Raw genomic sequence first — 117,597 nt, 5'->3', positions numbered from 1 at the left:
ATTAGACTGTGAACCACACTTGGTTAAATGTATCCTGATCACTAATCATTTTTTACATTTACTTATTTTATCCTATAAAGGGTTTGAATTCTCTAATCAATATAGTCAAACAAATAGAGGAAAAAACCTGGGAAAAATAGGAGCTGGAAATGGAAAAAAAAATACAATAGGAAAAGGTGGACAAAACTAAGAAAAATAAACACAAGTCATTTATTTTCTAAAACTTAAGAATTTGAGAAGTGTTAGACCATTGATTTATATCCAGATGTTGAATTTCTTTGTCCTCTTCAAATGCTCTGATTTATCAACAATATATTAATTTTTGAAATGAAAATAATATAAATCTAAAGGACCATAAAGTGGAAACAATAAGAAAGCAAGAAACTATAGGGAAAAAATCAGAAGGCAAGAAAGGAAACAAGAATTAAATTAAAATGTTTTGAAATGAGTGGTAAAAGAAAACCACTTAAAAGAAAAAGAATTTATGTGCATGTCTACAAATTATACTAGTCTCAATAATATCATAAGCCTCCATTATTAAGCAAAGGGATGTTATAATAGTGTGGCTGACTTTCTAAAGAATAAAATTATTGCTCACATATAGGTAATCGTAAGCTGCCACTATGAAAGCTTCTTTCTTGTTCTTTTCTACTTAAAGTTCTGAGAAAAGAGCAAATTGAGCCAAAATGAACACAAAAACAAAATCGGCCACAAAATTAACAATTTAGCTTAACTTTGATCAATGCCCATTTCCACCCCAAATATAAAATCATTGGGCCCCAAAGAAAGATTATGCAATTTACCAAACCACATTACCCAATGGAACAGCGAGAGATTTTAATGTTTATGGTTTATGTCTGCCTTGGTCCCACTTTCTCCCTTTCTAGTCTGTGTATTTGGTATCTTGGAAGAAATTCCAATTTATCTTTTTAAATTGCTCCCAGTTGTATAATTATTAATGTACTTTAAGAACAAAAAACCACTCTGCGGTTTAATATTCCTGAGACATTGATTTTCCTGAGCACATATTCCCACCTCCACCTCGCCTCCCCCAAATCCTCCCACAAAAACCCCAAAAGTCCCGAGGGTGATTTTTAGATTGAATTTACTCCATGCAAAGTAACGCGAACGCTAATGCATGGACCTAGGCCCCAGGGAAGGAGGGTCAGGGCGGCGGGCGAATGGGATCCGGGGCGGAGGAAGGGGCGAAGGCGGACTAGGCCGGGATGCTCGAGGAGAGAGCTTGGGGAGAGCGACGAGGGCGAGCTCCTCTGCGGGAGCAAACCGGGATGAGAGGCGAGGAAAAGAAAGCAGCTGGGGAGGGGTGTGTCCAAGGTTGTGAGGAGACTCAGACACCCAGCGCAGGGACGCCAAGACCTCCCTCCACAGACGGCTCCTCAGAGTTCAAGGCCGAGTGCTCAGTGAGGGAAACTGAGGCCAGAGGGGGCCCACAAGCGCCCGTTTCCCCCCAGCGTGGGGGAGACCACTGGCCGCGCGTCCAGCCCACAAAGGGCTGCGGGTGGCGGCGTTTCTCCCTCAGGCAGGGGCTTCCTGGCTCGTGCCGGCGAGGGGCCCAGCGGGGCGCGTGCGGGGGGCCTCGGCCCCCGTCACTCAGCCTGCTTTCAGCTCCCGGGTTCCGCCCGGCCCCTCGGGCTGTGCCCTACTTTCTGCGCCGTATCTAATGAACAGTGCGCCGGAGAAGGGTCTGCGAAGAGCAGTGTAGAGGTTAGCGCGTCGGGTCTGAGGCGGTCGGCTCCCAGAGCGCCCGGGCGTCAGCCAGTGCGCTGCCCGACAAGGGGCGGGGCAGTGGGCGGGGCAGAGGGGCGGGACTTTGGGCGGGGAATCAGGGGCGGGGCTAAGGGTCGCAGTGGGCAAAGGACTTGGCAAGGCGAGGGGCGGGGCAGGAGAGGGGCGGAGCAGACGGGAGTTGGCGCGAGAGGGGCGGGGCAACAAGCCGAGGACTGGACCCGGCGGGTGCAAGGCACCAGAGTCCCAGAGCACACTCGCCCTCCAGGTTCTTGCACTCTTGGAGCTCTTGGACTTTAGACTTCACTGGTGCAGGGGAATAACAGGGGCAGGGCCCAGGTTTTACAGAACAATTGCGGAAGGCGACAATGTCTGACTCCTTTTCCTAGTCTCTGAGCATCCCTAGGATGGAGTCGCATCTCTTCCCCTTAGCAGCTAAAGGGTTTATTTAATCCCTTGATCCTCAGTTTTTCTCATTTGCAAAAAGGAAATGATGTGCTGTAGGTATTGTAAGAGATAAATGAGATGAAGCATGTAAAGAGCCTAGCAATAATAAATGTTCAATATATATTAACTGTTATTACTGTTGTTATTAAAAAGGTCATTCACATTGACCTATCCTTTGAGGACTGGAAACATTTTCCTGCCTGGACTATCACAGCCTTCAATAGTCAAAGCCAATTGCTACAACCTAAGAAAAATCACACTAGAGCATAAGGACCCAAGGTTGGCTTCCTTCCTTGAGCTTTACAGTAAATACTAATAAATCTAGGAACAGCAATGGTATCTAATATATAGGTTACGGATAAGGTCCCAGGCTCCTTGCTGATTGGTTGCCTCATTTACTTCAGACAACTTCACAAGGTAGTCCCCCTTTTGCAATGAGGGTATAGCCTGGAGAGAAGAAACCTGTGTAGAGTCTCATAGTTGGGGATGGTAGAGACAGAATTCAAACTCAGGTTTAGCTCCCATTTTTCCAACTCAGGGAATGGTGTTACAGCAACCACTCATGCAGATATCTAGAAGACACTCTTAATGCCAACCTCTCCTCTTCCTTAATGTCAATCCAACAGTGAGCCAATCACTCCACCTTCAAACATGACTTTATATACTACTCCCTCCACCCTTATCTAAGCCATCTCTGTCCTGGAAAATCTTCAACAGTCTCCTCAGCACTCTCCTTCATGTCACTTGCCTGCCTTAAGCCCATTGTCCACACTGAAGCCAGAGCAGTCTTTGAAAATCATAAATCAAATCATGTTACCCCCGACCTCCCCTTTAAAGTCCTTTAAGTCTTCCCGTTGCTCTTAGACTAAAACTCAAACTCTCCTAACAACAATCGTTGCCCCCTGCACTTATTATTCTAGCTTCATTTCGTGTGGGTGGATTTATCTTGACAATAATGTATCTTCAGTTTCAGGGCCCTTGCTTGCATTGGCCCTGGGAAAAACATGGAGCAATATGTTCACCTGAGCATATGTTTTTATAAACATGGCAGAAATAAGATATTTAACTGTAATCCTTCAAGATCAATGTATCTTTCCACTCTAATTTTCCCTTATCACACTATGCTTGTTGTGGCAATATTGTACCTGAAGAATGCAGCTAAGGCGCAGTTGAGTTAGGTGTACATTTAATTTAGGTTCAGAGATGTCTTGGACTGATTGGTTGAATGGGATTAGTGCCCTTATAAAAGAGACCCCTGAGGGTGCCCTTCCCCTCTGTCACATGAAGACACAGGGAGAAGACAGCAGTCTAGGAACCGGAAAGCAGTTCTCACTAGATATTGAATGTACTAGCACCTTGATTTTGGACTTCCCAGCGTTCAGAACTGTGAGAAAGAAATGTTCATTGTTTGAGCCATGCAGTCTATGGTAGTTGCTATAGTAGCCTGAAAAGACAAAGATAAGAAGGATCCATTTATAAGGTTCACAGTCACTTTCATCTATAGTAATGTCATTGCTGTCCATCTCAGTGTAGGAATAGCTTCCAGGAATACTCCTATTGCCCACTGTGCTGACTTACACTGCCCTATGATATGAAGGTGCATACATTGTATTAGTGCCCAGCCTCAGGAATATGTATATAGTGGGTGGAAAACAGGATTTGAAATACACAGAGCCAGAAGCTGGTCTATGGAAAAGTTTCCCAATCATTAGATATATTAAACTATAAACAGAAGATTTGGTTTTCAGCAAAGCCGAGTTAAAGCAGAAGTTATTCCTGTCAGAAATATATTTGGCAGTGTAGCTATATAATTAAAAGTGTATTGCATATTTTTTCTTACTATCTAGTAGGAATTATACAGACTAGAGAAATCAGAGCCCTGTGTTTGTAGGCCATGTGGCAAATATAAAGCAGTACTATAAACAGATAGGATGTCCATGTGTGAAGTTGCATGTGTTATTATCTCATTGTGTTGGGTCATGTCTTCCTTAGCATTTCTGCCCTCATCATGTCTGGTGCTTACAGATGAAATGATCTGCAGCTCATAACAAAAGTAGTAATTCACTAAGAGGAATAGATACATTTCAAATCAAAGTAACGAATAGATTTGAATTGTTTGATAATCTAACTAGTTAAAAGGAGTGAATTATATAAATACATTGGGTTCAGACTTAAATATCTCATTAACTTGACATGAAATACTGGCATGGATAAAGATTTAATCTTTGGGGGGTGGGGAGTTGACAATAAACTGGTCAATGTGTTGTGAACTCAAACAGTCTGTAAATCTATACACTATACAAAAAGACTTACAGTTCATATAAGAAAAAACTTAGAGGTTTTCCCTAATTTGACAATTCTTCTAAAAATTAACCTGGAATTAAGCTTTATAACTTAAAGAAAATTGCTTAAACTATCCACAAAGAATTAATCTTGTAAACACTGAATTATCTTTATATCTTTATAGGAAGACAAAATCATTGTCTTATGATTGGATGATCAAAGAATATACAGCAAAAAAAATGGAGAGAAAAATTATTATAGAGCTATATTATACAGCTAATTAATAAAAATATGCTATGTCTTTAGATTGTATGATGTTTGCCAGCTTTCGAATTTTTGTAATTTGTTATTTCTTGTCCTTCTAAAAAAATTTCCTTTCTAACCTAATTCTGTATTTATGAATTTGTATTCTTTTTTTCTTTAAGTGCTGTCCTTGCTCAGCTGTGCTCTAGCCGTGTTGGATTTCTCCATGCTCACACAGTAATATTAGAAAAAATATTGTAAATGAATGAATGAATAACTCAGAAACTGGAATGCTAGAATGTTAACTACAGGAAAACATGAATTTTTTCTGTTTTATATTTATTGCTAGATTCCCACATCCAGAATAGTGGCTGGCATACAGCAGGTGCACAACACGTATTTTTAAAAATGAATCCAGGCCTGTTCAACTGCAGGCTTTGCTTCTTTCCGTTGCATCTAGTAATTGCCAGTTTACAAAGCACTTTCCCAAGATCCTCTTCACAGCTCTGAGAGGTGTCATTTTCATTTTAGAGTTAAGGTTATATAGATGCTGAGAGAAGAAGTGATTTGCCTCAGTCACGGGCAGAGCTGAAATTCAAACACAGATATCGAGATTTGAAATTCAAACACTTTTCTCGAGAAAGCCTTATCCTCCTTGGCCCTTCCAATAAGATGTCCCACAGCAGGAACGCAGTTGGTGAAGGAGCCGGTTCTACGACCCAGAGCAGATAGGTTCCCAGAAGAATTACTCTGTATGGACACCAGGTGGCGCCCATTCACAGAGTAGTTACCCTAGTCTGATAGCGTTTGATAAGGGACACAAAAATGTTTGTCAAAAACCAAACTGTAAAACACCAGTTTACTGTGCTCTCAGCTGTTCTGCTTTTCCTTCCTTGGCCATTGTCCTTTGGGTCTGACTAGAAAAACTTAGTCTTTCCCTCATGAGTTGGAAAAAATCCCGTTCTCTACCTCCTGTACACAAATCACTTTACTTCTGATATTTCAAAAGTGTGAGGTTTTTCTCCACATCAAGCAATTCTCCACTAGCTGAGTGTTCTACAATTTAACTAAATTCTGACACTATCTACCTGGATATCCTACTGGTTAAGGCCTCAGTCCCAACCTGCTCCCAAGACTGCTCCAACCTCACTTCAGATGCCAATCACAAGTAGTAGGTCCTTGGGGTTACCCACAACTTCGGTCTAACTTGGCTACAAATCAAAGGTTCCAATGAACCCCTCTCCATTTCAATTAATTTTCTAGAGTGGCTCACAGAACTCAGGGGGAACACTTCCTTACCTTTACCCGTTTATTAGAGGATACAGATAAACAGCCAGATGAAAAGATACATAGGACACTACTGTCTGGGAGGGTCCCCAGTGCAGGAGAGCATCTACACCTTCCCGGAGTACATCATCTTCCTGGTATGTGGATGTGTTCCCCAACCTGGAAGCTCCCTGATTCCCCTACCATCGGGATTTTACGGAGACTCCCTCACATAGGCATGATCAATTATTCACTCGGTTTCCAGTCTTTTTCCCTTCTCTGGAAGATGGCGGCGGGGGGGGGGGGAGAGGTTTGGAAATTTCAAGGTTCTAATCATGGCTTGGTCTTTCTAGTGATTGTTCCCATCCAGGAGCCATCTAGGAACCCACCCAGAGTCAACAGAACAGTGGAACAAAAGATGTTTCTGGTGTTCTTATCACTTAGGAATTTATAAGGGTTTTAGAAGCCTTATGTCAGTGATGAAGTCAAAGACAAATATTAGAACAAGAGATGCTCCTAGTGCTCTTATCACTTAGGAAACTACAAAAGTTTCTGTGCTGGGAACAGGGCCAGAGACCAATATATATTTTCTATCATCTCACAGGGCCTCATTTTTCTCCTCCGACAAATGGGAATGTTAATACATACTTCCTAGCTAGGTGATATGTTTTGTTGTCTACACATAGTAGAGGTTCAATAAGTATGTATCCTCTTTCTTCTGACAGGACCCAAGGTAATCTCTAGCTATAGAAAATTTTTCTTAGCCCTGCGTATTGGCCAGAGAGTGATCTTGAGAAGGAATGAGAGGGAAATCCCCTTTAGTTGATCACCTATTATGCTAGGCTGAAAATGAACCCCGTATTTTAATTCCTGGAAATTGTGAATGTTATTTTATAGAGCAAAAAGCGAGCAAGTCATTGCAGATGTGATTAAAGATTTTAAGATGGGGAGATCATCCTGGATTACCCAGGTGGGCCCTAAGTGCAATCAGTAAGAGGAAGGCAGAGGGAGATTTTACACACACAGGAGAAGGCTATGTCAAGACAGAGGCAGAGATCAGAGTGATGTGGCTTCAAGTCAAGAAATGGCAGCGGCCACTAGAAGCTAGAAGAGGCCAAGAACACACTCTCTCCTAGAGCCTCAGGATGGAGTACAGGCTGGCCAAAAGCTTGATTTTTGGCCCAGTGAAACTGACTTTGGCCCAGTGAAACAGGAGCAGAGCTGTGGCATGGGAAGCAGAGATGGGACAGGGAGAGGCAGGGCCAATATCCCATTTGTGAAGTGGGACTCAAGATATGCTGGGAGCAGGGAAAGGAGCACATTACTGGGAACACCCAAATTCTGTTTCGGCCTACTACCATGGTGATCCCAGAGGGTGTTGTCTTAGAAATGTCTTTCACACACACACAGAAAGCCCCACAGAGGCCAGACTGTCTTGCACCAGAAGGAGGGGGAGGGGCACGTGAGCCTGATTATCGCTGCCACTGCAGCCTCTTTTCCATGGCACTCCTCCCCCAACTGCTGCTGATCGGAAGAGCAACAACACATCCTGGGTAAGAGCTCTGCTTAGGCAGAAGATAGATGTGTGATTTAATGACACCACTGCCATTTACTCATTGTGTTATTTTGGGCAACTTAGCTCTGCTAAACAACAATTTCTCCATCCAAAGAAAAAAAAAAAAACGGAGATATAATATCACCCTTGCAGAACCGTGGACTAGATTCAGGGAACTAAAATCTTTACAGTGTTTCCTATAGTGCTGGCAGTTAGGGTAGCTGATTGATAAAGAAAACAAATAGCTTACATGGCATATCTACAGCCCTTATTAGATGACAGGCACTGTTGTAAATGTTTTACATGTACTCACTCATTTTTTCCTTACAAAAACCCCAAGAGGTGGGAAATATTATTATTCCCATTCTACCGATGATGAAACTGGGGCACAGAGAGTTTAATGACTTGCCCAAGGTCACACGATTAGTAAATGCTAGAGCTAGGATTTGAATATAGGTACTAAGGCTCCAAGCTATATTTAAAACCAATGCACCATCCTGAGTTTAAAAATGGTGTCTGTTGTCCTTAATTATAATAGTGAAAATTAATGTGCTAGGGACATGTTGACTTCTTGCATTTGCTCAATAGCCCTATGAGGTGTTTCTGTTATTCTTTCCACTTTATAGATGAGCAGACTAAATAAAGTTATGGTATTTGCCTAAGGTCATAGAACTAATAAGTAGCAGACCTAGTATTCAAACCCAGGCAGTCTAGTGTCAAGACCCTGACTCCTAATTACTACATTATATTAGCTATGTATTGATGATGATGGTGTTAGAGTAGAAGAGGTGGAAAAAGAAGTGAAGAAGTAGAAGATGGAGGAGAAGGAGGAGGAAATGGGAGAAAAGGAGTGGGGAAGAGGAGAAGAAAATAAATTTACTTTATATGCTAACGACCTATATGTTCAGATGTCACAGTTGAGCTGATGAGTCAGACTCCCTGTCTATAGACTCTGACGTAGAGAAATAGCAGAAGAGTGACATCTTTAGCAGTGGGAGTGGAAACTGAAAAGATGCAGAAACTTAAGCCCAGGCAAATTAAAGGAAGCCAAAGCCACAAAGTTGGACAGACTGCAGAACAGACTCCAGCCCTGGTTCTCAAACTTCACTTGAGAAGTGGAGGTTATCTAAACTCAGCTCCCAGGCCCTGATTCAGAAGCCCTGACTCAGTAGGTGTGGGTGGGCCCAGGTGCTGGCATTTCTAATGTGCACCTGAGAAGTTCCTGGGGCGGTGGTGGACGAGGACCCAATCTGACAGGTCAAGGAAGCTGGTCTGTTGAGAGAATAGAGCATGCATCTGATACCCTGGTGCCCACTAGACTCTTCTTCTGTTCCCCACTCACCCCGGCCCCATTCTGGGACAGACCACATGACATTATAGCCAATGGACTGTAGGAGGAAGGAACATACATCACTTCTTGGCTAAAGTGTCAAAAAGGCAGTGTTTGACTCTCCAAATGTATCGTCCTTGCTGTGGCATCTAGTGGATGCCCATGGGCTCTGGGACCTAGAGCCTTGAGAAGAAGGTGCTGGCTGGTGCCATGGGGAGGAATAACTGCTGTGAGGAGAAGCAGCATTGCTGGGTGGTGCTCATAGGAACAGGAAGCCCAAGGAAGCTACAGAGAATAAAGATGAAAAAGCAAGTTCTTTCTCCCTCCTCCAGCCATGCTTATTGGCAAAGTCTTAACACACTCTAACCTAGAGCACTGGTAATACAGAAATATGGTTTGTGGGGTCCCAGCCCCAGCATCACAGTGCAGGTTGTTTTTTAAGTTTTATTTATTTGTAACTGTGGTAAAATATAATGTAACACAAATGTTACCATTTTAACATTTTTAAGTGTACAGTTCAGGGGCATCGAGTACATTCACATCGTTATGCCACCATCACCACCACCCACGCAGAATTTTTTCATCTTGCAAAACTGAAACTCAGTACTCATTGAACAACTTCCCACTCTCCACTCCCCAAGCTCCTGGCAACCACCATTCTACTGTGTCTTTACGGATTTACTCTGGGCACCTCGTATAAACAGAATCATACAATATTTGTGCTTTTGTGACTGGCTTATTTCAGTTAACACAGTGTCTTCAAAGTTCACCCATGTTCTAACATATGCTAGAATTTTAAGGCTGAATGAAATTCTATTTTATGTATATATCACATTTTGTATATCCATTCAGCTGTCATATTCAGAGAAGTGTTTTTTATATTATCAAATATTATATTTAAAAAATAAATCCCAGGTCAGTCTAACTATAAACATTGTACATACAACACACCCCTCCCAACTTTACTTCTGTATACAATGGGTTTACTTTTTCAAAGCCATAAAAACAATATTCTAACAATATGTGAGTTAACTTTAAAAAATAAAAATTCCTACCAATAATTGGACCATCTTAATGCCAGGACCTTTTATTTTCACATCTTCCATTTTAAAGTCTTTCTTATAGGCAGATATAATTTTTTGAAGTTATGACTTCAGTACCCCATACAACTGAGTTTTCTGCCACATCATAAACCTTGCTGCTTGCTTTTACAGAGTTGTTATTGCCAACCCTGAATGTATGAATGCTGTTTTCTTCATTATTTCCCTCCTTTGCGTCTTTGAGCATCTGGATTGTATTCCTCAGGACCGCTTTGGTTGCAAATGAGGGAAACCCTACTCAAATCAGTTTAAGAAAAAACAAATTAGTGTGTGTGGCGGTGGTGGAATTTACTGGTTTCAGTCACTGGAAAGAATGCAGGAGTAATTCATAGAACGAGGGCTTGAAACCAGGGACTAAAAAGAACATGCACTCTTACTCTTGGCCTATCTCTCTTTCTTTCTCTACTTCTCTTTGAAGATTAGCTTTTTTCTTTCCTAATGCAGACAGGTCTTCTTCACCTGGCAGGGAACATGGCCACTGGCAGCCCCATTTTGCAACTACAGTAGAACAAGAATCCAGCTAGCAATCCCAGAGAAGGGCTGTGATTGGCTGTGTGAAGTCACATGCCCATGCACTGGGCCAATCCTGTTGTTAGGGTGACCATGGATTACAATTGGGCAGGCTTGATCACACGCCCATCCCTAAGGCCAGGGTGGTGACAGGGTTTGTTGCTTTCAGAGAAAGGGGAACATGAAGGCCTGCTGGGAGGACAGAAAACAACCATCACAGTGTTCTGTTTTTCACCAGGGCACACATCAGCTCTTTCTTTGTTTTAACAATCACTCTGTGAGAAATCCTCAAAGATAAGATTACTGTCATGGTGCCTGCCAGAAGCCATGTAATATGTTTGTGTTTTCAGAGGGTCTTCACATCCAATACTATATTTGTGCCTCATCAAAAAACAACAACAAAAGTAACAAAACAAAAGCACTGATAACTGATAGAAAAGGAACCAATGACCCAGAGAAGTTGAGTGATGGGTCCAGGGACACAAAGTAGATAAGGACAGAGGTGTACCCAGAGACTTCCTAACTCCCATTTCAGTGCTCTTCCCCAACAACATCACAAAGCTTGGACTAGTGGTGAAAGGGTCCAAGCCCAGGATCATCTCTAGCCAGTTAAGGGAGGGAGCTTCGTCTGCTATCTGCACTTTGGAGGAGATGGGTCAGCTGCCTGGATGATATGGGCTGGCAGCTCCTGCCTTCAGAGCCTGCTCTAGCTCTGATGGGGGATGTCCCTCCGCTGGACCTGGCATCCTCCCATTGGGCACTCTCAGCACGGAGCTCCTCCAGGACACTGTGAAGATGCTTCAGTGTGAGCAGGAGCCTCTGGTCTTGGATCTGCATCTCAGCCTAGGAGAGAGAATAAGTCTGTGGGGAGGTGGACAGAGCACTGGACATTCCCCAGAAAGCCCTATCCCATTACTGTCTCGTAGAAGATAAGCCTACAATTTCGCAGAAGTTGTGTCCACCAGTGCCTCAGTTTCTTCATCTGCAAAATAAAAAGCAAATTACTTACCTTTCAAAGCTCTTATAAGGACTGAATGAATTAGCCCCCAGTCTAAAATACGACATGCTGAGCTACCAGGGTCTGTGATTATATTTATCATCACCATCATCAATATTAAATCCACTATATGCTTTAATCTTCACTGTAAAAATTATTTTATAGGTATTAAGAGGATAGTGACTTCATATTAAAGTGGAATACACCCTGTAGGCAGGCAGGAGCCCTTTGGAAAACTTATTCTCAGCATAAGGTCCAGAGAACCCCTGGGTCCCAAAAGCCCTTTCAGGGCATCAGCAAGGTCAAAGCTACTTTCATTACAACACTGTAAGATACTATTGCCCTTTTCATTTTTTCATATCTTATGACTGTACAGTGGAGTTTTCCGGAAGCTACATGACATGATATGCCATTGAACGCAGAAGCAGAGATGAGATTCCAGCTCTATTTTGTTAAGGAAGATACTAAAGAAATTTGCAACTGTGGAAAATAGTGCCACTCTTCATTAGGTATTTTCTTTGAAAAATATAGTTTAGCATTTATTTTAAATAAAATATTTTAACATGTAACGAGTTTACTATTATTATTTTTAAATGCACAAACGAATGCTAAAAATTTCAGTTTTGGTTTCTAATTCTGTCAATATTGATAACTATAACTCACATTAAAAAGAATTTTTTGATTTCCCTAAAAATTTTTAAGAACACGAAGAGGTTCTAAGACCCAAAAGTTTGAGAGCTGCGACTTCAGGATTCTCTCCTATCCCCACTCACCAGTCCCCACTCCTCTCATCTGCCCCTAGGGCTGGTTTTCCCCATGTATTTTCTCTTTTTCATGCTTTCTCTTTTAAGATGTTGAAATTAGAGCACCGGGATGGGAGCTACGAAGTCTCTGGGTGCACTTCTGTCCTCATCCACTGTGTGTTCCTCGACCCATCACTCAACTTCTCTGGGTCACTGGTTCCTTTTCTATCAGTTATCGGGGAATTCTTACACATGATATAAAATTTTCTAAATTACAAAAAGGCATATAGTGTAAAGACTCCTCCACTTCACCTTGTTCTATTGGACAGCTCAGTCCCCTCCCCAAGAGGTAACCACTGGGATTTCCCTTCTGAAGCTACCTGAGGCACAGCCAATTAGATATATGAACTCTTAATCTGTCTGTCTCTGTTTCTCTCTCTTTCTCTCTCTCTGTCTCTGACCCTCCTTTCTGTCTCTGTCTCTGTCTCTGTCTCTGCCTGTTTCTCTCGCCCTCATCCTCCCTCCCTCTCTCCAAGAGATCAATCATTATTTCTCCATTAAAAATAGTATTTTTATTTTCATTTATTTTACAAATGAGAAGAGAAAGCCCATTTCCTCCATTCCAGCAATAGTAATACCACCAAGAGAGTAGATAGCTAGAAAGAGGAAATTGAAGGTAAAAGTCAGATCACCACTTGAGAACACTGGGATTCCTTAGGCTGCACCTCAAGTGGTAGCAGGGCCACACCTTCCTAATTCCTGGGAAAACGTCAAGTCTGTTTTCTCAGTTTTAGGGTTTTCCTCCCACATGTTTTATTTTTCTGTCCAGTCTTTAGCACCAGCTCTGCTGGGTATATGTGAGAAGCAATGAGGCTTGGAAGCAATGTTAAGGGAGGTGGTGGCCTCAGTGCCTTTGGCTTTGAGGGTGGGACCCTGGCCAAACTGGCCTCAACAGTAGGGAAGTGTCCTGTCTCATAAGGCGAGAGGTCCTGTCATAAGGTTGGCTCACGACTCAATTTGCTCAAGCTTTGATATATCTCCAAATATACCATTAATACCCCAATCTTGCAGTGTGTATCTCTGTCCTTCTGCATTAATGTCACTTAGTCATCAGGCTGGTTTGCCCTGTCACAAGACAGCTGCAGCTTCTTGCCTCTTTTAGATCCCACTAGGACTTTGGGGCTTACATGATCCCAGGGAAGGAGGGAGAGCACTGGACTTTGGTCCATGGTAGTAACTGAGGTTACTGAATTTTTTCCTTCTGCTGCATGAAGTGACTGTCCAGTGCTGGTCCTTCCCTGCAAGGGCTTCTTTGCTGGGCTCCAGAAGGGCCCTGTTAGAGTCATGTAAATTCTACGTGATAGAGGTTAAAAAAACAAAACAAAACAAAACAGGCTTCTCTAGGAAGTTCACAAGCCAGGGATCAGCAAGAGGAGACTTAAGGAGATCTCTCTTGGAATCACACGCAGGGAGGTCCCTGGGCCGGACACGCTGTGCCCTGTGTCCCCTTGCCCTGCCTTGTTCCCCCTCCTTGTGGGGTGAGAAAGAGGTGAAAACTGGTACTTTGGGTTTAGGAACCAAGCAGTCTCAGCATGGGCACCCAGTATTTAGAGGAACGTGGGGAAGACCTGCTGCCCAGCTTCTGGATCTCTGAGGACTATAAGAAACTGAAGCTCCTGCTGCTAGAGTCCCCTGGCCTCAAGAGAAGCCGTACTGGGTCAGCCCCTCCTACCTGGGTGAGGATGGGGTTGAGTTCTAGCTAATCTGTTGCCTGGAAACCCAGAAAGATCATTTTGAACAATCCTGTCTGTCCTCCCCCAGGAGAATCTGGGGTATTGGGATATAAACCTTAGATACCTTCTGAGATTCCCTGAACCACCCCCTTCTTGCTCTTGGCTGATATCCCCTCACACTTTGTGGCATTTGTCTATTTTGGAAGTTGGAGGAAACACCACAGGGAGAGGCATAAGGCCTGGAATCCTGAGCAGCCACCCAGAAACCAAGAAACAACTCAGGAGAGGTAGTTCAGTTCAGGAGAGTTGGTGCCCCCTGGGGTGGACCTTTACCAACAGGAAATGGGAGACAGGAGTGAGCTGGGCAGATCCTTCTTCAACCCCTACAGAGAAATCCTGCATGGAGATAAACCAGCTGCCAAGAGAACCGCTGAGCCTCCTTAAGGCTCCTTCTGAAGTGGCAGCCAGCGTGGTAATACAGTGCATTGCCTGGCATAGCTTTGGCTTTTGCCTCCACCTTCTTTTTCCCTCACTCTCACTACTCTGGGCTTGTATCTCCTAATATATCATTAATACCCCACTCTTTGTGGGACCCTCTGCTTTCTAGAGGACCCAGACTAAGACAGTGGGTATTTTCCATGTCCACCTGGATCAGGACCAACATAGATGTGCCAAGCAGACACTATGTGAATTATACGATCTTCTCACCAAATTCTTACAGCAACCCCTGCAATGTTGGTACTATTGTTATCACTGTCTTATGATAAGGAAACTGAGGCTCAAAGAGGTAAAATCACTTGCTGGAAGCTACAGAGCAGCAGATCTGGGCACATATGCAGGACTCAGTGCAATTCTAAAACCAGTCTGGCAAGCGCTGCACCCAAAGCCTCTTATGTAGGCCACGACCTACTTATCTCAGTACCTAAGATGGTGGCTGGTCCCAGCGGGGTGCCTGCAGGGTCTACACCCCAGTGTGCAGCCTCTGCCCTAGTCAAGAGGGCACCTGGGAGGGGGGACCAAAAAACTTTGGAAGACATGGGGCAAAGGCATCAGGTAAAAAGAAATGCAAAGACTTACCAGCTCCTTTCTCAGCCACTCCAGAGTCTGCCCAAGATTCGGGGTTGGCTCTTCTGCTGTTTTCATCTCAGTGTCCTTGGCAAGCCCTTGACGCTGACCTGGTAATGGGCTCGAGAGCCCTTTGACTTGTTCAGCCTCCCTCCTGCTTTTGGTTGTAAGCAGTCTGGCCAAGTCACTAAGGATGGAGTTAATGAGAGCAGAAAGTGGCTCACATTAGAAAATGTAGAAAATGTAGTTGTTTTTTTTTTTTTTTTTTTTTTAAAAGGGCTTCAGTGCTCTGAACAGAACAAAGAGGGAGGGGGAGACCATTGGGATATTGGTGCCTCAGTGCCTGCAGGTTCCAGAATCCAAGATCTGATACCAATAGGATCATGGACACTTAAGGCTTTAAATGATAAGAACAATAATTATTATGAGAATAAGTGTCCCCTTCTGAGGGCTCTAAGTGAGATATATACATACATGCATATATATAAAATCTCTCTACATAAAATCTCTCTCTATAAAAAAATATATATGCTCTATTATTTATATATAAAATTTCATTTATACAAATTATATATTACGTACTATATGTAATATATTTGTATATAAATTTATATATAAATAAAATCTCATTTAGAAGAAATACATCATCTACTGCATCTGCATCCGTTCCCCTCCCTCCCTTCCTTGCCTCCCATAGAGTCTAGATAAAGGAAAAGGCTTACTCTCCAAGTCTCCTTACTTCTGGGATGCCCAGGTGTCCCATTTCTAGCAAATGAGATAAAAATAGAAATTTGCTATTAGACTTCTAGGAAAATTTTTACCTACCTGATAAAAGGAAAAATGTCAATGATGCTCCCCCTTTACTCCAACTTTCTTCCCCTTCCTTCTGCTTCAGATGTGGATGTGATGCTCGGATCCACAGTAACCATCTTGCAACCCTCAGACAAAGGCCAGGAAAATTGCAAAGGCATTTGAAATCACTGAGTCGCAGAATCACTAGCATTAAACCCCACTTTTAATTAGGCAAACACAGTCCTAACTGACATATTATTTATTTTTCGTAACACTACGAAGTGGGTGTCCTTTAATCTTTTCCTCAACAAACTTTAAGTACCTACTATTTGCCAAGTTCTGCTGTAGGCACTGAGGATATAGTCCCAAATCAGAGAGACAAATGTCCCGCTTTCTTGGAGCTGGCATCATAACAGATAGAAACAAACAATAATTAAATTAATATATGATGGAAATAAATAGGACCTATTCTCATGTAGGTTTTTAAATTTTTTTATTCTACCCACATGAGGTAGGAACCCCAAACCAAGAATTAACATAGTGGCCCCAGATAAAGAGCTGAGGTGACTCACAAAACAAACTCATCCCATTGTGGAGGGGCTGCCTCAACCCAGGGTACCAAGCTATCCTGAAGATGAATTTATAATCCAAAATTACAAAACACACAAGGAAACCATTCACCATAAGAGAGTCAGCAGATACCATCAACAGCAGGATCAGACCCCTCTCCCCCTAAGAACTTCAGATGAAGACAACAAAAAAAGTATTTTAAAAAGAATTAAAGTCATATAAGAAGGAATCAAAAACATAAGAAAAAAAGACACTATTTAAAAAGGCAGATATGACAGACTAATGGTTGCTAGAGTTGGGGAGTGGCCAAAATTGGTGGGGTAAAAAGGTACAAACATCCAGTTATAAAATAAATAAGTCATGAGCATGTAAGTACAGTATGGTGACTATAGTTAATAATACTGTATTACATATTTAAAAATTGCTAAGAGAGTAACTCTTAAAAGTTCACATCATAATAAAAAATATTCTGTAACTATGTATGGATATAGATATTAACTAGACTTACTGTGGTGATCATTTTGCAATAATTACAAATATCAAATCATTACATTGTATGCCTGAAACTAATGTAGTATTATATATCAACTATACTGCAACAAAAAAAAAGGCAGATTTGAAAAAGAACTAAATAAAAGTAATAGAAGTAAAAATTACAGCAACTGCTTACGAATTAAAGAAAAAAGAATGCACATTTAGTGGAGTTCTGTAATATAGAGCTAGGGCAGTGGGTAGACATAGAGAGGCAGATTGGACTCAGTAGGAGGAATGTAGAATCCTTCCAAGCAGTGGGCACTCAGTGGAGTATGGAAGCACAACCCATATGGTCAGAGAGGCTGGATAAGGGGTTCTACTGCTCAGTGGTAAGACCTGGGGCTCATTCCAAGTATGAGATGAACTGGGCAGGAAAAGGGGTGTTGGATAGGAAGCCAGGACACCTGAGTTCTAACCCAGCTCTACCAAATTTTCTATGTGAACTTAGACCTCATCCTTCCCATCTTAGGCATAACAAAACTCAAAAGAGTTACTACATTAAGTTGTAAGAAATGTCACATTTCTTGTACACTAGGAGTTTTACAGCCTGAGGTGCATTCTGACTGCCACATACGAGAAAATTTTATGTGCAATTTCACTTTATTGAGCTGTCATCCTTTGGAACCAGAGAGGACCTGAGAAACTCTTGCCTGCCACATTCATATCCCTTCTGAACACAGGGGCCAGAAATGATTTCTCCTAGACAGGTCACCAGGCTTTGTGTCACATGACCCTATATATATGGGACAACTGCCTGGATCAGAGATGAGTGCCCCAGCCCAAGGCAGCCATCTACAGACTGGACAGGAAGGAGATCTTTGGCTTATGGGTGATAATCAGGAAAGGAACAATATTCACCTAGTGGTGACCAAATGATCCAATCAGATCTCTTGGAGAATGTAAGTTTGCCACAGATACAGAGGTTGGGTTGTCATAAGGACACTGCATAATAAACCTTCCAAATGTCTTACCTTCAAACAACAATCACTTGCTTTTGCTTTTGAGTTTGTGGGTTGGTGGGGATGGTCTACATCAGACTTCAGATCTGCACATTTGAGCCTGCTTCAGGGGTCTCTTGTCCTCTTCCTGGAATCACTGGTCTACTGCAGTGTGTTCTGCTCCTTGCAATGGCAAAGGATAAGAGAGCGAGTGGAATCATGCAGGGCCTCTTGTCACATTGTCACTTTTACCACATATCATTAAGCAAAGTGAGTCACAGGCCAAGCCCAAAGTTAAAGGGTCAGGGATGTACACTCTACCTAGGAAGAGGTCACGTCATGTGTGGAGTTGGGGAATGGTGAAGAAGCAGGACTAATTCTACACCAGGAAGGAAATTAGTTCGGAAATGGGGCCACAGACCTGGAGGGGCCCAGAGAGAAGGCAGCAAGCAGAAATCACCAGGTGGCAGGAGCTGGCGATGAGAAAGATTACTGGGTGGCAGTGACAAGAGACCCAGAAAGAACTAGAGATTGAAGAATCTAGACCAGGTATCACACTAAACCTTTGACATACATACTTCATTTCATCCTCAAGACCTATGATTGCAGTTCCCAAACCATGTGCCAAGGCACCCTGAATACTGCAAAATATTTTTTTTAATTTTGAGGAAAACACAGTAACATCTGTCGGTTACTGCGCAAACTACAATTATTGTTTGGACCTAATTGCTTAGCAAAAAACTATTAGGTATTATTTGTGCTTAGCACACTGTGAAAATGTTACTGAGATGCTAAGGGTGCTGTGAACTGAGAAGGTGTAGGAACCTCTGCCTATGTAGTAGCTACTAAAAAGTAGTTATCTGCAGATAATGGCAAAGTTATCTGCAGATAAGTGAATTTTATAGTTGATTACCGGTAGAGCCTATTATTAGCCCCTTTTCATAGATGAGGAAACTAAGGCTCAAAGCAGCATGGATTTTCCTAGGATCACCCCAGCAAGTAAGTAGTGGGGCTGGAATTAGAACTTTTTTTCTCTGACCTGTATGCAGGGTGCTGCCTGTTGTCTTGCAGTGATGGAGGGCCAACCAGGGGTTCAAGCCAGGCCATCTGCCACCCTCCTGGGCAAGTCAAGTGGGTTTTCTGCCCAATCCAGTTGTGGTGTTGATAGGAATGCCTGACAATTAGTCTGGTGCTCTGTCCTTGGCCTCCAGTGCTCATACCTAACTGCCCTAAAAAGCCATATCTTGTGGTTAACTTGCTTGATGCACTTTCGTTTATTTTTAATCCCACTGTTAGGGTTCTGGCTCATAGCACAATTTATGTAATAGATTCAGAAATGGTTGGCATGTGGGGACAGGGGAAGATGAGTAAGGAGGCCTAGAAATCGAAGGAACTTAAACTCTGAGTGAGGAAAAATGTCCTCACAAAATACAAAGCCAGAATAGCCATCCATTCATCATCCATGGGCAACTAATAATATGGCTTGCATGCATCAGACCCTGCACTGAATGCTGGGAGTACAGCGGTGAGCAAGAAAGACCTCATTCCTGACCTCATGGAACTTATGGTCCAGTTAATAGGAAGATCTCCCAGATGGGGCAAGTGGGCTCAGAGATGTCATTTAGTTTTGCTTCCATGTCTGACTCCTAGCAGTCAAGTGGTTTAAAAATTATACTTTATACCACAAGATTGGCACATATACATGTAGAATGAATACATGAAAGAAGGAATAAATTTGTGAATGAAGAAACTTTGGCTCAAATGGAGATGTGAGTTGTCTAAGCAAGTCAACAGCTGTGGCAAAAACAGCAGCTTGCCCATCACTGTCCCTTCTCCTAGTCACACACGGCAAAAGATTATATTCCCAGACTCCCTTACAGATGAGTGTGGTCATGTGACATATCCTGGCCAATGGGATATAAATGGAAGTGATTTGTGCAATTTCTGGGTTGTGTCCTTAAAAGGAGGAGGAGGGTTCCTGCCTCGTCCTCTTGCTGACTGGAATGTAGCCATTATGGCTGGAGATGAAGCAGCCACTTAGACCACAAAGTGGAAGATGATAGAGCAACAAGATAGAAGCAACCCGGGTCTCTTGTGATTGGTGAAGCCACCATGCCAGGGTTAACTGCCAAGTATACTTTTATGTAAGAGAGAAATAAGTTCTGCTTTATTTAAAACATTATTATTTTCATTCTATTTAATGCAAGAGTCAAACCAACGTCCTAATACTATAGCAGCAGAGCTAGCAGCAGGTCATTTCCATTGACTTCCCCCCTACTCAGGTCCTTTCTATAATTTTTCACCCATATATTTTATTCTCTTCCAAGTGTTTTTTTTTTTGTTTGTAACCTGATCTGCTCCTCACAACAGCTCTGTGAAGTCCATTGCAGAAAGAGAAATTCTGTGATGCTCACGGGGCAGACAGGGAATCCAAGATGCAAGAGTAGTAGGTGATCTGTCCTGAGGTATATGAGCAGAGTTATCCCCATCTCCCAGGTGAGGCAAGTGGGCTCAGAGATGTCGTTTAGCTCTGCTTCCATGTCTGACTCCTAGTATAGGACCCTACCACTCTTATGGCTATCCCCTCTCCTCTCTTGGGCACCTTAGCCCTTATCTCTACTTAGTAAAATACAAATTAGGTGGATGTTTAGCAGAAAGCAGCTTCCACATGTGACAGCCCTTAAACCATCCCACATTCCTTCCTCCACATGGGCACATGCCATCACACAAAACAGAGGGAACATAAAAATGGAGGGTAGTTGTCTTGGGAGTCCCAACATTGCCTCTCCTTCTGTGGCCCTTTGGCCCAGACAAGCAAGACCAGTAATACAATCATCTGTCTTCTACCTGTGTCCTCAGAGACCTCAGGACCCAGTATCTATGTACTATTTTGGAAAAGTCCTACATCCTCAGTACTTGGATAGCCTCTGACCTGACGAGGTGGTAGAGGATCTGGTAAAGCAGAATAGAATAGTGGGAAGAGTGTCTCTTGGCCTCAACTAGCCTTGGGTGCAACTCTGAGACAAGTTGCCTAATTTATTTGAGCCCTAATTCCCTCCCCATGTGAATGAGCTCCAAGTTCCCAAGCTGTTGGAGTCGGGGTAGGTGGGTGGGACCAGGTAAGATAAGCCACATGAAGCCCAGAACAGGGACCAGACCACAGGAGGTATTCCTTCAAGGCTCCTCTTTCTCCTCTCTTCCTGGTCCACCCACTCCCAAGGGAATGGCTATAAATCCAGCTAACCCAGAGCAACCAGTGCACCAGGCCCTCCTGGCCTGGGGAGAAAGGCACATAGAGGAGAGAAGACAAGGTCCCTGCCCTCACAGAGCTGCAAGTTAAAGTCACTTGCTCTTACAGAGGCTGGGAATGTGGACCTCAATTTCCCTTATTTCTCTTTCCAGGGCAGGGAGAGATCTCAGCACCCAGGTTTTCCATTCCTCACAGCTGAGAGCTTCAGATGAACCAGATGGAAAGGAAGGGAATGACAACTAGGTGGCTAAAGGTGTGTGTGCATGTAGGCATGTGTGTGTGTGGTCACATCTTCCAAGGCCTGGACATCTCCACCAATGCATTTCCTTAAATTCCTGAACCAGTCCCATTACCACAATATCAGAGTTGCTCCATCAAAGCATCAGAGCTCTAGGAAAACCAAATGAGCAAGCCAGGTGCCACAGAGTAAACATAAAAAAAGTGAACCAACCCAGACACCAGATTCGGCAAGGTGCCCGGAGGCAGATGAAACTGAATGGGGTAGGAGGGAGGAGGCATGTAGCTGATCAGCCATGAGACTCCAGGTCTGTTGCCTATCTGAGATCCCCCAAATCAATCTGGAAGTTTGAGGCTCTTGGTTCAGGTTGTACTTCTACTGACCCTCAGGTATGGCCAATCTCTTCTCTCTTTGGCATTCAATTTTCCAAAATGTAAAATTGGGGATAATATAAACAAACAGGAATTTTGCAAGTGCTTTGAAAATTATGTTGGAACCCAGCATAGTGGTTATGAGGACTGAGCTGGGGTCTAAATTTGAATCCTGGATCTATGGTATACCAGCTGTGTGACCTTAGGCAATTTGTTGACCACTCTATGCCTCCATTTCCTCATCATGAAATGGGGATAATAATAGCACCTATGTGATAAGACAGTTAAAAAGATTGAGTTAATATTTGTAAAGCACTTAGAACAGTGCCTGGCATATAGGGAGGCCTATATAAGTGTTTGTCAACTGAAGGAAACGCACAAGTTATTTATTACTATTACTTCATTTCTGAGCCTGTAAAGTGCTGTTTCCTCTTTCATGAATATTTTTTCTTTCTTCCCCTTCCTTCATCTAGTGAAATCTCGATCTTATCTGAGTTATTCTGTCGTATCACCCTCCTGGACACACTGCAGCCTTTTTTCAGTTTTCTCACCTGGAATATATGGGGTCAGATTAAATCTATATTTTTCAAACTTTAGCTACTCACATACCTCCTTCTCAACTTTTGCCTACCGACTTTGCTTTGATTTACTTACATTTGTCTTTAAACTGATCATGTTAGTGTTTTTCTGCATGACAGAAAATCTAAAGTAATTGTAGCTTATGCAAGTGAGGAGCTTACTTCTCTAACAAATGAAAGTATGGGAAACTATCCTAGGCTGGTGTTTCCATGGTCATTTGGGATCCAGAATCCTTCAATTTCGTTGCTCCTCCATCTTAACATGCTTCCACCTCATGGTCCAAGACAGCTGCTCCAGCTCCACCCATCAGGTCTGCATCCTGGCAACAGAAACAACAAAAGGGGAGAAAGAGAGCACAGTCCTCTTTTTAAAAAGAGCACTCAATATATTTTGCCCATACCACCTCCTCTGATATTCTAATAGCTTATTGTCTACCTGGTAATATCTAACTGCAAAGGAGGCTGGGAAATGGAATCCTTATTTTGATTGATCAAGGAGTCTATCCCAGAAGAAAAAAGGGAGCATGACTACTAAAGCAGATTATATGGTGTCCCAACTTTACACTGACATATTTTTTTCTGCCCTCACTTTAAGTAATATTATCCATGATATCTTTAGTTTCATGAGCTAGTTATGTTTTCCTAAAATACATTACAATAAATGCCTGGCCATTAAAATGAATTCATATAAGTATGTATAGATATAGATATGGCATAGATGGTGGTAGACTGTTACTGCTCCCAGCAACCCATACCTCTCAGTATTCATACCCTTAAGTAGACCTTTCCTCTTGAATCTGGGCTGGCCTGCGACTTGCACTAAAGCAATAAAATGCATCAGAAGTGACCTGTGCCTGTTCAACCCTTGGCTTTAAGAAGCTTCGACAGCTTCTTCTTTTGCACCCTGGGGGAAGCCAAATGCCACATAAACACTCTGACTACCTTGAGACCACCATTGTCGCCAAGACAGTCGCCTGGAGAGACTGTGTGGAAGAGAACAGAAAAACCCTGATGACAGTGAGAACCAAGACCCCAGATACATGGCCACATCTGGGCTTTTCCAGTCACCTCCTAGCTGTTTGTTATCACGCCAGCTGACACCATAGAACAGAATTGACCTGCCCTCACTGAGTCCAGCCCAAACTGCAAAACTGAGCAAATAAATTATGAATCTCCTTTTAAGCTGCTAGGTTTTGGGGTAGTTTCTTATGCAGTGATAGCCAAAACACTTAACTATATAACACCTAAAATCACGTGATGTACCACTACCCTTTGGAAAATTCTGGATTAAGTGATGCTTTCACATTCTACAAGAGGGCTCCATTCTCTCTCTCACAGACCCATACATTACAGATAAAGAACTGCAGTGAATTGACTGAGGACCTATCACATGCCAGCACGACCATAAAAACCTCCCAAATTGTCTGCTTTCTCTCTTGTCCTTGCACCTGGGAGCAGCCAGAGGAAGAATGTTTTCAAAATGCAAATCTGATCACATCTCTCTCCTGCTTATTATCCACTGCAATAATCACAAGGAGTCTTCTTACGTTCAACTACACACTCAGACTTAACAGATGACCCTAAGCTGCACTTGGCATCGACCTGCTCTGTGGGATATAGTACAGGAACTTTAGCTTGCTAGCATGGCAAGGAATGTCAGCATCAGGCATTTCTTTCAGGGGGAGTCCTTGCTGCTGTCTACCAGAGCAGTACAGCATAGGTGCAAGATGATGAGATCCCCATTTGGTGGGTACAGGAGTCATCCTGGCTTAAAAGCTTCATGTTCCACGGGAGCCAATATCTTTGAAGCTGCCCAGTTATATGAGTCATCACACTTACAAAGCCCAAAGTATGATTTCCCACCAGGTACTTATAATTCCTCCCAGCCAAATGCAATCAGGGGTCTTTTTAAACAACAACAACAACAACAACAACAACAACAACAACAACATTTTTAGAAAAATCTTAAGTTTACAGAAAAATTGGGAAAAGAGTACAGAGAGTTCCAATATACCCCACATTCAGTTTCTTCTATTATTAACACCTTATATCAGTATGGTACATTTGTTACAATTAATAAACCAATGTTGATACATTATTATCTAAAATTCATACTTTATTCAGATTCCTTTAGTGTTTACCTAATGTTATCTTTCTGTCCCAAGATCCCATTGAGGACACCATACAACATTTAGTCATCATGTCTTAGCTGTGACAATTTCTCAGATTTTCCTTGTTTTCGATATCCTTGATAGTTTTGAGGTGTACTGGTCAGGTATTTTATAAGATATCCCTCAACTGGGATTTGTTTTAGGATTACCTCATGGCTAGACTAGGGTTATGGGTTCTGAGAGGAGAATCACAGAAGTAAAGTGACTTCTCATCACATCATATCAGGGGTATATACTATCAACATGATTTGACTGTTGATGTTGACCTTTATCACCTGTCTGAAGTAATCAGATCTGTCATGTTTCTCGCCTCCCCAACTCTTTCATACTCTCAAAAGTCACTATGCTCAGACCACACTTAAAAACTGGGAAGTTATGTTCACTTTCCTTGAGGTTGGTGCATCTACATATTTGGATTTCGGTATGAGAGATTTATCTTTCCTCCATTTATTCATTTATCACACTTTAGGTTACAATCCAATATTTCTTATTTTGTTGATCAAAAATTTCCAGCTTTGGTCATTGGGAGCTCTTTCAGTTGACCCCAATGTCCTTTGACATACTCCCATCATTTCATGTGTGTGTGTCGTGTGTGTGTGTGTGTGTGTGTGTGTATTTTGTTTGTTTATATAAGCACCTCCTTACTTTCTGGCAATATAAGATGCTCCAGGCTCATCTTGTATATTTCCTGCCCCAGTCCTAGAATCAGCCATTTCTCCCTGATTCCTCTTATTGGAGAATGGTATTAGAAACCAAGATCTGGGCACTAGGTGTGCTCATTGCTATTCAGTATCATTGTTTCTAGGATGTCTTGGTTGACAGAGAAAGGAAATATATGGGTGTATACTAACATGTGTGAATATACATATCTATAAATATTTATATATGTAATCATCTGCATCTATGTTAACTTAAGCATGAGTTCATACTGATATCTCCAATTCTAATCTGTTACCACATAGATTATTCTAGCCTCCTCCTCACAGGTCATTTTTATCATAGCAATGTTGCCTAGTAACATAGTGGACATATGTTTGTCTGTTTCCAAGGAAACAGAGCTAGACAGTTAACCAAAGGTATAATTCTCATGTAAAAGAAGAAAAGATTTTAACTCTTTATTCTCACTAATCAGCAGCTACCCACTGCTCTGAAGATAAAAAACTGACTCCTTGGCCTACAAAGTTCTGCGGTGACCTGGCCTGCTGAAAATCTAGTTGTGTTTCCTGCTATGTTCCTTACTGAGCTCTCCATGGCAACCGTTCTACTCCCCTTCAAGCCTCACACTCACCATACTCCCCCGCCACCAGGGCCTCTGCCCATGCCAGTCCCTCTGCTGGATCTCTCTTCTTTGCCCTCTTTATCTGACTGCCTCCCATTAATCCTTCTGATTTCAGCTCAATCTTTGCTTCTGCAGGAAGGCCATCCTCATCTCCCAGGCTAGGTCAGCACTTTGTTTCAGGTTGACATAACTCTATGTACCTTTGCTTTGTAGCACCACAGTCGCAGTGTTACATTTACTTGTCCTTTCTCCCACTAGAATAAAAGCTTCTTGGGTGCATGGATGAAGTCTACCTAGTTAACCAGTATATAATAGGTGCTCATATTCTCTTTGTTGAAGTTCTCATTGTGTTCATCCGTTTCTTTTCCCCATTTATGATTATTACTTTAAAGTCTTAGTAAATTAGTCATCTACATTTCACTGAGGTTTTTTTTTCCCCTGAGGTTTAATTTTGTTTTTTTTCATTTCGAACATATTCCTGTGTTTCTTCATTTTGTTTGACTTTGTGTTGGTTTCTATACAGTAGATGAACCAACCACCTCTCCTAGTCTTGAAAGAGTGGCCTCATGTAGAAAATGAACCTTGTCATTCAGCCCTGCTTCAGCTCTTAGTTGTCTCTCAAACATTTGTGTTTGTCCTATTATATTTTTAGTAGCTCCCTATAGTTTAGGGTTGCCAAGACCTATCAATGTCCTAAAGAGGAGAATCTTAGCATGCAAATATATATAGTCTTGTGGGACTACAAGTGTAAGCCCTACTGGCTACCAGATGCAGGTGATCTGGAGGTATCTCCTGGGCTAAAGCTGCAAAATTCAGGGCTGCAGATGAGTGTATAAGCTCTTTTCTGGGTGATACTAGTGGTCTGGAGCAAGACAGAAGGAAAGTGCCAAGATGGCATCCACAGCCTACGTTCCTTGAGAGCAGCTCCATAGGCCACTAAATGTGTGCCAAACCTGAAACCTGCCCCTCAGGCCAAAGATCCAGGACAAGCAAAGAGGCCTCCCTCACAGAAAGACTAGGGGTGTGCTTCAGTCCACTGTCTGTGCATGCCCTGGAGGTGACAGCTTGCCAAGAACTGTCTTTCCAATTGTCATGGTCCCATGGGACCCAAGAATGAAAGACCCCCTGGCCACCACATCCAGGCGATCAGGGGCTGTTTCCTAGGCAGCAGCTGCAAAATACAGTGTATCAGAAACATAAAAGCTCCCCTTCAGGGGACACTGGCACTCTCGAGCATGTCAGAAGGTACAGGCAGAGGTAGTGCCAGCCCTCTGAGATCTCTGAAAAGGATTACAGTCAGCCCCTAGATGCAAGCTTAATTAGAAGTCTGCCCCTCAGGCCTCAGTCATGATGATTAGGCAATAAGCCTTCTTCACAGAAAGACTGAGCTCCAGGGTCTGTTGCTTCTTGCTGGGGTAGCTGTTTAAGAACTCTTTCTCCATTGGACTCACAAGCATAAGCCCCACTGGCCACCACAGCCAGGCAATGTAGAGGTGTCCTTTGGCAGTACTCATAAAAATTTGGGTGCCAGATAAGGTTATAACATAAGCTCCTTTCTGGGTGACACCAATTATTAAAGTCCATGGGACTAGAAACATAATCTCTTCTGGTCTTCAGTGCCAAGCAACAAGAAGTGTCCCTTAGGAAGCAGGCACAACAATCAGGATACCAGATGTGTATAAAAGCTCTGCTCTGGGAGATACTGGTGCTCTGGAGCATGATAATAGGAGAAAGCACCTGCTAGTCTCCATCCCCAGAGAGTCTTCCAGCAGGCTCCTATATGTGTGTTTTAAATTAGATGTCTGCTCCTCAGGCCAAAGCTTTAATATAAGCAGTTCCTTCACTTTAAATCTGAGTATGATTGGCTGCCTCTGAGCTGGGCCCTGGGGTGTGCGAGTTCAAGTGTATGAGACTTTTCAGAGCAATTTCTCAAGTTGCTTCAGTCTTGTGGGTCTCAGGATGCAAGGCCCATTGTTTTCAAAGTTAGACGTATTGAGGGGTCATATCTTAAGTGAATGTCTTAAAAGTTGGAATGTCCAACATGGGGTTTGAACCCTTTGCTCCTCAAAGAGAAGCTCCGGGTTTTGAGTTGCCTCCCTGTTGGTTGCCATGCCAGGGGTGAGGTTCACGGTGAGATTGTGTTTCAGTCTTTCCTAGATGAATAAAAAGAAAGGATCAATCGACTTGAAGGCAGGACAGTGAAACTCACCCAATTAGAGCAGCAAAAAGGGAAAAAAAATGAAAAACAAGTGAAGATAGTTTAAGGGAATTACAGGAAAACATTAAATAGCCTAAGATTTGAATCATAGGATTCCAAGTCGAGAAAAGAAAGAAAAGGGGGCAGAAATATTATTTGAAGAAATAAAGGATGAAAACTTTCCTAACCTGGAAGAAGGAAAAAGACATCCAGATCCAGGAATACCAGAGAGTTCCAAAAAAGAGAAACCCAAAGAGATCTATACATACCAAGACACATTATAATTAAAATGTCAAAAGTTAAAGACAAGGAGAGAACATTAGAAGCAAGAGAAAACAACTTCTTATGTACAAGGGCACCCTCATAAAATGATAAGCAGATCTTTCAGGAGAAACTTTAAATTTTGCAGGTTAGAAGGGATGGCATGACATATTCAAAGTGATGAAAAAATAAAACTTCCAACCAAGGGTACTTTCCCAAAGTGATCATTCAGAAGTGAAGGAGAGATAAACAGTTTTACAGACTCGCACAAGGTAAAGGAGTTCTTCACCACTAAACTAGCCTTACACAAAATGTGAAAGGAACTTCTTTAAGCCTAAAAGAAAGAGCACTAGTTAGTAATAAGAACATATGTGAAAGACTAAATCTCACTGGAAGTTAGGTACATAATAAAGGTAGTGGATTAATCACTTATAAAACTAGTGAGAGGGTTAAAAGACAAAAATAATAAAAAAACAACAACAACTATGATTACAATAATTGTTGAAGGGCTACACAAGATGAAAAGATATAAAATATGACATCAAAAACATAAAATGTTTGTGGGGAAGGTGAGAGTAATAACATTGAGCTTTACAATGGGATCAGACTTATATTGTTATCATCTTAGAATACACTATTATAGATATGTTGTTAAATGTAAGCTTCCTCTCATGGTAACCACAAACAAAACCTACAGTTAATACACAAAAGGTAAAGAAAAAGGAATAAAAGCATACCACTGTAGAAAATCATCAAACCACAAAGGAAGAGAGCAAAGAATAGAAAAGAACAGAGAGGAACTACAAAACATCCAGAAAACAACAAACAAAATAAGCACACACCTATCAAGAATTACTCTAAATAGATGTAGGTGGGGAAATGCTGTCGATGATAGAGGCTCTGTTCATCCCTCTGGCAACCAAATCGGAGTTGTGACAGACACAAGGAGCAAACAGTAAGGAAAAATCACCTGGGATCTAGATGAACAAGCCATACAACTAGGGAGAAATCTAAGAAATCACCCTGCAATGGCAGAAGATAGAACCGGGCGAGGATGAGAGGATGCCTGGCCCCAGCAGCTGAGTGGGAAGGAGGCTGTGGAAGTGGCACCAGCAGATGCCTCTTAAAGGGATTGCTTGCACGAGTGGACTTCTGCGGTGACGGACCTGCTCACTCTGAGCACTGGCGCTGGTTCTTACAGCTGCACAGGGACTTACAGGATGACACTGAGTTATCGGAGTGAGGCCTGCCATGAGGCCTGCCCTCTAGTTCCCCAGCACGGGCTGTATCCACTGTCCCTCTTTTGAGCACTTCCCCCTCCCAGTGCGCAGACCTAGCACTGCCATAGCAGAGACATTGTCAAACTGGATAACAGAGGTTGCTCCACCTAGGAGATTCTCTGAAATCCTGCCTCCTCCATCTCGTGGCACCACCCAAGCCACATTCAGGTGTGTCCTCAGTGAGTCAGGTGCTCCTTGCTGAGCAGTGCCTAGACTCACACTGGAGCCAGCTGGCCTTGGTTTCTGGTGCGGCCTTTTGAGGCAACTATAAGTACAGCGTCTGCTGACTGCTTGCTGAATCTTAACAGGTGGCCCAGGAGGGGCACAGGCTTGGACTAAATTTGGCATGCGGCTGAACCCCTCTCAGGACTGTGCCCCTGGACACCTACTACATAAAGCCATACTAAGAAGACCAAGACTTAGAAGTTTTGCTTAGTACATGGATACAGACACAGAAAGGCAGCCAGATGGGAAGACAAAGAAGCAGAAACCATATGAGAGAACAGAACAGATCCAGAAATAATGGAGTCAAGCAATCTAACAGATGTGGAGTTCAAAACACTGGTTATAAAGATGCTGAATGAACTTATGGGAAGGGTAGATGAATTCAGTGAGAATTTCAACAAAGAGATAAAAAAAAAACATAAAAATGGAAATGGAAATTATAAATGAGAACCAGTCAGAAATGAAGAACATATTATCTGAGATAAGAAGTATATTAAATGGAATAAACAAAGTGAATAAAGAAGAGGATCAAATGACCTATATAGAGGATGAGAAAACCAAGGACACTCAATTGGAATGGCAAGAAAAAAAAGCAAGACTATAATAATAATTTAAGGAGCTTACGGGACACTATTAAAGGTAAAATTATCCATTTCACTGGGGTACCTGAGGGAAACCAAGATGTTGAACAGCTATTTGAAGAAATAATGATGGAAAACTTCCCTAACCTGGTGAAGAAAATAGACATAAAACTCCAGGATGCTCAGAGAGTCCCAAAAACCAGGAATCCAAAGAGGCCCACACCAAGACACATCACAATTAAAATGCCAAAGATTAAATACAAAGAGAGAATCTTAAAAGCAGCAAGAGATAAGCAGATAGTTACCTACAAGGGAGCACCCATAAGACTGGTAGCTGATTTCTCAAAAGAAATTATGCAGGACAGAGGGTTTGGCAAAAAATATTCAACATGATGAAAAAACCCAAGATCTACGACCAAGAGTACTTTATCCGGCAAAGCTATCATTTAGAGTTGAAGGACAGATAAAGAGCTTCCCAGAAAAAAATAAGCTAAAGGAATTTATCATCGCCAAGTCAGTATTACAGGAAATGTTGGAGGGATTTCTTTAAGAAGAAAAAACATGTATCAAAAACGGGAATAAAGAATGGTAAAAACTACATTCCTATCAACAAGTACCTCAAATGGAAAATAATTGAGTGCTCCAAACAAAAGATAGAGGTGGCTGAATGGATAAGAAAACAAGACCCCTACATATGCTGCCTACAATAGACTCACTTCAAATTAAAAGACACACACAGACTAACAGGAAAGGGGATAGAAAAAAATATTGCCCTGATGGACCTAGAGGGTATTGCATTGAATGAAATGGGTTAGATAGAGAAAGACAAATATCACATGATTTCACCTACATGTGGAATCTAAAGAAAAAATCATCAATGACAACAACAAAAGTGGAAATAAACTCAAAGATACAGAGACTATCTTGAGGGATACTAGATGGGAGGGATTTGGGGAGGAAAAAGAGGGCCAAGGGATTGAGAGATACAGGTGGATGGTTACAGAGTAGACATTGAGATGTAGAGTATAACATAGGGAAGATGGTTAATAATGTTGGAATGAATATATGGGGGGAAGGAGGGGTTCTAGATTTTGTGGAGTGAGTGCTTTGTGAGTTGTGTGGATCTCTGATCAATATGCTGTACAGCTGAGGCTGGTGTGTTGTATGCCAACAATAAATGAAAAAAATAAACTCATTGAATTGTACAATGTAAATGCAGGCAACTACTTATCTATAATATTTCAATTAAAAAAAAAGAGAATTACTCTAAATGTAAATGGCTTATATCCTCTAATGGATGGATGGGGCTGGGGGGGGGGGTGGCGAACAAGACCTACCTATTCGCTGCCGACAAGAAATTCACTTTAGATGTAAGGACACATATAGATTGAAAGGGAAGGAATGGAAAAAGATATTCTATGCAAATGGACCAAAGAAAGCTGGAGGAGCTATACCTTTATCAGACAAAATAGACTAAAACAAAGCCTGTGATAAGAGATAAAGAAGGGAATTATATAATGATAAAGGGGTCAAACCAGGAAGAAGATATAACATTTGTAAATATTTATGCACCCAATACATGAGCACCTAAATACAAAAAGTGAATATTTACAGATCTAAAGGGAAAAATAGATGGCAATATAATAATAGCATGGAACTTCAATATCTCATTTATATCAATGGATAGATAATCCAGACAAAAAAATCAGTAAAGAAACATCAGTCTTAAATGGCATCTTAGATTAGATGAACATAACAGATATTTACAGAACATTCCATCTAAAAGCAACAGAATACACATTCTTCTCAAATACTCATGGTACATTTTCCAAGATAGACCATATAATAGGCCACAACACAATTCTTAATAAATTTAAGAGGACTGAGTCATATCAAACATCTTTTCTGATCATAATGACACAAAACTAGAAATTAATTACATAAAGAAAATTGAAACATTCACAAATATATGGAGATTAAACAACGTGCTACTAAATAGCCAATTGGTCAAAGAAGAAATCAAAAGAAATAAAAAATATCTTGAGATAAATGAAAATGAAAATATACCATACTTTAAGAGATACAGCAAAAGCATTTCTAAGAGGACAGTTCAGAGCAATAACACCTACCTCAAAAAACAAAACAAAACAAAAGTCTGAAATAAATGATCTAACTTTACACCTCGAGGAACTAGAAAAGAAGAACAAATGAAATGCAAAGTTGATAGTAGGAAAGAAATAACAAAGATTAGAGCAGAAATAAATGAAATAGAAACTAAAATGACAATAGAAAAGATCAGTAAAACTAAGAGCTAGTTCTTTGAAAAGATAAACAAAATTGACAAACCTTTAGCTAGACTCATAAAGAAAAAAAAGAGAGGACTAAAATAAAATCAGAAATGAAAGCAGTGTTACAACTGATACCACAGAAATACAAAGGATAAGAGAATACCATAAACAACTATATGCCAAAAAAATAGGACAACCTAGAAGAAATAGATATATTCCTAGAAACATACAACCTACTATGACTGAGTCATGATGAAATAGAAGATTTGAACAGACTTATTACTAGTAAAGAGATTGAAGCAGTAATCAATAATCCTGCAACAAACTAAAGTTTAAGACCAAATGGCTTAACTGGTGAATTCTACCAAATAACCAAAGAATTAATATCAATCTTTCTCGAACTCTTCCAAAAAATAAAAGAGGGGGGAACTCTTCCAAACTTATTTACAAGGGCAGCATAACCAGACAAGAATGCCACAAGAAAATAAAATTACAGAAAAATATCTCTGATGAACAAAAATCCTCAACAAAATATTAGCAAACCAAATTCAACAATACATTAAAAGGATCATACATTATAATCAAATGGGATTTATTCCCAGGATGCAAGGATGGTTCAATATCTGCAAATCAATGTGATACACCACATTAACAAAATGAAAGATAAAAATAATTTGATCATCTCAATAGATGCATAAAAAGCATCTGAAAAAGTTCAACATCTATTAATGATAAAAACTCTCAATGAAGCAGATATAGAGAGGACATAGTCTAATGGGGACTATCTTACACCACACACAAAAATAAAGGCCATAGATAACAGCCCACAGCTAACATCATACTCAATAGTGAAAAGTTGAAAACTTTTCCACTAAAATCAAGAACAGGATGAGGATGCCCATTCTCACCACTTTTATTCAACATAGTATTGGAAGTCCTAGACAAAGTAATTAGGCACTAAAAAGAAATAAAAGCTATCTGAATTAGAAAGGAATGATTGAAACTGTAACTATTTGCAGATAACATGATATTATATATATAAAACCTTAAAGAATATCAAAAACTGTTAGAATGAATAAATAAATTCAGTAAAGGTAAGGATACAAAATCAATACTCAAAAATCTCTTGTTTCTATACTCTAATAACAAACTAACAAAATGATAAATTAATAAAACAATCCCATTTACAATTACATAAAAAATAATAAAATATCTAAGAATAAATTTAACCAAGAAGATAAAAGACCTATATATTGAAAACTACATGACATTAAAGAAAGTGACTGAAGAAGACACAGATAAATGAAAGATATTTTGTACTTGTGTATTGGAAGAAATAATATTGTTAGAATGTCCTTACTACCCAAACGCAATTACAGATTTAATGCAATCTCTGTCAAAATTCCACTGCCATTTTTTCACAGAATTAAAACAAACAATTCTAAAATTTGTATGGAAACATAAAAGCCCTTGAACGGCCAAAGTAATCTTGGAAAGAAACAAAACAGACAAAAAAAACAATGCTAGAGGCATCATGCTCTCTGATTTTAAACTATACTACAAAGCTATAGTAATTAAAATAGCATGGTATTAGTATAAAAACAGACACATAGATCAATGGAACAGAATAGAGAGCCCAGAAATAAACCCATGCCTATATGGTCAATTAATTTACATCAAAGGACCCAAGAATATACAATGGGGAAAGGACAGTCCCTTCAATAAATGGTAATAGGAAAATTGGGCCGCCACATGCAAAAAAAAGAAAGGAAGAAAGGAAGGAAGGAAGGAAGGAAGGAAGGAAGGAAGGAAGGAAGGAAGGAAGGAAGGAAGGAAGGAAAAGTATAAGAAACTGGACTACTATCTTACGCCACACACAAAAGTTAACTCAAACTGGATTAAAGACTTGAACATAAGATCTTAACCATAAAATTCATAGAAAAAAACCTAGGCAGTAAATTCCTTGACATAGGCCTTGGTGATGATTTTTTAAATCTGATACCAAAAGCGGAAACAAATAAGCAGGACTATATCAAACTAAGAAGCTTCTGCACAGTGAAGAAAACTATCAACAAAATGAAAAAGTAACCTACTAAATAAGAGAAAATAATTGCAACTCATATATCTGATAAGGAGCTAATATCCAAAATATATAAAAAGCTTATACAACTCAATAGCGAAAAACAAACCATCTGATTAAAAAAAAAATGGCAGATCTGAATAGACATTTTTCCAAAAATGACATACAGATAGCAAACAGGTACATGAAAAAATGCTCTACATCCTTCATCATCAAGGAAATACAATTCAAAACCACGATGAGATATTACCTCACAAATGGCTATAATCAAAAAGACAAAAAAGAACAAATGTTCATGAGAAAAAGGGAATCTTTGTGTACTTTTAGTGGGAATGTGAATTGGTACAGCCACTGTGGAAAATAGTATGGAGGCACCTCAAAAAATTAAAAATAGAACTACCACATGACCCAGCAATTCCATTTCTGTGTATTTATCCAAAGAAAACAAAAACAATAACTAGAAAAGATATATGCACCTTTGTGTTCATCGCAGCATTATTTATAAGAGCCAAAATATGGAAACAACATAAGTGCCCATCAATGGATAAATGGATAAAGAAATTGTGGTATATTTATATATTCAGCCATAGAAAGAATGAAATCTTGCCATCTGTGACAACATGGATGTTATTACGCTAAGTGAAATAAGTCAGACAAAGACAAACACCATATGATCTCTCTTATATGTGGAATCCATAAATGAACAAATAAATAAACAAAACCAAGCCCAGAGATACAGAGAACAGATTGGTGATTGCCAAAGGTGAAGAGTAGGGGGTGGGAGAAATATTTTTTTTTAGTTTAAAATAAATTGAAAAAAAAACCCAGAAAATACTGAGTTTCGCAGGATATTCTTAGTGGAAAGGGGTGTTCTGAGGTCAACAGTGAATGGGAAATGGTTGACAAGGCTTAAATAGGTTTCTTTACAGGAAGGCTCTTCAGGCCAATATACATTGCAAATCTCAGAGAGAGTAAGAAATTATTCAGCATTTCTTAAATTCACTTGATTCCAAAACTCATGTTTTACGAAGTTCCTATTTCTATTTATAGAAATTAGAGAAACATTGTTCATGACAAGATACAGTGGATGATACAGATAAAGTATACAATGTAGTTCCCATCCTTCCTTCAAGAAAGACATAGTATTGTTGGGGAAGCAGCTTATAAATATGCATAAAACAATGATTGACATGTCACACAGCACAGCAGAATTTTAGGTAAAATAGGCAGTCAGAGAACGAATGACCAGTGTGGTTTGAGACACCTGGAACTGAGATGAGAGAAAGGTATGAATTAAGATGAGACTTGAAAAAACAGGGCAAGGGAAAGGACCCTAAGTAGGGGGTGGGGAGGGATGATGGTAAACAAAAACAGAGGAATGAGTGAGGAAGTGGACAGGGACAGGCAGCCTTGCAGAAACCTGACTTCCATTTGTTCAGAAAGACCCACCAAATGAGTTTTAATGGATAACCCATATACAGCTGAAATTATAAACTACTTTTATGTATCTTCTTTTTAAACACAAATGATTACTAGTAATTCATTCTGGACTAGCTTTTCTTAGGAGAAAATAATATCAATGACAAACATGTCAATTGCATATCAAGAAAGACTTCAGGGGTACCTCAGGCAGCCTAAAAGTACTCTGTTCTTCCTCATATCCACAATTCCTTATCCACAATTCCGAAATCCAAAAACTCTGAGAACTTTAAGTTCATTTTCCCAACTTATTTTGTGGTAAAACCTTTCCTGGACTGATGAGAGGCTATTTATAATCTTTATTTATCCCACTTAGTGTGAATATCCATTAATTTTGGAATGCTGCCTAGACCCCACTGAAGTGTTGTATAAATTGCAGTATGTATAACCTGTCATCTCTTTAAAATCTTAAAACTTCTATATTTTGAGATACAGGGTCCCTGATAAAGGACTGTGGGCCTAGAATTCTTGTTTATACCCTAGATTTATGCTGTCTGTGAAAAAAAGGGTTTGCTATGTAGCACAACCTACGGTGGGTGGACTCTGATTTAAACGGGAAAAATTAGGTGCTTGATAAATAGTTGCTTATTTCTCCAATCTCTAATGAATATTAATCTAGGGCCTCCTATGTGTTGGCTGCTTTTCTAGTCCCTAGACATACAGCAAGGAGGAAACAGGTAAAGCTTTTCTGCCTCTCAGCACTTATTTTTTAGTGGGGGTGATAATAAACAAATAAAGATAAGCTCATGTCAGGAGTTGATCAATACTATGAGAAAGATTCAGAGTTAAGGAGAAAAGGGTGCTGGAGCACTATTTTTAGAATGATGGTCTGTGAAGGTGACATTTGAGCAAAGGCTTGAAGAGAGCAAGAGAGTGAACTCTGGAGATATCATGAAGAAGAGCGTCCCAGGCAGAAGGGAAAGGCTCTGAGGCAGTACTGTGCATGACTGAGGGAGGGAACTGTGAGTGCTTTACAGAGAGTATCTCATCAAATCCCAGTAACCCTTACTAACTAAGTCCATTTCACACATGAGGAAACTGAGCTCCAAGAGGGGAGCCTTTTGCATGAGAGCACACAGCTGTGACTGGCAGAGCTGGGATTTGCTTGGGAATCTGGTGCCAAAGCTAGCTTGCCTTCCAAGTCTCTAACAACCGGCTAGGTCTCTGGAAGGCAAGAAGAGACTGAAGCCTTCCCAACCCTGCAGGTCCTGCCCAGGTCCCCACCTCCTCCAAGGTCCAGGCATTTGGCTTGGAGCGTGGCCTCGGCTCTCCTGGTTGTTGAGGACTGCACAGGCATTTGCAGGACAGGTAAGTCTCTCAGATGAGGTGGCTTGAGGACTCAGGACAGGACTCCTCATCTGCCCCTGGCAAGCCTCTTAAAGGCCCGGGAGCCTGCGTTTTTGTGATCGCATTAGCAGAGGCAAACCCTGAGACTCACAGAGGTGAGACGACTTACCTGAGGCCATGCTGGTGGCCATCCAGTCGTTCCAGGAACCCATGATCTTCAGACCAAACTTTTCTTTGGACTCGGCTTAGGCCTCCAAAGAGGGAGTGTCTCTTTATCTCTTGTGCTCTAGGCACCTCACTTGTTTAACCTTAATCTGGGTCCTGTAAAGGAAAAGAACAGAGTGAAAGTTACCACCTGTTCACTCACACGCACCGCGCTGTTCTCCTGGGGAACCAAGAGAACACCTTGTGCACCTCCCTGTCCCACTAAGAAGAGCAGGGAAAAAGGTAGTGCTGGCGGGGGGGGGGGGGTGCGAGGGGGGGCGGTTCATCCAAAGCTTTCCTTCAGTCTTCAGGTGGCGCCCTAGAGCCACCGAGACGCACGCATTTGCGAAGACTGGACCTAAGGACTTGGGTCCTACCTAGGGGCGGTGTGTAGGGGCCGAGTGGGGCGAGGTGAGGGGAAGAGTTGGGGCGGAAAGGAAGCGTCTGAGCTTAAGTCTGGGGTCCTCAGTTGAGGGGAGAGGCAGGTAGCGGGGGAGGGGTCTTCTTGAGCACCCATCCCCATACCCCGCCCCTGCGGCCCTGGCACCTCGCGCTTGAAGCTTCAGTTTCCTAAGCCCGCAGATAAGCCCTAAGGGGAAGAAGAGCAGGATGGAGCTGTGTCCTCCCACCTTTACCCGGGTCTCTTACCCTCCTCCCGGTCCCTCCCAGCGCTAACTCTCCGGGCTCCCTCGCGGGCCGCGGGCGGAGCTCGATCGGCTGTGCTCAGCGATCTCCGGCTCCCGCCCCTTCCCTTGTCCCTCCTCCTCGGAGCCCCCAGCTGCCGCGGCCGCCGCCGTGCAGCCCCGCGCGGCGCGAGCAGGTACGTGCGCCTCGGCAGTGGCTCCGCGCGGGTCTGGGAAGGGGGCGGGAGCCGGGGCGGGCGAGGCGGTGGCGGCTCGGCCCGCGCCCTCCCGGGCTGAGCCGCAGCAGACACCCGCGGGCGGGCGCGGGCTGCAGGGAGGCGGGTGGGTGCTGAAGAGGACGCGCCCTCGCCTTTGCCCGCCGGTCTCCTGGAGCCTTGCCGCCAGCGTGGGGAGGCCCGGCACAGGTACGCACGCGGAGAGGGGACTGCGGGGGTTGGCGGGAGGCTGAGGCCCGAGGCGGGGAGGGGCGGTGACGGAGAGCTAGCCTGACCTCGCGGCCGGGCCGAAGGACATACGGCGAGGGGACCCGGGCGCACGGCGGTCCACGCAGAGCCTGGCCTCCCCGGGCCGCCTCGCCACCCTGCTACTGGTGACTCCCAGCCGGGTCTGGCCTGGCCTGGCTGCGTTTGTGGTCAAGGGCAGGAGCAGGGGGTGTGAGCTGCGGGTAAGTCCGGCGGGCGGCTGGGCGCTGGCGCTTCCTGCGAGGAACTTTGGGTACAACAGCGTGGACCTGCGTGTACGTATGTGCGCGCCCCGAGGCTTTGTGTACAATTCGTACGTGTATCTGTCGATTGGGTTTTGTGAAGCTTCACCCACGTCCGCCGTGCGTCTGTTTCTCCGCGTGTTAATGTGCGTGGGTGGGTGGGGTGCTGGGCCCCCGGCGGCTCTTGGTGGGTTTGGCTTAGATCTTAGCAGGTGTGTGTGTGTGTGTGTGTGTGTGTGTGTGTGGCCAGCCCTACCCCTTTCTTGGTGGGGTGTCACTGTGGTCCACAGATATGTGGGTCACACCAAGTGGCTTCCCATGTCTGTGGCTACTAAGAAACCGTCCCTGGGGGTGTGAGTGTAGAACTGGGGTGTGCCTTTCAGGTTCTTTTGAACTACAGATGAAATTGGAGTGTAACTGGTACAGTTGCAGGTGTGAGCAAAGGACCCCAGCGTCTTTGTCAGTTTGTTTCTGTTTCTGTTTTGGATAATTGACTGGGCAAGCCTTGTGTGACTGTGGATAGCTTTGAACCTGTATGAGGTACCCACTCTCTTCTTAACTCTGGCATCCTAAGGAAAAAGTTTTGGGTTTCTGCTGGTGAAAGACAGCTCTGCTCTCAGAATTTGGGTGTCCTGGTTTCCTCTGGGATATGGAGGCATCAGTGTACCTGCCTGGTTGGAGTGGTTCCTGGGCCACTCCAAGAGCTGAGTTCTCTGAAGGTGCTGAAGACCAGGGGAGGGGAGGTCATTTGGACACCCAGTGGGCAGCAGTGGTCACTGCCAGTCCCTGTATGTGACCGAGCACTCAGGAAAATGCTTTTGGTGCCAAGAGTAAAAATGGCAAACAACGTGCCTCTCGGTTTACTGGGAGTGGGAGCCTTCTGGGCAGGGCTTGGCTTTGAGTAGGCCTCATGAACCCCTGTGTGGGAGGGGTTGTTTGCCTCCTGGGGTTGCCAGGCCAATCCTGGGGGCTGGCTGTGTTCTAAGCCTTCTGTAGGGGGTTGGGGACCCAGACAGAATTCAGACATGTCCCTGCCCTCAAGTTGCTCATAGTGACTGTAATACAGTGGGATGAAGAGTCTAGAATGAGTGCCGGAAGAGCTGGGGATGGGGGAAGTCGGGGGAGGGTGGAACGATGCCGCTTCTGCCAGAGTGTGAGTTTGCAGGTTTGTAGATGGTAACGATTCTTAGGGAACCTGAGTTCAATTCTGGACTCCCATCAGCACACCATGGGATCTCGGCCACGTTTTATCAAATGTAGGTAGTAATTCCTGCTTATGAGAATGGTGAGGAGACACTCCCAAGGGAGGTGCCTACTCTAGGGCCCAACAGGGAGTATAGGTGCACAGTAAACATTTATTAAATTGGAACTCAGGAAAAAGGAATGTATTGATAGAAATGAATTGTAAATGGAAATAGGCTTTGTACTCAAATGAAAAGCCCTGTGTGTGCTAAGAGGTGTCCAATGTAAGTCCATGTTGGAAAAAAGATCAGAAAGATCAAAAAACATGCCTTCTTTCCTGTACTGAGGCTCTTTGAGTTATTCATTCATTCATTCATTTCCTTCATTTTCACTTCATTTATTCATATTCATTCTCTCTTTATCACACACACATACACACACAGAACCACAATGCACTGAAGAATAAACTCAGGCATGGGAGTGCAGAGAAACATCTAGAATCATGTGTGTGTAGACATATTAGAGCATGTGAGTCACTTTGCAACTGGGGGTCTCTGTGCAGTGTGGGGCCCTGGGGTGTATGTACTCCTGGGAAATCGGCGTGTATGAGGAACACAGTAGTTCTTCTGTGGGATCAGGAATTCTACATGCCAGGTGGGAAAGGAGGCCGAGGTGGGACCTGTGGGGGGGGGGGGAACACTGGACCTGCCAAAGGGAGGACTTCATTATCAACTCCAGCTGAGTGTTGAGGAAATGGGGCCCAGAGTGGCCAGATTCTTCCATTTTTTTTTTTTAAAGGGAAGCCAGGAGTCTAAAGTTTAAAATGTAAAATCTTCTGCTTTTTATGTATTGGCAAATACTTCACCAAAAACAAATGAACAGACCAGAAACAGAAAAAAAGCAAAACTTCTGTCAACCAAATGTAGCCCACAGGCTGCAAGTTGATGTCCTTTAGCAGGAATGCACATGTGCTGTCTGTTTCTCTGTGTGGGTATGTTCAGGTATTGGGGGGATATCTCCTCTTTGAGCAGAGAGTACCCCCTTCTACCTCCCACAGCTCCCCTTCTGTGGTTCTCATCTAGCCCCTTTCCCCCCATCTTCCACTTACATAAAGGCATTTGGTTTTAACTTTGGTCATGGCTCTCAAATATGCTCCTTTCTCTTAGGCCCCATCTGTGCCTCCCCTGACCACATCGAATTCCTTCTTGGACCCCTGGCCTCCATGCTCTTTCTCCTCATTTGTCTGTCCTCCACTCAGCAGCCAGAAGAGCTTTCTGGACCCTAGGCGGATGTCAGTACTCCCTGCCTGGCTCCTGTCTCACCTCCCTGGCTCCTTGGCTTGGCATTCAGAGTCCCTTGAGAGCTGGTCCTAGCTGCCCTCTGAGGCACCCCTTCCCCCTGTCCGGAATGCCTGCATCTACTCTCGCTGTCAGGGAATTCCCTCTGAGGTCTGGCTCAAATGTCACAAATTTCCAGAGGTTTCCCTGACTTTCTCCTCTTTGTTACCATACCACTTCCATCATTTCTACCCCTTCCCCCGTCCCAGTCATCCTCACTTCATCACAACACTGTCTATTAATCATGCCTTATGTGCATCATTTTATGAAATCCTCACATCAACTGTATAAGGAAGGCATTTTGCTTATCCCCATTTAACAGGAGAAAATTGAGCGTGGAAAGGTCACACTTGCCCAAGCTCAAGCAGTGAAGCTGGATTTGAAGCTGATATACACTGTATCTAAATTCCCTCCATCATAATAATAGCTCATTATTGATACTGAGAATTTACTGTTATGAGTGCTTCACGTGGATTATCTTAATTCCTACATCAGTGAGTGGTAGTAGTATTGTCATTTAATAGATGGGGAGACTGAGGCCCAGAGAGGATAAGTGAATTCCCCAAACCCAGCCAGTGATGAAGCAGGATTCTAGCATGGATTGGATTACACTGCTGTCTTTGAGTCCTCACCTTCCTCTCTGTCAGGCTCCCCAAGCTGGGAACTGTGCCTCATTCACCTGCACATTGCTTTGGGCCCAGTGTTATGTCTGGCACTAGCAGGCCCTTGGTAAAGATTTGCTAAATTCAGCTGACTTTCTGTTTTCTCTTCCAGCTGCCTAGGGGCCAAGGGATGAGCAGGGGCCCTTCTTACTAATGGCATCTTCCCCTGGTCTGGAACTGAAGACACTGAGCGGTGGTTTCCAGACCCCAAGGAGACCAGCTCCTCTGGGCCCGGTGGCCCCACCCAGGGAGGGTGTGGAGAATGCCTGCTTCTCCTCAGAAGAACATGAGACCCATTTCCAGAACCCTGGAGATGCCAGACTGGACAACCCCTCCAATTCCCCTGGGGGTGTCCCCTCATGGCCCCGATCTCAGCTGGACGATCTGTCCCTGCATTCAGAAGAGGGGCCAGGCTTGGAGCCTGTGAGCCGCCCAGTGGACTATGGCTTCGTTTCTGCTCTGGTTTTCCTGGTGAGTGGGATCCTCCTGGTGGTGACAGCGTATGCCATCCCCCGTGAGGCCCGCGTCAACCCGGACTCAGTGACAGCACGGGAGATGGAACACCTAGAGATGTACTACGCTCGCCTAGGCTCCCACCTGGACAAGTGCATCATCGCAGGCCTGGGGCTGCTCACAGTGGGAGGCATGCTCTTGTCCGTGCTGCTGATGGTCTCCCTATGCAAGGGTGAGCTCTACCGCCGGCCAACCTTCGTCTCCAGCAGGGGTTCTAGGAAGACCTATGGCTCCATTAACCTGCGCATGAGACAGCTCAATGGGGACGGGGGTCAAGGCCTGGTGGAGAATGAAGTTGTCCAAGTCTCAGAGACCAGCCACAGCCTCCAGCGGTCTTAAGAAAGAGCCTACCTGATCTGTCTGTTTCAGCTCCAGGGCTGCAAGCCCCACAAGGCCTGGAGTTTCAGACTGAGCTCTACACAGGGCCCTGAGGAAGGAGTCTTGGGTGCTAGAAGGGGACTTGGGGGCCTAGCTCAGGCCCCACTGGGGAGAGTGGCCCCCTGATCTGTTTTGTAGTTTGAGGTTTTGCATAAGGTTTTGTTTGGAGGATGGATTGTGCTGCTAAAAATACACAAGTTTGGAAACTGCTGCCCTTGGAGGATGAGGTTTCTTGGCATTTCTGAATATTGAAAGCAGTTTGAAAGACTCCCATCCTGTTCCTCGTGCCTTGGGGAATCCCGGATCTCTGCTATCCTCACCAGCAAAGTATGGGTGTTGGGTGACCTTGGAGGGACCTTTTCAGCCCTGACCATCTAAGGTGGGAGGTAGCTTCATGATGAGGGGAGAAGTGAGCATCCTTCTCTCTCCAGGCCTCAGTACCCTAGGCCCCTCCAGTTCTGCCCTAGGAATGAGTACCCAGTATCTGCCTCTGGCTACCCCTTCGAGGGAGCGAGGTGTCCAGCAGGTGCTAACCATTTGCCATGCTATTTTCTGGCCCAGCTTTGGCCACCACTGTCAAAGAGCCAGCAGCTTGCAGGGTCCTGCTAGAGTCCCCTAAGTCACTTGGTGAAGCCTGGTTAACTCTAAGTTTGCTACAGCCTGGTTTTGGTCTTGAGATCGAATTTCCTGCAGTGACTAGACATTTCATAAAGTCAAGTGTACTGCTTTCACCAACTCACTGAACAAGAGTGATCTTTTATACAAGAAAGGGTGAGGACTTTGTTGTGTTTCTGTGGAGACCACGTGGGCCTACATCACCTCCTCCTCCTTAATTGTAATCTCTTGGGCCTGACTTCATTCTGATAGCAGAAAAAAAATCTTAATGCTAAATTTGCAAACTTCCCCACTCCTTCTTAGCAGTAAAATGCAGTTCCACAATATTTGGGGAGGAATCAGGCACATTTGGGTGGCCTGAAAACTCTAGCCACATTGATCACGGTTCGTTCCGTTTCTCTTGTGGAGTGTTTCCAGACTCTATCCAGACTCTTTTTAAACTACTGACAAAGAAAGGAAGTGGGTCTTAGGGGGGCAAGGAGATACAGGTGTTTGAGGACTGGAGGAGGCATTATCCAGTCTGAATGGCCCTAGAGGCCTTGCTTCCAGTACATGCCTTCTAGGCCACTGGTGTGAAGACTCTAATGGGGACATTTCAATGAGACCCCTGACTCCATGCAGTTGCCCATGTGGCCCATGGATCCTGCCTGTCTCTTTGAGGGGGGAGGAAAGGGGAGTAAGCATGGGGTCTGTAGGCTAAAGCAGTCCTGATTAGCTGTAACCTGAGCCTTCAGTCTGGTGAGTGGAACATCTGGGCAGTGTAACACCATGGCTTCTATGACAGATCAAATATCTGCTCCTGCTGGCAGGTTTTGCCGGGAGCAGAGGGCTGGGGGAGGGCTGGAGAGGACAAGGGCTATTCAGCTTGGCCTGCCAGGTGCTGTTCTTGGTGTTGAAGGGGTGTGATTTGAAAAGAACAAAGAAAGCCTCAAGATGGTGAAAGATCCACAAGTCAGGGCTTCCACCGATGTGTTCATTTCTCCCCAGCTTCAAGCAAGGAGTGCAGAAAGTGACATGAGCCATTCTAGGTAAACTACAGTAGAACCGAACATCCCAAAAGATAAGGGCTAAAGCCTTTCAAATTCATCATAACAAGAAAAATATCAACTACGTGACAGGGATTACTGTGATGGTGAGGGACTCCTTTGGAGACGAAACATGTCAAGTAGATGCATTTGGGACCATCATTTCCTATAGTTTAAATGTAATGAATTGTATTTAGGGGCTAAATCAGTTAAAACAGGGGTCTCCAACTCCCAGGCCATGGACCAGTTCCCTTCTGTGGCCTGTTAGGAACCTGGTCACACAGCAGGAAGTGAGCGGCCAGCAAGCGAGTGAAGCTTCATTTGTATTTGCAGCCTCTCCCCACTGCTAGCATCACTGCCTCAGCTCCACCTCAGATCAATGGGAATTAGATTCTCTAGGAGCACTGGTCCCTGGTGCCAAAAAGGTTGGGGACTGCTGAGTTAGTAGATTGAATACCAGGAATCTCTGGTTCTCTCTAAGCCAGAGAAGGCTGTTTTGCATCCTAATGCAGAAACTCCTTTAGAAAATGTGTGTAATAGATTGAAGCAGTCATCACCTTGTCAGTGAATAAGGAAAACTTGAAAAATGCCAAAAAAAATATTTTCCCAAGATTGCAGCTGAGATCTTCCAGTCAGTGGATCAGAAAAAGGGTTAGGAAGGAGTCAGGGAAGACTGTGGCATAGGGTGTCAAGAACTTTCTTTGCAGTTTTTTTCGTTTGTTTGTTTTTGTAGGGGTAGGTGTGGAGTGTTCTCATGGGACTTTGTGGTCACTGGAACATTCCTCGCCTCCAGAAAGTGCCTCTCCCACCCAACATGCTACTTGGGTCCCCAAATCTAGCTCTTCTTGGTGTATTAGAACAGATATCAACCTGGGAGTTGGGAAAATCTGTATTTGAATCCAGGATCTGTCATTTACTGGCTGTGTGGCCTTGGGCAAGTTACTTCACGTCTGAGTATCTTTGTCTGTGAAGTGAGAAAAATAGCAGCTCAGGTTCAGGTGGGTGGTAAGAGATAAAATAGAGACCTGCATGGTATGATGGGTAGTCACGGTGATCACTCTTCTTCCCGCCTCAGTGGGAAATAACTGCATTAGGCCTAAAACCTCAGGGCAACCCTTCTGCTTTCCTTCTCCCACACCTCTCATCCTACTGTCGGCAGATCTTGGTTCTGCATTTGGAATCTGCCCACTGCCCACTCCTTGGCCACGACTGCTTCACCCAGGTTGCTCGTTGGTGTCCTGATTTCTCTCCTCCCCACCCTCTGTCCCCAGTTCATGCTTCACTCTGCAGCCAGATGGATCCTGTTAAAAGGTTAATTGGGTCAGGTCACTCTTCTGTTCAAAACCTTCCCATAGCTCCCACTCCAGGCAAAAGCCAAAATTCTCCCCTCAGCCAGAGGTAGATTTACTGTCCAGGCCCCTCATTTACTTGCACAGGCCCCTTCCAAGGCCCAGAGTCAAATTTTTGTTTTTTAATTTTTACTTTTATAAGGACGGTCCCCTAAATTGCATATGCATCAAGTCCCCACAAACCTGGGTCCATCCCTCACAGTGGCCTATAAAACCGTGTGCAATCAGGCCCCTCAGCCTCTCTGACCTTACTTCCCACCTGTGCCTCTTTGCTCACTCCACGCTAGCCACACCTCCTTGCTTTATTCTCTCAAGGCCTTGGTGCTGCTTTACGTGGAAGAGGTAGAGGGGTCTCCGTGATGGCAGAAGACTCCTCTCCCCTAGCCTTGTTGGGAGATAGCCAGCTTCTAGCTAGCATTAGGGGACATTTGCTGGGTGTCTAGGAACCTATGAGATATGCCAGTCTGATTTTTTCTCATTTAAGGACCTTGCGTGCCCTTGCCTGGACCTTTGGAACCCCAGTATCCATCATCACATCGGCTCACCTCAGGCATCCTCTGAGTCTCCCGGCTGAAAATGCCTGCTGCCCAAGATTCCACCATTATTGCTCCCTTCCTTGGGAATAAGCATTAACTTCTCTGGGATACTCTTTAAAATGTCCTCCTTATGCACACACCTACACATACACACACATGCACACATGCAGGAACACACACCTGTGCATGCATAGGCACACATGCATATGCCTTGTGCATGCACATGCATGTGCGCACATACACACATACTGCTCTCTTGTCTGACCTAACTCAGAAGCCAAGGACACATTCTTTTGAAGCAGCTCCAAGCCAGGATAACTTCTGGGATATTGATAATGCTTTCTCTTTCTTCAGAAGACACAGGCATTGCAGTTCCCAGGATGCTAACCTCACAGCCACTAGCCAAGTTTCCATTCTCCAGGCTAGGCTTGTATCTTATTTTCCTTCTTGTTCCTCGGCTTGTGTAGAGAGGGAGAGATGTCCAGGGAGCATTTCCACCTGGCGTTTTGGGAAAGGCCTGTTGTCCCAGGCTGGGAACCAGGTAAGCCAAGTCTTGCAGGTCACTCTTCTCCTGTGGGCCTTTGGGCAAATCACTTCACTTCTCTGGTCCTCCAGAGTAAAATTGGAAACCTTCCCACTCTGCCTTCTCCAGGGACTGAGGGTAGCAGGAAACCCAAGCGGAAGGCTTTCCAAAGTTAAGGGCATGGTACGCTGTGTCTGGAGAGCTTTGGAAAGTAGGAAGGGAAGGAGGAAGAGGGACATTAGGAAAAAGCCACAAGAGAGAACATTCTGCCTATGGGTTATGTCTGGAGGTAAAGCGGGGTGTTAGTGGTACTTTCAAAGTATAAGATATGCCCTCCAGCTGGGCCCCTTGGTTTCTCTGTGGGAGAACAGGCTCCCTTAATGTCCCTGAGAAGGTACATTTCAACTAAGGGAAAGGAAAGCTTGATGAGATCTTGTCTGGTTTGGAGGGGCAGGGACCTCCTTGTCAGTAGGGGCCTGAATGCAAATGCTTGTAGGGCTTGGCAGGTGACATTCATGAATGAAGCAAGTGGCTGTAGACAGCAGTGGCAAGATTAAAGGGACATCTGATTCAGCTCTGGCTAGCTGTTGCCCTATGATGGATGGGCTCAGGGTTTCAGTAGAGGTATGTAGCATTTACTGGTCAGGTGTTCAGTATCTGCAGGGCTAGAGTGTAATAGAATTGGGTAGGATTTAGTCAAGAGGCTCCCCAAGCTTTCAGTCCACCTCCTTTGAGGAGAGCCAATGCTCCAATGGCCAGAGTATGGCTGAACACAGTAACACCTCGGGCCTGTTGTCTTCTCTTCTTGTCTTTGGCCCAAATACCCTCTTCCCCACATCATTCCTCTTCCTGGGTCAGGTTGTCCATGAGCAAATGGGCAGGCCCAGGATATGTGAATAGTGCAGAGGGTGGCAGGATTACTGTCTTCCTTCTCTCAGGAGCCCAAGCTTTCTGAGCTTTCTCTACTCAAATCTCAGAGGGACTAGGGATAGGGCCCATTATGGAGGAAGTCCCCTGAGCATCATCCATCAGGTAAGAGTACAGGGGCACTGGCTCCAGAGTCTGATTGCCTGTTTGGTTGGTGGATGCTTAATGCCCCTGAGCCTTTGTTTCCTCATCTGTAAAATGGGAGTGCTAATAACAGCACCTTCCCCCCTGAGGCATGGTGAGCAATAAATGAAATTATAGCTGTAAAGCACTTATCACAGTGCCTAGCACGTCATAATCACTGAACAATGTTACCTATTCATGATCATTCATTCATCCATTCATACCTAATCTGCATTTTCCCCTGGGCAAAGCACTGCAGGACACATGGGGAAACAGGAACTGCCTGGCAGGCTGTGTGTGTTGGCGGGTAGCAGAGGGGTGGGGTGTTGGTGGTGGTGTTGGGTACAGAGGAGGTATCTGATTGAGTTGGGGTCATAAAAGGCTTTCCTGAAAGGGATGGTGTCTAATAGAAATCTTAAACAGTGAAGTAGTATCCAATGTGGGGAGAGTGGGAAGTAGGAAATGTATTTCAGGCAGAGGAACAGCATGAGCAGGGGCTCAGAGGCATAAAACAGCCTGGTGTATACTGGAGAGGGGCAGGGTAGGGAATAAGTCTGCAGGTTGTACTGGAGTGGTGAGTTCTCAACTCACAGGGTTGTTATAAGGACTCGTTAATGCTGGCATAGCATGTACCAAGAGGCCTGGTATGTGCTGAGGCTGTCAGCATTTATGGTTGCTCACAAATGTGTGTGGCAGGAAGAATGTTATGATGGCAAATGTTTTGTAGGGGTGACGATGGCACTGGTGAGGCCAGTCCAGGGCACTGCAGTCTCCAGCTGAAGCCAGAGGCCATGACCTCAAACTCCAGGACTCTGTGTTGGCAACCTGTCCCTTCTCAGCCTCTGAGCTTCTAGGGTCGAGGTGGCAGCTACTGCTCTCCTGAGCCTGGGGGAAGGTTAGTGAGTGGAAGAATCTTCTGGGAGGAAAGCTGGCCCCACAGGAGCAGGGATGGCAGAGGAAGGTGGCGGCTGCCATGCCAACCTCTTTTCAGGTGGTGGGGCATCTGAGCCAATACTGATGCAGGGTCAAGGGCATTCAGAAAACACTATCTCTCTCCCAGTTCTTCTTTTCCTCCAATCTCTCCCTATCCTTCTTGATTCCTCTGTGTCCACATTTTCTTTCACTGAAGCTACTACTGGGCGTTAGGCACCCACAGGTGAGTTGTTACTATTGCTGACTCACCTGCCGGTCATCTGACTCTCCTCCTGAGTCTCCACCCTCCCTCCATCAAAAGTGAAAGCAGGGGCCTGAATGCAAATGCTTGTAGGGCTTGGCAGGTGACATTCATGAATGAAGCAAGTGGCTGTGGACAGCAGTGGCAAGATTAAAGGGGCATCTGATTCAGCTCTGGCTAGCTGTTGCCCTATGATGGATGGGCTCAGGGTTGCCAAAGCTCCTGATAGTTTAAGAGCAGCTGGACATCTGTGTGGGTATAAAGATGGAAGGATTATCCCACTGCTTGAAAATTGTGACAGGCCAAAACTGAGGTCAAGGAAGTGTCCAATGAGATGCTACCTGCTGAGGCCTGACATCCACCCCCTCCCCATGCCCAGGGCTTACTAAATCACTCATAGAGATGGGAGTGCCCTCGAGAAGTGGACTGTCCTCTGAATCCCAGCTGGAAACTTGCTGAACGGCAAGGCCTCAGCCCCGTTGAGTGCTGCTTATCCAAGATCCTTCATTCATTCTTTCAACAAAGATTTGAGCACCAATTCTGTGCTGCTTTTGGAGGCATAGCGCCAAACAGATGAAAAACAAGAACATTCTCAAGATGACTTGAAATATGTCTTCTGGAGCTCAGGGGTGATTGTGAACATGAAGATGAGGTCTGTTTCTCACCTAGAAAATTTCTGAAGTGGGAGGCCCATGGGAACAGACCGTGCTAGCTTGAAGAGATTGGAAATCAGGAAGGAAGAAGGGAAGTCCTGCATTCCCTTCCAGTGTTCTGAGGCCCTTGAAGGTAGGTGGAGGACCCCAGTGTTCTGGGGTTCTAAGTATTGATGTAGGGAGGTGAGACAAGGCTAGAGCTATGGGGTACCACAGGTGGCTATGCAGCCCAGCACACTAACTCAAGAAGCAGATGGGCTGTAAGCCTCTGATGGACTGAAACAGAGACCCTAACTCCTCTCTGAAAGTCTAGGATAAAGTTCTAACCATCACTCCTAATTATGCATGTTGTCTACTAAAGATCCCAGCATCAAAACAAACAACCACCACCAAAAAAAAAAAAAAAAAAAAAAAACAAAAAAAAAAAAAAAAAAACAAGAAACAAAAACAACAAAAAACAACCAACCAACCCAAAGACACAACATACCCAGTATTAATTAGATTAAGAACACCTTCCCCTTCCATCCCCATCATCATGGCCAGTGAAGAGATTTCTCCCTTCTTTTTCCCCACCCCACCATAGTGGAGGAGCAAGGGTTCGAGAGGTCAGAGACCTCTTGGAACTGGATGTAAGTTGGAAAGTTTTAAATGGGGCTGAATTTGAAAATCAAAGTGATCAGTTAATTGGTGGTTGGGCCCTAAATGGTGAGATGAGAAAAAGGGATTTGACAGAAGTCAGTTGGATAAAAAGAAAACACTTCATGCTTACACATTTTAATGAACCAGTTATGCATTGAACATTAGATCATTAAAATTTTAAACGAAATATATTGTTCTCTCCATTCCAGGCACTTTTGAATCTTTACATCTACTAGTTTATTTAAACCTCATAACTACCTTGGAGAGTGGATGTTATATCGCTTCCATTTTACAGATGAGGAAGCTGAGGAAGAGGCAGGTTCAGTGAGTTGCCCAGGGTCACAGGTGAGAGTTAGTAAAAAGCAAAGACCCAAAGTTAACAATATACCATCATGTATCTTATCAAATTTAATAACATGCAGAGCAGACAGAGCATGTTTGTGGACAAACCTGGGTTGCAGGATGCCAATTTGAGGCTCATGGTTTAAATATGAGTTGGGAAGCTCTCTGGGGGAGAAGAGGAGGGCAGGTAGGGGAGTACTGAACTTGGCCTGGCCCATGGTTTATTCAGAATCATTGAATCTCACAGATGGGCAGGATCTTGGCAGCAATCGGGTTCACTTTTACTCCTATTTTACAGATGGGGAAAACTGAAGTGGGGGCAGGACTTGCCCAAGGTCATCATGGCTCAGGGCCCCTTCCCATCCTTCTCTTATTCATAGACTTCTCGCTTGAATTTATGCCCTTGGAACCAAGAAGTCTACAGGATGAAATTGCACCTGAGGTTCCAATCTGAAGGAGCGGGGGGGGGGGGGGGACAGAGCTCTGTCCTGGAGGCAGGACACCTAGGTCCAGGTCCCCTTCTCTTACGGACGCCTGTCTGTCCCTAGCAGTGGATCATCCTGGATTAGGGAGCAGTAGACTCTGCCCTAATTTGGTCCAAAGTCTGCCTCTGGCAGCTATAGGGAAGATGGGCGCTGACCAGAGTGCTGAACTGGTATGGTGCCTTCCTCTTACGCTCAGCCTAGCTGAGGGGAGAGAGGTTCTTAGTGGGAAATTCTTGGAGCTAGAAATTCTGTAGTCTGCATAGCTTTGAGGTCAGTCAACTGCTCTGAACCTGCCTTTTCATCTGTCCAATGAGGAGAGTAGCTCCTAAATTCAGAAGGCAGAGGCGAGCAACATTTGGTGACGGAACCAGGTGACAGAGCCCTGCAGAGAGCCCAAGCCCATCTTTGGGGCCCAGTGAAGCCTCTCAGGATCTCACCCTCACAGAGTGGCTTTATGGGCCTGTTTCTTCCTCTGAGGAATGGGGCCAGTGCTGGAAGGTTTCCGATGCTCCTAACCTGGGCACTGTGGCTGTAGGTGGAATTGCTGATACATGAGACACACTTCACAAAGGGAATGAGTTAGTGTTAGATCATCCTGGGGGTTACCCAAAGCCTGATTTGGTTTTCCAGTGTCAGGGATAGGTTTTGCCCAGGGATCCATGCTTCTCACCTAGACAGAATGTAGAGTCTGGACATAGCAAATCTACAAAAAGAGCCCTGGCTTTACAACCAGGCTGACCCAGGTTTTTATCATGATTCTGCCACCCCTAGAGGGGCAAGGCCGGCACCTCAACCAATGTTGCTAACCCAAGGAGTGTATACCTCAGGGGTGGCTATGAGACTAGGAAAAGCCTAGCACACTGTGGGCACCAGATTAGTGCTTGTTTCCTGCACTGGAAGGCAACCTAAGGTTCCCTTCCTCTTGAGCATGAGCCCACAGGCTTATCTGCCCATACAGCCTTAATAATAATAGCTGGTAGCCACTGAGCTCCAACCATCTGTTTACAAAACACATTATTTGGCTAGACTCTGCAACAATACTGAAGGTAGAGGTGATGCCCATGTTGCAGATAAGGCCATGCACCAGCAAAGGTAGGGCTGGGAGTGACACCCATGCCTGCTTGATTCTCAGACCCCTGCTTGGCTTGGAGCAAATTACTGGACCTTTCTAAACTCTTTTTCTGGTCTAGAATATGAAGATAGTATCTTATCACAGTTGTTATGACTTGAAGATATAATGTATGCTATTTTACAAGGGGATACGCATATTTAAAAACATGACACACATTTGAGTGACCCACAGGGGCAAGGAAATGTAATGCATGCAGGGGATAAAAGTGAAAAAACTTAAAATGAGGGGGTTCTTGCATGTACTAGTCATAGTGTGTCATGAACCAAGATGATTTACTTCATTCTTTGCACCTGATGTCCAGGTAAAGGGGAAAGATATAGTTTGTATAGTAGAGTGCCTCAAACTTTAATGTGCATATGAATTACCTTGGGAACTTGTTGAAATGCAGATTCTCATCTAATAAGTCTGGGGTGGGGCCTCAGGTTCTGCATTTTTAATAAGTTCCCAGGTGCTGTTGTTGGTTGGAATAGCAAGTGATGTAGGAAGTCTTCCCTTCCCTTCTCAGGGGTTCTCAAAGGTGCCTGATAATATGAATCACCCAAGGAACTTGTAAAAAATGGATTTAAATGCCCTTTCCTTAAAGATCTGGATCATGGTCTGGGTTCAGCCCAGGATGAACAGTACACTTTGAGCCAGCATCTCAGGAGACAGGCTCGGACAAGCTGGGAAAGCATGACTATGGTACTCAACTGTACCATGTGGCGCAGATGCAGGAGACTGGCTCATCAGACCTTTGTCCCAATGCACCTTCCTGAATGGAGAGGTGGGAAAAAAGAGCAAGGACATTTTCCCAGGCTCTCTCGCAGCGATGGTTTAATAGGTAATGTGGGTTCCAACTATCAGATGCATTCAATCAAGCCCTGAACTTGGAACTGAATTGAGTGGGAGTCAGGTGGCAGTGTGAATGGTGTTCACTTTCTGGTGCAGCTCTAGGCAGTTGCTGTGTGGCTTTGGAGTTTCCTGATCCCCATATCATGGCAACAATATAATCTTCCTGATCTCAATATCCAAAACTTTTTGTTCAAAAAAGCTGAAGTCATTTCTGTTTACTGCAGCTGCACTTCAGGACTAACACTTCAGCAGGACCCTCCGACTTTGCCCTCCCTCCGAACCCCCATCACACTGTCACTCTCACAACACTCACCTTATGAGGCTTGTATGGAGCATGGCCTTTCATGTGGTCATCCAACCTCCTCCGCCAGACTGCACCATCAGCCTCAGTTGACACTGAGCCTTCCACTTTGTACTTCTCACCCAGCCATGCCACTGGTGGGGTCTTCAAACTTCATGTCATTGCTGCCTTTTGCGTTCCAAAATCTGTTTTTAGACACCTGGGTCTTGCCAGCCATTACTGCCCACCATTCTTCACTGCCTGCTACTCCTGCCTTGTGACCCATCCTCCAGGTCAGATTCAGGGCCAAGCACAGCTAGAGTGACTTGGGGGTGTGTTATGATATTTCAAGGACAAACAAGGGCAGAGACAGGGCTGCCTGCCTTTGAATCTCTCCTATGGTGCAAAAAGTCAATAGTGTTCCACAGCATGTAAGTGTTGTGACAGAGAAAGCTAAGGATGTGCATGTGGGGAATCTTTCCTCTCCTGGGTGTTAGGACCTGTTTTATTGGAATTGCACCAACGTAGACAAGATTAGAAGATTAGACAGAGGATATTAACCATTCCACAGACTCTAATTTTCCTCTCAGGAAGAGAGGAATATGTCAGTAACAGAATGTCATTAACAATGGAAAGCTGGGTTCTAAAGACCTAGCTTATGTGGGGTTTGCTACCCATTTTCTAACTACATGACGAGAGGTACTAACCATCCAGCACAAGAATGTAAAGTCTTCAATTTGGGCATAATACATTCTTAGAGTTGGGGTCTCAAGAGATTCATGACTTCAGGATGGAGGCTGACAGAGGCTCATGAATGAGGACATGAATGCAAGGAGAAACACAGCCAGATAAAAAATTGGGAGACAAAGCAAGGAAGAGAAGGTAGAGATGTGGGGGCTGCCAGAGGTGGTACAAGTGGTCTATGGCACTTCACCAAAAGACAAGGATTTGGAACCAGACTTTTATTTTACTCGTAAGCCACCGTATGAACAAAATTTCAAACCAAGCAAAAAAGTAATGCCATGAACCTCACCACACCTGGAAAGGTCATGGTAACTTCCCTACAGACAGGACCTATCCAGTATCACATCCAATCCAGAACCTTCGCCAAAAGTCAAACCCAATTCCTCTGTAGCTCACCAACCATGGCCATCCCAATATGACTATTAGCAAAGGCATGGCCTGTTTCCCCCAGGGACGACTGGCTCTGGTCTCTGCTTGTTTGGCTTAGGTCAAAATTAGTTAAAAAAAAAGAAAAAGAAAAAAGAAGGGAAGGGAGGGATGGAGGGAGGGAGGGAGGGAGGAAGGAAGGAAGGAAGGAAGGAAGGAAGGAAGGAAGGAAGGAAAGAAGGAAATGGAGGACAAAACCACAATGAGAAACTACTTCACATCAACCAGAAAGGCTACACACAAGAAGAGTAACAAGTACTGGCCAGGATGTGGAGAAAGTGGAACCCTCATACCCTGCTGGTGGGAATGTAAACTGGTACAACCACTTTGGAAAAATAGTCTGGCAGTTCCTCAAAAAAGTTAAATATTGAGTTACCACATGATCGAGCAATTTTACTCCTAGGTATATATCTAACACAATTAAAAACATATGGCCACAAAAAATGTAAACAAATGTTCATAATAACATTATTCATAATAGCCAATAAATAGAAACCACCCAACTGTTTAGTAACTGATAAACGGATAAAGAAAATGTGGTATATAGATACGATGGACTATGACTCGGCCATAAAAAGGCATGATGTACTACTGACACATGCTGCAACATGGATGATCCCTGAAAACATTAAGCGAAGCAAGCCGGATGCAAAAAGCCACATATGTGATTCCACTTAGAATTGTCTAGAATAAACAAATCTTTAGAGACAGAGAATAAACTAGTGGCTGCCTAGGGGTGAGAGGCAGGGAATGGACAGTGACTGTAAATGAGTATGAGGTTTCTTTTTGGGGTGGTGAAAATGTTCAGGTGGTGATGGATGCACAACACTGTGAATATAGTGAAAACCACTTAATTGCACACTTTAAAAGTGTGAACTTTATGGATATGTGAATTATATCTCAATAAAGTTATTAAAAAAAAAGAGAAATAGGTTATTAAGTGCTGATATTTATTGTTAAGGCTCCAACCTTTCAGGTTCCACAATACACCTGAACCATTCTCATTTGTTGCTTGGTGATTACTCATGGCTGGAAGGAGGAAAGTGGCCCCAACTGCAAGCACTGACAGCTTGACTCCAAGTTCCTAAAGGCCCCCACATGACAACTAACACACTGTGTTCTTCAATGTCCTTGATGCAAGGAGACCCACACTCAAATGGCTGATTCCACAGACGAATCACTAAAGCTTCTGTTTTCAGAAAACAGAATTATGTATATGACTTTCCTTTCAACTTTTGCTACTAGAAAATCTAAGCGGCAAACTTATTGTTTCAATCTTTTCTGAGAATCGGGATGCTAAAACTTACCTACCTTCCCTGATTATCTGACGGTCTCAGGTCTGACCTTCCTTAAATACTTCCTTTTATAATAAAGGATGCTTTTATGAGTAAATTGCTCCAAGTCCTTTTAGTAGCAGATACAATAAGATTTCAAAATAAAAACATTCCACCCATTTGCTGGCCCTTCAGGAAGAAAACTATGATTGATGATTTCATTTGTAGCTCTACCTAACCTCTGGGCCTTTCTCCAGAGCAGATATGTTCTAAAGGATACAAGGTGGTCTTTTACTATATCAGCGCTTGAGATGGTTTCTGCTAGAAATGCCCAGGGAGCCCACTCAGGCTAGCCTCCCAAAGCCCAGCCTCCATCTTAGGTTATCCTGGGCCTATGTGCCAATTTAGTTTACCCCTAACCCCCTCTCAGGCAGGGCAGACAGGCAGTCCCTGCACATTAGCAGATACCTCTAAAAAGCTCTAGTAGCCCCCTGTCCACAAATAAATAAAATGTCCTAAATTTAAAGGGAAAGAACCCAAGAAGCTGAGAAATAAAAGGACCCACCCATAGCTGAAATGCTAGTTGTGAAGCCAAAGTGACTAGTGCTTTGATCTCTTGCCTCTGAGCCTGGTGTTCTATGGTGCTCTTTCCACTCCAGCACAGGGGTTCATCACTGACCACGTCTGTCAGGCCTCGGGCTGAAAAGGATCCGGAGAACACCAAAGGTCAGGCGCGCCAGACAGAGGGCACGGGCTTCCAGAGGTGGGCATCCTTGGGGTGAAATGCCTTCCTGGGTTGCATCTTGCTTAACTTTTCCATCCACCCCAGTCACACTGGCTTCCAGAGACTGGCTTCCCTGCTCCTCCCGAAGTTTAACAGCATGCTCAGATGCAGCCCATGCTCCTGTGCTCATCTGGGCCACAAGGGAGATGAGACTCTGTAAGCAAGTACCATACAAAGCCTTGAACCTACAAGCATTTCCTGCTGTTCCAGTTCCGAAGGGTCGCATACACAGAGGCAAACATCAGAATGTTTTAGAGTGGAAGAGCACCTTAGATTTCATAGGCCCTGGCAGAAGGGACTTAGGGTCACTTAGTAAGTTAGTGGTGAAAATGAGATTAGCCTTCAGGTCTGTTCTGTTTATTCCTCTGTTTATAGGCCACCATTGCCCAGGCACAGACAGACCTAGAGGACTGGCTCAGAGAGGCAAACTTGGAAGATTTTGCCCTTAGAATGATGCAGTCTTTCTGCAGTGTGCCTGTCCATGTGGAAGTCATCCTTGTGGCCTATGGGGTTTCCAGTCACTCATTTTCATCCACGCAGCCAGACTGGGGCCCATCTTAGTGATGTCAAGAACAATAGCAATTAATGAAGGTAAGGTGCCTGAGATGCAAGAATAAGCCCTTGGTAGGAAAAGAGTCATTTAGCTCCACAAAAATTCAGACTCTAAAGTCTCATAACTGGAAGGAACTGTGCAGCAAAGAAAAGTGGGAGACGGCAACATGATTTTTGTATTGACATTTGGTTCTTAATAATAACATCGAAAATGCGTTCTGTTCTTATAGCGCTGCATTGGGTTGAAGATATATGTTGCCGGAGTCTCCCCTGGGAGGTGGGGAGAAGCTGGTGGTGAGAGACACACACTGATTTCTCTTTGGGACCTATATGCAGCCAGGTGGAGAGCTGCAGCAGGTGCCTTGGCTCTGACAGGGGGTGGGGAGGCAATCCCAGCCATCCTGCAAAAACATGGGCAGAGTCCCTTGCCCCCAGCCCGCAAGAACACGGTTGCTGATGGGGCCAGTGGTGGCAGCTCCAGGAGAGTGGAGGAAAGGCTGGGATGTTACATTCTTGAGGCCTTCACAGGTACATGTCATCGTAGCCCGGCGGGGGAAGATGGTCTGGGTTAGGTCTGGAACGGAAAGAGGGGCTGGTGAGTTGGTGTGATGGAGGGCTGGGGGCACACAGGCAGACAGGACCGTGAGCTGAGGGAGACTGCCCTCCAAAATGATGTGATAGTTCATGGAGTTTAAGAGCATGTGCTCTAGAGTCAGAGAGACTGAGACTAAAACCTGATACTTCCATCATGGGTAAGTTACTTCACCTCTCAAAGACTGGATTTCTGCATCTGTAAAATGTGGATACAAATATCTCCCCATAAGTGTTGATATAGGGACCCAGTGAGTTCTTAACACATGCTAACCTTCCACTAAGTGTGTAGCTCCTCCTCCTCTGGGTAATTCCTACGGGGAGCTGGGGAGAAGGGAGGCACTAAGGAATGGGGAGCACCTCGAAGCTCCAAGGTGGCATCAGGCAGGGCCTGAAGGAGGCTTCACTCTCCTGGCAGTGGAAAACAGGGCTAGTGGCAACTCTGTACCTTCGTTCTTGAAACGCTAAACTGAGTTGCCATTAAGTCCTACTTCTAAAATACATGAGTGAATACCTACCCAGATGGGCTGGTCCCAGTGGGTCCAAAAGGGTCAAAGCGTGCTCCTGGGGGCACAGCACCTGGAGGAAGCCGGTTTGGGAGGCCTGAGGACGGGTCAATAAGTGCTCTTGGGAAGCCAGATCTCAGGGGATCCACAATCATGCCACCTCTCCGACACCTGTGTCAAGAAGAAAAGATGGGTTAGCAGGTGTGGCAGAGGGCTGTTGGAGAAGTGGCAAAAGAGGTGAGAATGCCTGGGATATTCACTCTGGGAGGTTCCAACAGACGTGGCAGGGATGGCTACCTGAGAGCCAGCAGAAAATGGACAAGAACACAAAGAGCACACCTCCCCTGGCGCACACAGCCTGAACTTTCAGCTCTCTAGGCTCCCCAAGCCTGCAAAATTGAGATTCCTGCCACGTCTTACTCCCAAGGGGGACAATTTGATCAAGAACATGTGCCAGAACTTGCCACAGTCAATACAAACCATCACAAGACCTGCAGGGCACTACATTAGTAGGTCTAAGGCCTAATAATAGCATTGAGACAATTCGTGCTGCTAGCTTTTTTGTTTTGTTTCCTTAAAGAGCTTGAGGATTAGTAATCTGTGGACTGCCTGTGGGTCTCCAGTTTGGCTCCTGATAGCATCTGTCCCTCATGGAATTCCATGGACCTGACCTCATGTGCTCAAACAAGGACACATGTGATGTTCCCCTAAATTTCGTTCACGCTTAACTACAGATTTATGTGATTTCTCCAGTCTAAAAATGAGATGCTTAAGTTGGGTCACTTTGCAGCAGAAGTTAAAATCCAGTCTGAATGATTCAGAGAAGACAATGCACAGCTGAGGCTGTAATGACCTTGTTGGGTACATGGCAAGAACCACACAGAGCCCAATGGGATCACAGACTTCCCTTCTCAAACGAGGTGACCTCTGAATAGCCATGAGCTGCCCTAAGGTCTATAGCCCACTGTGCGCTCTTCAGTCTCTGCACCTAATAAACCCACACGGTATCCGGCTCTCCAAGGGAGGGCTGGTATCCTCCACAGGACCACAGGGCCAGAAATGAGAGAGGAAGCTGCTCCCTGGGCTTGCTCAGCCCCTCCCCAACATGCAGCGCTCTCCTGCACTGCCCCAGGCATGGCAGAGCAGAACAAGTGGCAATAATTTCTTGGCTGCTCAGCAACAACCTGCCTCCTTCACCCCAAGGAAGACTGATGAAAAGCTCTAAAATTAGAAGATAAGCTGGGGCTAAAAGCCATGAGAGCAAAGTTGTGTTGCTGCCACCTCCCCAGCAGTACTTACCCAAAGGGGTCTAGGTCCTCTCCTCCAACAGCAAATGGGCCCAAGGGATCACACCTGAAACAAACAAGGGACAATTACCACAAGTCCCAGAGCAGCCAGGCACCTGGGCTCCCAGGGGCCCGAACCTGATGCCCATGGGGTCACAGATCCACTCTCAGGCTTTGGGGACAGAGAAAGCCCCTGAAAGAGACCTTAATAGAAGGGATATTATTTCAAAGTGGTCTTTGGCACAGATTAACACTGATTAATATTACAATGGCAATATTGAAAAGAGGTGAACACAAAGCTAAAAACATGGAGGGTCTCAATTCTGTAGAAAGAAAAAAATGTTAACAGTGGTAACCTCCACATAAATTTTATTTTAATTCACACCTTTTTCAAATTCTTAAACTTTGGCTAAAGAATCAAGAACTTTTAGGTCAGAAAATTATTCTAAAATCAAACACCAAAAGCTCAGATTTAAAAGCTTCCAAGGGTAGAATGAAATGGATACTCACATACAGCCAGTAGTGCTTCTCAACCTTTTTATCATGATGGTCCCTGCATGAAATTTTAATACCACAGGTACTGTTTATGCACTGTAGCCCACTGGAGGGCCACAAACTATCATAATCTCTAAGATTTTTTTTCACTCCCCACCAAAAACCAATTTTTACCCTCATTGACAATGCATGAGCTTAGAGCATAAATGAGTGTATGCTTTCTTGATATTCTATATTATATAACATATATCTCTTTCGAAAGCCTTATATATCTTTATATTCTTTGATACAATAATTTTATGTTTAAGTATCAATTTTAAAGAAAGAATATCTAATTCAAATTCAAATATCACCATAAAAACTTTAATCAAGGGAATTGAATTGGCTTAAATGGGGACCAGTTATATGTATATACCATATCATCATGGTATATCCCTAAATGCAGCCATGGAAATGATGTTCTTCGAATGCTTTAACATGACATGGGAAAATGCTTATACTCTAGTGCTAACTGTGGGAGAAAGGGGATTATCAATGGCCTAGAAAATCAACTGTGAAAACCCTTGTGTGGGGGTGTGTGTGGGTAAATAAAACTAGAAAGAAGCGTACTGAAAACAAAGAGTGACAGTTATACCTGGGTAGGGAGTTTCTTCTTTTGATTTCCTGTTTGCTTTTTTTTCTATAAAGGATATGGATATCCTTAGTATTTGAAAAAGTGATATTTGGAATCTGCTTGGAGCCCTGGCAAGCAATTCAAACCTGGTAGTTCTGGGGCAAGGCAGGTTCCTGACAGACCTCAGGAGAACCTTGTAAATAGCAGCAAATCTAAGCTTACAGGTAAGAAGACATTAATTAAAGAACTGGAAAAAAAAAAAGCCAAAAGTAGGTGTTTCTCCAGTCAGTTCTACCTAATGGGCTGGAAAGGAAAAGATACTGTGATTTAGGTGGATTAAGTTTCCATGGGAAGGTATTTTTCCTGACCTAGGTTATTGTTCCCAAGGCATGGTTCATGGAGCTGGAATGGAGTAAAAGTTTCTGCTGGCCTCACAACATCTTGCCTGACTGGACAGACCAGGTGGTACCAGAGGGCAGCAAGCATTTTGCTTATTTCCACAAACTGGCCCCGCCTCAGAGCAGCAAACAGAAGGGGCTTCTAGTGGCTACAAAAATGGGCTGAGCCTAATGGCTCCTGAAACATGCAGCCATCTCTATTTTTCTCTCCTGGACCACAGTGTGAGCAGGAAAGAAGAAATGGAGGACAATGGGGACTAGAAAGGCAACTGCAAGGCCCACCCCCACAATTTGTGTACTTGAAACTGTCATAACATACCCTTTAGGCTCACACTCAATGCAGTCTCACTGCCACACAGTCTCACAGTCACACTTCTGTGAGCTCATTATGTACATGTGCGGAACACTTTAAAATAGTCTCAGTCCTGATGTGCTGAATGAGGCTCTAGGGATAAAAAAATAAAAAAAAAAAGGTTTAATTTTTGTAAATGGTTTCTGAAATTAAGCCCCTACTACTTCATCTGGTAATCGGTTGAAGGAAAGAGTACTGTACACTAACCCTATGGGCACAACTTCTTGATTGGGCCCACTGGACATTATGTCCCAGCTCCGAAAGGGATTTGAGGTGATCCTGACCACACACAATTTCCTTCTCATCTGTTCCCCTCTCCTCTCAGATGAAAACAACAGGCCTCTCTTGGGCACAAAAATCTAGCTAAGGCCATTCTAATAGCTGAGGTGCTCTCGTGAACTGGAAAGGCCTCAGGACTGGGATTAAAAGATGGGCTTTGGACTCTGGGTGGGGAATTATTTAGCTGGTCGTGAGGGTCTGTCATAAAACCTCTGCGTCTCAGTCTTTTAAGATGTAAATCTAAGTAGTAACATTCACAAGGTCTGCTGTGATGGGATAACAATACTGAACATGAACAGATTTGACAGAAAAGGCCTGAGAAAACGAATTAATAGCAGCCACCATTATTTACTAAGAGTTTGCTTTGTGTCAAGCACTGTGCTAAATTTAGTTTTTAAAGGATTAAATTTTAATTTTTTGAATAGGTAATGCATTCACCAGCTTCAAAATTCAAGAGTAAAAAAGGATACACAGATACATAACCTTAGGCTAGCTGTGATTCAGAATTTTTCATTTTTTTTAGAAAGGTCAGATGAGTATATCTAACATACTGTGTAACATGCCCAAGCAGCACCCTGGACCCAATACCTTAATATTTCTGCAAAATGAAGTGGAATAAATGAAGATATAAGGAGTTTCATGCCATTTCGGGTCAGGTTTTGCTACCAAACAAGATTTGGCACCAATCTTCTAGAAAAAAACTTGGTTTTCAGAGCTCTTTCAATTTCAGAATTGTAGATAGGAGATTGTGGATTCATAATAGTAAAAAAAAATCTCCCACTTACCCCTGTCCCCCAGCCTACCAGGTCTCCCCACAGACAACTAATGACATGTTTCTTTTATGTCCTTCCAAAAATACTCTGCTTATATAAGCAAATGTGTATTCCCCCTATTTAAAAGATGAATGTCCTTATGTACATTATCTTATTTCATCTTTCCAGCAGCCCTCCAAGTACATGAACTTGTTTGTTCAAGGAAAACAACTGACAGTACATGTTGCCAATGACAAAATTCAATTGTTCAAAAGAAAATTAGCAATGTAGAAGTCTGTATTTACCACTAGCTTGATGGCTTCCAATACTAATGCTGATGAGATGAGTAATATTACAAATTGTAATTTTTTGATGTCATGTAATAAAACGCACCAACATTTAACAGATCTGTACATCTCAGTAAACCAATATTTTCCAAACAATTAATAAATGACTTTCTAATATCATGCATGGGTAAAAGATTCATTCAAAGGTCATGACAGATCAGTGGATTTTAATGTAATAACCCTTAAAGAAGCTATCACTTGTCAAATTCTAGTACAATGCAAAGGAGAATATCTACAATTGTTTGAAAAAGCTATTAAACTACTATTCTCTTTTCCAACAACCTTTGTTAAGGCTTGAACAAAAACAACATTATCACCTACAGATTAAAAGCAGAAGCAGAAATGAGAATGTAGCTGTCTTCTATGCCAGATATTAAAGAGATGTGCAATAACGTAAAACAATGTCTCTTCTCACTAATTTTTTCTATTTTAGAAAATAGTATTTTCATAAAATTTGTTATTTATGTTAACACATTATGGATTTATAATATTTTTAAAATGAATGAATGTGTATTTTAAATTTTTTAGCTGTAATTTCTAATATGATAAATATTGATAGCTGTAACTCAAACGAGCTCTCTTTGGAGTTCTCAACAATTTCTGAGAATGCAAGAGGATTCCTAAGACCAAAATGTTTGAGATCTGCCAGCAAAGGAAATTAACTCAAGGAACAACAACAAAAAGTATATACACGTTTATGGTGTACAATTTAAAATGAAAAATTGGACATGCTTGAATACCCCACTGAGGCTAGGTAAATGAAATGTACCGGTACAATAAAATATCAAATATTTTAAAAGATATGTTTAGCACTTTAGTCAATGAATTATGAAATTTTAAAAAGAAAACACAGAACATAAAACATTGGGAACATTAAAAAATTTGTAAAGATATAGACTGATTGGGTTTGAAAATAAATTTTGCATGACATAAACAAAAGCTTTATATCTAAGGATTTATTTTTAGCAAAGCTGGTTAAGCATGGGAAAAATTGTTTTTTCAAAACGGGGAATAGGATTTGGGGCATAGAGTCTCCTGGCTGACTGTAGGAGGACAGATGCAGCAAATGGAAATGGATTAGAACTGTAATGACAACAATGAAAAAAGTTAGGCTTAGATTTAAAAAAAGAAAACAAAACAAAAACTTCCCTTATAGATGGGCTGTTTTCAGTAATTCTTTCCTGGAGATCTCAGAGGTAGAAAAGACCTACTTTTCACCCTCAATTCTTCATCACGATGGAATGTCCTCTCCATTATACCAGCATAAATGAGCAGACCCAGTATCCTTCAAACTCCAGAGACCCATCACCCCACACTTAGAGCAGTCAGTCTCTTTATGCACTAGGGCAGACATCCTGACTTCGGTTTGCATTGGGAGGTTTCCGGGTAGGGGACAGCCAAGATGTAGGTATGGAAGGTGAGGGGGTGAGACATGGACTGTGTCCTGTGGGATGGGGCAGAGCCTGCTGTTTCCCACTCAGAATACAAGTCAAGCTGCTCAGGGATGAGGTAACACCCTGCAGCACCAGATGGGCCCAGCTGCTGTGCTGCTCTTTCCCTTCTCCCCACCCTAAGACCCCACCCCCAAATAGGGCATTTGAGGGAAAAACAAAAAGGTGAAAGTTTGAGTGCCTGGTTGCTCAGCAACATGGTGGTAGGGGGCTATAATAAAAGAATTGGTGTCATTACAGACATCTGTGCTACAGAGAAAGGGGGCTGGCAAAGAATGGGGGTGGAGGGAGAAAGGGGCTGCAGTAGAAAGACCTGATGGGCTGTCAACTCTCTAGTGGCTGACAAAAAGCCTCCTAAAACATCCTGCCTCCTCTTCCAACCATCTCATCCAGTTCAATGTCTTAGCCCAGGGAAACAGGCTTGCTTGAGAAAGACCTAACTAGAGGGTGAGGGCGGAAGGGGATGGATTTTTACCCACAATCTATGTATGCTCACTACTCTGAACTTGTACACAAACTGACTGCATGAACTGAAGCTGAACAGTGCATTGCAGAAAGCATAAGCTTCTGAGTCAGACACACATAGAGGTAAACCCCAGTCTTCGACCTCCCAGTTAAGATAAATCTGGGAAGTTATGCTACCTCCCTATCCACTGTCGCTTTCCCCTATAAAACAGGGATGCCATCGATCTTCTTGTATGGCTGTCTGAAAGATGAGCAACCATAAATGAAAGCTCCTGTTTAGTGGCCAGCATTTGGTGGACAGCCAAGAAATGGCAGTTACTCTTATCCTTGATAAACAGCAGCAGATGTTGATAAGAAAGCAATGTCCATAAAGGGCCTGGGTCTAAATGCAGTTCCAACACATATTCTAGGTCGATACTCTCACACCTAAGTGGCTCCACTACACCAAATCCTTTTCTGGAAGAGGAGGCTACATATTTAAAAACATAAAACAAGGTTCTCTCTGAGGAAACCATCTACTCATTACATTTTCAGTCTTGTTCTCATCTCTGGTGCTACCTGAATGGGACCCACCGAGCATTTATTGAATATTTACTATATTCTGAGCAATCAGCTCAGTGACATCCACCATTAAATTCAATCCTAAAATATCTGAGACAGGCATAATAATCCCAAGGTGCAGATGAAGAAATCAAGGCTCCAAGGGACTAAATGAGCTCAGTCAGAGACAAATAAAGATATAAGATTAGAGTTTGAACCCAGACAATCAACTTCAAAGCCTGTGCTCCTAACTGCCATACGATATCCTCTCCTTGACATGGGGGATGGATGGGTAGCAGAAAGAAGGGGAACAAATCCCACCTGCTAAGAGTGGTATGTAGGAGTGATGAGAGCCTTCTGCCTTACCCACTCCAACCCACCAGGCTCATTAGCCAAAAGCACCACTGCCCTCATCAGAATCCTTCAGTGGTTTCCAACTGCCCATGAAGAGATCCACGTACTTCACACCAGGAACTTCCAAAATTTAGTCCCATCCTCCTCAGCTATTATAGCCTATGATTCCAGACATGAAATCCTTCTCTAGCCAAACTTTAAGGATAGTCTCATGCTTTCAGACCCTGATGCCTCTGGTCTACTGTTCCCTCAGCCTAGAACAACCTATCCCCTGAAAGAAATGTTATGAAATAATTCAGACACAAAAAAGGAAAAAAGGAGCTTAAGGAATACTCCTCTTCCCTATGAAGGCACAACTCAGGCAAGACTTCTTTCAAGAAGCCTTTCTGAGGGTATCCATAAAGGATCTCTGTGCTAACCTCTGTAAATGGCAGCAATCACTTTTATTTACTCATCTGTCTCCCATGCCAAAGAGTGTGTGTACCTCAAGAGCAGGATCCCAGCCCTAGGGACTCCTAACCCACAGGGAAACATTTGCTAAATAGAGAACTCATCAAAAATGTGCAAGGCATAGGTCCAAGTGATGGAGATACAAAGAGGTAAAAAAGTGGAGTGAAGGGGACATGCACTGGAAAAAAGCCGAAAATCTTGAGATTAGACAAGAATAACTAAGTGGTAGTGTTGTCAAGGGTGGAGTAAATCCCACCCAGGGCAACGGGGCCAAGGGTTTTGGCCAATAAGAACACAAAGGGCAGGACAGGACAGGGCTGGCTGTGCCTGCAGCATGCCTCCAAATGGCTGACACCATTCCCAGCCTCTCTCCCCATCTTTCGGGCCAATGCCCACATCTCCCCCAAAGCCTTTCTCAGCCCAAAGACTCAGAGCCTTCACTTAGTGAAAACTGAGGCCCACACTATTCGGTAATTTTCCACCTTGATAGGGTGTACTGTATCCTGCCCTTTCCCTGAGTGAGGAAGTTTGCCCTGGGCTCTGCCACCCGCCCACCCACCACCACCCCCCTACTCCACGCGCACCCAGCTCTAACTACACTGCCTGTCTTTCCAGGGCTCTGCATCGGACTGGGCTTCAGGCTGGAGTACCCTTTCTACCCCATTCTTTGCCTAGCTAACATCTCCTCCTTAGAAGTCGGTCCCTTCTTGGGGATGCCTTCCCTGCATACCAAGTACCATGCTGTTCATCCACTATGAGATGAGATGACAGCAGAAGCCCAGATGGTATGATTGGCCTTTATGAAGCAACCAGGGCTAGATCTAGTGTCCCACACACAGTGAGCTCAATAAATACCAGAGACTTAAGAACTTAAGTGGCTCTCAGCATTTAAATTTTAAAATACTTTTTATTTTGAAATAATTAACCATAAATGTATGGATTATTTCTGGACTCAATTCTATTCCCTTGCTTTATATGTCTAGCCTTCTGCCAGTATCACACTGTTTTGATTACTGTAGCTTTGTAGTAAGTTTTGAAATTGAGAAGTGTGAGTCCTCCAATTTTTTTCCTTTTTGAGATTGTTTTAGCTATTGTGGTTCCCTAGAATTTCCAAATGAATTTTAGGATCGGCTGGACAATTTCTAAAAAAATAAAGCAAACAAACAAACAAACAAAAACCTCTGGAATTTTAACTGAGATTGCACTGAATGTGTAGATCAACTTGGGGAGCACTGACAATATTAAATCTTCCTATCCATGAACACGGGATGTCTTTCCATTATTTAGATCTTAATTTCTTTCAACAATGTTTTGTAGTTCTCAGTATGCAAGTCTAGCACTTCTTTTGTTAAATTTGTTCTATTCTTTTGTTAAATTTATTCGTAAGTATTTTATTCTTTTGGAAGTTATTGTAAATGGAATCATTTCCTCAATTTCATATTCAGATTGTTCACTGCTGATGTGCATAAATATAACTGATTTTTTTCTTATTAATCTTGTATCCTGTCACAATTCATTTATTTGTGAATTCATTTATTAGTTCTAAAAGTTTTTTAATTCCTTGGAATATTCTCTATATAAGACCTCATGTCATTGTCAAATAGAGAATGTTTTATTTCTTACTTTCTGACTACTAGGTTTTTGTTAGGTCCAGGAGGGCCCTGTCCCTACCCCCTGTAGTGTGGGAACCAGACTCCTCCCTTACCTTTTGTGTGGGAACCAGACCTTGCATCCAGACTGGCCACGCTACACGCTTACGTCCCGTTTCACTGGACTCTCCTCCCTTCCCTGCCAATTTACCTGCCTGACATATTTCCACCAAAAAAACCCCACCTCAAGTACCATATAAGTTTTAAGGTCCCTCACACTTGGGGCTGACGCCATCTTAGTCTCAGCCTGGCTATCACTCTACTACAATAAACCTTGCTTACCCCTTCTGCCTTGTGCGTTCCTCCCTTGGAGAAGCTGTTTTATTTTTCTTGACTGCCCTGGCTAGAATCTCAAGTACCATGTTGTATAAAAGTAGCCAAGAGCAGATATCCTTGCTTGTTCCTTATCTTAGTGGATGAGGAAGCATCCTATCTTTCTCCAGTAAGTGGGATATTAGCTGCGGGCCTTTTGCAGGTGCTCTTTACTGGGTTGAGAAAGTTTCCCTCTATTGCTGAATGCTTTTTTCATGAAAGGGTGTTGGATTTTGTAAGTGCTTTTTTCTATTTGAGATGAACATGCAGTTTTCCTGTTCTTTGTCCTATTAATATGGTGTATCATACTGATTTATTTTCAGATGTTAAACTAACCATTCTTGGAATAAATTTTATTTGGTCATGGTATGTAATCCTTCTTGTGTTGCTGGATTTGTTTCTCTAGTATTTTGTCAAGGATTTTTACCTCTATATTCACGAGGGATACTGGTTTGTAGTTTTCTTATGATAGCTTTTAGTTTTGGTATCAGGGTAATACTAACCTCACAGAATAAGTTGCGAAGTGTCCCTCTTCTATTTTTTGAAAGAGTTTGTGAAAGATTAGTATTAATAAAAAAGTCATTATTAAGAAAATTTTCTAATGAACCAAAAATAGTACAAATAGTGCAATTTATAAACCCTTTCATTCAGTTTCAATAATTATCAATAATCTACCATTCTCATTTCACCTACACTAGCTTCCCAATTTCAGATTTTTTTTAGGGGGTGAAATTATTTTAAAGCAAATCCCAGATATATCATTTCGCCCTTAAAGACGTCTTTATATGTATATGTAAATATATCTCTAACAGATAAAGATTTTTTAACATAACTAAAATTAATTTTTTGTTTCACTTAACAAAATTAGCAGTAATTTCTAATGTTATCTAATACCTGGTCAATGTTCAAATTTCCCCAAATGCTTCAAAAATGATTTTTAGAATTAGTTTGAATTAAGATCCAAAGTCCAACAGTGAATTTAGTTGATATGACTCTTTTAGTAACAGTCCCCCCTCCCCAACCTTCTCTTTTCTCCCCATGCCATTCATTTGATGAGAAAAACAAAGTCAATTTATTGTGTAAAAATTTTTCATGTTCCATTTTTGGCTGGAACACAGATATCCTCATGTGTCTGTTTAACTCATTCTTCTATCCCTCATACTTCTTTTAAACTGTGAACTTGATCTAGATTCAGGTTGCTGTGAACCTACTTATTAGAAGACACTTAATTATATGGCTGTCCCACTTTCAGTATTAAGACTAATCTATGGGTTCAGGTGTTATCAGCCTGATCTATCTATTATAAAGCTCCCCATCAACATTTTTCCTAATGGTTTTAGCGACCACTGACAGTTTGTGCCCTGGTATATAATTTCAGTAGAAGTTGCAACATAGTGATTTTTTAATTCTTTCAATTCCTCCAAGGCTAGGACTTTTTTACCTTCACAATTCTAGACTCCAGCTTTATGATTCCTAAATTAGGACGGCATAGCCTTCAGGTGCCATTGTGGAAGCTTTGGGGGCGTTTTTGCTTGTCATAGCACCTGGAGAGTCCTCATGGCATTTATAGGCATAGACCAGATGCTGCACACTCTACAATTCAAAAGTCTTGTTAGATATTAATGGAGATGTAAAGACTACATAAATTATCTGAGTCCAAGATCATTTTTATATGAACGCAAAGTATTTTTTATACTGTTCTAAAACAAATTTTTCCAGTAATATAACTATGATGTAACTGAAGAAATACTATCTACTATTGGGTTTGTCATTCTCCTAAGGGCTGTTCATCATTTCAGAAAAGTCATGATAGTAACAGCAACACAGTTTGCATATTTGAGTTGCTGATACAACACATCTCTATGTGCCAGCTTTTGTTACTATCGAATTCAAGATAATTCCACATACAACTGCAAATGTTTGACTATGGTTTCCAGTGAAATCTTGCTCAGGCATCTACACAATGACATACACACTATCTTATTAACTCTTTTTGTTTCTCATTTATACTATAGTTAGGACTTTATACCTATTCCTTTTGAAACTATACATTCAGTAAGTTAGATTATCTATGAACCCTATTTTGAAAGAGTGAAGATTTCACAGATATTTATTTTGAGATGCGCAGTGAGTCTGAGAGAGCTGAGATTAAGGTCTACAAGTCTCTTCCAACCTGATTCAGGGCTTATTCTTAAATCTTGCCACCATATTTTGGTTATCTCACAGCCAGAGCATTGTGCTGGGTGTGAGGGCACCTGGACCCCAGCCCTGCTCTGTCTCTTTATTAGTGGCTTGTGACCTTAGGCAGGTCATCTTATCATTCTTCCATTTTTTTTAACTAACAAAGATATATATTTGCAAAACAGTATAACAATGGCAGTTAACATTTACTGAGTGCTTATTATGGCCCCACAGTGAACCCTTTCCTCAACACTGCCAATCCCATCATTTCTACTACAATTTAGACTCCAAACTGGAAAGCGCCATCTCAGCCAGAGACTAATGTCACCCTGGTCCTTATTTCCACCCTTAGAGCATAAGTCTCCAGACCTGAATATTCCCATCCTCATCTGCAAAGATTTTGGACGTCACTTGTTCATACCCCATGCTGTTTTGGAAAAGTTCTGAAGTTGTCAAAAGAGGTCAAGGGACCACAGTGAAATGAAATGTTAACAGGCAAGACACTGGAACTACATCCTCTTTGGGAAAGTATCTCTGCATCTTCGCATTTTCCCAAAAAGCATGGTCCAGGGCCCTGTACAGACAGACAGATTTGAAATGAACAAGTGAATCACTTGGGCAGCCACCCATACAAGCCCCATGGGCACTGACTCCTGGGCTGACTAAAAAGTTCTTTGTGGCCTCTAGAAAGGGGGCAGGAAGTTTTATGAGGCTGGGTAATTAGGGTGACTAGTAGCAGTACAAAAACTCACTGCTCTACTTATGTCTCCATTTTCTATCTCCATACACCAAGACTCTGAGCAGAGAGATGGGGTCAAGTGGTAGGATGGACATGGCTGGAACCCTTCTACAGAAGTATGGGCTGACCACCAGGGGCTCTGTACTCACCAGGGAGGCTGCCGGCTGGTGCGTGGGTGCGGTGGGTAAATCCGGAGTGGGTCCACCTCTCTGGCAGTGGCAGGGGGAAACTCCCGGTGGGGACTGCTTACACTAGCCTTGTCCCAGTGCTCATGGATAGGTGTGATGATTCCAGACACAATGCGGGACCGAAGCTCCTCACTGTTTTTGTAGGTCCTGTAGGAAGTAGATGAGGTATCAACTGCTTGTTGCTGGCTGGCACCCCTACATACAGTATTTTGCTGGTGTTGGCGGTGGCGGCGGCGGCAGCGGCGGCGGCGGCGGCCGCGGCGGCTGCGACAGCCAGAATGGCTCTGACAGCTGTTGGTGTTGCGCTTGGACCGTCTGCTAGTGTAGGAATGGGCTGCCCGGCGGGCTTGGGTGAGGGGGACAACAGCCCGGCGTTGTCTCCGAGACTGGGGCCTAAGCTTCTTAGGCATCTGAGTTGCCCCTCCTCATTTACCACCCCATTAGATAGAGGTGAGGGTGTAACGGCAGGGCCTGGACTGGCTGCTCCTCTGTACTCACCCCATCCTGCCCACCCTCAATTGTGTGTTCATAATGTGTCATGGGAAGGGTCATGGAAGGCAAAAGCTCCGTTGGGAGGATGAACTAGGTTCCTCCTAGTAGGCAGCACTCTGGGGGGCTCAAGGTCCAGTTCTATCACTAACTCAAAGGCTGCTTTGAGCCTCTTTTCTCTGCCTGTAAGAGACAAGTAAATGAGCTACAGCTGAGGGGTTGAGGCAGCCTGACATAACAGGGAGCAGACAGGACTCTACAGAGTCCGAAAAATCTAATGTTTTAAAATGAGCTATATCCTGTGTCAAAAAGCAAAACTCACAAATGGAAAAGGTCTGAAATACAGAATATGTTCTCTGACCATATGAAATCATACCAAACATCAACATAGAAGCAAGTGTCTAAAATAGTGGAAATTAAGCAACATACGTCTAGATACAAAGCAATGAATAAAAATTAAAATACAACATATTAAAATGTGTGAGATACAGCTAAAGCAGTGCTGAGAAGAAACTTTATGCATTAAATGCTTACCTACAGCTAATAATATACTTAATAATGAAAGGCTGAATACTTTGCCTCTAAGACTGGACACAAGGCAAGGATGTTTTCTCTCATCACTCTTATTTAGCTTAATTCTAGAAGTTCCAGCTACTTCAATAAGGCAAAAAAGAGAACACAGATTAGAAAGCTAGGAAGAAAAAATGCCCCTATTTGCAGATGACATGTCTACTTTGAGAGTCTCAAGGAATCTACAAAAACAAACAAACAAAACAAAACAAAACAAAACCCCTCCCAAAACACTTGTGAGTTCAATATTACAAGACAGGATACAAGATCAACGCACAAAAATAAATTACATTTCTATATACTAACAATAAACATTTAAAAATCAAAGAACACCATATATAATCACCTCTAACCCCCCAAAATAACAAAAACATGTTCAGATTCTGTAGCCTTAAAATTACAAAATGATAATGAAATTGAAAAACACCCAAATAAACGGAGACATACCATGTTCACAGTAAAAGTGTCAAGTTTCCCCATTATAGGTTTGATGATTTATTGGTTTAATGCAACTCCTATCAAAAGCCCAGCAAGGATTTTTTTTTATAGTCATAGATAAGCTTATTCTAAAGTTTATATAGAAAGGCACAGATGCTATCTTGACTTAATATTAATGTATATTATATATCTACAATAATCAATACTGTGTGATACCGGCAAAGGGATAGACACAAAGATCAATGGAAAAAATAGAAAACCCAGAAACAGACTCACCCAAGTACAGACAACTTATTTTCACAAAGTTGCAAAGCAATTTAAATAAGAACGCTGTGGGAGGAATTAAACATCCACAGGCAAGAAGCCTCTCTAAACCTCACAACTTATATAAAAATTAACTTAAATCACAGACTTAAATGTAAAACATAAAACTATAAAATGTTTAGGGAAAAAAAAAGGAAAAATTTTGGGGAAATCTAGAGCTAGGCAGAGTTCTTACATTTGACACCAAAAGCTTGATCCATAAAATGGGTATTACTAAAATTCAAAACTTTTGCTTTGCAAAAGACCCTGTTAAGAGAAAGTAAAAACAAACCACGGACTGGGAGAAAATATTTATAAACCACCATCTAACAAAGGATTTGTATCTGAAATATATCAGGAACCTTCAGGAACACATTAAAAGAAAAATCCGAGTAGAAAATGGGGAAAAGACATGAATGGATATTTTCCCAAAGAAGATATACAGATGGCAACACACACATGAAAATATTGTTCAACATCATTAGCCATTAGAGAAATGCAAATTAAAATCACAATGAAATATTACCAGATATTTATCAGAATAACCAAAATAAAAAATTGTGACAATAACTAATGCTAGTAAAGATGCAGAGACACTGTTTCACTCATGTATATACTGGTGGTGGATATGTAAAATGGTACAGGCACTCTGGAAATCAGCAATTTCTTAAAAAACAAAATATGCAATTCCCATTGTACTCTTGGGTATTTATTCAGAGAAAGAAAATTATGTCCACACAAAAGCCTGTACGTTTATATTCATAGAACCTTTATTCATAATAGCAATAAACTGGATATAATTTAGATATTCCTTCAACGTGTAAATGATTAAACAAACTGTGGTACATCCACAAAGGGACAAACTAAGCAACTCAGATGGATCACAAAGGTATAATGCTGAGTGAGAAAAGCCAATCCCCAAAGCTTACATACTGTATGATTCCATTTATATAACATTTTTGAAATGACAAAACTTTAGAAATAAAGAATAAATAATGGTTGCTATGGGGTTAGGGACAGAGAGGAGGAGTCAGTGTGGCTATAAAAAGGCATCAAGAAGGATCCTTGTGCTGATGGAAATGCTTTGTATCACTGTATCAAAGTCAAATCCTGCTTGTCCTATGTAGTATAGTTTTGTACAATGTTATAATTGAGAAAAAATGTGTAAAAGATACAGAACCCCTGTATTATTTCTTACAACTACATGTAAGTTTACAATTATATCAAAATAAAACTTTAATTAAAAATATATTATGTAACCATAAAATTGAGATTAGTCTAATCAGTGGTTTCAGGTCTTCTCCAGCATACAGAGGGGCCCAGGGAGGGCAAGAGAGAAAGCCAAGTAGGTGAGGCACGAGGATCTCCATTTCTTGTCCCTACCCTTTCTACCAGAGCAACTCTAACCAATTTAATATGCCAATCCTAAAGAACGCGGTGCTTGAAGAGTTTCACGGTTAGAAAGTATTAGTACCTATAAGGGCTTAGAAGTGCTAAGGGCCTGTGGCCCATACATCCCGATAAATAATAGGTTTCTACTTAAAACACAGAACTTTGGGGACCTTCCTGCTTCCCTGACCAAGATGGATGGAAGGGATATGTAAATCTAACTCCTCTTTCCTTCCAATCAGATGAGCTGTGTGTGATATAGTTGGAAGGCCTCTGATCTCCCTATGTAGAACTCAGGTCTGATTCAAAAACTACCAACTCTTGAGAGAAAAGTTCTCACACAATTTCTAAGTCTTAGTAGAACTGCCATTTTGGTACCAGCAAGACAACTTGTCATCCTGTCTAATGTAGAAGGGGCATGGCAGAAAGGAATAGGTTTATATCCCTTAGCAAATCAGTCTGCTCATCAAGGAGCACAAATTATCACAGACAGACAAAACTTATCATGATGACCTAACGAGGAGGGCCACATGGGGAAGGGAGACTAGAAGCAGGCAGCTTAGTGCTGCTAGCGCTACAGAAGAGGAGAGAGAGTGGGCCCTTATGATCGGGAGGCAGAGTCATACCTTACCTCTCAGAACCTCAGTTTCCATGGAGATGATTCCTAGTGATCAGATTTTTCTGCCTTTGCATGTTTACCAAGAGCTTTGGCTCAACCCAAAGCGTTGTGCTGACATCTCAACTTCATTCTTGGAATAACATGCTGAGGTAGTACTATTGTGTCCCTCATTTCACAGTAATCAAAAAACAAAACAAAACACTCCCATACAAAATACCCTAACAACAAATGTATTCAAAAAAACATCAATGTTTCTTTCTCAGTATTGCTGAGGGGACCAAATGCCCTAATGAGTATGAACAGCTCAATACAGGCCTGGGTTCTTCCACAGCATTTGTCAATTTCTCTCCCAATGGAATTCTAGAATGAAGATGTCAAGAAAGAGACCACATTCCAAATATCCTTCCCTTATCCTCTTAAGGGGTGTGCTGGAATTGTGGTGTGGGCAGCACCCAGAAGAGTAGCTTTGCCAAAGCCTGGCCTGGCCTGACTTCACTCCTTCATTCCTTTGTCCATTATATGCAAAACAAAACAATACAAAACAAATAAAAAATCCAGGCCCTGCCCTCAAGGAGATCACTGTAAGGGAGCCCAACTCTAAGAAGTTAATCATAAAATACCCACCCATTAAATGCTTAAAAGGCTGTTCTGAAACATTAAACATGGTTGGGGGCAGGAAAATCTCTCTGAGGAGCTGACATTTAAACTAAACTGAAAGAAGAGTCAGCGGTGTGAGGTAGTTGGGGAGAGCACTCTAGGCCTAGAGGGAAGAGCTCTGAAGAGGGGATGAGGAGCATGGCACCTTGGCTGAGACACAGGAACTAAGGAACAAGTGGCACAGGATGAGGCTGGGAAGGCTGGGCACTAGGCGACAGGCCTTATCAAGGATTTTGTTTTTACCCGCAGAGAAATGAAAATTCACTGAAGTGTTTTGGGGGTTTTCTGGATTAAAAAAAAAATTAATGTTCTAATGTAACCAGTTTTAATTGTGCAGTTCAGTCATATTTAAGTACATTCACATTACTGTGCAACCATCACCACCACCCATTTCCAGTTTTTCATCTTGTAAAACTGAAATTCTGTACCCATTAAATAATAACGTCCCATTCCCCCTTCCCCTGAAAACCACATTTTACTTTCTGACTCTATGAATTTGATTATTCTAGGTACCTCATATAAATGAAACCATACAGTATTTGTCCTTTTGTGTAACTTATTTCCCTTAGCACAATGTCTTCAATGCTCATCTGCTGTAGCATGTGTCAGCATTTCCTTCCCTTTTATAGCTGAATAACATTCCATTGTATGTATATACCACATTTTATTTAACCATTCATCTGTCTCAGGTATTCATGGACAACTATGTTGCTTCCACCTTTTCATTACTGAGAATAATACCTCTATGAACATGGGTGTGCAAATATCGCTTTAAGACTCTGCTTTCAATTCTACTGAATATATGCCCAGAAGTGGAACTGCTGGGTCATATAATAATTTAATTTTCTGAGGAACTATCATACCACTTCCTACAATGGCTACATACCATTTTATATTTCCACCAATAGTGTACGAGGGTTCCAATTTCCCCACATTCTCACCAATACATGTTATTTTCTGATTTTTGTTGTTATTGTTGGTTTAATAGCAGCCATCCTAATATATGTGAGGTGGTATCACTGAAGGATCTCCAGCAAGGGTTTTAACCATGATCTGATCTGTTTTAAAAAGGCTGGTCTGATTACTGTGTGGGAAATTGACAAGGTGATGAGCACAAGAGGAAGTTGGGATAGCTGGGATCTCCTTACAGAGCGGCAGCATGGAAGGGGGAGGAGGCAAACAGAGGTGGCCAGAGTGATGGAGGTAGGTGGTTTGGATGTCTGAGAGAAGTGGCTGGTTCAAAACAGTTACTGCTGATTATACACAATTAAATGCAACAGGGTATCGAGATAGTTCTGATGACAGTGAATTTATAGCGATGCCAGGCTTCCTGAGGAGGTCAACAAGGATGGGGGGGGGGCAGGGGGAGAAGTCCCTAAAATGGAATACAGTAGATAAAATGGTCCTAACTAGATATCACACAGATAGTTTCATTACACTGATGGAAAAACAAGCATTAATCCAAGTACTTTTTGAATATAATACTCTGACAACATACATCCTCAGTGTGACACAGTCAGAGGACAAAAAGATCTGGGAAGAAATTGTATTTGAAACAGTAGATTCGTTCTTGGTAGGCACTGATGCAGCAGTTCAGAAATAGTATCTGTATTTTAGAATAAAAAAATAAGTAAATATATTGATGCTGTTAGGCATCAAGTTCCTCACCACAGAAAGGAAATCCAGGATGGAATAAGAGAAAAAGAATCCTGTGGTGTTAGATTAAAAAGAAAAGTAACAGTTTGAAATTAAAAAAAAAAAAAATAACTTTAAGGAAAAAGCTTCCTAGCTCTATTCTCTGACAAGGCCTGGATGCAATGACATCCTGAGTCTTAATGAGCCCGCTCAGGGTACAGATTTTGGTTTTTAAATAATATTCCCCACCAACAGAAATCATGACTTTTCAGAAAAATGGCTGATTTCAAGGCAGGGGCAAGGAAGTCCCAGGTGAGACCAGAACACCTTATTGTGCCAGAAAGTAAGGAAACAGTCAAAGAAGAATGAGGACATGTCAAAAGGACAAAGGAGGTAGTGTGAAGGGAGTTCCACTGGTCAGCTCTGCAATGACTTGAGCATTCAAAGGATGACAAAAATGGACTATAACTTTGAATAAAAAAGAATCCATGAGTCTATACTGATAATAATAAATGTAGAAAGTATGATAAACATAGAAAATTGTTTTTTAATTATCACAATAATAACTGATTCAGGCATGAATCATCAATAGATGCTAAAAGCACTGTGTGAAGGACCATCAAATCAAAAAGCAGAATATTCAGTCTGCTAATATACTCCCACGATCACATATTGAACACAAAGAAAAACAGATGCCTTTACTATAGAGAAAGCTAGAAGATACTGTCATTACTATGTGATCAAATTGAACAAAATCAACTGTGAGACAGATATCTCATGTCTAATGTGAAATAGTGAGAACACAGCCTCACTTACATAGTATTCACATTGAAAATGTCAACTTACATCAAATGATAAGTAATCTGATACATCTGATCTCGATGAAAAAATATGAACATTCTACACATGAGACTTCAAGTCTTCTAAAATAACAATGCCACAAAAAAAGTCTAAGAAACTGTTCAAGATTAAAGGTAATTAAAGAGACATGAAAATAAATGTAATGGTGATCTTGATTAGATAAGAAAAATAACCTCAAACCAAAAGCCGAAAAACTAACTAAAAAGGAAACTGCTGGGATGACTGTAGAAATCTGAACATGAACTATATATTAAATTATATTAAAATTTTTTTAAAGCCAGTATCAGCCAGTATTCCTAGGTGGTCTCCTACCCAAGTACTAACCAGGCCTGACCCTGCTGAGCTTCCGAGATCAGACGAGATCGGGCGTGTTCAGGGTGGCATAGCCATAGACTATATCAATGTATTAATGCTACATTTCCTGAGTGTGATAACTGTATTAAGGATTTATAAGAGGATGCCCTTGTAAAAACAAACAAAAAAAAATACATGCTGAAATATTTAAGGGCTAAGTTTCACAAAGTCTGGTTCGAAATCAAAAAAGCATTCAGAAAAATTAAGCCAATGTAGCAAAATGTTTAAAAATTGGTGACTCTAGGTGGTGGGTTATATGAATGTTCACTGTAATATTTTTGCAAACCATATCTTCTACTGAGTTGCAAATTTCAAAGTAAAAAGTCAAGAGAATGAGAAGACAAGCCTGATGAGGAGAAAACATTTACAAAACACATATATGATAAAGGACTGTTATCCAAAATATACAAAAAACTCCTAAAATTCAACGATAAGAACTCAAATAAAAAATGGCCAAAGACCTGAACAACCACCTTACCAAAAAAGATACAGAGGGCAAATAAGTATGTGAAAATATGCTCAACATCATATGCCATAAGGGAACTGCAAATTAAAACGAGATACCACTACACATCTATTAGAATGGCCAAAATCCGAAACACTACCACCACTAAATGCTGACAAGGATGTGGAGCAACAGGAACTCATTCATTGCTGGAGGGAACACAAAATGGTACAGTTACTCTGAAAGACCATCTGTCAGTTTCTTATAAACCTAAACATACTCCACCACCACCAAGAATGAACCCTGCAGTAAACTATGGACTTTAGGTAAGAATGTGTCAATATAGGTTCATCCATTTGAAAAAAAAAAAAGGTACCACTTTGGTGTGCTGATAGTGGGATGTTGACAGGGAAGGAGGCTATGCATATATGTGGGGGGGGGGGCGGTGCAAGAGGTACATGGGATTTCTGCACTTGCTGTTCAGTTTTGCTGGGAACCTAAAACTGCTCTAAAATAATTAAATGTATTTTTTTTTAAGTTGGGGGTGGAGTGGAGACCTGATAGGTATACTTCTCCCAGAAGCCTACTCTGACTGACCCCACTGACCCAGCTGCATCTCTGTTCTGCAGCCAATACAGCACTTGTGGACACTTGATTGCATGATTTTATTTCATGTGGCATTTCTCATGTGAGACTTCTCTTCAAATAAATTAAAAACAGAAAGAATTGAGAAGTGACTGTGCCCAGAAGTGAAAGGTCCTTCTGTTGACCTTCCTTAGTTCTCTGAACACCTCTACACCATTCCTGGTATTTAGCCACTGGTTCTCTCTTCTTCTTCCCAGGGACAGCTATCACTTAGAAGTACCTGTGGAAGTCAACCAGGTGTTCTGAATCGATATAATCATCCAAGTTCAAGGTCAAGTCTGATACTTGCTGTGAGCCATATTCCTAAAAAATAAAAATAAAAATGAGAGACTGGGAATATTTTTTGTTTAATGAGTGAATTGGTGAGGGGAAAGTGATAATATTCAACCTGAAGAAAAACATGTGCACAAAGGGACATATATAAGGACTATTTTTAATACGGGAACTACCCTTTTAATGCTTGGGGAGTTCTCTAATTTAGAAATATTGTTTTCCTGAGGCAGAGTCCAGAAAATCTACTAATAAGCTCTTTTGCAACTTGGGTGCAAGCATGATATTGAGGTGCTAAATGGATGTACAACTTCGACTTGGAGGAGGGCAGCTTGAGGAAGCAGGCTGAGCACTGGACAGGCATCTTGCTAATGAGGGAGTCACAGCATCAGTGGCTCATGAGAAAGGGCACCAGGGCTGGCAGTATCGGCCAAGATCTAATGCCTCAGGATGGTGGCAGCAGCACTGGTTTCCGCGGCACGGTTTGGGGCACTATCCTGGAAGTTCAGCTTTGAACCTGTTTTTCCAGACCTTCCAAGATTCAATGAGCTATCCAAGTCCTTTTAATAAATACAATCTGTTTAAAACTACTATAGGGGGAGTTTGTTGTCTGTAACTAAGAACTTTGTTTCATACAAGATCTAACCAGTCATCAAAAAAGAAAGAGATAAATTGTGATATTATGGTATTCTGCATAGTAGTTAAAATGAGTAAAGGATATATCTACATGCATTCCCATGTAAAGACCCCCAAAACATATTAAAATAGAAAAAGCCAGATCCAGTATAATACAGACTGCATGATACTTTTATATGAATACACACAGACAATCATGATAAAACTTAAAAAGAAAGCCTTTCTTCTCATGGTACCTATAGTCCATTGGCAGAATACAAACATTAACCCAAAGCATAAATAACTACATAATTATACACTGTGGTACCAGGTAGGAAAAAAAAAATGATAAAGTAGGGAAGCACAATTTAGATATTTTCTGGCAAGTGAGAGTAGTTAGTCAGGACTGAACTTTTCGAGGAAGTAAAAAATGAGAGGGAGTTAGCCAGGCTAAAGAAAGGATGTAGGGTGCGGATGGGGTGTGTGTGGTGGCCGATTGGAGGCAAAGAGCTTTTCAGCACAGGGAACAAGAAGTGTAAAAGGTTTTGAGCAGCAGAGAGCTAGGCCTATAGAAAGAGCTAAAAGTAGCCCCCTGGGGCTACAGTAAGTTTTTCCTCCCAGGTTCTCACTGAATGGATTTATCTTCATTTACTTAACCATTCTCCTGTGATGGAAAGGTTCCCCCTTTATAATAACATGCAATGGAAATCTTTGAGCATAAAGCTTTTCTATATTTAGTGTTCTTGCCTCAGGATAAAGTTCCAGAAGTAGGATTAATGGGTAAAGGCTTCACAGATATTTAGGGCTCTTCATCCATACTGTTAAATGGGTTTCAAAAAGGCGATCTTAATGTCCACTCCTACCAGCAGACCCCTCCGTGTCTCAGAAACTCACCAGCACATTGATGATCATGCTGTTCTCCACAGTGACAGCCTTCACAAGGAGTTTTCTGGACCCATCCTTAGACTCATACCGGAGGACATACAGGTCTTTATTGTTGTTCCATTCGGCAGGCAGCAGTTCTGATTTCTTATCACTGGGACCTGGCTGAGAAGACACCAGGGTTGAGGAGGAAGGTCAGGACTTCAGAGACAGAGTTATAAAAGACCTTATAAGCAAGTTAATCCCATTTCTCACTTCACAGATGAGGGCATGGAGATCTGAAGGAAAAAAATATCCAAGACCCTATACCAAGTTAGAAGTCTGGGACCCAGGTCCCTAGACTCCTGCTCTTGATCCTCTCTCACCTCTGACTGCCTCTGTGGCACTGCAGTGACACCTGTCAAGAACCTGTTGCCTTGGTTCAATAATAATTTCCTCATCATCCCTTGGCCAAGAGTAAGGCAAATCATCTCAAGGGCTACTTGTGAAATTCCAAGGCGGTGTTTTTCAAAGTTTGAAACTTGGGCCATCGTCAATATAATCAATAAAGTGTTGATGAAAAATACAGATTCTAATGCACTCCTCCCTCCAGACTACTATAGTGGTTTAACAGAAATTATGAATTTTCATACAAAATGTAGCACATGCACAAGATAAAAAGAATTACAAGATGCACACCTATGTATCTACCACCAGCTTAAGAAATAGAACAATGCCAAAAACACTAAAGCCTTGAGTAGCATACATCCAATGAAGCTCCCTCTTCCCCCAATGGGTAATTACTACTCTGTATTTCTAAAATATTATTTACTTTCCTTGTAGTTGTATTACTACAAACACAACCTTAATGTTTTTTAATTTTATACAAATTGCATCACTTTATCACTTGCTTTTTTCATTTAAGTTTTCTGCGCTTCATCCACATCAATGCATTTAACTATAGTTGATTCACTATATTGCATTACATGGCTTATACAGTTCAAAGCTATACAGCATACCATTGTATGAACAAGTTGCAAATTACATTCTCACTTTTTGATATTTGGAGTCTATACAGTGTAGCTATTATAAAAACTGCTACTGTGAACATCCTGTACACATCTCCTCATATACATGTGGATGAATTTCTATACAGTATGTCTGGTATAGATTTACACTCCCATCAGCGATGTACGAGTTCTTGATGTTTCATGTAGTCAGCAACATTGCTATTGTCCAATATTTAAATTTCTGCCAAACTAGGGTTTGTAAAAATGCATCACTCTGAGTTGTAATGTTTTCCCTTCTTTTATTAGCAATCCTAGGACTTTCCTTTTATACAGTAAAGTTTGAGACTTAGTTTTCAAACTATTTCTATAGTAAAAACTAATATAGTGATTTCCAGGTGGGAAAAGATTTCTTAAACAAGATTGACAAAAGAATAAAAGTGCTATCTTTGAGATCTTTCATAATTTAAAACTTATGTTCAACAATGACACAAAGTTAATAGGCAGCCTCAGGCTGGATGAGGTATTTGCCATGGGTACAAATGGAAAGAATAACTAGCACATAAAAGGAAATTAACAATAAAAGTTGGGAACCCACTTAAAAAACTGGCAAAAGATATGAATAAACAAAAGATAAGAGCAGCTAATGGTGTATAAAGGGTTGTTCAACTTGACCAGCACTCAAGAGGAGTACAGGTTGAAATAATGAGATACCAGGTTATACCCATGAAACTGGTATAACCCATTTTTATATTTTTGCCAGGTGTTTATGTGGATGTGGGGAGAATGGTGGCCATTTAAACTCTTGTAACCCCTCAAGAGAGTGCAATAAGGTGAGCTGATGCAACATGACTCTCCACTCCAGGAAGAAACTCTATGCACAGAGGCACAGAGGACATAACAAAAGAGTTCATCATGACCTTGTCATGGACATCAAAGTGGAAGTAAAATGCAAAACATGCTCACAGAGGAATATAATATAGCAGTGAGAAGGAACAAACTGGGTCTAATTGTAGCATTATAGATAAAAGTAAAAAAAATATGACCTAAAGAAAAGTTAAGAAAAGAATGAGATTTATAGCTGAGTATTCTTTATGTAAAAAGTTGAAAAAACAAACAAAAAAAACCTAATTTTTTTTTTTGGATGAATATTTACATAGCTAAATATGGAAGAAGTGGAGTGGGAAGATCTGTATTCATGAGAATGTAGTGGGAGAGAAGTGGAACCAAACATAAAGAACAAGGGCAAAAGATAGGTCCAGAAATACAGGCCTTACACACCCCAAGGACGGCAAGGGGCCAAGAGGGGAGAATTGTGGGCCCCTCCTCTTTGGTCACCCCTGGTACTCAGGAATCCAATGGGGGAAGAGATCGCAAATAAAATTCAAGATGTTGAAACTGGCATGGTTTCAAACTTGGCTGAATGACAAATTCACAAGCCTGAAGCAGAGAAATGAAAGTGACAAAGAAGAAAGTGAAACTAATCAAACTACTCTGTTAAAATGAAATTCCCCTGTCACCCCAACTAGGAAAATTCCCTGTAACATGTATAGTGTTGTGGATTTAAGGTTTATTTTGGAAGCCAAGAATTTGACAACATGCTTGTCTTTGTTGTTAAGGGCCTTCGAATTTATATTTACATCCTCCATCTACAGCATTTTCTTGGAATACTGATAATTCAGTATGTTCACTATCCCATAACCTCTGGCTTCCAGAACAAGAGAGAATCCTGGGGCTTCTCATTGCAGTGAAACCAATGTTCCCCAGCCCCAGGGAAGCCCTGATATGGAGAAAACAAGTGGGACTGAGGGAGACTGGCTATGGAGATAACAGACCAAACACGGCATTCAACTGCCCTCCAGGCCCTGACATTAAATATCGGGCCTCCCAGAAAGCTACAATTGGAAAGTAGCCAAAGTGAATGGTTGTGTAGTTTAATTTCCTGGGATGAAAACTCTAAGAGCTGATGACAGTAAGTCAGGCACAGACTAGGTTTGGCATTTAGAGTTTCTGGTTGCTCTGGAGAAAATTTTTTCCCAGCCAGGTCCACCAGACTGGCTCCCAAAAAGCAAATATCGTTTTCCCCTTAGGCAAACTCCTGAGACTGGAAACGTTCTTTAGTGGTCATTAGTTCATCCCAGCGCCTCTGGGCTAAAATGCACCCAAAGAAACTCTAACATCATTTTGGGCATTTTCTTTCATTGTAATTCTTTGATTCCTACAACATAAAACAAAATTCTCCACCTTATGTCTATGGCCACCTCTATCCCCCTGACACCTAAACCACCTGACAGAGCTATAAAGCTCTTATGAGGCATGGTACTGACTTCAAGAAAGAAATTCAAATTTAAACACTGGATTTTTATTGAAGCCAACAACCTGGCTGCATTGGTCTCCTAATCGAGTTTTATGTACACAATTCCCCTGTACCAGAAGAAACAAAATCAAAGAGAAAAGCAGACAATTGAGCTTTTTATTTAACTGCCAATATATTATATAACCAAATACATACACACTTTCAGGACCTTCCTGACTCTCTTATCACTCCCAGAAAGACGGGGAGCAGGAGGCAACATACACATACTCTGCAGTTGGCAGACACTACTGATCTCTGCTGAGTCTTCTGGTCCCAGGCCAGAAAATTAAACCTTCTCTTAAATAAATTAATAGGAAAGATGCCTCTCCAAATGGCTGCAACTCTGAATGAAAGTAGACTCAGCAGAAGTGAGAGGAGGACAGCTGCAACCTGAGCGCCAATGGCACTTAAAAGAAAGGGCAAAGAGAAACAAAAATACACTCTAGTGTGCAACACAAACACCTATCCTCTCAGGGGTATATATGATTTAGCACTTGGGTAGACATATGGGCAGTGGACAATGCCTTACAAAAGCCTTATTCCCACTCTCCCTGGAGCTAGCACCTTTTTCTGGTCTGCATGAACTCAACAGATGAACAGAGTGGAACCAGATGGACTTTTGGAAATTAGTTAAGGCTCTTTCATTTATTTTTTAAAACCAATATTAAAATAAGATCGTATTCTTTCTGCACATTTCACCTGAAAATTTCTGGGCCAGGAGTATGGCAAGGAGATGATACTGGCTGGAAGGAGGCAATAACCTATATGAACTGATGTCCCTAAGCTGTCAAAGTGACAGAGTTGCTGACAGGATGTGAGAGGGAATGAGTGGTGGGTGTAGATCTGTAGTGTTGATATGGATCTTTGGAATGGGGAGGAAAGAAGGGAGTCACGCAGGCCCTGTGTAACATGTTCCTGTTCCCAGAGGAAGAGATTCTGACAGTGTGTCAGAATAGCAGTAGCTAGCTGGGTGTATATAAGGTAGGTGAAATATGTGAGAAGAGAACAGACCCGTCAGATCTGAAGGACAGTGCAAGGGGCGATGGGAAGCCCCAACGTCAGGACCAAATCTTATTCCCCTCTCCCACTCCACTGTCCCCCGCACATCCTACGGGTTCCTGGAAGAACTTCCCAGGAAAAAGTGAACTAAAATGACAGGGGCAAGTGAGAGTTGTTAAGTATTAGAAAGCTGGAGTGGGGCAAGTGCAGAGACATAAGATTTCTGTTGGGGAGACTATACGCTGATAGGGGAAGCCTGACATTTGTGAGTGGGGGCCTTGTCTCTACTTGGTCACAGAGTCTAAAATAATGAAAGGCAAGGTAAGTGGGCAGAGTGCAGGGTGACTAGAAAGGCAAGGAACAGAGGCATCTGGGGGGAAGAAATGGTTCCTGTTTCCAGGTGTGTGTATGTGAAAGCCTGGCCCTTCTTTTCCAGCCTTATCTTCAGTCTTATAGACCACACAAGGAATTAAGTATGTGTGAGCCTGGAGGTGGGGAAGGGGGGTGCTGAGTGTATATCTGAGGTCCCAATGAGAAACTTGAGGTCTGGGGGGAAAAAAGAAGAAAAGACAGAAATCCATGAGTTCTTGTGTTTCTGATTTCTATTGTTGAGGGCAGAGTGTGAGAGGGTGGTCTTAGTCACTAGTTCTAAGAAACAGAGGACTGGAGCAGCAAGGGATTAGGGTGAGGGACTACCTAGTCCCAAGTACTCAGGATGTGTAATCCACCTTTGTGGAGGTATCCCCCTAAAACTCTTTGTCAGGAGAGGAAAAATTAAGACTATAGATGTCTATCTGAGAAACGAGACGAGGATTAGGGAGTTTGAAAACTGAAGCAGTTAAGAGAGTAAGGTTAAAATCTCACTGTAAGATGCAAGGGATGAGGTGCCCTGCTCCCCAAGGCTGGTCTGGGTTCTGAGAGTGAGAAGAAAGTGACAATGAGGGGAATGCTTGGAGCTGTGAGTGTGTGTATATGGTGACTCTAATGGAGCAGAAGGGAAATGAATTAGTGAGGTAGGCTGCTGGGCCCAGTAGTCTCAGGCTCTGTAGGGATGACAACAAGGCCCTCGCCCTCCCCCCAGCCCACAGACACACCAAGAGGCAGAGCCTGAGGATGGGAGAGCAGGAGGGCCTGGTCCTGTAGGGCCAGCTGTGAGGAGGAAATCTTACCTGGCCCTTACACCCAGGGTGTATGTGTGTACATGTGTGGGAAGTGCCTGTTTCCCAGAGCCCCAAATTGGAGATGACAGCGATGAGTGGGATGCACTGGGCCCTGGACAGGGGCTGAATAGGTAAAGCTCACCCCTATACCTGTGCTTGGATTCAGTTATCTGGTGGAGGGTAGAGTACAGTATGAGGGCAGTATGAATACAGTTCTCCACCCCCCACTGGATGCGAAGGAGCTTAGTGGACTTCATTCAGGTAGGTGAGGAATGCACAGGGGAACTATACCTGTCTTGGTGCCAGCTCCACATAATCTTGGTCTGCTAGGCTGCACTGAATTGAGTTTCTATCCAAGGGTTTTCAATTGTGTGTCAGCTGTACTGTGAGGGGTTTTGAGCTGAGCTGGAACAGTAGAGCACACCCCCAACCCACAGACTACCATACCGTTGGTGTCGTGAACCCCAGGTTACGGAATTTGGAGGGGGAAAGATCAGACGTTCTGGACCAGGCCTTCGGTCCTATGCGTTTGAGCAGAAGAAACCTTACCCCCTCCACCCTGGCCCCGAACCGTCTCCGTGGCGTACCTGGTCGCCGGCACCCAAGCTGTAGTAGCCGTGCGTCACCACTTCCCAGTGCAGGAAGCAGACGAGCGCGTCCTGCGCGCAGGTGATAGCCGGCGCCGCCGACGCAAACAGTACCTCCAAGCCCGCCATATGCGCCTCCGGCTTCTGCGGGCAAAGGAAGGAAATAAAGAAGTGCCGTGAGCCGATCTGGCCCTCCGAGTACTGATGACGCGGCTCTGATACTCCACTAGTCCCGGCTGCGTCTCCGGTAGCAGCCAAAATGGAGACGCCCAGGGGTGGGGGCGCGACCGCCGGAAGTAGCTCTAAAAGCCGGGGCAGCTGCGCTAGCGCGCCGGGGCTGAAACCGAGCGTGACACGTAAAGGTTCCGCCAGCAGCGCGCGAGTGTGGCTCCTAGTAGAGCTGCCCTTCAAAGCTGGAATCACCTCTTCCCGGGCTGCTAGCAAGACCACTGCGGACTGCGTGTTGCGTCCTCCTGGCTCGTTGAGCCAGACTGCCCGCCCACAGAATGGGATGGGCTTACGCTAGTAGAGTAAGAGTTGAAGAAATATGGCTGAAATAGATTCATAATAATAATAATTGGTTCATATACAGAGCTTGCTACGTGCCACATTCGAAATGCTTTACTTCTTTTATTCGTGTATTTATTCTTCACGCCCCAACCTTAAGTTTGGTATTAATGATACCCCCATTTTACAGATGAGTGAACGGAATAAGCCCAAAGGGATAAATTTAACCAAAACGGCACAGGCAACCAGTGAGTGGCAGAGATGAAAGGTTTTATTAAATATTGTGTGCTAGATGCTGTGCCAAAATCTTTACATCACCCTAACAATAATTCTATCAATTATATTCCGTTGTCATCCCCATTTTGCAGATGACAAAACCAGCTCAGAGAATTGAAACCATTTCTCCCTAAAAGACACAGCTGCCAGCCACAGCGATGAAGCTCCTGATCCACTACCAAATTTCAACCGCATGTTTTTGCCTGTCTCCTTCATGATTTTTACTACCTATTACTTCATCAACAAATTTCTCGAAATCCACTTACTGTTTTTACAAAAATAAATTTAGTTTTTCATCTCTGTCAGCATCCTGCTGCAAGCCGCCTTCATACCTCATTTGGATGCCTTCACCAGTCTCTGAACTGCCCTACTCCATCTCTGCCTCCCAAAAGTCTGTTCTCACTCTGAAACTAGAGATTCTGTTAAAACACAAGTCAGATCAAATCCCACCTCTACTCAAAACCCTCCTCGGGCTCCCATCACACTCAAAGGAAAAGTAAAGTCCTCTCCATGGTCTTCAGGAATCTGCATATAGTCTGTGCCCTCTACTCCCACCCCTCACCTCTTTCTAACATCATCTCTTCCAACTATCCCCTCATCGTCTGCATTCTTGACTGAAATAATTTTGACTCCTGTCTTCTCTCACACCCACATCTGATACAACAGCAAAGCTAGTCAACTTTACTCTCAAAATATATTCTGAATCTAACCACTTCCTGCCACCTTACTACCTCCATTCTGGTCTGATCCTCTAGCATCTTGTACTTGGACTATTGCAGTAGCTTCCTACCCTTTTCCCTCTTCCACACATTCTGTTATCCAGGCCTTTGCACGTACTGCTGGCTCTGCCTGGATTGTTCCTTCCCCAAACATCAGCATGGGTTGCTCCTTCCTTTTAAGTGACTCCTTTACCCACCTCCTACTAGCCTCAGCAGAGGGCTTCCCTGACACTTATCATAACCTGACTCTATATTAGGTATTTGTTTGTTTAGTTAATGACTGTCTTTCTACTAGACTTGACAAGGGAGCAGGGACTGTATCTGTCTTGTGCACAGGTATGCGTGAATATCTTTCCAGCTCAATATATATGCACAGAATGAATGAATGAATGATGACGAATGAATGAATCATCAGCCTGAGATCAACCCATTTGGGCTAGACTCACCCCTTTGCAGTCTACCACTCACTTTGTTATCTGGCCCTGTACCTCTCTAAAATTTGTGTTCCTGGGGTTCCCCTGGGATGCCCAGATTCTTAAATCCCACCTGCAGAGATTCTAGCTGAGCAGGTTTGAGATGGAGTTCAGGAATGTTTACTGCACTCTGGGTGGTGCTAAAGCTGGTGGCCATGGAAAAAAGCTATTTGCTCTTTCCACCAAGAAGTACTTCCAGGCATCCCTGCTTTTGCTTGCTCTATCTCTTCTGCTTGCAGTTTCCTTCCCCAGTTATGGAAAATTCCACCAATTCATTCATTCATTCATTCATTCATTCACTAAACCTCCACAGGCTGGGTTTCCATGGATAGTGATACAGTCTGTACTGCACAAAGGTACCCACCTAGTGGCAACCACATTCCTAAGTGGCTACTGTGAGCCAGGCCCAGATGAAAAAACTGTAGTTCCAGCCACTATGGAACTCACTGTCTAGTGTTAAAAAATAAAAATTAGACAAAGGTAACCCAGTGTGAAAACTGTCATGACAGAGGCACTTGGAGGACCGTGCAAGCCTAAGGGGGCAGCTAATTCAGGCTAGGGGTCCAGAGGATTCTAGTGATTTAGTTGGGAGCTGATTCCAGAAAATGGCAATAAGGGAATGGGGACATGAGACAAAGAAAGGAAGGTAGCCAATAGGTGTTACATGATGAAGCCAAGGTGTTACCTCTAGGCACCTGGAGCTTGGTTCTGCCTGGCAACTCTGGGAGGCAGTGTAGGACATGTCTCAGAGTTGTCCCAATTAAGCAAAGGACCTGGGATGTTTCTCCCTGTCTGCTACAGGTTGAAGGCTATTTCTGGGGGCATGAAAAGCCCTTAGGCAGAAAATAGCAACGTTTAGAGAAAGCAGCCTTCGGTGCTTAGAGGCGAGCACTGGAGTCAGTGGGGCACAGTGGCATCTGCTTTGTCCCATCCCCCACTAAGTGTGAGCCATGCCTTTGAGAGCTTGTGGCCCAGCAGCCAGCATAGAGTAGACACTAGTATCTGTCTACTGAAAGAATTAGATTAGCTTTTTTCTTGCACTAAGCTGTGAGTCCCCTGAGGGCCAGGTCTGTGTTCCATCAACCCTGCACCCCAGGGTCTCCAGGGTCCTCTATGGATAGGAACAAATGGGAGGGTCCCCTGAGGCTGGAGGGTGTCTGCATCTGCCCCTGGTCCATCCAGCACTTCCTGTGAACTTACCTCTATCAAAAGTCTCAGTTGTCCCTGTGAGGCCTCTGAGTAGCTAAGAAGGGAAACAGGTGGAAGGTGCCTCCCTGGCTAGGCCCCCACTGTCTGGGCAGTGCAGACCTCACGCCAGAGATGAGGGCCCATGATGATGGAAAGAACGTGGCAGGTAGCTGTAGCCACAAGTTCCTGGTTGCCAAGTGACAGCAATATGAGTATTCCGAGCTCCCTGGAAACTGTCCCTCTGGAAAGTGAGGAGAGATGAACTAAGGGCCAGGGCCCAGACGGGCACTAAGGTAGAATCATTAGCACTAGAATCCTTCTGTTTCTTTGCCTAACATCAGTCTGAACACTTCACCTCCTCCAGGAAGCTCTCCATGATTAATATTGCTCAATACTAACTGGAACCCAAGATTTTTCATTCCCCCTTGTCAGTGGGGTACCCAGCATAGTTGACACTTGGAGGAGATAGCTCTCTTTTAAATAATATAACTTTAATATCACCTCATTTGTTTTTTGAAAGATTATTTTTATTGTGACAAAACACATATAATATGAAATTTAACTGTTTTAACCATTGAAAGTGTACAGTTGAATAGTATTAAGTACATTTACATTGTTGTGCTACAATTACCACCACCATCCATCTTCAGAACTCTTTTCATCTTGTAAAACTGAAACTCTGTACCCATTAAACAATAGCTTCCCATTCCTCCCTCCTCCCAGTCCCTGGCGATCACTCGTCTACTTTCTGTCTCTAAAGTTTTGACTAATCTAGGTACCTTGTATAAATGGAATCATATGGTATTTGTCTTTTTGTGACTGGCATATTTCACAGCATATTGTCTTCATGGTTCATCTATGTTGTAGTATATGTCAGAATTTCTTCCTTTCTAAGGTTTAATAATATTCATTGTCTATATGTATATCTGTCCATATTTCAATATATATCCATGATGGAATATTTATATCTGTATTTATCACATTTTGCTTATTCACTCATCTGTGGATGGACAGTTGGCTTATTGCAACTAATGCTGCTGTGAACATGGATGAATAACTATCTGTTCAAGACTCCGCTTTCAATTCTTTGGGTTGTATGCCCAGAAGTAGAATTGCTAAATCAATTGTAATTCTATTTTAAAATTTTTGAGGAATCGCTTTACCGTTTTCCACAGTGGCTCTACCATTTTACATTCCCACCAACAATGCACAAGTGTTTTCTATTCTCCACATCCTTGCCAATAACTGTTTTCTAAAAAGTCATCACCATACCCCAGATCATCTTCTCCTACATTTTCTCCTATGTTTTCTTTTAGGAGCTTTATAGTTTTGAGTTCTGTATTTAGGTCTATGATTCGTTTTGAGTTAATTTTGTGTGAGGTCTGTGTCCAGATTCTTTTTTTTTTTTTTTTGCATGTGGATGTCCAGCTGTTCCAGAATATCATTTTTTATTATAATGCCTTTACTCCTTTGTGAAAGATTAGTTGACCATATTTATTTGGGTCTATTTCTAAGGTCTCTATTCTGTTTCATCGATCTGTTTATCCTTTCACCAATACCACACTGTCTTGATTATTGTAGCTAAATAGTAAGCTTTGAAGTCAGTTAATGTCAGTCCTCCACCTTTGTCCTTCTCCTTCAATATAACATTTACTCTTTGGGGTCTTTTGCCTCTGAATTTAAACTTTAGAGTAAATATGTCAATATTCATAAAATAATTTGTTGGGATTTTCACTGGGATTCATAAATCAAGTTTAGAAGACCCAACACCTTAAAAATATTGAATCTTACTATCCATGAACATGGAATATCTCTCCTTTTAATTTTTCTTTGATTTCTTTTATCAGAGTTTTGTAATGTTCCTTTCATAGATTTTGAATTTTGGGTGGAATTTCAAAAGTTCTTTGTATATTCTGTGTATTAATCTCTTATCAGCTATATAATTTGCAAGTATATTCCCTCATTTTGTGGGTTGCCTTTTTATTTTGCCGATAGTGTCCTTAGATACATGAAAGTTTTTAATTTGCGTAAAGTTCAATTTGTTTATTTTTAATTTGTTACTTGTGCTTTTGGTGTCAGATCTAGGAAATCATTGTCAAATCCAATGTCATGAAGTTTTTACCCTATGTTTTCTTCTAACATTTTTATAGTTTTAGGTCTTACGTTTAGGGCTTTGATCCATTTCGAGTTAATTTTTGTGTATGGTGTGAGACAGGGGTCCATCTTCATTCTTTTGCATGTGGATATCCAGTTTCCCCAGCACCATTTGTTGTAAAGACTGTCGTTTCCCCATGAATGGTCTTGACACCCTTGTCAAAAATCATTTGACCTTATATGATAGGGTTTATTTCTGAGCTCTTTATTCTGTTTCATTGTTATATGTCTATGTCTATCTTTATTTTATTTATTTATTTATTTATTTATTTATTTTTATGCCTACAGCACCTGGTCTTCCTAAGTGGTCTCCCATCCAAGTACTAATCAGGCCTGATCCTGCTTAGCTTCCGAGATCAGATAGGATCAGGTGTGTTCAGGGCGGCATGGCCATAGACTATATCTGTCTTTATCCTGGCCATGCTCTTTTGATTACTGTAGCTTTATAGTAAGTTTTGAAATCAGGAAGTTTGAATCCTCCAGTGGAGCATTCCCTCGTCTATATGACAAAACACTTTTAAGTAATAACCACATGATAATCAATAAAAATTAGTTTCCTAGTTCATTCTTTTTACATGATGGTTTAATTTATACATAGTATGAATCCTCCTTTTTAGTGTATAATTTTGTTTTTGACAAATGTACACAGTCCCGTAACCACCATACACTCTAGATTTTTCTATAAGGCAGTGATTTTTTAAAAAATTTCTATTGAAGTGTAACTTACATACAATAAAGTCACTCATTTTAATTTCACACTTTGATAAGTTGTGACAAATGTAAAAACCAGTGTAACCACCAGTGTAACCACCATGACAATCAAGATAATCGACATCACTCCAAAATGTTTCCTCACGCCTCTCTGCAGTCATTCTCTCCAATATCTGGCCCAGGTAACCACTGATCTGCTTTCTGTCTCTATAGATTAATTTGGCTTCTTGAAATTTCTTAAATTAAAACATGTATGTTGGTTGGGGGCCCTGAAAAGTAGATGTCAGGATAGAGTTAGTAGTGCTAGAGGTTTACTACAAATAAGGCTTGTAAAAAAGGGTGGGGGAAGGAATAGTAGTAGGTAGGGAGGACTTTCACACCATGATGCATTTCTGGCACCTGTGAAAGGGGAACATCAGGAGCCTAGGAGCCTCAGGCTTCAGTGCAGTTCTGAGAAAGTCTCAGCCAGCCCAATATGGAGCCCTAGAACAAGGATTCCCATAGATTCCCCTGCTAGGCAGAAGTGGCAAGGTGTCCCTCGGTACTCCCTTTGTGCCCTGTCACTGGATGGACTGCACTGGATGGACTGCTGTGAAGAGCATGGCCTCAGCATTATCCCAAAGGTACTACTGCTGGAAGCTGTTGCTGACCTTCATACCCCACAGCTGATTGTCAATTTCTTTCTCGAAGAGAGACTGGCACCCCTCAATGGCTGACTCATAAACTATATACTTTTGCTTCTGAGTTCTTTTATTCATCAGCATGACTGAAGTTCATCTATGTTGTTCTGTGTATCAGTTCCTTCCTTGTTATTCATGAATAATATTCCATTGTATGAATGTACCACAGCTTCTCTATTCCCTCCTTGATGGACATTTTGGTTATTTCTAGTTTGAGATGTTATAAATAATGCTACCATAAACATTCATGTACACATCTTGGTGTAGACATATGTTTTCATTAGTCTTGGATAAATTTCTAGAGTGAGATTGCTGGGTCATGTGGCAGTAGTGTATGTTTGTAAGAAACTACCAAATGTGTTCTCAAAGTGTTTGTACCATTTTATACTCACATGGGCAATGAATGAGAACACTGGTTGCTCCATATCTAGCAGGAAGGGGTTTAATATGAAAATTCTGGTGCTTACAAAATCACTGGGTCGGTTAGAATGTAAAGATTAGGCTAGACTCAGCTTTCAGAGAGTTTGGAAGTTGCAAGAACTGCAGGAAAGTACCAGCAATGATCACAGCTGCCTCTCGTCCTGAGGCAGTGTTCAAAACCTACAGAGGTGGCTGTAAAACTGAACCCTGAAACACTGAATTCTGCCACTGCTATCAGAGAAGCAATGTGTCTCTGCTGCTTCCTGTTGGCTAAATCTAAACCAGAACCCTGCAGGCAAGTCATTCTGGAAAATGTCAGGCTTCAAGCACCTGCAATCCTGGAGAGAGGCTTAGAAGGTGCGTGTGTGAGCTGGGTGGAGGTTGGCAAACAGGGATGGTTTGGAAGCTTTAACAGACAAATTGGACAGTGAGTATGACCTCCTTTAATCTCCACAACTCTTTAAGGTAGATACTATTATGACCCTCATTTTTAAAATAATAAAAGTAAGGCACAGCAACATTGTACAATTACTCCTAATCGACAAAGTCAGAATTTTAACCAGACGGTATGCCAATGTGCTATAGCAGCACCACATGACTGCCCCTGATGGCATCACAAGAGCTGGTAGGTGCCCAAGCTTTGTATTCGAGGTCTATGCAGGAAAAGATGAGAAAGCTATGACTGAGATTTTCTAGGCTTTGGCTGGAGTTATGAAAGGCTAGGAATAGGGAAAGAGTTCCAGACTGGGGAGAGAGAAATGATCTTTGCACGGGAAGCCCCTCCAACCACAGGGATGCATGGAGGGTCCATGTGGACAAGGGAAGCCACAAGAGGGCGCCCAGGCCCACCCAAATGCCCACTGAGGGCAGCCATGCAGAATGAGGTGCATATCTCCTTTTTCTGAACTCCTTCTACTAGGAGGTTCAGGGAAGCCCTAGACTGGGGGACCCTCAGCAGGCTCTGTCCCTTAGTGCAGTCACAGTCTTTATGCATGAAAATATCTGCTTTTAGCTTGGAGCATTGTTGATCCCAGGGAGAAGTAGTTCTCAGAAAACCCAAGTCCCAGGAGATACAGAAAGTTAGCTCTTCTCATTTCTGAGACTATTCTCCTTCCTGTAACCCCTACCTTCCCTCAATTGATATCTTTCTATGCATCTTTTCATAGACTTAGTCCTAATCCTTTCTCCTGCCCCCGACCCTAGTTATGTCCAGCTCCAGCCACAAAGCCCTGTCAGACACTTGCCCCGCCTTGATTGGGCAGATGAGGTGGGCAATGAGTCTCACCTTGAAAGGCCAGAAGTTTTTCCTGAAGCTCCCCTAACTAAAACATGAGCTTCATGTGCACAGATATTTGGGTCTATTTGATTCAGAGCCATACCTTCTAACTCCTAGAACAGTGCCTGGCATACATAGTAGGTGCCCGATAAATACTTGTTGAATTAATGAATAAATTAGCAAATGTACAGAGTGGAAAAATGTTTAGGTCTTGGAGTCAAGCAACCTGGGTTTACATCTCAGCCTCATTGCTTATTCTCTGTGTAACTTGGGGCAAATGACTTACATTGTTCAAATATGGATTAAAATGGTATTTCTCCAGGGGTTATTGGGAGGATTTCTGGAGATGATGTCACTAATGTGCCCCCACAGTGTCAGATATATGCCAGGGGCTCTTAAATGATAGCTCATTATTTGAGACAATGAGGCCTTGGACAACAGCTGCAATTTATTGGGGATTTACCATGCATCTCTGGCACTTGGCTTTCATTATATAATTCAATTTTCTTAACTACTTCATAAGTGGTTAAGTAGCTCAGAGAGGTTAAGTAATTTGGCCAGGGTCACACAGTTGAGAAAGACAAACTTGAGTTTAAGTCCAGGTCTTGAAGACTGACTGCAGCATGCAAGGTCATACTTCCTGGGTTCAAGTCCTGGCTCCGTCACTTACAAGTAGTATGACCTTGGGCAAGTTTCTCAGTGCAGAGATCTAGGAAGGAACAGAAGTGGGCCACCACAGAAACCTGGACTATCCTTTAGAATTTCAAGGAATTAAAGATACCACCAATCGTAATGCCGCAGCCTCGCTCCCTTGAGATTGAGAGGCTTGCCAAGGTTTCTAGAACCTGCTCTTTAACCTCAGCATCACCTGGGTCTCATTATGCACCAGACATTTTTAAATGCATTTTTTTTTGGATTTAAAAATCCAGGATAACCTGGAGCTGTATTCACAATCTAGTAAAGGAGGCAGAACACACACACACACACACACACACACAAACACACACACACACACACACACACACACACACACACACACACACACTCTCCAGAAGGAGAAAGTGTTGGCTTTAGCTGTATAACCTTAGCTAAGTCGCTTTGCCCCTCTGGGCCCTAATTTCCTACCTGTATGAGAATTATCTAGAAAATACACATGGAAGGCTGTGTCCTGAGCCCTGGAGATGACAAGGGGCATAGAAGGGTTGATTTCCATGACTATTGCCATAAAAATCAGGCATTGATTTCTAGAGCCCTGTTAAAAGATAACTTTCAGAAAAAGGTAAATCATAACTCTCTTGCCAACCAAAAAATGACCATGTGTTAAAGATTTTATTTTTCTTGATAAACAAGAAGAGAACCAGACAGATGTTATAACTGATTCAAGGAGAAATCAAAAAAACACAAATGTATATGGACTAAAGGAATCGAATTATAAATGGAGACAGTTTTTCTATAAGGAGAGGGAAGTCAATTGTGTCAGATAAGACAGAGTTTGCACACCTATCATCTACCTGCAGTTTCCAAAGAGGCACAAAATAGCTCAAAGACAATGAACAGGGCTAGAATCAGCAGAGGGATGTGCTACAGTTTTCTCTATAGACAATTTTTGCCCAGAGATCCCAGGCTTTTCATCCTGGGGAAATGCAGCACTTCTCAACTTTTCTGGGTTTCAATTTCTTTATCTGTAAAATGGCATTGCCAGTTGTATTAGCTCGTCATGAAGGCGAGATAAGCTTGTAGAGTACATCGAATGGGGCTTCACGTGTAGCAAGCCGTTTTTTTCTTTCTAGGGCACAGATTGTTTTTAGGGGTAGGAGCCGCATGTGCTATAGGGTCAGGCCCCTTGTTTTGTGTGTGTTCCCTCATGTCATCCTCACAACTCTATACAGGAATGGCTCTTATAAGTTTTGATTAGGGAACTGAGGCTCACAAAGATGGTGGCATTTTCCCAAAGATCCTCTGAAAGTAAACTCAGACTGGGTTAAGACCTAGGTCAGTCTGGTCTCACAAGCTGTATAATTTTGTTGAATGCCTGTGTGACCTTGAGAAGTTCTCTTCCTTTGATGGCCTCAGTTTTCCCATCTCTCCAGGAGGGTTGGCTCAGCTGACCTCTCAATGACATCTTCCATTTTGTCCACACCGTGTGGAGCTTCATGGCTGCTGAGTTGGCCAAGCCAGAGCAGCTCTGGAAATGGCCTGGTGGCAGGTGGCATGGGTGTGGCAGGGTAACCAGCTGCCAGGGATGTGGCAGGGATGAGGTCCATCCTCTCGCATGCCAACCTTGGCCCATCCAGAACTGCCATAGTTTACACCTTGTTTATTAGGCTGATGGGAAGGGCCAGGTCCAGCCAGACTTTACAAGGAAAAAGGAAAAGATATTTCTCAACTACTGGGTCAAACCCTGGGTTGGCGAGATTGGGGCACCAGCCAGCTCCATCCAAATCAGTGTTTTCCCTCTGCCTTATTCGTGGCCCAGCTGTCATTCTTCACATAGCTGTAATCTTAGAGAATCCCTGTGCTAAATTGCAGCAGGAAGGCAGTTTGTCCTGCTTGGGATCAGAGCGTCTGATGCACTCAGCTCTATGCCAGATCCTTTGGTGGGACCAAGGAAAAGGCCTCTATCTTCAGAGCATTCAGCTCTCCAGTCTTCATCACAGGCTGTAATGCTTAGGAATGCTTGGTTTGCAAAGGAAGGAAAACTCAACTCAAATTGGTTTGAGTAATAAAAGCAGTTTATTGGCCTACTGTGTTCTAAAGAAAAAAGTGAAACGGGGAGGCAAAAAGTGGGGAGGAATGAGGCAGGCATATTTTAACTAGGAAGGGCAGGGACAGTCTCACTGACAAGGGACATTTGAGTAAAGACATGAGGAGGTGAGGAATTAAGCCAGGTAGATGTTCTGGACAGTTTGAACAGCAAGTGCAAAGGCTCTGAGGTGGAAGTGTGTCTGGTGTGTGTGTCTGGAGCTCAGGGAGGGAATGGAGAGGTGGGAGATTATGTCAGAGGGGTCCCCTAAAGCTAAATATTTGGAAAAGACTTGGAAAAAAATTGTTTTAAAGAAAGTTCTTTATCTCATGGCCTAACAGAAGAATCGAGTTCCCGCAGGCTTTGGTGGGAAGGGAGATTGAGGTGGGGAGGAGAAGTAGTGAAAAAGGGGGAGGAAGCAAGGGCCGCCTCTTCCCAGTCCAGCCTTCTTTGGCCTAGGGAGGCCCAGACTAAAAACCAAAAGGAGAATTAGTGGCCTGGGCTCCATGAGAGTTGATAAGGGATCCTGTCATCATTGACAGCCCTTTGGGCAAAAGCATCCTTTGGAGTCACCTAAAGTCACCAGGCAACTGAGCTGGGCCAGAGTAGTCTGACAGCTGACCCCCACCAAGGATGAGCTCTGGGTACACATGGTACTCTCTGTAACAAGAGTGCTCAGACCTGACCCCCATCCAGGAGACATAGCTTTGTGGGAGAGTAAATGGTGGGTATGCCAGGCTCTGGGGAAAATCCAAATCTTGGGAGAAATTGGAAGATATCAGCCAACTACTTTATTTCACATATGGGGAAACTGAGGCAGAGAGTAACTAGTGTACCCAGGGTCGCACAATGGGATAGCAGCAAAGCTGGGACTTGAATAGAATTCTTGACACCAAAGTCAGTGCTTCTTTCTAAATCATAGGGAGAAAAAAGAGTGAACACTCCAGCTCTAGAATTAAATTGTATTTGAATTTTGTCTCCATCAGTTGTTAGCTGTGTGACCTGGGTAAGTCACTTCACCTCTCTGTGCCTCAGATTCCTCATCTATAAAATGGAAGAAATGATAATAACAACACCTGTCCCATGGGATTGTGACAAAAATTAAAGTGATATCTGCCAAAAGTTTAGAAATGCAAAAATGATGCAGTAGGATTTCCACAAATTCTCTTTTTCTATAAAGCAATGAAAAAATGGGGAAAAAATTGTCAAAATCAATGCCTTTTCAGAATTCTCAAAATTAAAGGCTTGCAGCAATGAAGGAAGCATTTATTTGAGGAAAAGGGCTAATCATAGTAAGAACAGTGACCATTGTGGCATTTTAACTTGTCCTATTCCATCCTCCTCCCCCAGCTCTTGATATCCAACAGCCCAGCAGCCACCAGAGGGAAGAGAATAGAGTTAAAGCTCCTTCACAGTCTCTATTCCAGAGATGTCAGAGGGGTCACCTGATATCTTTTGGGTCTGTCTGGTGGTACCCTAGAAGACCCCATTTGCAAGGCTGTCTTTATTTGAATTGACTAGAAGCTTACCCTTAGTCATAAGGGCATTTGTCAAAAATACTTAGAGGCAATTGTTTAACTTTAGGGCTGCCTGAGTTGGTGAATAACATTTGGGGAAAACAATAGTCTAATCAAAAAGCCTAAAAGGAAAAGTAAAACAATGAGATGTCCATAGGAATTTTGAAAAGCTCCATCATAGTCCTGGGAATCTAGAAGGCCATGTGTATGTGTAGGGCTAAGTACATGCCTAGGGCTGCACAAATGCAGAGGAAAGATCTGTGAATGTCCTAAGCTCTCACCTCTGGCTAACCTTAAGGCTCTGCACAAGCAGGAAGTGAAGGCTAAAGCAGTTATCAATTGCTTGGACGAGTGTTGAGAGTGTGCCCCAACCCACATAGAGAACTCCTCAGCAAAGACTAGAAGACTTATTAGTTCCAGGCACTTATAGAAATCTCTTTCCAACCATTAGCTGACCACCAAGCTGAACAGAGATTTCAGTGCTATACACACAAGAGAAAATAGACTTTACAAAATTAGTCCAGAAAAGTCACCAAATACCAACAATATATAGCAACAGTGACAAACCCTAGGGCTGGGGGAAAAATCTGATTTCCAGAGTCATCACATTTTCAACAATGAAAAAATTATGAGACGTGGAAAGAAATAAGAAAATATAGTCCCTACACAAGAGAAAAAAACAGCAATAGAAAGTGTCCCTAAGGAAGCCCAGATATTGATTTACTAGACCAAAACTTTAAATATACTATTTTAAATACAAAGAACAAGAGGAAATCATGTCTAAAGAAGTAAAGTGACAATAATGTCTCACTAGAGAATTACAATAGAGATAGAAATTATATAAAAAGAACCAAATGAAAATTTTTTAGTTGAAAAGTATCATACCCAAAATAAAACATTCACAAGAGGGGCTCAGCAAATTGTAGCAGGCAAAAAGAGAATTAGCAAACTTGAAATTAGTTCAGTTGAGATTATCCAGTCTGAAGAAAAGGGAAAAAATGAACAAAAAGATGAACAGAACCTCAAATACTTGTGGACATCATCAAGTACAACATTGTATGCCTACCGAGAGAGAATATTCGAAAAAATTATTTGATAAAAAACACTAATCTACACATCTAAGCAGCTCAATAAACTGCAAGTAGGATAAGCTCAGAGATCTATATCTAAACACAGCATATTCAAACTGTGGAAGGTCAAAGACAAAGAAAGAATCCAGTAAACAGTGAGAGAAATGACTCATTAGGTATAAGAGCTCCTCGGTAAGATTAACAGCTGATTTCTCATTAGAAATCATGAAGGCCAGGAGGCAGTGGGATGGCATATTCAAAGTTCTGAAAGAAAAATAGTGTCAATCAATTCTACATCCAGCAAAACTATCCTTAAAAAATAAAAGAGAAATTAAGACATTCCCAGATAAATAAAAGCAGAGAATTTGTTGTAGCAAACCTGTCTTTAAAGAAATACTGAAAACTATAAGACATCATTCAAAGAAATTAAAGAAGACCTAAATAAATGGAAACACATCCAGTGTTCATGGATTAGAAGATATAATATGGCCATACTCCCCAAATTTATCTGAAAATTGACTGCAATTCCTATCGAAATCCTTACTGATGATTTTGAAGATATTTATAAGCTAATCCTAAACTTCATATGGAAATGGAATCCTAGGTATATACTCAAAAGAGCTGAAAACATATTCACACAAAAACTTGTACACAAATGTCCATAACAATATTATTTATAATAGGCCAAAAGTGAAAACGACCGAAATGTCTATCAGCTGATAAATGGATAAACAAAATGTGTTATAGCCATACAATAAAATACGACTCAGCCATCAAAAAGAATGAAGTACTGATACAGGCTACAGCATGGATAAACCTCTAAAACATGATGCTACATGAAAGAAGCCAGCCTGAAAAGGCCACATACTGTTCGATGCTATTTAGATGAACTGTCCAGAACAATCAAGTCCTTAGAAACAGAAAGTAGAGGCCAGGAAGAAGGGGAATGGGGAGTGACTGCTAATGGAAACGGGTTATTTTTCTTTTTCCTTTTTTTGTCCCCTATATGTAGGTAGAAAGAAAAAGGAAATCAGGGAAGAGAGATAAATCAGGGAAAAAGAGGTACAGATGGAAGCAAGATCCCTGGGAGCTTCTTTTACACACACACACACACACACACACACACACACACACACACACTGCAAGGTATGTTGCTATCAAACGCCAAGAAAGGCAAAAAGATCAGTTCATGAAAGCAAATACTCTGTGCCTTGTTTGTATACATCTACTCGCTGTGATAAATTCTAACTCTGTGCACACACACTCTCCTTCCATCCTCATAACGAGTTTGTTAGGTAGGCACTATTTTCACTCCCATTTTTCACACGTGGAAACTAGGATAGAATGGTGTGCTTGTTTGAGGTCATAGCTTGACTGCAGAAGGTTGTTTTTATCTCTGATGCTGCCCTATTCATAAAACACTGAATGCAGCACCTAGTAGGTGAGAAAATATTGTTGTTGTCTTCCCAGTCTTTACTCCAAGATAAATTGTAGAGAATGCTACAAATAGAAATCAGGGGATTCTTGAGTTCTAGAAAAGCTTAATTCTGCCACCAATTAACTAGAAGCCCTTGAACAACAGTGATAACAGCCTTGCTTATCACCAGGCCATTCCTGCCCGCTATACTATCTACTCATCGCAGGCAGCCCTCTAAGGTAATAGAGAGTGGAGTGTCAGTACCGCCCTGCCTTGTAGATTAGGAAACTGAGAGACTCAAGCTGCTTGCCACAGGTTACTTAGCAGGTAACTTAGCAGGTCACTGGGAAGGTTTGTGATATCATCACTATTTCTCCTGGGCCTCAGTGTTTCCATCTGTAGAATGGACAGAAGGGCACTTAGGCTGGACAATTTCTAAACTCTCAGACCCGGTATGAAGTTTCCGGAGTGCAAGAAAAAAAAAATACAAGAGAAGGGGGAAAGAAAGAAAGGAAGAAAGGAGGAAGAGATAGAATGTTTAGGGGTGGCTTAGATTTCAGCTTTTTTTTTTTAGATCATAATGAGAAAAAATTCAAACCAGATGTTGTCCTGGTGACTTTCAGTAGCTGAGAGTGGAACTGTGGTGTGATAATGCCACATTAGCTTAAAAGCAATATATCTATCAACAGCCCCAGTCATCGGAGTAAAGCAGTTGGCATTTGCAGGAATCATGTCCCCCACACTTGAGTTCAGCTTTTGAAAGGGGCTCAGACCCCAACTGGGCTCACAGATTCTTCCAGGAAAGGCTCATTCTTCAGAGGTTGTCCACCCCCCATCCCCCACTTACACCTCTGGGGAGAGCCTCACTCATAGGGCAAGGCTGGGGCTCCAGTCACTCACTTGGCGACACATTTGAGGCAGGATGGGACAGCAGCAGCCAAAAGAGCCAGGCTCAGTGGGGGCTGATGGAGCATGGCCCAAACAGCCTACAGGATCACAGGCCACATTGTTATTACTTTTTAATTAAAATGGCGTCTTTTTCCCTTATTGCAAAAGCCACATCTGTTTATTTTAGCAAAATCAGACAGGCCAGACCAGAAAAAAAAGAAAAATTTAAAACTACCCATGACCCAGAGAGAGCCATTGTTAATGCTGGGTGTACTCAGGAATCACAAACTAAATGCATAGAAGGCGAGGCAGTTAATGTAAATGTGAATTGGATGGTATTAAAATTAATATAAACATGTGAGTAGGGTGAATTAATTTATATGAAAATTAATATAAATGAATTGTGATATTAGAAATATCAGGAACGTTTGACTCTGTAGAGTAATAGAGAGCATGCAGCCAGTGTAAAGATATTTAAAACTCAGAGAGGTTTTAAATAATGACTTAGACTCCAAATATCACCAGTTTGAAATAGCTGCTATCTATCTTTCTAGATTTATCAATCTATTCTTCTATCTAAAATATACACTTATGTATAAGTATGTATATGTCTAAAGATATATATATACACACATGTTTACAGATAAATACATACATACATACACATACATCAAGTGGAATTTTATGTGAATACTCAATTTATTTAGATAAATGTGGAAGTGCTCGGATTAAAGGAAGATTGGTGTCTAGTACCTCAATCTCATGTCACCACCTTCTCACCCAAACGGCAGCTTAAATAATTCTGAGCAACACGGAAATCTGGTTTGAAAACCAAACATCTATCCCACTGTTCCCTAATCTTAAGCATTTCGTGGACCAGTAAACTCCACCTTGCCACAGGTTACTTAGCAGGTCACAGAGCTCCGATATAGTGTTGCCAACTTTTCATCAGGTGTGGCAGGTATGGCTAGCTGCCCTCTCAGTAGCCACTTCCTACAACCCTATACCTTTATTTCTTTCTCTTTCTTTCTTTCTCTTCCTTCCCTCCCTCCCTCCCTCCCTCCCTCCCTCCCTCCCTCCCTCCCTCCTTTCTTTCTTTCTTTCTTTCTTTCTTTCTTTCTTTCTTTCTTTCTTTCTTTCTTTCTTTCTTTCTCTTTCTTTCTTTTGTTTGAGGGCCCATGCACTCTGTCCCAGGCAATTAATCATCATGTGTAGACCTAACACGGTAATATCATTTTCTTTTGCCAAGTTGTTGATTTCCTAGACTCCCTTGCGGCTAAGAGTGGCCCTGTGACCTAATTTAGCTAATGAGACATAGAGGAAGTCTGCTGGAGACTTATGAGAAAGGTTTTGCTTTCCTGTGAAAGGGAAAACATCACTGGAACCATCTCATCTCCCCTCTTCCTACCTTGAACATGAATACAATGCCAAGAACAGTGGCAACCTTCTTGGGACTATGAGAGAAAGGGCAATCACAGATATGCCAACCTGCCTAGTGTTGGTGAGCACTGAAATGTCCCCAGTAATCACTACCTCCAGACTTCTTTTAATGTGAAAAAATAAGCCCCTATTTGTGTATGCTATCATTAATCAGATTTTTTTGTTATGTGCAACTTGGAAAGAAGTAAGAAGTTAACATTATCAAGCCAAAGAAGTAGAACAGAGATAATGTTACAGATAAGAAAAGTTCTATGGACATCTTACTATTGTCTCTTTTTTTCCGATTTGCCATTGACTAGCAAAAACTTTTTACCGAGGAGCTTTGGCCCGTGGACAAACATCTGGGAACTGGCCATCTTTACCACAGCAGCAGATCAAATGAGTAAAGAATAGTCCATCATCAGAGCTCCAGTCATTAGACAGACATACTCCTATTGTTGGACATTAAGATTGTTTCCAGCTATTTCCTATATAAATATTGTTGTAATAAACATCCTTGAAACTAAATCTTTGCCTTTGTATTTATTAATTTCCTTAGGATAAGTTCCTAGAAATAGAATTTGAAGGTTGAAGAATATGTATGTTTTAGGCTTTAGCTCATATTGCCTAACTGTCTTCCAGGAAGAAAATGCCCAGTTATACAGTCACCTCCACACAGATGTTTCACACAACTTGGATTGATAACACAAGTCACCCCAGGATCCTTCCCAATCTGCTTTGGGCCAACGTGGTTTGAGTTAGCTAGCTTCTGCCCTCTACAACCAGGAGTCCTGATTTAAACACCTGTGCCACCTCCATCCCTCCCAAGATCAAAGCTACCTGCATATTTACAAGTGGTCACTGCCCATCTTATAATGCTCTCATGCCCTTCCCCCAGAGCAAGGAGAATAAATTCAAGGCTCTGGTCAGCTTCAGACACTGGCTGTGCCATCAGGGCCTGCTGACGTCCACAGCCTCATCACCTACCTTTCTCTGGCACATCAAGCCATAGGGAACTACATACTATTCTACAACCACATCATGAGTTTTTGTGCTTCTGTGCTTTCGTACATGATGTTCGCATACTGGGAAGGCCTTTCTTCTCTTCCTTGTTAACTGGTGCTCATCTTTCAAAATTCAGCTCAAATATCATTGCCACCAGGAAGTTTGCTTGATCTCCCCAAGCTGGAAAAGGACCCCACTCCCCTTTATAATGCTTTTCAAATAATACCCTGGTTAAACTCTTGTAACTGCCTATCTACCTGTCTTATTCCCCCACCAGATTGTTAGATCCTCAAAGGACAGAGAACCAGGGAGAGAGAACTCCTTCCGAAGGAAGCCCCATCCTCCTCTCTACTCTCCACACATACAAACTCTGCCTACCCTTCGAGCCCTTGCACAAAGACCTCACAGCCCCAACCCTGGAAATCTTCCCTAGTGACCTCAGAACCCTTTGGCTCCATTGCAGCCTGTTTCATTTGGCCCTGAGGAAACAGTTTCCAGAAAGCAGGGCCTAGAATCGTGCTTAGGCTTTGTCACTGTGTCAGCCCCCATTGGGCTGCTATAACAAAACACCATAGACTGGGGGCTTAAACAACAGACACTAGTTTCTCACAGTTCTAGAAGCTGAGGGGTCCAAAATCAAAGCACTGGAAGATTCATTGTCTGGCGAAAGCCCTTTCCTTGGTTTGCAGATGGCTGATTTCTTGCTGTGTCCAGGCAGAAAGAGAGAAGGCCCTGGTCTCTTCCACTTCTTACAAGGACACTAATCCTACTATGGGGCTCCCACCCTCATGACCTCATTTAAACTTAATTACCTCCCAAAGTCTCCATCTCCTAATAGCATCACATTAGAGGCTAGGGCTTCAACATATCAATTTTGTAGGGACATATTTAGTCCATAGCATCACTAACAAGCTGTGTGACCACAGGCACACCCTTCCCCTCTCTGAGCCTGATCTCCCTTTTGTACATGAAAGGGATCAAAAAGGAAATTCTTGACCAGTCAATAAATTCTAAAGGAGAAGTTTATAGTTTTTGTCTTCATCTTCCCAGCATCTATTCCTCTTTCTTCTGGAAAATGCCTTGGTTCCCTTCCTTCAGTCCCGGAGATCTAGGAGTGGAGCACTGGACCTAAACCCACCTGGTCACAGTTATAGGTTTAAGTATGTGATCTTGTGACCTGAGATGAATCCCCAAGCTACTGCTGGAATTCCTGGAAGATTGTCACCAGCTCTGCAATCCAAAAGCTAGAGCTACCTAGGTTGCTGCAGAATGGGATCCACAGAGATGAATCCAGAGAGAAGCCAGATTCTTATGACATTGTTTAAACCCTATATCCAGCCTCTCCTGGACTATTTGATTCTCTTTTCCCTCACCTTTCCTCCTTTTTCTCCTCTCCATTATTTCTCTGTCCTTTTGTCTCTCTCCCACATCCCTGAGCTCCTGAGCATCTTGCTCCCTCTGTTGCCCTACCCACCACATGTATGGGTGTTTTAGACTCAGGTATATTACATGTTGTGAGCTGGCCCAGCTGCAACCTTGACCCCAGCAGGGATGGAAACTGGATCCTCAGAGGGACTGTGAGGAAGAGGCTGCAGAGGGCACATGGAAGGGCAGAGAGACTTGGTACAGGCAGTGTTCCTAGAACTCTCTTCAAGGAGTTTCTTTATTCCAAGCTCATGACTCAGCACTGGCAGCCTTGTTAACAGTTTAAGCGCTAGCCCCATGCTGGCTTTGTGTACTCTTCATAGCACTGGAGAAAGAAGGGAGGCTTTCTCCTTATTTGTCTCATTTGCTCATTACTGAAACAATTCCAGGTCAGCACTAGACAGTGCAGGGAGAATTAAAGGGAATGGTCTCCTTTATGGCCTTCATATCATTCTTATGATGTTAATTAACAGGAAGCACAAAAGACAGCTATGCCATCACCTGATTCCATGCAGTTCCTCACCCAATCCTTGGCTTATCATCTCTTTCTGGGACCATTGCCCTTTGGTACTTGCCCTGCCAGCAGTATCTAATTGCCTCCAAATCACTGACAGTTGCTTTGTCTGAAATGCGAAGTATTCAGGTCACTCCACAAATTCAAGAAATGGGTTAGTTACATATTTTTGCATAACAAATACCAAAACAAAGTGTCTTTACAAACTAATGTTCTTAAATAGAGGTTTGCAAACCAGTCCTCAAGCCAAATTTGCCCCTTTGCTTGTTCTTATAAATTAAGTTTTATTAGAACACAGCCATGCCCATTCATTTGTATATGATCTATGGCTGCTTTTGCAGAGTTGAATAATTTTAACAGAGACTATATGGTCCACACAGACCGATATATTTACTATCTGGCCCTTCGCAGAAAAAAAAAGTTCATCAACCCCTAAATTAGCACAATAATAGTCATTTATTATCTCTCATGGTTTCTACAGGTCAGGAATTTGGGAGCAGCTCAGCTGGGTGATTCTGGCTCAGGTATTTCATGAGGTTCTAATTGGCTAGAACCTGCACTCATCTGAAGGTTTGACTGGGGCTAAAGGATTCTCATTCAAGAAGCCTCACTCATATGGCTGGCCAATTAGTGCTGGATATAGGCCGGGGGCCTTAGTCTCTCTTTACATGGGCCTCAACACAGGATAGCTTTAGTGTCCTCATGGCACAGTGGCTGCTGTCCCCAGAGTGAGTAATTCAAGAGAACAAGATCGATGCCTTTATGAGCTAGATTCAGAAGCCACACACTGTCACTTCTGTCATAGTCTACTGATCACACAGGCTAGTCCTGATTCAATGTAGGAAAATACACCCCAAGAAAATAAATATCAGGAGGTGGGATCGGTGGGGCCATCTTAGAAGCTGACTACAGTATGGAGGATACAAATTCATGTTCCCATGAACGTTTCGATCTGAAGATGTATTTTCTTAGACTTGCACCATGCTTTAAGTGAATTATTTTAAATTGGGAGATTTCACAAAATATCTAAAATATCTAAATAATCTTACATTTCCATATGTAACAACAGGGTGGAGTGAATAACAGCTGTCCTCTTTGCATGGGATATGACTCTTTTAGTTTATCACATTCCCTAACATTCTTTATTGATTATTGATAGGGAAATTGAATTTTAGTGAAATAATAAGTATCCTTAGGCTGTTTCCTTACTGGGAAGAAACATTTCTGTTTTTCTGCAGCCTCATCTATATTAAAAGAGGGCAAAGAAAAGCTACACTAAGAGGGTCTTCCACTTTAGGAAGAATCAAGGGGACCATATTTCTTATTCAGAGAGAAGATTATTTCTGTGTATTTAATATGCATATAAAGTATACACATTTTAAACAACTACAACCACCACAGCTTATAAATGTTGCTGCTTGGCTTGTGGAAGTCAACCTCCTTAGTTTGGCATTAAAGATCTTTTGTAATCTGGCCCCTCCCTGTCTTAAAGACAATGTGACATAGAGATGAAGAATTTAGATCTTATGGCAGCTATTATTCACTTCCACCCTATTGTCACATGTGGGATCAGACCACATGGATTCAAATATCAACCCCATCACTTGCCAGCTCAGGACTAAATTTTCTCATCTCAAAATGGAGATAATAATAGTACCATCACATAGGGTTTTGTGACTACCTCTCCACTCTATTTCCAGCCCTGCCAGCACTCCAGCTACCTGAACACTCCAAACTATTGTAGGCCTCTATACCTTTGCATATTCTGCTCCTCTGCAATTCACATGTCCTACTTCTCTGATGCAAGACTTAGTCCACAGTTACCCACTAAGGTCATCCTTAATAGTGTTTAACAAACACATATGGTTCTCCTGGGCATGACACGTGTGACGGTACTTCTTGGTCTCTTTTGTGATTGGGTTGGGGTTATGTGACAAGATCTGGTCAATGTTTGTGGGTAAAAGTAACACATGTCTCTTCCAGGCTAGAGCATCTAACAGCAGGTTCAAGACTCTCCAGAATTCTCTCTTTCCTCTGTCATAGTAACTGGGTCCTAGAGTGAGGATGATGGTGTGAACCAAGCCACAGGCAAGCCATGTTAGATGTGCAAAGCAAAAAATCCATCTTTTTTCAGACCAAAGTTGTTACAACAGGCTATACTGACTCCTTTCCTTAAGAAAGTTTCCTTAAGCTTTCCTCTGAGGGCCCTGATAAAAGTCTGTGGGTTGTCATGGCAATCAATACAAACCTGTGTCAGTACATTACCCTCTATGGCCTTGTATAAAATAACTGGCTTGTATATATATCATGGTGCCCACTGGTACTGTTCTCTCCTCAGAGTGGCCTCCCCTAACTACCTATGTAAAGACATTCTCTCCTCTGTTCTCTGAATGAACACCTAGCTTAATTAGTTCTTGGTGCTTTATTCTCAACAGCAATTATTTTATTTATTTACTTGTTTACTGTTTGCCTGTTTCACTAAACAATAAGTTTACAGCCCTGGGGCCTAGCTCGGTGTCTGACAGAGCGATCTGAATAAATGAATGATTGAACAAATGAATGATTAATGAAAACTGTACACTCAGTGTTTAGTATGGTGCCTGGCACATAGCGTGTGCACCTGAACGAATAGCCCCCAGTACGACTCAACAATCCATCTACCCTTGACCACATTCACAAGTATCCTCTCTTAGACTGAAAATAGAGAGGCACCAGAAGGCCCCATAAGGGGCTCTTGCTGTTGCCTTTGTGTTTTCCCTCGCCACAAAATCTCCTGTGACCATTTAAAGCCAGGAAACAAAATCAAAGGGCCTTGGATTCAAAGGACACTAATTACCTTTCAAAGAGTTCCCCTTGGCTTTAGCCGCATGATTCCCGTCAGAGGCTGTGGGAGTCTGTGGTTCCTGTGTCAGGCTTTGAAACTGGGAGGGATTAATGGGACTTGATTAAACCACAAATGTCAGGAAGTGTGGAGGGCAGCTTGGAATGCTAGCCACCTCTGTCCTGGAAGCGGGGACAGTCACTGACCTCCCCTCTTTCACCATGCTTGAGCTTCTAATAAGGGGGTTATGGGAGAAGGCATCTTCTTCCCCTATACTCAAGGATATCATGTTCATACTTACAGTGAAGTACACTTACATGACTGACGTGCTAACAAGAATTTGGTTTTGTATTTTGCTAAGGCAGGTGTAATAGGAAGCCTGCCTGCTAATTTCCCATGCCCTGACATCTAAACAGCAACCTCCTCAACTCCACAACAGCAGGCTTATGCTAAGATAGTTGATAATAATGACATTAATAGGTACCAGTTCACTGAGCATGTACCTTAATATTAAGCACTGAGCATGTTGCTTTTTGTGGTCGATCTCATTTCATCATCATCATAACCTCTCTGGGGGGAGTTAAGGGCTCTCATTAGATCCATTTCACAGATGAAGAAACTGAGTCTCAGAGAGGAAGAACGATTTACTCAAGGTCACGCAGTGTGGAAGTGACAGACCAACATTTAGCCCTGGGTCTTTTCCATTTCAGCACCTAAACTGTTTACATCTTTTGGTAAATTCTGAGAGCCCATCTGTCTGATATTCCATGAGGAAGGATTCTGCAAAAGACAGTAAGATTAGAGAAATAGACAGACATATTGGAGAAATCTGTAACAGCTGTGATAGAGCCTCAATTAGATTGCAAGCTGACCCCAGGCCTGACTCCTGAACCATTTAATTAATCCTCCAACTACTGTGGAAGAAGCAGGTTAACACTTCCAGTCAGGAAGCTTTTTAGCTCAGAGTAGAATGCAACTCGGTGAGAAGACCCCGTGAATTTACTCACCATACATTATCCCAAACCCTTCATTGCCTGCCTCCATTATAGAAGTTGGAAAAGCCAAATACCCACTTTCCTAGCATCCCTTGCTGCTACAGGTGCCCATGTGGCCAATTCTGGCCAATAAGACCTATGTGAAAGCATCCACTTTCTCCAATAAAAAGGACAGACATTGCTTTCAGCAGCCTTCTTCATTTCTTCCTCCTACCTGGAATATGATATGACAGCCAAATGTGGCAGTCTTCTTGTGTTCAGAAGGAAAGACTAAGAGAATCACAGACTTTGCTGAGCCATCAAAGCAATGCTGACCACTGCCTACCTTGAGAATTCTTGAAAGTGAGAAGAACAAAGCCCCTATTTATTTAAGCCCCTTTAGCTGGATTTCCTATTGCTTAAAACTAAAAGCATCTTAATGGTACAGCATTTCATCCTATGTCTCTTATTAAGAATAAAGAAATTTCCCAGAGAGCCCCCTCTCTACAGATTCCCTTCACATATCTGTCCAGAATTTTGCCCAATGTTTCTTCCTAAGTTAATTGCTGGTCAAGAGAAAGGAACAAGCGTGATTTACTTAAGACTTGTGGTTCTCAAACTTGAAGTGCATCAACATCTTACTGAGAGGGCTTGTTAAAACCTGGATAGCTGGGTCTTAGTCCCAGAGTTTTTGATTCAGTAGGTCTGAGGGGGTGTCTGAGAATTTGCATTCCAGGGAAATGTTCTGCTCCACCATCTAGTCATATAATGTTAGAGAGAGTTCACTATGGAGACAAGTAGTCAAGGAAGGCTACTCAGAAGAGGAGTCATGAGCTAAACCTTAAAGAAAACTTTAAGGATGGAGAAGAGGTATAAGGATGGTAACAGGAAGGGAGGCCATGAGCGAGAAAGGAATGGTAAGGAAGGAGGTAGAGAGGACAAAGTGGGTGTGGTCAGCAGTAAAATGGAGAGGACTGGATTATGGTCAGGCTGTGGCTTGGTATGGGCCTGAGTCTGTGGGCAGGATGGCTGTGAGCAGGCACTGCGATGGTGCATGGATTGAGGTCTAGACCAGAGATTCTACTTGGCTGTGTGTTCCAAGAAAAGCCCGGCCAGGCAGATACTCCTCTGCTTTTGGCTTCACACCCATATCTGTACTCTGAGTATGTCACTGTTAGTCTTCACTTCATTGTATGAGCTAGGTCTTCATCCATTACTGTCCTTCAGAGATGCCGCCAGCAACTTTCTGGCCAAATATAGCCTGCAGACCCATTTGGCATGGCTACATGAGTGGTGTTTTTATAAATGGCTGCAAATTATCGTGAATCTGGGTGGGTCTGTGGCTCCTGTGACCAGGAGAGTATGGTAGAAGCGACACTATGGAACTAGAAGCTACACCATAAAAGGCCATCCTTGAGTGCTCTCTCTCCGGATGTGCAGTGCTTGCTCTCTGGGTACTCTGTCTCAAAAACCAGCCACATGATGTTAGAAGCCCAGGCCACATGGAGAAGCCACATGTAGGCACTCCAGTGGACAGCCCAAGCTGAGCTCAGCCTTTGAGTCATCCTAGCCCAGGCACCAGATATGTGAATGGAGAAGCCTCTGGATGATTCTAGCCCCAGCCATTTGAGTCTTCCCAGCTGAAGCCCCAGGCATTGTGGAGCAGAGTCAAGCCATTCCCATTGTGCCTTGTCCAGACTTCTGACACAGAGAACCCATGGACATAATAAATGGTTGCTTTACGTCATTACATTTGGAATGGTTCGTTACATGGAAATATTAATGAGAAAATAGTGCTTAACAAATTTTTTGATTCTGTTTCCAACATTTAAAATTGGGAAATTTCACATATAAATTTGGATTTCTGGCTTTTAATGAGAAATCAGAAAATCTGGCTACATTGGCATCCCTGTTTGGCAAAAATTGGTCACAGCTGCCCTCCTGAGAAGGAATATGGATGTCCTGTCTGCCTTGGCCTCCATGAGGCCATCTTTGTTTGTTTAGGTCACCTGCCTGGTCCCCATGGGCATGTGGGTGTGCTGGCCCTGGACCAACTATCCTATAGCCTTATACGCACCCAAGGTCTCATGATGGCCTAAATGTCTCTGACCTCTGTGAGTTCCCCTTTTTTGCCCTTGAAGATACATAAGTTTACCAAACTAAGCAGAGTTCTACCCTTTTCTCTGCTCAGAAAACCACTTATGCGAAATAAAAACCAAGCAGGGTTGGGGGGCGGTGATGGCCATGTCTGGAGCTTGCTTGCCCTGTAAACAATTTCCTGGTGATAATCTTTCCAATTATCCCTCCAAGCTGGAACTGCTGTGTGAACTCAAGCTGGGCGCCCTTGGCTTATCCTGTACATCTTGGAGTCATTAAGATCCAGCTTTCTATTTCCGGGTGAGCTGTCCAGGCCCACTAAGGTCATGATGTCTAGGATCCTTGACACAAACACAGTATTATAGAATCACAGTATTATAGAAACTTTGAAACCAATACAGGGCAGATTGTAGAATTTTATACACAGCAAGACTCTTAAAAATCAATCTAAGCACCAAGCATAGACAAGCCAGGTAAAAATTCCAGGAAATATAACTTTATTTTTCCTTATATAAATTTAATTTGTTAGCTTCTTTGAATAAAGGTAGCTGACTTAATTAGTTAATTCATTCAACAAATGTTTATCAAGGGCCTTTAGGTACCAGGTATTGTCTTTTTTTCTTCCTTTTTTAGGTATTTTCATTTTTTTAAGGAGTAGGAGTATAACCTTATATGATAGATAAAATCTCTGCCACTATAGAGTTTAATTTGCATTACAGTGGAAGAGACAGATGGAAAACATATATACAAATAAATATAGGTAGAATGTGCATATAGAGCATTTATCACACAGTAAGACTCTAAGGAAAATGCTTTAAGGAAAAATCAAACAGAGAAAAGGGACAGGCAGTGAAGAAGTAGGAGTGTTATTCTATTCAGGGGGTCAGAGAACATGTCCCAATGAGGCAACTTTTATTCAGAGACCTGGAAGATGTGAGGGAATGAGGCCAATGAAGACCCAGGGAAGAAAGTACCATATGGGTGAGGCAACACAAAGGCCCTGCAGATGGGGTGTACTTGGCCCATTATAGGAGAAAGAGTAGGAAGATCTAGATGCTAGGCAGAGGTGGGAGAAGGAAGGAGAGTAGAGACAGGTTGAAATCTCTGACAATTTAATAGTCTTCTTCCTTACTGGGTTATATCTACATCCTGAGGGGTTCACATAATCCCGAGATGGGAGGGAGCATCTTGTCTACATGTGATGTATCTGTTCTGCAGCCATGCTGGCTGCTCCTGCTGTGCCCTCCTCGTTTGGATTTTCAGTTGGATGGCTGGCCTTTGATGCCTCACCTGTGCCCCATTCAGGTAACTGGCTCACATCAATTCTCTTACCTGTGGAAATCTGTGGGAGGCTACCTGTCTGCCTAGGCACCTTGCGTAGAATTTTTCAGCTCTGTACTGTGCCAAGGAGGGCTCTGGCTGGGACTCAGATAATACCTGTCTTTCTTCACCCTGATATCTCCTTGAAGGGACAGAGGGCTAAGATGGAGGTTGGAAGGGAGACTTGATCTAGTTTGTCTGAGATCTAAACCTTATACCATTTTGGGTGACCTCTTTAAGAAAAAGAAAAGAAAATTATGAGTATACATTTGGGTATGAATGTGAATATTTATTTAGAATGAGCGAAGAAAATGAAATAAATTACAAATTTTAAAAAAACAATCAATATGACAAGAAATACAAAATCCAGAAAAATAACATACTATTTTTACTAACTATATGAGATCCCCTATAATACTTTTTCTCTACATTTTTGGCTGCGGACTTTACATCAGAAGCCATGAAGATGAGAAGGAAGTAGTACTATGTATTTAAGGTGCTAAAAGAAGAGACTGTCAACTTAGATTTCTATATCTAGCATAAATCACCTTTGGGAATTAAGGTAAAATAAAAACATTCTCTGGTGAAAGAAAGCTAAGAGAATTCATAGCCAGTAAACGTGGTCTAAGAAAATTGCTAAGGGAAGTTCTTCAAACAGAAGGGAATTTGGAAAATCAGGAATGAAGGAAGAGCAACATAAATAGTAATAATGGTTATAAAATGGTAAATATCTTTCTAAAAATAATGAACCATTCTTTTTCTCTTGAGTTATTTAAAATATTTTAACAGCTAAAAATGAAACTTGGAGCATTGTTGGAAATTTTGATGTATGTAGATGTAATATAAAACAACTATAATATAAAGGGAGGAGAGTAAACACACATTTATGATGGTAAGGTTTTTACATTTTACTCGAAGTGATAAAGTATTGATTCCAATAGGGTGTGAAAAGTATGTATACTTCAATCAATAGAACAGCCACTAAGCATAACTATATGAAGAGATAGTAAAAAACAAAACATATAAATTAAAATGGAACACTAAAACATGTCCAAATAACAAAAAAAAAAGAAAAGAAAAGAAAGAAAGAAAAAGAAAAAGAAAGGAAAAGCAGTGAAATGAAATTAGAGCAAACAAACACAAAACAAAGAATAAAATTATAGACTTAAATCCAAAGATATCAATATGTACATTAAATGTAAATGGTCTAAACATACCAATCAAAAGTCAGAAATGGCTTCTATGCTATCCTCAAGAAGTTCACTTTAAATGTGATAATATTTGTAGGTTAAAGTTGAAAGGATGAAAAATAATATACCATGAAAGCACTAATCACAAGAAAACCACATTCATCAGTGAATATATTAATTTCAAAGTAAATTTCAGAGCCAAGAAAATTCCTAGTAATAAAGAGAAACATTAAATAATGATAAATTGGTCTATTCACTAAGAAGGCAAAACAATCCTAATGTGTGTATGCACCAAACAAAAGAACTTTACAATAAAGAAAGCAAACTGACAGAACTGAAAGGTGAAATAGACAAGTTCACAATTATTATTGAAGACTTCAAAACTGTTCTCTCAGTAATCAATAGAATTAATAAACATAAAATCAGCAAGGATGTAGAACTGAACACCATCAAACAACTGTATCTGACATGTGTAGAATACTTAACAACAGCATAATGCACATTCTTTTCAAGTGCACACGGAACTCACTAAAATAGACTTTATTTTACATGAGGAAATAGGACAAAGGCTGTAAAAATTGTAGTTAATATCTTAAGATATTCTAGCATATACAATCTTCAAATATGGAAAACAAATTCAGAGAATCTCAGAAATAAAAACACAGATTCTTTGGAAATGCAGTTTCATTGACCAGTTGTTGAGTTCTAGAAGTATAAAACAACAACAATAACAACAAAACAATACTAGAATCCTGAAGATTTTTAAAAGCATACAATCTTAGACTAATTGCTTTGTAGATTTGTAGAATCTTGGAAATATGGAATGTTATATATTTAAAGGATACCTAATCCAGTAGTTTCAAAAGATCCGTCCCAGAAGGCAGTACTATCTCAAAAAGCCTGAAAGAAATTGTACCTTAATACATGCAGCTTTCTTAAGATGTAAAAATCTATCAGAATTTGGAACTTGTGGAAGTAAAATAAAGAGTCTCTCAAGGCAGAAGTACTGAAGATCTCTGAAGTAGTACAAAGTCATTATTTTATAAATGGAAACATTCGTAAAATAATGAGAGAGATTGCATTAATGTGGGAAATTGCATTATTGGCCTCAGTTCTTCATCTCTTCCAGTA

At 42.4% G+C, this 117,597-nt stretch overlaps 3 protein-coding genes and 2 pseudogenes across 5 annotated transcripts; 1 reads left to right on the top strand and 4 right to left on the bottom strand.

Moving 5' to 3' along the window:
• Positions 1-9,786: 9,786 nt before the first annotated feature.
• On the bottom strand, positions 9,787-38,310 carry CUNH20orf202 (chromosome unknown C20orf202 homolog). Its single transcript, XM_016148902.2, is given in 8 exon segments — positions 9,787-11,323; positions 15,031-15,104; positions 15,107-15,205; positions 15,741-15,783; positions 17,886-18,035; positions 22,452-22,609; positions 37,587-37,738; positions 38,270-38,310. Coding segments are annotated over 4 exon segments (408 nt in total). The 5' UTR covers positions 15,742-15,783; positions 17,886-18,035; positions 22,452-22,609; positions 37,587-37,738; positions 38,270-38,310; the 3' UTR covers positions 9,787-11,089.
• A 35-nt stretch (positions 38,311-38,345) lies between these two features.
• On the top strand, positions 38,346-43,251 carry TMEM74B (transmembrane protein 74B). 2 transcript variants are annotated; one of them, XM_016148900.2, is made up of 2 exons: positions 38,346-38,441; positions 42,262-43,251. In XM_016148900.2, the coding sequence occupies exon 2, from the start codon at positions 42,303-42,305 to the stop codon at positions 42,999-43,001; it is 699 nt and encodes a 232-aa protein (XP_016004386.2). In that variant the 5' UTR covers positions 38,346-38,441; positions 42,262-42,302; the 3' UTR covers positions 43,002-43,251. The 2 variants fall into 2 exon arrangements, with proteins under 2 accessions (XP_016004386.2, XP_016004387.2); XM_016148901.2 differs by lacking the exon at positions 38,346-38,441 and adding an exon at positions 38,573-38,669.
• A 12,522-nt stretch (positions 43,252-55,773) lies between these two features.
• On the bottom strand, positions 55,774-87,973 carry PSMF1 (proteasome inhibitor subunit 1). 2 transcript variants are annotated; one of them, XM_016148899.2, is made up of 7 exons: positions 87,663-87,973; positions 81,587-81,739; positions 80,028-80,110; positions 71,364-71,549; positions 59,851-59,904; positions 58,564-58,722; positions 55,774-56,817 (listed from the first exon to the last, which is right to left on the bottom strand). In XM_016148899.2, exons 1-7 carry the CDS (start codon positions 87,789-87,791, stop codon positions 56,790-56,792), a joined length of 792 nt encoding a protein of 263 aa, XP_016004385.1. In that variant the 5' UTR covers positions 87,792-87,973; the 3' UTR covers positions 55,774-56,789. The 2 variants fall into 2 exon arrangements, with proteins under 2 accessions (XP_016004385.1, XP_016004384.1); XM_016148898.2 differs by lacking the exon at positions 55,774-56,817 and adding an exon at positions 57,608-58,028 and having other exon boundaries at positions 87,663-87,963.
• On the bottom strand, positions 78,639-78,757 carry LOC118610069 (annotated as a pseudogene).
• A 5,285-nt stretch (positions 87,974-93,258) lies between the features above and the next one.
• Positions 93,259-93,377, bottom strand: LOC118610464 (annotated as a pseudogene).
• Between the last annotated feature and the right edge of the window lie 24,220 nt (positions 93,378-117,597).

The sequence above is a fragment of the Rousettus aegyptiacus genome, unplaced genomic scaffold (assembly GCF_014176215.1).
Source record: "Rousettus aegyptiacus isolate mRouAeg1 unplaced genomic scaffold, mRouAeg1.p scaffold_m13_p_12, whole genome shotgun sequence".
In the NCBI taxonomy this organism is placed as follows: Eukaryota; Metazoa; Chordata; class Mammalia; order Chiroptera; family Pteropodidae; genus Rousettus; species Rousettus aegyptiacus.
This window is presented reverse-complemented; position numbering and strand designations above follow the sequence as displayed.

Bases quoted from the DNA above. Each gene is read 5' to 3' on its own strand.
- TMEM74B (XM_016148900.2), top strand. From the start codon at position 42,303: ATGGCATCTTCCCCTGGTCTGGAACTGAAGACACTGAGCGGTGGTTTC.
- PSMF1 (XM_016148898.2), bottom strand. From the start codon at position 87,791: ATGGCGGGCTTGGAGGTACTGTTTGCGTCGGCGGCGCCGGCTATCACC. The intron at 80,111-81,586 runs GTGAGTTTCTGA...TTTATTTTTTAG, and splicing joins GCATGATCATCAATGTGCTG to GAATATGGCTCACAGCAAGT. The intron at 71,550-80,027 runs GTACTTCTAAGT...TACTTCCTACAG, and splicing joins CACCTGGTTGACTTCCACAG to GACCTACAAAAACAGTGAGG.